At 41.3% G+C, this 111,540-nt stretch overlaps 8 protein-coding genes and 1 non-coding gene across 59 annotated transcripts in view; 6 read left to right on the top strand and 3 right to left on the bottom strand.

Annotated features, from left to right (window-relative positions):
• The first annotated feature begins 25,102 nt into the window (after positions 1–25,102).
• On the top strand, positions 25,103–27,744 carry LOC118398600 (alpha-1,6-mannosyl-glycoprotein 2-beta-N-acetylglucosaminyltransferase-like). Its single transcript, XM_035794106.2, has 2 exons — positions 25,103–25,318; positions 25,416–27,744. Exon 2 carries the CDS (start codon positions 25,709–25,711, stop codon positions 26,951–26,953), a length of 1,245 nt encoding a protein of 414 aa, XP_035649999.1. The 5' UTR covers positions 25,103–25,318; positions 25,416–25,708; the 3' UTR covers positions 26,954–27,744.
• A 3,022-nt stretch (positions 27,745–30,766) lies between these two features.
• On the top strand, positions 30,767–38,708 carry LOC118398599 (BRO1 domain-containing protein BROX). Of its 2 annotated transcripts, none has more exons than XM_035794105.2 (13): positions 30,767–30,928; positions 31,461–31,591; positions 31,674–31,780; positions 31,949–32,045; positions 34,260–34,355; positions 34,514–34,586; positions 34,871–34,976; positions 35,316–35,405; positions 35,547–35,632; positions 36,172–36,253; positions 36,370–36,520; positions 36,642–36,801; positions 37,004–38,708. In XM_035794105.2, the coding sequence occupies exons 1-13, from the start codon at positions 30,845–30,847 to the stop codon at positions 37,091–37,093; spliced, it is 1,353 nt and encodes a 450-aa protein (XP_035649998.1). In that variant the 5' UTR covers positions 30,767–30,844; the 3' UTR covers positions 37,094–38,708. The 2 variants fall into 2 exon arrangements, with proteins under 2 accessions (XP_035649998.1, XP_035649997.1); XM_035794104.1 differs by having other exon boundaries at positions 30,801–30,928; positions 31,458–31,591.
• A 665-nt stretch (positions 38,709–39,373) lies between these two features.
• Positions 39,374–44,387, top strand: LOC118398602 (protein FAM177A1-like). The gene is made up of 6 exons (XM_035794109.2): positions 39,374–39,552; positions 40,182–40,337; positions 40,437–40,491; positions 40,652–40,746; positions 41,114–43,112; positions 43,698–44,387. Exons 1-5 carry the CDS (start codon positions 39,532–39,534, stop codon positions 41,306–41,308), a joined length of 522 nt encoding a protein of 173 aa, XP_035650002.1. The 5' UTR covers positions 39,374–39,531; the 3' UTR covers positions 41,309–43,112; positions 43,698–44,387.
• trnas-gcu (transfer RNA serine (anticodon GCU)) lies at positions 42,624–42,705 on the bottom strand. Its single transcript has one exon. It is a non-coding gene; the product is annotated as a tRNA-Ser (tRNA).
• A 441-nt stretch (positions 44,388–44,828) lies between the features above and the next one.
• On the top strand, positions 44,829–51,297 carry mep1a.1 (meprin A, alpha (PABA peptide hydrolase), tandem duplicate 1). Its single transcript, XM_035794102.2, has 14 exons — positions 44,829–44,999; positions 45,140–45,164; positions 45,262–45,306; positions 45,438–45,478; positions 45,651–45,726; positions 45,876–45,993; positions 46,223–46,398; positions 46,607–46,828; positions 47,052–47,198; positions 47,327–47,542; positions 49,708–50,172; positions 50,401–50,574; positions 50,816–50,893; positions 51,057–51,297. The coding sequence occupies exons 1-13, from the start codon at positions 44,940–44,942 to the stop codon at positions 50,863–50,865; spliced, it is 1,815 nt and encodes a 604-aa protein (XP_035649995.1). The 5' UTR covers positions 44,829–44,939; the 3' UTR covers positions 50,866–50,893; positions 51,057–51,297.
• A 1,962-nt stretch (positions 51,298–53,259) lies between these two features.
• Positions 53,260–57,461, top strand: LOC118398596 (meprin A subunit alpha-like). The gene is made up of 14 exons (XM_035794101.2): positions 53,260–53,400; positions 53,481–53,505; positions 53,716–53,772; positions 53,877–53,917; positions 54,163–54,238; positions 54,402–54,519; positions 54,724–54,899; positions 54,990–55,211; positions 55,372–55,518; positions 55,693–55,908; positions 56,062–56,196; positions 56,304–56,630; positions 56,865–57,035; positions 57,131–57,461. The coding sequence occupies exons 1-14, from the start codon at positions 53,338–53,340 to the stop codon at positions 57,196–57,198; spliced, it is 1,842 nt and encodes a 613-aa protein (XP_035649994.1). The 5' UTR covers positions 53,260–53,337; the 3' UTR covers positions 57,199–57,461.
• Positions 57,462–59,600: 2,139 nt separating this feature from the next.
• Positions 59,601–69,009, top strand: mep1a.2 (meprin A, alpha (PABA peptide hydrolase), tandem duplicate 2). The gene is made up of 14 exons (XM_035794099.2): positions 59,601–59,733; positions 59,840–59,864; positions 59,952–60,005; positions 60,141–60,181; positions 60,273–60,348; positions 60,439–60,556; positions 62,193–62,368; positions 62,627–62,848; positions 63,033–63,179; positions 64,666–64,881; positions 65,024–65,473; positions 65,717–65,893; positions 67,635–67,848; positions 68,372–69,009. Exons 1-14 carry the CDS (start codon positions 59,671–59,673, stop codon positions 68,520–68,522), a joined length of 2,130 nt encoding a protein of 709 aa, XP_035649992.1. The 5' UTR covers positions 59,601–59,670; the 3' UTR covers positions 68,523–69,009.
• Positions 69,010–70,322: 1,313 nt separating this feature from the next.
• On the bottom strand, positions 70,323–84,709 carry LOC118398594 (adhesion G-protein coupled receptor F3-like). The gene is made up of 17 exons (XM_035794098.2): positions 84,606–84,709; positions 77,126–77,186; positions 76,647–76,659; positions 76,292–76,420; positions 76,026–76,178; positions 75,731–75,795; positions 75,522–75,580; positions 75,258–75,379; positions 74,643–74,870; positions 74,217–74,453; positions 73,870–74,010; positions 73,506–73,702; positions 73,046–73,216; positions 71,641–72,963; positions 71,492–71,533; positions 71,308–71,343; positions 70,323–70,399 (listed from the first exon to the last, which is right to left on the bottom strand). Exons 1-17 carry the CDS (start codon positions 84,626–84,628, stop codon positions 70,334–70,336), a joined length of 3,066 nt encoding a protein of 1,021 aa, XP_035649991.1. The 5' UTR covers positions 84,629–84,709; the 3' UTR covers positions 70,323–70,333.
• A 14,344-nt stretch (positions 84,710–99,053) lies between these two features.
• LOC118397864 (uncharacterized) overlaps positions 99,054–111,540 on the bottom strand; it is a 32,597-nt gene continuing 20,110 nt past the window's right edge. For all 50 annotated transcript variants that reach the window (XM_052470889.1, XM_052470896.1, XM_052470892.1 and 47 more), the window contains 17 exons: positions 111,521–111,540; positions 111,348–111,422; positions 111,085–111,159; positions 110,456–110,608; positions 107,379–107,488; positions 106,383–106,444; positions 106,153–106,295; positions 105,806–106,033; positions 105,342–105,542; positions 105,074–105,214; positions 104,821–104,996; positions 104,405–104,569; positions 102,751–104,124; positions 102,511–102,552; positions 102,357–102,416; positions 102,033–102,102; positions 99,054–101,906 (listed from right to left, as the gene is read on the bottom strand). The exon at positions 111,521–111,540 is cut by the window's right edge and continues 31 nt beyond it. In XM_052470889.1, the coding sequence (XP_052326849.1) occupies positions 101,833–101,906; positions 102,033–102,102; positions 102,357–102,416; positions 102,511–102,552; positions 102,751–104,124; positions 104,405–104,569; positions 104,821–104,996; positions 105,074–105,214; positions 105,342–105,542; positions 105,806–106,033; positions 106,153–106,295; positions 106,383–106,444; positions 107,379–107,488; positions 110,456–110,608; positions 111,085–111,159; positions 111,348–111,422; positions 111,521–111,540 (3,169 nt within the window). In that variant the 3' untranslated portion in view covers positions 99,054–101,832. The remainder of the gene's footprint in view (positions 101,907–102,032; positions 102,103–102,356; positions 102,417–102,510; positions 102,553–102,750; positions 104,125–104,404; positions 104,570–104,820; positions 104,997–105,073; positions 105,215–105,341; positions 105,543–105,805; positions 106,034–106,152; positions 106,296–106,382; positions 106,445–107,378; positions 107,489–110,455; positions 110,609–111,084; positions 111,160–111,347; positions 111,423–111,520) is intronic.

Consider the following 111,540-nt stretch of genomic DNA (forward strand, 5'->3'; position numbering starts at 1 on the left):
TGCCGGAGCGTCCCGCCTGTCCGGCGCCACTGCCGGAGCCTCCCGCCTGTCCGGCGCCGCTGCCGGAGCGTCCCGCCTGTCCGGCGCCACTGCCGGAGCCTCCCGCCTGTCCGGCGCCGCTGCCGGAGCCTCCCGCCTGTCCGGCGCCGCTGCCGGAGCGTCCCGCCTGTCCGGCGCCGCTGCCTCCTGTGGCAGCTCCACGCACCAGGCTGTCTCTCTGTCTCCTCCCTGCAGGTGCTCCCGCCTGTCCGGCGCCGCTGCCGGAGCGTTCCGCCTGTCCGGCGCCGCTGCCGGAGCGTCCCGCCTGTCCTGCGCCGTTGCCGGAGCGTCCCGCCTGTCCGGCGCCACTGCCGGAGCCTCCCGCCTGTCCGGCGCCGCTGCCGGAGCGTCCCGCCTGTCCGGCGCCGCTGCCGGAGCCTCCCGCCTGTCCGGCGCCGCTGCCGGAGCCTCCCGCCTGTCCGGCGCCGCTCCCGGAGCGTCCCGCCTGTCCGGCGCCGCTGCCGGAGCCCCTCAGCCCAGAGGCGCCAGAGCCCCTCAGCCCAGGCGCCAGAGCCCCTCAGCCCAGAGGCGCCAGAGCCCCTCAGCCCAGAGGCGCCAGAGCCCCTCAGCCCAGAGGCGCCAGAGCCCCTGCCCCTCTGTCCAGAGCTTCTGCCCCTCTGTCCAGTGGGGTCATTGAGAGGGGTTGCCATGGTGAGAAAGTCACGGAGGCGGACAATAAAGCGGACAAAGACAATGGTGAAGTGGGGTCCGCGTCCCGCGCCAGAACCGCCACCGCGGACAGATGCCCACCCAGACCCTCCCCTATAGGTCAAGGTTTTGCGGCCGGAGTCCGCACCTTTGGGGGTACTGTCACGTTCTGACCTTTATTTTCTGTGTTTTGTATTTAGTTAGTATGGTCAGGGCGTGAGTTGGGTGGGCAGTCTATGTTTGTTTTTCTATGTTTTGGTTATTTCTATGTTTCGGCCTAGTATGGTTCTCAATCAGAGGCAGGTGTCATTAGTTGTCTTTGATTGAGAATCATACTTAGGTAGCCTGGGTTTCACTGTGTGTTTGTGGGTGATTGTTCCTGTCTCTGTGTGTGCACCAGATAGGACTGTTTTGAGTTTTCACATTTCTTGTTTTTTTTGTTAGTTTGTTCATGTGTACCTTTACGCATTAAAAAAGAACCATGGACAATTACCACGCCGCGTATTGGTCCTCTGATCCATTTCGCCTCTCCTCTTCGGAAGAAGAGGAGGAAATTCATTACAGAAACAATACTGTGCAGCCGTAGTCATTGACCTGGCCAAGGCTTTCGACTCTGTCAATCACCACATCCTCATCGGCAGACTCGATAGCCTTGGTTTCTCAAATGATTGCCTCGCCTGGTTCAACAACTACTTCTCTGATAGAGTTCAGTGTGTCAAATCGGAGGACCTGTTGCCTATGGGGGTGCCACAGGGTTAAATTCTTGGGCCGACTCTCTTCTCTGTATACGTCAATGATGTCGCTCTTGCTGCTGGTGAGTCTCTGATCCACCTCTATGCAGACGACACCATTCTGTATACTTCTGGCTCTTCTTTGGACAATGTGTTAACAAGCATCCAGAAGAGCTTCTATGCCATACAACTCTCCTCCCGTGACCTCCAACTCCTCTTAAATACAAGTAAAACTAAATGCATGCTCTTCAACCTATCGCTGCCTGCATCTGCCCGCCTGTCCAGCATCACTGCTCTGGACGGTTCTGACTTAGAATATGTGGACAATCAAACATCTCCAATCCAAAGTTAAATCTAGAATTGGCTTCCTATTTCGCAACAAAGCATCCTTCACTCATGCTGCCAAACATACCCTCGTAAAACTGACCATCCTACCGATCCTCGACTTCGGCGATGTCATTTATAAAATAGCCTCTAATACCCCACTCAATAAATTGGATGCAGTCTATCACAGTGCCATCCGTTTTGTCACCAAAGCCCCATACACTATGCACCACTGCAACCTGTATGCTCTCGTTGGCTGGCCCTCGCTTCATACTCGTCGCCAAACCCACTGGCTCCAGGTCATCTACAAGACCCTGCTAGGTAAAGTCCCCCCTTATCTCAGCTCGTTGGTCACCATAGCAGTACCCACCTGTAGCACGCGCTCCAGCAGGTATATCTCTCTGGTCACCCCAAAACCAATTCTTCCTTTGGCTGCCTCTCCTTCCAGTTCTCTGCTGCCAATGACTGGAACGAACTACAGAAATCTCTGAAACTGGAAACACATCTCCCTCACTAGCTTTAAGCACCAGCTGTCAGAGCAGCTCACAGATTACTACACCTGTACATAGCACATCTATAATGTAGCCCAAACAACTACCTCTTCCCCTACTGTATTCTACTTTGCACATTCGTCCAATGCAAATCTACCATTGTTATATTGTATTTACTTTGCCACCATGGCCTTTTTTTGCCTTTACCTCCCTTATCTCACCTCATTTGCTCACATCGTATATAGACTTATTTTTCTACTGTATTATTGACTATGTTTGTTTTACTCCATGTGTTGTTGTACGTGTCGATCTGCTTAGCTTTATCTTGGCCAGGTCGCAATTGTAAATGAGAACTTGTTCTCAACTTGCCTACCTGGTTAAATAAAGGTGAAAAAAAACACTGACCAGGAATCGCCTATAACTAGCGCCCTAAAAAGTTTTTGGATAGGCAATTCTTTCCCCCAAGATACTATTTTCCCTAGACATGACTAATTCCACATTAAAGCAAATACTTCCTACACACCGTTTCCATCCCCCTGAGCATGGGGAGCAGGAACAACCCTATAGTTCTCAACATCTCCCCTCTGTGAAAAATAAGCCTTCCCGAGAGTTGGTCAGTCTGGCACGATGACAGGAATATTATGAACTTGTGACAATCCCTGTTACAAGAACAAACACATCTGGCTGGGCCTCAGCTGGACCATGCACAACTCTTCAACACTCAAGTCGGAGATGAGGGGTACCCATAGTCAGCACATAACTTCAGAGGCTAGAAAGTCAACACAAACACAAGGACTCATTTGTTTTCACCTACTGGGAATTACATTATTTAAAGAGGCTGAATTACATGGTGAGAGTAGACATGGCAGGGAAGGGTGAAAAGGCGGCATACACAGCACTAAGGATTTGTAGTTTATTGTACCAGCTCCTCCTGTATGTTTCACAAGACTAGTCGATTGAGGAAGTGAAATGTTCTTTTGTATTCCCCTTTTTGGACATGTTTTCATAAATATGATTTGTCATCTCTAAAGTCTCCAATACCTAACTACCGTTGTGTCCATGATCCCATGCCTGGGATTCTAGGCCAGTGTGTGTGAAATATGGAGGACAGGAGTCCTCTTGGAAGAGCACTTGAGGGAGGAACTTGACTTTAGATGAAAGTTACAGGCCTCTGATAATTACCCAGTACCCAGACAGGCCCTGGGTAATGCGTAATTATCAGAGGCCTGCACATTCTGGAATGCTTGACCCCTCTCCATGTATGCCTGGGAACACTTCCCCCTGAACAGGGAGGCCTATAGCTAACCGCTACTTAACCCACATTGTTCTTAGAATAACTAGTATCAGAGAGCCTAGGGTTGTCCCCTGATGATTATATTGCTGTTTTGGAAATTACCCACCTGCTCTGCTCTTCCCAGATAATGTAATGGTTGTCTTCCTGAGGAGGAGTAGTAGAAAGGATCGGAGGACCAATGCGCAGCGTGGTAAGTGTCCATCTTTTTAATAAAGTAAATGAACACTGAACAAACACAAGAACGTGAACGAACGAACAAACGAACAAACAAACAAACGAACAAACGAAACAGTTCTGTCTAGCACAGATACCAACACTCAACAGAAAACAATCACCCACATCGCAAAGGTGAAACCAGGCTACATAAGTATGGTTCTCAATCAGGGACAACGATTGACAGCTGCCTCTGATTGAGAACCATACCAGACCAAACACAGAAATCCCAAATTATAGAAAAAGGAACATAGACTGCCCACCCCAACTCACACCCTGACCATACTAATTTGCAAATAAATTCATTAAAAATCCTACAATGTGATTTTCTGGATTTTTTTTCTCATTTTGTCTGTCATAGTTGAAGTGTACCTATGATGAAAATTACAGGCCTCTCTCATCTTTTTAAGTGGGAGAACTTGCACAATTGGTGGCTGACTAAATACTTTTTTGCCCCACTGTAGGTATTCGACCCTCAGACAAAATCAAGCTCATGGGAATTTAGAAAAAACCTAATCCAATGAAATGAGGATGCACCTCTAATGGTTTGGGGAGGTTGAGGGAGGCACATTCTTGTGTACCCTTTCCCCCAGAGCAACATGAAAAGATTCCTTCCTCATCTGGAAACAATATTTATTAATTCAGCAGGACTGAGTGAACTCGGCCAGATCTTTTCATACACCCTGCGACATCTGGAAAAAATATGTGATCCCAGCAAAATGCCTGAAGCAAGACTCCTGTAAAGTTATCACTGTTCACTTTCTCCAAGAGGTATTTTAGGCATTTTGACATTTGTTAAACCCCTGCTATGCATTCAAATGTAAGGATTTATCATTGCCCTTACAAAAAAAACATGTCACGTAAAGAAACGGCATTTCACATGTGAAAATCACTTTTATGTGGAATTGCAAGTTCACAAGTGTGAATTTTCACGTGAACATTTTTGACGTATGAAACTGCATATTAGATTTTTACAAGTGATTGTTTTTCACATGTGAACCTGCAATTCCACATCTGAGAGTGAAAATCATTTTTTTTAAGAAAACTCCACATTTACTCCAATGTTGTGAACAACGTAAATGTAAACAAACACTGTATAGCCTAAAAACATGGTTAAAACTATCATTTTAATATCATGGATGTGTCACGCCCTTATCTGTTTCACCTGTCTTTGTTATTGTCTCCACCCACCCATCTCTCTTTTGCTAGTCCTCCCGGTTTTGACCCTTGCCTGCATTTAAACACCTTTAATACATTAATAGTATTATATTGTGCAGTCCTCTAGTGAGTGAGTTACTTTTGTGCCATCAATATCAAGCAAAACTTCTGAAGTTTTGCAAACAAAAATAATGACATTGAAAGCAAAACATAAACACAAAGTTATAGATAGCAAAACAATGCAAGGAAATAACGTTCAAATGCGAGAGCAGGAAAAAAAAAAATAGTGTAATTAAATAAAACACCTCCCTCTTTCCTGCAATTTTCCCTATCCTTGATTGTGTTACCCTGGCCTTCGCTTTTATCCAGTTACAAGTTTTGGTGCGTTCATTCAAGCAACATAGCATCCTGCATCCCACTTGTCACGCCCTGACCTCAGAGAGCCTTTTTATTTCTCTATTTGGTTATGTCAGGGTGTGATTAGGGTGGGCATTCTAGTTTTTTTTCGTTTTCTATATTGGCCTGGTATGGATCCCAATCAGAGGCAGCTGTATATCGTTGTCTCTGATTGGGGATCATATTTAGGCAGCCTTTTCCCACCTGTTGTTTGTGGGATCTTGTTTTGTGTTTAGTTGCCTTGAGCACTGTATTACTGCACGTTTGTTATTTTCTTTGTTGTTTTGTTGTAAATTTCATTATTAAATATAATGTGGAACTCTACGCAAGCTGTGCCTTGGTCCACTCATTTCAACAAACGTGACACCACGGCTGGTTTGCCTCTAAAGCTAAGCAGGGTCAGTCCTGGTCGGTCCCTGTATTGGAGAACAGATGCAGCTGGAAGCAATGAAAAATGAATGTGAGAAATAATCACGTGGGGAATATGTACATGCGAAACTTCACACGGGCCCAAAAACCACATGTCTGATTCATGTGAAAATGTCATGTGATTTGTTCACATCCACATCTTCTTGAATTTTTTTGTAAGGGTAGCAAGGCCATATGACATCACATTAATGTTAATATACATGTTGCATATTGGGTTTACATGAGCCCAAGAGTGTTCTTTGCCTTCTAGGGTTTTCTATGGCACAGGACTCACACAGTTTCACCTGTGTGTGTTATAGTATATAATATGCATATTATGCAAGCCTGTTCACGTGTTTGCTACAGTATTGCTTGTTAATGAAGCAGGCACTTTGTTCCACCCAACGCTCGGTCCAGTTTAATATGGTCTCCTCCCTCTCCCAGGTCTGCATGGTGAACACAACACACTGGTTTTCTTTCGTTGTGTTCATGTTCTCCTGTTGATCTCAAACCACCAGGAGCCTGGAACCCTGTGGGCACCCCAACCCAGACACCGTCCTGCTCAGACGGCTGCCGGATGGGGAAATACACACTTCTGTTAAAAGCCAACAAAAATGGGGACTTTCACTTAACAGTCACCTCTGACTTTCCATTACCATGGTTTAGGTCTGTTTACATCTGTTGTGGTGATTCCTGGACATTTGACATGATTTGGTTTGGCAACAGAGTGATGATTCTGTCACCTCCAAAGAAACCCACGCGCCCCACAGACTTCTTCCTCAGAACGTGGTGGTTATGTGTAAGCATGGTTGTCATCAGTGACCCACTGCTTCTGTCTGGCTTGCATCATCTTGCCGTGTGCCAGTGGACACATTTCGGCCGATCGGGTCTGATCAGAAGCAGTGAGTAAAGAGTGAGTATGTATCTGGTGATGTCACCGAGGGGGGGAAAAAACAGACAGCCTGTGTTACTACCCTGGACAGATGTTATTATGACATCTTTGAGACGTCACAGCGTGGAGAAATCACTTCCTTTTTATAATTATAAAAATCATTCACACAATTATAATCGTCATCAGGGTTTGGAAAGTAAAGCAATACTTATTCTCCCACTTGCTCACTACAGCATAAGTTACAATGTTCTCTCCTACTCCACTGGGGATCTTGTAGTTTTATGTCACACAAGACCGGTGGAGGCTGCTGAGGGGAAGACGGCTCATAGTAATGGCTAGAATGGAGTAAATGGAATGGTATCAACCACATGGAAACCACATGTTTGATACCATTCCACTGACTCCATTCCAGCCATTATTATGAACTTCCTCCCCTCAGCAGCTTCCACTGCAAGACTGACAGTAAGATGATAGTAATGACAAGAAGTTTGGAGTCAAACTGTGGCCAAATTACTCAGATGACAGACCAATCCATGGTTACAAGGTATTGATATTTCAACGCTAATCTAATCATTTACACTTAGAGATCTACAACCTCTCACATTTAGTCCAAAACCATGTTAATCATTACATTTTCTTCGGCATTACCTGGCATTCGTTTCTGTATTTCCGAGAAGGTACATTGGGTTTGTCAGTGATTCAGTATTCCTTTGGGCACTAGGAGTGTGCCTTAGACTTACACGTAAAGTTCATGAAAGAAGAGAATTTCAGATCCTTCAAGCGCACAATATGTTGGACTCCACAATTATCCTGTCTTGACGACTTGACCACTGATTTAACGACTGATTTAAATTACATCAAACCCCATTAAAAAACCTTAAAACAATTATTTCCCCAAAGCTCTTGTTAATTTAGCTCTGACTTGAGCTTTCCAGTATTGTGAGTGGGGGAAATGGCCCTCTTTGCCTGACAAACATACTTTCAATGCCAATGTCCTTTGGGTGTTGTGTTTGGCGATGACAAGCAAACCCATGGAAATGTTTGCACAAGTCTGAACACATTCCACCACATCCTCAAGCATCCCTGTGCCAAGTTATTGTTTCCTTGTACATGGAATCCAACCTGCATAGGGACTGCTGATCTCCATAAATATACCATATAAATACGTATTTGTGCACTTCTGTCATTTATTCACTGATATTTTCCAGCAGCTGACAGGATGATTGAGTCCTTCCACAAAGAAATGTACCGTTGTTACAGTGTCCCCATCAGGATATCCTTTATGTGTTATATCTTGAAACTGTATCAACAGAATGTAACACTTAGATTTCCAGGTGTTCAAATGTCAAAGGTTTATTTTTCAAAACTGAACCGAAGTATGAAATCACCTAACAGTCTCCTGCTAGTCTTCCCGTCTGTTCATTTATTGGAAGAAAAAAAACAACTAGAAGAACAGAGGATAGTGACTTGGCACAAAATTATCTCCATATAAAAGTTTCAAAATTCCCCAGTCTTGGGAATGATTCCAAACAGTCTGGCTGTGTATTTGAGCTTAATTCATCCCTGTGTTTCATCTTGTGACTAACAAATCAGTAAGGAGACGGGGGAGACCAATAGCAGAATCTTTCCTAATACCGTGTTGGAAGCAACAACATGGCAGTATCAGCTAAATTCTCATCTAAACTAATTTTAAACAGACGGGTTGAAAGCTGCTCTCCGCTCCAGTTAATGTATTTGTTAAGTAAGACTTCAGATCAGCAGCGTAATGTTCCTTGTAAATCTTAAGACTTTTTAACTACATCTACTTTTTAACTACATCTTCAGTGGAGTGATTATGGTTGAATTTGGGTTGCCATTGTTTCCATGATGCCTCCTTCAGAATGTGAGAACAACCTATAAATTGATGTGTATACAACTGTAGCACACAATATTTGCTCCGACTTCTATGTAAATGCCACAAGAGCGCTTAACGTACGCCCCCAAACTGTAACAACCAATGGGTGATTATAAACCATGGCCTGTGGGGTTAAGGTCATAACACAACTCCAGCTACCCCTTACTTACTGCACTCCTCAGTGAGTTTCTGACATTCTGTGTGTGTTTCGTTGGATATATTACCACACAGTACATTCACATATGAATTCTTACATGCATTGGGGATGTAACAGAACATTCAGTACAGATATATTAGGATGACATTAGGAACAGCTGCAGACATTACTCAGGTCACACACGCACCCATTAGTGTTGACATCATGTTCTTCTAGAGAGAGTGAGAGAGAGACTGTGTGTGCAAGAGAGAAGGTAGAATGAGCTCTTGCAAACATTCATGAGAAGTTCCATCCACTACATATTTTTTAAATTTTGAAACAGGAAGTTCCTTTCTTTCTTTCTCAGGGCTGTTGCCAACTCCACCACCAGTCAGAATCTGTTGTATCGCAGCAGCCCAGGCAGCCTTTCTGATATCACTCTGTCTCTGTGTTGGCTTCACTGATTTGTTTCAGTTAATGTGAGGCTTAACCATGGAAATAGCAATGATGAGTCATCTGTTCTAAAAGCACAGCCAATGACATGGTGTACCTACACTAGAGCCAGGAGTTGGTACTGACTATGAGACCTGAGCAGGAAAAACTCTGTCCCTAAAAATAATAGTTTTCACATGAAATTACTATTCTCATTGAACACTGTAATTTACAGTAAGTGCTTCAATCCCCACAGTAACACATTGTTGCACTCTTGCTGTGAAATCCAAATGTAAAGTTTGCCCTAGTTTAAAGGGCAATTGACCCTTGGCTAAGCCCTGCCCCCCTTGGTTACTGGTGCAACCTAAGACAGCATTTTCCATGAACGCCCAATTCCCCATTCAACCACACAATGAAATTAAACACAATTACTCCTGGTGCGCTGTTCAATTGTTTAAACATTTAAACATAGATTTTTTAAAGAAAACTCTGTTTTTATCATAGCCCTCATTGACTTTTCTGTGATTTAAACGTGAGCTTGTCCGAGGTGTCGAAATTGACGGCAGTTGCTATCCATTGGAGTGCTGTGATTGCTTGCCCAAAATTCTGGGGTGGGGTTTAGCGAAAGGTCAATTGAGGCTTTTCTCAAATATATGTGCAGCTAAGTCAGATGCATCTGTGTAACTAGGCCAGATATATTTGATACAATTTAAATATGTAGTTTAGAAGAAAAAATATAGTTTTGGTCATCAGATGCTCTTGCCTTGTTGAGCTTGACATATTGGTAGTCATGACAAAAAAATATAATTCCTTTGAGATTACCAGAGTCTATAATCAACGTGACCAACGTGACCACGTGTCATTTCAGCTCATTTTCATAACCAAAATGACCTTTTGGCTTTTGGAGCCCCTCCAGACCATGATGAATTATGAGAGTGGAGCTGTTGATGTTCAAGTAATAGATGTCTCTTCTATTGTTTCCCCAGAACTTCTCCACAGTAGCCGCTGGTTTACCACACCAGTGTTCTGCAGGCTCTACAGAAGCTGGCATTTTCTCAACAGGGCCAGCTGCTTTCTTTGGGAATCCTCCATTATCTGTGTCCTGATTCTTTGTTGAGACTTTTTTGAAACATTAAGCCTCGAAAAGAGCGAGGAGTTTACCTTTGCATTCCTACTAAAGTACGCCATGTGATGACACTTCACAATTTACAGGTTTTGTAAGTTTGTGCATTTGGTTCCACAGGTAACCTGCAAGGATAAATCTCTATATACTGTAAGGAAAGAGAGGAGTATCTCAGGGTTAAAAGGTGGCCAGTCCCAAATGTCATTGTCTGGCACAGAGTGGTACCAGATGTACATGTTACTATATGCAGGCCAGGCCTATGTAGTGAAGCTCTCCCACATACATATCTTAAAGAGTACAACATATGTCAAGGAGGCTCCTAAACACCCAGACTCATGGAAATATTAATTAATTATTAACAACACCCTGTCGTTCTCAACTAACATCAAGGCGGTGGCCCGTTCCTGTAGGTTCATGCTCTACAACATCCGCAGAGTACGACCCTGCCTCACACAGGAAGCGGCGCAGGTCCTAATCCAGGCACTTGTCATCTCCTGTCTGGATTACTGCAACTCGCTGTTGGCTGGGCTCCCTGCCTGTGCCATTAAACCCCTACAACTCATCCAGAACGCCGCAGCCCGTCTGGTGTTCAACCTTCCCAAGTTCTCTCACGTCACCCCGCTCCTCCGCTCTCTCCACTGGCTTCCAGTTGAAGCTCGCATCCGCTATAAGACCATGGTGCTTGCCTACGGAGCTGTGAGGGGAACGGCACCTCAGTACCTCCAGGCTCTGATCAGGCCCTACACCCAAACAAGGGCACTGCGTTCATCCACCTCTGGCCTGCTCGCCTCCCTACCACTGAGGAAGTACAGTTCCCGCTCAGCCCAGTCAAAACTGTTCGCTGCTCTGGCCCCCAATGGTGGAACAAACTCCCTCACGACGCCAGGACAGCGGAGTCAATCACCACCTTCCGGAGACACCTGAAACCCCACCTCTTTAAGGAATACCTAGGATAGGATAAAGTAATCCTTCTCACCCCCCTTAAAAGATTTAGATGCACTATTGTAAAGTGGCTGTTCCACTGGATGTCATAAGGTGAATGCACCAATTTGTAAGTCGCTCTGGATAAGAGCGTCTGCTAAATGACTTAAATGTAAATGTTAAATGTAATTAATTGTAGCTACCTCAGTTACTCCCTCTTTATCTAATAGACAGGCTAACCTAGAGGGATGTAGAAAGAAATTGTTTCTGAATTCCATCAAAACATACAATCAAAATGATATATTTAGGGAAATGAGTCTCTTGACATTATTGAAATTGGCAGACAACGAGTGGTCTAGAAGGGGTTTCAAATCCGGTCAGTTTGTTTTCTGTTATGTAATGTGACAGTTTTACTACACCCCGTGGAAAGTCTGTCTCTTTCTCACCAATTTGTTTATTTGCTCATTTGAAACACACATTTGTTTTACTCACATTGCCCAGAAGGTCATGACAGACACGTCAAACTGTAAATGTATTCAACATATTTAATAAACACCTAAAACCTCCACCGGTTGTTATTGGTCCACTATTATTCAGTGTCCAGATGTGGGACAAATCTTCAGTATTTCTACATTACACGTAGATGAAGCTATTGCTTCCGTAGCTTTGTGAACAAATAACAAACTTTTATTTTGTTTAGCTGTTACCAAGGAGATAACTTATGAACATGTTTCTTCTGTCACCTCCATGAGATGATCTGTTTCCCTCAACGACTGCTGCTCTCAGACCCCAAATGTGAATGTTTCCTTAGTACACGTTAGCCACACTGCCCAAATCCGCTGGCTTTCAAACATACCTCTCCCTCTAGGACTCACAAGACTGGGTAACAGTTCCATACTGCTGTCTCACAGCTGTAGTAGTTTTAGTGCATTAAAGAACAAGGCCCTTCTTGACAACAACAAGCCTACATGCAGAGAGTGGGAGCAACCTCAAACCAGATGTGGGGTGGCAGGTAGCCTAGTGGTTGGAGGATTGGTCCAGTAACCGAAAGGTTGCTGGGTTGAATCCCTGAGCTGACAAGGTAAACATCTGTAATCCTGCCACTGAACAAGGCAGTTAACCCACTGTTCCCCGGTAAGATGTCATTATAGATAATAATTTTGCTCTTCACAGACTTGCCTAGTTAAATAAAGGTTCAATTAAATGTCTCTCTCTCTCTAAAGAGCCAATAAGCTGAACTCTCTGACTCTCAAAGTGTCCTCATGTTTAGGACCAGAGTAAACTTTGTTAAGGATAATTGTCTGGATCAAAACAAGCCTGTGGCTCAAACAAACTGTTAGGTGGACTCTTGTCATAATCAAAGCCAGTTTAAAGGGCACTGTTTTCCTGACCTTCTAATACAGTCGTGAGGAAGGGAGTACAACTGAAGATGGTTGGAAAGTCTGTCCAAGTTTATCTTATTTAGAGTGGCAATAATATCTGCTGTTCAAATGAAGTAGAAACAGAGTGTTAGTAGTTAGATTGATTTGAGAGAGAAGGAAGGAAAGATAGAACAGTTTGGTTTATTAGGATCCCCATTACCTTCTGCATATGCATCAGCTACTCTTCCTGGTTTCCACATAAAACATACAAATACATGACAAAGTATAGAACAGTAATAGAAAAGAACAACATAAGATATTACATAAAATAAAATAAATGTAAAAAAAGACACAAAGAGACAACAAAAATACTCTTTACACACTATTTATATATACTGAGTGTACAAAACACTATATAACACAACTATAGTGTGTATGGTCCTTGGTGATTTTTTCCCCAATGAACGGAGGACTTTGGAGGGATTTGGAAAATGTATTGAAAGGTTCAGGGTTACGGCACATCCATACAATTTGATCCCCATAAGATATAACAATGATCTTCTGTGGAAACACTGTGGTTGAATTGGAGGCCACTCCTTTCCACCCCATTTTGCATCAAACAGTGAGACTTGGTTTGAGTAACCTGAATTGGTTGGTTGACTTCCCCTTGCAAAATAAACATGTTTTTGCATAATATCCCACCTGTGACTTAAATTTCATGCAGTAGAAAGTCTGTATAGTAATAAGGCCCTTGAAATAAACTGGAAAACATTCATAATTTATGTTGTACAAATAATGAGAATGACTTGCCCTCTACTCATGATTCAGTTGCTCTCTGACGATATTAAAGTGGAATCCCCACCTAAACACACACACACCCCCCTTTCCCCATTCTCAATTTCCTGGCTCGAGTGATAGTTCAAGTGTCAGAGGGGCGGGTCTGCATAACTCTGTGTTCCAACTCCAGCGTGCTCTGCTCGCATCTGCTTTCAATTACGCCTCACCAGCTCATGTCATGATGCCGCCATTCTCTGTTTGGCTTGGTGCTCCACCGCGGCCCAGTTCCCTCCTCCTCTTTTTTTCTATGCAGTGGTTAGTTTGCTGAGTAGAAACAGCTGCTTAAGTCCAAAGAGAATTTCACATTGTAGAATACTGTTGTGGTATTGTGCATGATGAGGTAATCACCATTGCCACAAGGCCCTGTGGAAAATAGGTTATTATTATTTTTTCTACAATTGAATGATTATTCTACAAATACTAGCCTATGTAACAATACTGTTGTTATTGTAGTAATTACATTGTTACTACACACGTATAAGAGCAATTGAATGTAAAGTGTTGTAAAATATCAGGTGTCAATCAAAATAAATGTAATCGTATGTCAAATGTTTGTTGATTACAACAACTTTTGTCAGTGCTGTGTTTACTACAATTAGCAGTTTACAGATGTTACTGCAATGTTAACCCCAGGCAGTTTTAGACTAGGTGTCACGTTCTGACCTTAGCTCTTTTGTTATGTCTTTGTTTTAGTATGGTCAGGGTGTGAGTTGGGTGGGTTGTCTATGTTAGTTTTTCTATGATTTGCTATTTCTGTGTTTGGCCTGGTATGGTTCTCAATCAGAGGCAGCTGTCAATCGTTGTCCCTGATTGAGAACCATATTTAGGGAGCCTGTTTTCTATTGTGTTTCGTAGGTGATCATTTTCTGTTTTCTGTTGTGTGTCTGCATCCGCCAGAAATGTTTTCGGTCGTTCTCTTTGTTAGTTTTGTTATTTCCGTGTTCATTTAATAAATATGGACACATATCACGCTGCACCTTGGTCCTCACCTTCTTCCACCAACAACGGCCGTTACACTAGGCAGAAAAAACTGCTTCATAAACATTGTATTTGTACACTAGTGTCTGCCAGTAATGTCCTTGGCTCTCCAAAGAATTATTCCATTACAATAAAAAGAAATGAATCATTTTTTGGGGGGGAAAAAACTCTGTAGAATTTTATAAATGCTGGGAGTAGCATGTTGTCACGAGTCCGACCGAGGGTGTTTCCCCTTCCCAGGCGGGTGGAGCTCGGCTGTCGTCGTCACCGGCCTATTAGCTGCCACTAATTGTTTTTCCTCCCCCTCCTTGTATGTTTAGTGGTAGCACCTGTTCATGTTAATTAGTTTGTCTTTATTAGACAGCCGGCCCGCCTGGTTGTTGTGCGGGATTATTTCAATGTAACCTTCGGCTCTGTTGTAGAGGTACGTGTTAGTGCCGTTTTTCAATCTTTTGTAGACGAGATTCTCAGGGACCTGTGCAGGCAGGGAGTGGTTGTATATATCAATGACATTCTGATCTACTCGGCCACTCACACCGCGCATGTGTCTCTGGTGCGCAAGGTGCTTGGTAGACTGCTGGAGCATGACCTATACGAAATGCGTGTTCTCTAAACGAGCCGTCTCTTTTCTGGGATATCGCATTTCCACCTCGGGGGTAGTGATGGAGGGTGACCGCATTAGGGCCGTGCGTAATTGGCCGACTCCGACCACACTACTACCGGAGGTTTATCCGGGGTTTTGGCCAGATAGCGGCTCCCATTACCTCACTGCTGAAGGGGGGGGGGTGGTGCGGTTGCAGTGGTCAGCAGAGGCGGACGGAGCATTCAACAAGTTGAAGGCGCTGTTCACTGATGCGCCCGTGTTGGCGCATCCGGACCCCTCTCCTGCATTCATAGTGGAGGTGGACTCGTCCGAGGCTGGGGTGGGTGCCGTGCTATCACAGCGCTCGGGTACTCCGCCCCTGCGCTTTCTTCTCAAGGAAGCTCAGCCCAGCGGAGCGTAACTATGATGTGAGGGACCGGGAGTTGCTAGCGGTGGTTAGAGCTCTGAAGGTGTGGAGACACTGGCTTGAGGGGGCTAAGCACCCTTTTCTCATCTGGACTGACCACCAGAATCTGGAGTATATTCGGGCAGCTAAGAGACTTAACCCACGTCAGGCAAGGTGGGCCATGTTCTTCACCCGTTTCCGGTTTACTTTGTCTTATAGACCGGGCTCCCAGAACGTGAAGGCTGACGCACTGTCCTGCCTTTACGACACGGAGGATGGGTCCACCGAACCTACTCCCATCCTTCCCGCCTCAAAGCTGGTAGCCCCAGTGGTATGGGAGGTGGACTCGGACATCGAGCGGGCGTTACGGGCTGAACTCGCGCCTCCTCAGTGTCCAGCGGGTGCGAAGGTACGTGCCGCTTGGTGTTCGGGACAAACTGATTTGGTGGGCTCACGTCCTACCCTCCTCGGGTCACCCTGGGGTGATGAGGACAGTGGGGAGCCTTCAGAGGAGGTATTGGTGGCCTACGTTGGCTAAGGACGTTAAGGGTTATGTCTCCTCCTGTTCAGTGTGCGCTCAGAGTAAGGCTCCTAGGCACCTTCCTAGAGGGAAGCTACAACCCCTCCCCATTCCACAGCGGCCATGGTCACATCTGTCCATAGATTTCCTGACCGATCTTCCACCGTCTCAGGGGAACACCACGGTTCTAGTGATTGTGGATCGGTTCTCTAAGTCCTGCCGTCTCCTCCCGTTGCCCGGTATCCCTACAGCCCTACAGACTTTGGAGGCATTATTCACCCATGTCTTTCGGCACTACGGGGTGCCGGAGGACATAGTTTCTGATCTGGGCCCCCAATTCACGTCTCGGGTATGGAGAGCGTTCATGGAACGCTTGGGGGTCTCTGTCAGCCTGACCTCCGGTTATCACCCCGAGAGTAATGGGCAGGTGGAGAGAATGAACCAGGAGGTGGGTAGGTTTCTGCGGTCGTATTGCCAGGATCGGCCAGGGGAGTGGGCACGATACATTCCCTGGGCTGAAATGGCTCAGAACTCACTACGCCACTCCTCTACTAACGTGTCCCCTTTTCAGTGTGTGTTGGGGTACCAGCCGGTCCTGGCACCATGGCATCCGAGCCAGACCGAGGCTCCTGCGGTGGAGGAATGGGTACAGCGCTCCAAGGAGACCTGGAGGGCCGTCCAGGAATCTCTACGACAAGCGAGTGGACGGCAGAAGAGGAGTGCTGACCGCCACCGCAGTGAGGCCCCCGTGTTTGTACCGGGGGACAGGGTCTGGCTCTCGACCCGAAACCTACCTCTCCGCTTGCCCTGCCGGAAGCTGGGTCCGCAGTGTGTAGGGCCCTTTAAAGTCCTGAGGAGAATAAACGAGGTGTGTTATCGATTACAACTCCCTTCCTATTATCGTATTAACACCTCGTTTCATGTGTCTCTCCTCAGGCCGGTGGTAGCTGGTCCCCTGCAGGACAGTGAGGTGCCGGAGGTCCCCGGCGGACATCGAGGGGTCCCCGGCGTACACGATCCGGGCCATTCTGGACTCAAGACGCCGGGGGGGGGCGGTGAGGGGCCTGCAGTACCTTGTGGACTGGGAGGGGTACGGTCCGGAGGAGAGGTGCTGGGTACCGGTGGGGGACATCTTGGATCCATCCCTGTTGAGGGATTTCCATCGCCTCTATCCGGATCGCCCTGCACCTCGTCCTCCGGGGCGACCTCGAGGCCGGTGTCGGCGCGCTGCGGGAGCCGCACGTCAGGGGGGGGGGTACTGTCACGAGTCCGACCGAGGGTGTTTCCCCTTCCCGGTCGGGTGGAGCTCGGCGGTCGTCGTCACTGGCCTATTAGCTGCCACTGATTGTTTTTCCTCCCCCTCCTTGTATGTTTAGTGGTAGCACCTGTTCATGTTAATTAGTTTGCCTGGTTGTTGTGCAGGATTATTTCAATGTAACCTTCGGCTCTGTTGTAGAGGTACGTGTTAGTGCCTGGTCGTGATTTTTTCCATTCTATTTTTTGATTCCCTGTGGTTGGGAACGTAACTTTTGTGAGCACCCTGTGGTGCGTTGGTGCTGTTAAAAGACGCACAGCATTGAACTCTGTCTCCTGCATTTGACTCCACACCCACGGCACCCGGAGCGTTACACATGTGTTCCGTTAATGTTTCCAATCACTGCCTCTGAATTGTTTACAGGAATAAGGAAGCAAAACTTTAATTTATTAGCAATACCTACAGTATAATGCATTGGGTGTAGTCATAAGAATGCTTGTGTGGCTTAAAGCAGTCTTGAAGTGAGAAAGCATGAGTGTAACAGTCGTCGGTGGAAGAAGGTGAGGACCAAAACGCAGCGTGGTAAGTGTTCAGTGAACACTGAATAGAAAAACAGGCTCCCTAAATATGGTTCTCAGGGACAATGATTGACAGCTGCCTCTGATTGAGAACCATACCAGGCCAAACACAGAAATAGCAAATCATAGAAAACTAACATAGACAACCCACCCAACTCACGCCCTGACCATACTCAAACAAAAGACAAAACAAAGGAACTAAGGTCAGAACGTGACAATGAGAACTACTAGTAGAGAGAAGATTGCACAAAACATTTGGAAACCTTCCTAATGTTTTCCCTCAGAAAAGTCTCAATTCATCGGGGCATGGACTATACAAGGCATCGAAAGCATTCTGCAGGGAGGCTGGCTCATGTTGACTCCATTGATCCCCAATTGAGTGAAGTTAGCTGGGATGTCCTTTGTGTGGTGGATCATTCTTGATACACACAGGAAACTATTGAGCGTTAAAAAAAACAGCAGCGTTGCAGTTCTTGACACACTCAAACCGGTGCACCTGGCACCTACTACCATAACCCGTTCAAAAGCACTTAAATCTTTTGTTTTTCCCATTCACCCTCTGAATGGCACACATACACAATCCATGCCTCAATTGTGTCAAGGCTTGAAACTCTGTCTCCGCTTCATCTACACTCATTGAAGTGGATTTAATAAGACATCAAGAAGGGATCATAGCTTTCACCTAGATAAACCTGGTCAGTCTATGTCATGGAAAGAGCAGGTGTTCCTAATGTTTTGTACAGTCAGTGTATATATCAGCCATACTCAGCAGGCGGACCGCAGATCGCGGTCCGGATCTGGACCCAGAATGGGGTCAAATCAAAAACAGAAATCTACTATGTTGAGCGATGCATTAGTAGAATGCACAATGTGCAATTTCGAAAGTTGGTAGTACATAGGCAGTTTCCCTCATATTATGTCATTCACTGACAGACGTTGGACTTAGAGAGCTATTTATATAACCTGTCAGAAATGTCCAGATGATCAACTACTAGCCCATGTTAGCTAGATCGGTAAATTAGGCTAACCAGCTGTCTAAACCTGACAAATAACATGGCCAGATTACATGCCCAGGGGCCTGAATGAATGAACACACATAAGACATGGCAAAATGTGTACAATTGCAGGAAATTGTCTTTAAAAATGCATTATTTTCTCTCCACCAACAAGAGGGGTGTGAACAGTTTTGGGGTCACATGGGTTGAGAGGTGGGGGTTTGTCACTATGCCTATAAATTACAATCTACATAAGTAATTCGAACATGTTTGTACTGTATAGCATTGCTCTTCTCTAGCTTTGTTCCTAACATCAGCTGCAATAAAGAATGTTTAAAACGTTTGGATCCACTTTCTCAATTTGGGAGCTAGAGAGGCTGGTTCTGTGTTCATGTCAAATTGAGGGAAGGTACGTTACAGTTCCTTGATCATGCAAAGTGTTTCGTAACTTTGTGCCTACAGTTTTGCTCTCTATCTAAGACAACGAAAGGAACATGTGTATTCTCTACCATTTGTTCAGCTAATAAGGAAATGTAATACAAAACAATATAATTTTATGTTTCCATAGAATCATGAGCGAGTTTACACCAAACAAAGTACAAATTATTATGCAAGGAAATACCATATGTCGTTGCACAATGGGCAATTCTTCATAACTGAACATGTTTACATACTACTTTATGCAACAGTAATAGTTTTGGAAAACACTTAATAACCTTGTGCATAAAAAGTTTATCCAACACAAAAAGTCAGAAGGAGGGGGAGAGAGACAGTTTCCAGCTGGTTCATATAACTGCAAGTCACTTTACAAAACCCCCTTAATGTAAGTGCTTGCTATAGACTTACATTCATTTGCAGAATGTGGCCCGATTGAATGCCATAAACCTGGGAACATCAATTAGATTCAGCCTCGGGACGATTCTTTGGTCAGGAACATAATTACAAATCATTTGTAGACTGCAAATTGATAACAAGAAGTCCAGACAGATATAATATTTGACTAAAACGTAATCATCTCAAACCTTGCTTACATATTTCCAAAATGTAAATCAATTGGAGCTGATTTGCTGGTGTTTTATTGTTGTCACGCCCTGGCCTTAGTATTTTGTGTTTTCTTTATTATTTTGGTCAGGCCAGGGTGTGACATGGGTGATTTATGTGTTTTTTCTTGTCTAGGGGTTTATTAGATTTATGAGGTTGTGTGTAGTATAGTATTCTAGGTAAGTCTATGGTTGCCTGGAGTGGTTCTGAATCAGAGGCAGGTGTTTATCGTTGTCTCTGATTGGGAACCATATTTAGGCAGCCATATTCTTTGAGTATTTCGTGGGTGATTGTTTCCTGTCTCCGTGTTTTGCACCAGTTAGGACTGTTGTCGGTTTTCACGTTACGTTTATTGTTTTTTGGTAAATTGTTTGTATTTTCATCTTTCATTAAAGATGTTTATGAATAACCACGCTGCATTTTGGTCCTCCTCTCTTTCACCAGGAGAAAACCGTAACAACTGTCTTTCGTGACCAACATTAAAACATCTAAAAAGGACTTTCGGTACTTCAGTTGGGGAAGCCTGCCAAAAATCATCCATCATCATTTGAATGTATTTGATAGCAAACTCATGATGAACAGAGTAGCCAACATTATTGCATAACATGTCAAATGTTATAATATGTGTAGCCTATAACATGGTGCCTTTGTAGAAATCTATGAATGACGTTAAACCAATCTGCTTTAAAGCAGAGCTATGTTCTTTGTTAATTGGTTCCACATTCTTCCTGTTAATGGTCAAGGAACATTGTGTACTCATACAACATTTTGATGTGTTTCTGCTGAGAGTGAGATATTATTGTTCTAAAATGACATGTATCATGCTTGTTTTGTTATTTGTTGCAGTTCCTTATTATGAGGCAATATCCATTACCATAAGGCCCTGTGGAAAGTACGCCATTTGGAAAGACGATCCACCGCTGTGGCCTCTGGATCTCTTAACACGTCTCTATTTTCCCTCATTTGACTCCACTCTTCAGGGCCATAACCTGGACTGTAAATTGGTTAGTGTATAGTGGAATAGCTTGTCATGAGCTTGATGACATTACATTTGATGTGCAATGTCTGAACTGTCCTTTTTGCAATTGAATGATTATTCTACAAGTACTAGCCCATGTAACAACACTGTTATTGTAGTAATTACATTGTTACTACACATGTATAAGAGCAATTGCATGTAAAGTGTTGTAAAAGATCAAGTGTCCATCAAAAGCAATTTAATAGTATGTCAAATGTTGGGAGTGGCATGTGTTCCGTACTTTAATTTTTCCAATCACTGCCTCTGAATTGTTTACAGGAATAAGGAAGCAAAACTTTAACTTATTAGCAATGCATTCGGTGTAGTCATAAGAATGCTTGTGTGGCTTAAAGCAGTCTTGAAGTGAGAAAGCATCAGAACTACTAATGTTTAGATATAACTCTATCCATGCAGTCAGTAATACTTTTGGAAAACGCTTTCTAAATAAGAGAGAGAGAGAGAGAGAGAGAGAGAGAGAGAGAGAGAGAGAGAGAGAGAGAGAGAGAGAGAGAGACAGACAGACAGACAGACAGACAGACAGACAGACAGACAGACAGACAGACAGAGAGACAGAGAGAGAGAGAGAGAGAGAGAGAGAGAGAGAGAGAGAGAGAGGGGGGGGACAGACAGACAGACAGACAGACAGACAGACACAGAGAGACACAGAGAGACACAGAGAGACAGACAGAGAGACAGACAGAGCGAGAGACACACAGAGCGAGAGAGATAGAGAGTGAGAGAGAGAGACAAAGAGAGAGAGGTGGAGAAAGAGAGAGAGAGAGAGAGAGAGAGAGAGAGAGAGAGAGACAGAGAGAGTGTTTCCAACTGGTTCATATAACTGCAAGTCACTTTTGTCCAAACCCTCTTTACTGCAAGTGCTTGTTAATGACATACAACACTAAGCAGAATTTGGCTCAAAGGAATGCCATAAACCATGTTGTATGTATTTTATAGCAAACACATGATAAACAGAGTAGCCTACATTATTGTATAACATGTCAGATGTTATAATATGTGTAGCCTATAACATGATGCCTTTGCAGAAATGTATGAATGACATTAACCTCAAATCTGCTTTAAAGCACAGCCATGTTCTTTAATGATTGGTTCCACATTCTTCCTGTTAATGGTCAAGGGACATAGTGTACTCATACAACATTTAGATGTATTTTACTGGAATGTGTTTCTGCTGAATGTTATCACATTTGATGTGAGATGTTATTGTCCTAAAATGAAATGTATCCCGCTTGATTGGTTATTTGCTGCAGTTCCTTATTTCATAAGCCACGGACAAGAGGTCCTAATCGTTATAGCTCCATACGCTGTTTCGTTACCACAAAACAGTCTGTTTAACCTATAGTTTAAAAACACCATGTGGCTAAAGTTACAAATCAAATCCAATTAGATGTGTCACATGCTCCGAATACAACTGGTGTAGACTTTACCATGAAATGCCTGTTGAAGAAAATAGTGACACAAGAGGGATAAGATAAAATACACAGGAATGGAGCTATATACAGGGAGTACCAGTACCAGATCAATGTGGAGCTATATACAGGGAGTACCAGTACCAGATCAATGTGGAGCTATATACAGGGAGTACCAGTACCAGATCAATGTGGAGCTATATACAGGGAGTACCAGTACCAGATCAATGTGGAGCTATATACAGGGAGTACCAGTACCGGATCAATGTGGAGCTATATACAGGGAGTACCAGTACCAGATCAATGTGGAGCTATATACAGGGAGTACCAGTACCAGATCAATGTGGAGCTATATACAGGGAGTACCAGTACCGGATCAATGTGGAGCTATATACAGGGAGTACCAGTACCGGATCAATGTGGAGCTATATACAGGGAGTACCAGTACCGGATCAATGTGGAGCTATATACAGGGAGTACCAGTACCAGATCAATGTGGAGAGGTACAAGGTATTTGAGGTAGATATGTACATGAAGACAGGGTAAAGTGACTAGGCATCAGAATAGATAATAATAACAGTTCACCTGTCTTTGTGCTTGTCTCCGCCCCCCCTCCAGGTGCCCATCTTCCCTATTGTCCCGTGTATTTATACCTGTGTTCTATGTTTGTCTGTTGCCAGTTAGTCTAAACTTGTCAAGTCTTACCAGCAGTCTTTCCCGCCTTCCTGTATCTCTAGTTCTGTTTCAGAGTTTTTCCCGGTTCTGACCTTTCTGCCTGCCCTGACCCCGAGCCTGCCTGCCATCCTGTACCTGCCTGACTCTGACCCGACTACGAACCCCTGCCTGCCCTGACCGCAAGCCTGCCGTCCTGTACCTGCCTGACTCTGACCAGATCACAAAACTCTGCCTGCCCTGACCCCGAGCCTGCCTGCCGTCCTGTCCCTGTCAGACTCTGACCAGATCACGAAACTCTGCCTGCCCTGACCCCGAGCCTGTCTGCCGTCCTGTAACTGCCTGACTCTGACCAGATCACGAAACTCTGCCTGCACTGACCCCGAGCCTGCCTGCCGTCCTGTACCTGCCTGACTCTTACTAGATCACTAAACTCTGCCTGCCCTGACCCCGAGCCTGCCTGCCGTCCTGTACCTGCCAGACTCTGATCAGATCACGAAACTCTGCCTGCCCTGACCCCGAGCCTGTCAGCCGTCCTGTACCTGCCAGACTCTAACCAGATCACGAAACTCTGCCTGCCCTGACCCCGAGCCTGCCTGCCGTCCTGTACCTGCCAGACTCTGACCAGATCACGAAACTCTGCCTGCCCTGACCCCGAGCCTGTCAGCCGTCCTGTACCTGCCAGACTCTAACCAGATCACAAAACTCTGCCTGCCCTGACCCCGAGCCTGCCTGCCGTCCTGTACCTGCCAGACTCTGACCAGATCACGAAACTCTGCCTGCCCTGACCTGCCCTTTGTTTCTAAATAATCTGGGAACTGTACAAAGGGCAGGTCAGGGCCGGGGAAGAAAAAAGAAAAAAAAGAATTTGTTCTTAACTGACTTGCCTAGCTAAACAAATACAAATTACTTGAATGCTTCTCCAATGTTATTCCCTAAGATGAAAAGTTACTATTAAAATAACTGCACTTACTGTTAATAATTGTATATGTGACGGAAAGCTCTGTAGAGATGTGGAGATATGCTCTGATGAAGGTCGACTGACCGAAAGCTTAGCCTCTATTAAAATAAATGCGCTAATTTAGACTAATTAAGGTATCTAAAAAAATTGCTGACATGGGCTAATTGAGTGACTGACAGTGACTGACACCATGAGGAAAACTGCTGATACACAATCAAATTTCGATATTTCTCCTTGTTTATTCTACTATTCTACTATTCTGTCAACAGTATGCTGAGACCCGAGCAAGGGGGATTGATCCTGGGGCCTACAAAAGGGGGTCCGCCAATAGCCCAACCCTGGGCTAGCTACTGTATTTTCTGTCTGCTGTCGCCATCTAGAGGTGAAGGTGATTAACATGTTTTCACTTGTGACTCGTTACTTAGTAACTTATGACTCAGCAACATTCTTTTACGCTTGAGTCTGACTTGGAAAGTTGGCTATACTGACGCGGGTTGGTGCCACTGGTGGGTTTGATCATGCTGATTAGGGTATGGGTGGGGGAAACAGACAGATGACAGCAGTGCCGGGTGGGGTGTTAACAGATCCACGCCAGATCCGCTTTCTGCTATGGAATCCAAAACAAAACTCCATGTAAATGTGGGTGTGATTATCATCAAATGAATGTGGGTGTTTCTCTGTCCTCTGGAATATCATCCAAATGTAGACAGAATTTGTAGACAGCCTGGTCTGTAGACAGCGCGGTCAATTAATACCCTATGTAATCACTAGTGTGGAAGACTACAAGTGTACATGTGTACCGAGACTAGTTCAATGTTGGATTGAATAGTTACAGGAGGCTTAGTTTGATGAGGAGCATTTGTCTTCGGGAAAATTTAGGCACAACTATATCATTCATTGATCACTGCAGCATCCATCACACTCAGACACACCCACAAACTGACACAGTGAATGGAGATGGTAAATAGTTGTGTTAAAAACAACTTTGTTTTCATTGTGTAACTCTCTAACAAGTATGTTTAGGCAACTAACTAACTACACCCCATGTGGGTATTAGACAGTCTCATTCATACCAGCTGGGTAGCTTTAACCAAGCCTGGACCAAAGCCTGGAAAATGTAATCTTATGTAGACTGGAATCTCATTATTCATTGAATTTATATAACACTTAATAGCATAAATCATACCATGACTTGCTGGTCCTAAACCTTCCTTTACTCTGAACATATCTCCTCCAAAGTAATGGATGCTATGGTGTAGGATTACATAAGCATAGGTAGGACACTTATTCCTTGACGAAGAAGCCAGTCTGTTCCTGTTGGCTGAAAAGTACACGTCAGCACTCAATGTGTAGTTTACTCGTACGCTGTACGGCAGATATGCCACGTTCAAATGCTAATGGTAATTATGAAATTCAGAAATCTCTGACTTGCTAATAGGTTGTAGTTATACACGTGCCGCGTTTAACCAGTTACAAAGTCGGATCTATTTGAGTTTTCTAGTTCTCGACTATCACTTGAACGCTGCAATAGTTCTAAAACACCCTTACTTCCTGATAGCGGTTTACTGACACATGACACTCTGTTGGTAAGTCGACTCAACTACTGTAAATGAACTTCCTGAATGGAAACAAAGCTAACATGTCTGACAATACATTATTTCATTATCTTGTTACTTTTCTCAGGTGATACCACCGAACGCTAAACTTCTAAACTGCAATAGCAACAGATTATATCAACCGAACTGACAGATATTTGTGGCAGCAAAAGGAGTCATCATCAATAGACTTTCATATATTTTTTCGCGTGCCAGTTTGCAACGTTCTGCGGAAACCGCTGCCTCTTGGCTCTGGATTCCGTCGAAAGTTACAATGTTGCAACTGCAAGTAGGATGAAACACACGATGTGGACGCTTTCAATAGTCAGGTGATTCAAGTCATTGTTATTGTATTCAAAGTTAGCCTTTACCGTTACGAAAATGAGGTTACGATTCTTTAAAAAGAACCTGCTCATTCTCATGGGCGTTTCTTTAATGATTGCCACTGTCATGATCATAACACGTGTATTAATTTATGACGAAGTCACGGGTGTTGTCGCTCAGGAAAACATGTTGTCTGGTGACATGGCGAAGTTTCAGTATGGTTCTGTTCCTGTATTGATGAAGTCTGTTTACAATGCCAATTATCACCAATACGTTCAGAATGTGGACACGTATCCTGGGGAGCCTAAACTGGTCCTGGTTATTCAGGTTCACAACAGACCAGACTACCTCAAAATACTTATCAAGTCATTGGAAAATGCAGCTGAGGTCCACAACTTTTTGCTGATTTTCAGCCATGACTATTTTTCAGAGGAAAACAATGACATAGTGCAAGGGATAACTTTCTGCAAGGTTGTACAAATATACTTCCCCTACAGCACACAGCTCTATCCCAGTGAGTTTCCTGGGCAGGATCCACGGGACTGTCCACGAGACATATCCAAGGATGATGCTTTAAAAACAGGATGCCTCAACGCTGAGCATCCAGATTCGTATGGCCACTATAGGGAAGCCTCCATAACACAGACCAAACACCACTGGTGGTGGAAACTTCACTTTGTGTGGGAGCGAGTGCAGGCTCTGCATGGTTACAGTGGCTTTGCAGTTTTCCTCGAGGAGGACAACTACATCTTGCCCGACCTCTACCACCTTTACAATGAGATGGTTGGATACAGGAAGAGCAGCTGCCCTGACTGTGACATGCTGGCGCTAGGCAACCACAACGGCCTGGCAGAGTTTGATAAGCTCAGCAACAAGGTGCAGACTGCCGGTTGGATGTCTACTAAGCACAACATTGGCATGGGCATTTCCAGAGAGGTGTACTACAAGCTGATGGGTTGCAATGATGACTTCTGCACCTATGATGACTACAACTGGGACTGGACCCTCCAGCACCTGTCAGGGACTTGCATCTCCAAGCCACTCAAAGTGCTGGTGGCCCAGGGATCCAGGGTTCTCCATACTGGGAACTGTGGGCTGCACCAGAACAAGGAGGCCTGTCTGCCTGAGCTGGCCCTACAGAAAGCACAGGAGTCTCTTAAGCTTGCCAAAGTCTCCCTCTTCCCTCAGTCCCTGGCCCTAACAAACACAGAGTCAATGGAGCACAAGGCTCACATGAAAAACGGCGGGTGGGGTGATATCCGTGACCATGTTCTTTGTAATAACTATGCTAAACGTCTATGAACTAAGGGTTTCTCGCTTTCATCTTTTTGATGTACTGAGGATTGAGGAAATAAGTGCCATTCATACATTGAGTTCCAAATACCGCAGTGTGTTTTAATTGTGGTTTTTAATGAGGTCTTCCAAGGGTTAGTGAACATTTGATTAGGAATGTTTTGGTGTGTATGCAGCAGTGTGATTTATAGCTTGGTTGTTATTACCGAAAGTACCATGATTGCCAAATATATTTCTTTATTTTTTTTAACAGATTATGCAAGCCTATTCTTATAAAGAATGAAAAATGACTGTGTTAGACTTCATGAAAAGAACATAATGTTTCAACGCCAGCAGCTAATTATTATGGTACACATAAATGACTTCATATTGAAAATAAAACTAAATCAGAGTAATACATTCTTGGTTTCGACTACATGTTAGATCATTGCCATTTGTATACATCCTTCAGAACAAATAAGAGAGTTGAGCCATTTTCCCATTTAATGTGGTGACGCTTATCCAACTTCAGGATCTTTTACCCATTCACACAAATGGTATGTGGTGCCTACGGTATAAATAGAAAAATAACAGCAAGAGTCATTGTTCGGTATATAATGAACAAACCTATAGGTTCTATTGTACAATAAAAGTGACAATCTTGAAATTACTGGTTTATTGACAAATATATTAAACTATGTTCACTTTGTATCTGACAATTGGTTTTACTTGTACAATACTTACTGTGCAAAGCCTACAGTATGTAATTTGTTTGACATGTGTGAGTACAATAAAACAACATGTTTTACATGGGAACAACAGGAATGTACTGATATTGTTTTTTTTTGTGATGGTTAGGATTTCTTACCATTATGACCGTACAATGATCACCGACCTATTCTTGTTAGAGCAAAAGAGTGATGGGTCCACACTCAAATGTTGCATAAAGCTTACTTAATAAAAAATATATATATATGTGTTTGAACCAACCAAACTTCTGGCAGAGCGCAATCCCCTTTTGATTACAATGGCTTGTGAAAGTATTCACCCGCCTTGGCATTTTTCCTGTTGTTGCCTACAAACTGAAATTAAAATACATTTTTTGGGGGGGGTTGTATCATTTGATTGACACCATGCCTACCCTACCACTTTGAAGATGCAAAATATATATATTTTTTGTGAAACAAACAACTTGAGCGTGCATAACTATTCACCCCCCAAAGTCAGTACATTGTAGAGCCACCTTTTGCAGCTGCAAGTCTCTTAGAGTATGTCTCTATAAGCTTGGTACATCTCGCCACTGGGATTTTTGCCCATTCTTCAAGGCAAAACTGCTCCAGCTCCTTCTAGTTGGATGGGTTCCGCTGGTGTACAGAGATCTTTAAGTCATACCACAGATTATCAATTGGATTGAAGTCTGGGCTTTGACTAGGCCATTCAAAGACATTTAAATGTTTCCCCTTAAACCACTCGAGTGTTGTTTTTAGCAGTATGCTGGAAGGTGGACCTCTGTCCCAGTCTCAAATCTCTGGAGGAATGAAATGTGGTTTCCTTCAAGAATTTCCCTGTATTCCTTCAATTCTGACCAGTTTCCCAGTCCCTGCCGATGGGGAAAAACATCCCCATAGCATGATGCTGCCACCACCATGCTTCACTGTGGGGATGGTGTTCTTGGGATGATGAGAGGTGTTGGGTTTGAGCCAGACATGGCGTTTTCCTCGATGGCCAAAAAGAAACATTTTAGTCTCATCTGACCAGAGTACCTTCTTCCATATGTTTGGGGAGTCTCCCACATGCCTTTTGGAGAACACCACATTTTTTTCTTTAAGCAATGGCTTTTTTTCTGGTCACTCTTCCGTTAAGCCAAGCTCTGGAGTGTATGGCTTAAAGTAGTCCTATGGACAGATAGTCCAATCTCTACTGTGGAGCTTTGCAGCTCCTTCAGGGTTATCTTTGGTCTCTTTGTTGCCTCTCTGGTTTATGCCCTCCTTGCTTGGTCAGTGAGTTTTGGTGGGCGGCCCTCTCTTGGCAGGTTTGTTGTGGTTCCATATTCTTTCCATTTTTTAAATAATAGATTTAATGGTGCTCCATGGGATGTTCAAAGTGTAGGATATTTTTTTATAACCCAACCCTGATCTGTACTTCTCCACAACTTTGTCCCTGACCTGTTTGGGGAGCTCCTTGGTCTTCATGGTGCCGCTTGCTTGGTGGTGTCCCTTGCTTAGTGGTGTTGCAGACTCCGGGGCCTTTCAGAACTGGTGTATATATACTGAGATCATGTGACAGATCATGTGACACTTAGATTGCACACAGGTGGACTTTATTTAACTAATTATGTGACTTCTGAAGGTAATTGGTTGCAACATATCTCATTTGGGGTGGCAGGGTAGCCTACTGGTTAGAGCTTTGGGCTAGTAATCAAAAGGTTGTAATCAAAAGTTCAAATCCCCAAGCTGACAAGGCACAAATCTGTCATTCTGTCCCTGAACAAGGCAGTTCCTAGGTTGTCATTGAAAATAATAATTTGTTCTTAACTGACTTGCCTAGGTTACATCAAATTTAGGGGCTTCATAGCAAAGGGGGTGAATACATATGCACGCACCACTTTATTATTTTTTTGAATTTTTTGAAACAAGTCATTTTTAAAATTTCACTTCACCAATTTAGACTTTTTGTGTATGTCCGTTACATGAAATCCAAATAAAAATCTATTTAAATTACAGTTTGTAATGCAACAAAATAGGAAAAATGCCAAGGGAGATTAATACATTTGCAAGGCACTGTAGCTATTTTAACTTTCAGCAAATATTTCCATGGGCTTCCACGATCTTCCTCTATTGGCAAACATTATTTTCACATAATTTGCCTAAAAGGGAAATATTTGTATTTCCCTCTCCTATGCCTGTGAATTTGACAATGTACCTGTGTTTTTGAAAACCAGATGACATCATTGGATCTGTCTTTAAATAGAGGTGGAAATCTAACCTGCAGTGCTCTGACGAGTTTCTCTTCAGTGGTGGAAATGTGTAGGATGCAGTTACTTTTTAAAAATGGTTTTATTTAAAAATCAGTGCCTCCGTAGAGATTTACATCATTTACATTTAAGTTATTTAGCAGACGCCCTTATCCAGAGCGACTTACAAATTGGTGCATTCACCTTATGACATCCAGTAGAACAGTCACTTTACAATAGTGCATCTAAATCTTAAAGGGGAGGGGTGAGAAGGATTACTTATCCTATCCTACATACATTGGTGTGTTCACTTTTTATACCTTGTGCATGTATAGGTGTGTGTAGGAGAGCACATTCAGCTGCATGTGTGTGTGTGTGTGTGTGTGTGTGTGTGTGTGTGTGTGTGTGTGTCTGCTTCTTATATCATGTGTAGTTTAAGATTGCATATACAATATATTATATGAATGCTGAATGCAAATTAATGCTAAATGTTACTCACCCACTTTTTTATTATAAAGCACAATATTTCTGAGATTTTTCATTTTACCACGGTTTCTTGTTGGTAGCTGATCCACATTCCTTTTGGGAAATTGCTTTATGAAATTATGTTCAGACAAAAAGCTTGTAGGCTACTATAGTTATGTTATAGGCATTATAACTGTCTATTTGCTTTCTCATCTCATCATTTAATATTGAACAATATGGGGAAATAAAAGATGGCATTGTCAATCAGTGATACCATTCTTCAGAATGCATGGTTTGTAAATGGGCTTGGTTTGAATAACATGTCTCGATGTGAGCAAATTACTTTATGCCCAAAACTCTCCCATATTTGGTACAGCCTATAGTTTTAACTGGTTTATGATCATTTTTAAAATTTTAACTTCGATTGATTAACATTACAGCTAGAGCAGAAAAACGGATCCTAGACCTGTCGCAAAAAGCAACGTATGGTCACATGACTCAATATGTTATTTCCACTGGTCAAGAACCATTCTGTGCCTTTATTTCCGGAAGTGCATCTTCAGATTGTAAGAGTTCTCAGATCCAAGGTTCGTAAACATCATTTCCACAATATTGTACAAACTAGCTTAATGATCCATCATGAAAAATATCTGAATTTTGTGGCTTTAGATTTTCGATATTTTTAGTCCATTAGGCAAACAACAAGCTAGATGCCAATTTGTTTACATTAGCAAGCTAGCTAGCTAACGTTAGTTGGAGTTGCTGTTGTCACATTTGGATAGAGGTTACGTAACAAACCACTTATTAATATTCATGTGTATTTATTTTTTGTTAACATGATCTAGTAACATTATACGAACAATGGTGTGTAATGTTTACAAAAGCTACGTCGTCTTGCAATATGCTAACCTGACTAGCCTGTATGGAAACTAATGTTAGCTAGCTAACGTTACCTACGCTTAGCTATTGTAGCTAGCTAACTATTTGTGTGTCATCAAGGCACAGTCAGCAGTTAAGATACGTTTACTGTCATAACATAAGTATTTTATTTGTAGCTAATATGTCCAATTTATTTATGTATTAAATAGTTAATTCATGTCCCTGTGCCTCATCTAGCAGACATCCAGCTTTTACCATCCAAGCCACAGAATGACTCATTGGTTCCACCGAAACCCATTGAAAGCAACTGCACCTGTCTCCTTCAACTTCTATGGAGTTGCTGGAAGCCCATCAGCAAACAAGATATGCAAGTATGTAGACTTGGCAATTGATATCCATTCTTAGTATGGCAATTGAAAACAAGTTTGCTTACATGTATATCTTCCTCATCAGTGACTTGAGAACAACAAGGGCAAGACTCTTGGAGATGTTCACAGATACCACCTGCAATCCCGAAATCATGAAAAATGCCACCGATGCTTATTTCTCCCTCTTACAAGGTGAATTTCCGGTTTTGTTTGTGCCTTTTTCTCCTCTCTTTAGCCAGGCTCACTGTTTTGTTGTGTTTTTGTGTGGTCATTTAGCTACACTCAGCTCATCATGCTTAACTATTTTCCTTTTGTTGTTATTAACAATTAGTTGGCGCTCTTTTGATTGACATGACACAGGATTCATTGCATCTCTGGATGGCACCACACAAGAGAACAAGCTTCGGTTCATGCAGAACTTCAAGTGGACTGACACTTTGCAAGGAAACACCCCAAGGTAAAGGCTTCTAGCCCATAGGTGGTTTCACAGAGGTGGTTGGTTACCTCCATCAGCCCCACAGTCAGGTCTCCAGTCAACACATACATTTTTAGTTACAATAGGCTTGTCTTGCATTTCCTGCTGACCTTGTTTTATAAATGTGACGAGTGGCTCGATTCGGTCTTATGAAGCAAAATGTTAAATGTTTTTTACATTGGTTTAAAAGTAAAGACTAAGAGCTAGACAATGGTATATCATACTCCACAGTTGAGTAACAATGTGAAAGTAATTCTGCTTTGAAAGTTGGCTCTTAAATGTTTTGGTACACCTACTTGTTAGCAATTTATGTCATTCTTCAATAACACAAACTCCAAGCAAATCAGAGGGAGGAAAATAGGTTTATTCAAAGAGGACAAATCATACGGGGCGGTAGATTGTCATTCTCCCCTGTCCTCACTGGTTCTCTCCAGTGATTCTCTCTCCAGAGCAAAGGGACAGCATGTCATTTTATAACCCATCCCTAGCCTGTGGTTGACCAATTAGAATTCCTTCCATTAAAGCTAGCCAATGGCCAAATAACAAGTATCCTATTTCAGAAGATGTCTCTGAACCATTGATCAATAATTCCCTATTACAGAAAAAACACTATTTCCCTTAATCGTTATTACTCGATTGACTTCTCGTCTGTCTCTGCATTCTGTATTTATCTTTGACATATTCTTACATACTGGAGAGCTCTTGTCTACACCCATTCCACATCTTTCACACCTTAAGTTAGCCAGTTAAAATAATGATCATATAGGTGACAGCGTCTTAACTTTAGCTAATTTGTATGAATTATTACAGGAAAATAAACTCACAAGATCATTATTTACAAGTCAATTTAGAGAATTTTAGAATTTGGTCTCGTTGGCCTAACATTATATCCTCCTTTGACTTTGGTGCAGGTCATGTTGTTTTTCAAATTAAGGTCTCTGGTAAACACTATATCAAATAAAATTAGTGTATTTGTCACATGCATAGGATACAGAAGGTGTACACGGTACAGTGGAATGGTTACTTGCATAGTGGAGTCTTTTGTTTAGACATCTAGCTAGCTAAACAATGAACCATATCAAATCAAATGGATTTTATTGGTCACATACACATGGTTAGCAGATGTTAATGCGAGTGTAGCGAAATGCTTGTGCTTCTAGTTCCAACCGTGCAGTAATATCTAACAAGTAATACATTTCATGGGGTAACAGTGTAAGAAATAATACATTCAAAAAACAAAATACTTCATAGTTTCCTAAGAACACAAAGTGAGGCGGCCATCTCTGTCGGCGCCAGATGTACTTGAACCATAATCCCAACTCCTAATGTAACTACCCTGCATGAATCTGCTGGTAGCTAAACTAACCAACTAGGTTCAATGTTCGCTAGCTAGCTAACATTAGGCTATGACTAGCAAGGCAAATGGCTCTGAGATACAACTAATATTAATACACAGCCAGCTAGACTCTCTACACATGGATGAATGCTTCTCCCTCTCTGTCATGGATGCCATGTTTACCCTTATTTTGAAGATGTAATCTGGAGACAAGTGTTTTATACAACAGCCTTCTGTGTTCTCTTTTTGACTCCCTCCGCATATTTGCAATCAAACGGCAGAATTCTCCATCTCCTTAGTTATCAAACTCTGCTTCCACCGGATGTTCCACTGATTTCAAAACTTGGTCCTCCAGGAAGTGGAGAGCATTAGCTAGCAACACTTGTGCAGTTCTGCGTGATGTCTTTCGAAAAAGCTGTGTTAGAAAGGATTACCTACACATACCAAGCAGCTCATGTTATAGACAGAAGCGTAGTACATGTCAGCATGTCCAGCCCAGTCATTATCTCAGCCAATCATGGCTAGCGGGAAGGTTCCTGTTTTTTTCCCCGTGGCTAAACCAACTCGGCTTGTAATTGAACATTTGTATTCATATTTACAGATGGTATACAAGTTTGTTATTAAGACATGAAAGTTCACATGTTCCAGAAGGCATTTCTGGCAAACACATTTTGATAGAAAATGTATGTTTACATTCAAATGCCTCTCCTGTGAAGTGACACAAGTCACACATGTTATTACATCATTACTCAGGTTCAACATTTGCAAAGTTCTTTCACTGTAAACAGATGTCTCTGTTCATTATAGAAATACAGTCTCTCCAATGTTGTTATTAATATCCTGTCCCATTGCCTCTACAGTGCCCAACAAGATGCTATTTTTGAACTGATCTCCATGGCCTACAATGTTGCAATTTGGCACACCAAGTTTGCCTCAAGACTTGCAGGAAAGGAAAAGTAAGTGTTTATTTTCTGCTTTACTAATTTATCTTACAATGCATCTGATTATGCAAATGAGGTCATTTATGACTTTGATGTCAATTCACACTCATTCTATTTACATATTGATATTTTAAAGGGTACACATTGACATTGTAATTTTCTTCCCTTTTCAGTGTAACTGAGGTAGATGCAAAAGATGTCCACAGGAGCCTGAAATTTGCTGCTGGGATTTTCAAACACCTCAAGGTGATAAGCTCATATCTCATTATTATTATTATTATTATTATAATACATTTTATTTTAAGCACTTTTCAAGACACCCAAAGTCACTTTACATAGAGATAATCAGCAAGTTAAAAAGTACACTCTGATAAACCTAACATATGGTTCCTATATTGCCCACTTTACTTTAACCTCAACACATGGTGAATAAATTACAGTATCATCAACCTGGACACAGGTCACTGGTTTTTGGTGCATGGTTGTGTTTAGCAGCAGACTCATTCTCCTCTTTGGTCTCTCCTCTGTAGGAGGTCCACATCCCCCGCCTCATCACCCCAGCAGAGAAGGGCCGGGACCTGGAACCCAGAGTCATTGACACCTACATTGTCCAGTGCCAAGCAGAGGCACAGGAAGGTAGCTATACTGGACCCAGTCAACTGTTCTGCATGATGACTAGGGTCGGGAGCTGACAATGTGACTTGGTCAGGAAAACTTCTCGGGCCTTAGGGGAAATTCATGTTCCCATGTATTAGTCAAATCAAGTTTTATTTGTCACATACACATGGTTAGCACATGTTAATGCGAGTGTAGTGAAATGCTTGTGCTTCTAGTTCCGACCATGTATTAATATCTAACAAGTAATCTAACCTAACAATTAGTGTGTATGTGAGAGAGGGAGAATAGCCTACTTATGAAAGTGTTTGCAATGAATATGATATTAGCAATTATTAACCAATTTTTCTCTGTTTGCAGTGACGATTGCCAGAGCGATTGAGCTCAAGCATAACGCCACTCTTATTGCAGCCTTGGCCTTCGAGACTGCAAACTTCTACCAGAAAGCTGGTAAGTATTTAGGTCTGTCCTGTCACTTCATGACAAAAATTAAACAAAGTCAAGATCTTAAATTGTGTTGGAATGTCTGGATCTAACCATTGTTGGTCCTCCTGATCATTCAAATGAATGTTTTCCTCTCTGTCTTCCCAGACGGCACACTGAACACCCTGGAGCCAGAGTGCAGCAGTAAGTGGAGGAAGTACCTCCAGCTGAAACAGCACTTCTACATGTCCTATGTAAGTCATTGAGCAGTTCTAGACAGTTGAGAGAAAGTCTTTATTTTTGTTTTTGACTGTTCTGTAAATTTCGTGGTATCCAATTGGTAATTACAGTCTTGTCTCATCGCTGCAACTCCTGTACGGACTCGGGAGAGGCGAAGGTAGAGAGCCATGCGTCCTTCAAAACCCAACCAAGCCGCACTGCTTCTTGACACAATACTCATTTAACCCGGAAGCCAGCCGCACCAATGTGTCGGAGGAAACACCATACACCTGGCGACTGTGTCAGCGTGCACTGCGCCCAGCCTGCCACAGGAGTCGCTAGTGCGCAATGGGACAAGGACATCCCTGCCGGCCAAACCCTCCCGAATCCGGATGATGCTTGGCCAATTGTGCAATGTCCATGGGTCTCGCGGTCGTGGCCGGCTGCGACAGAGCCTGGACTCAAACCAGGGATCTCTAATGGCACAGCTAGCACTGCCTTAGATCACTGCGCCACTCGGGAGGTAAAATGTGTTTCTAATGATGCTTATGCCCTTCATTTGTCACTTTTTCAGGCATACTGCTACCACGGACAGACTCTCCTCTCTAGTGACAAGTGTGGGGAGTCAATAAGATCTCTCCAAGAGGCAGAAAAATGTTGGTATTTCTGTTCTAGAGATGATACATCATGTTTTGCCTTTTTGAAGCACTTAACAGGTGTCTCTTCATCTTAAGAAGTGTAAATATTTACAGGCCTTGCTTACTGTTTTAAGGCTACTCCAGAGCTGAGACTCTGTGCAAAGAGTACCGTCAGACCAAAGGGCCGGGTAGCACGGCCAAGCCCTCTGAGCAGCTCTTCTTCACCAAGCTGGGTGGCTTGATCAAAACTACCCTGCAGAAGTGCGAGAGAGAAAACGGATTCATGTGAGTCAACACACACAGTGCGAGACACACACACACACACCTCCCGAAGAACATTGATTTGTTTAGAGTAAATAACATTAAGCAATTGTAGCATTTATACATAAATATTTCATTTCTCCAGATACTTCCACAAGGTCCCAGCTGAGGCGCCCCAGCTGGAGCTGAAGGCCAGCTATGGCCTGGCTGAGCCAATCTCCTTTGAGTTCCCAGTGCTCAGCGAGCAATGCACCCCTGAAGTCTACGCCACCTTTGACCTCACCAAGGGGGCCAAAGACGAGAAGGTAATGCTGCTCAGCCATTTGGCACTGAAACATAACTTGATTACTATAGTTTTTGTGCTCTGATTTTGTTTTGAAGTTATGTCTTCACATATTTTGTCTTGTTACTGATAATAATCATATAAAGACACTGATAGAGTTTTGTTCATTTGCTTGTCTGGGACAAAAGGTTTCACGTTTTTCCCCCTCACTATTTGGATTGCAGGCCAAACCGAAACGGGAAGAAGAGGTTATTAAGCCAATGAAGGAACCAGATTTGAAGCCTCAGAAAGATACAGGCTGCGTCATCTCTTAAACAACAGGAAGACTACTCCCATACTGTACACAGGCTTAAATTCTACCTAACAGAGATATGGAGTTCCATTTCCTTTCCATGAAAAGTAAACCATAGGAAAAGTCCTTGTTGTTTCTTTGATTTGTGGTAAAATGTTTTACATTATGCTGATATGCAGTGCTACCAAGCCAGACTATTCAGTCTGAGTATAAAATGGCCTCTGAGAAAAGGTTATTGGTGATGGGGGGGGGATAACATAATAGATATGGGAGTAGAAATGTTAATCAACAAGGAACAAAAGAAAAGCATGGATTTATTCATGCATAGGCTTGTTTTACCTGTAGTGTTTTATGGTCAGTGATTTACGGTAGCATCTGTTGTACTTCATTTTATACGTAGCTGTTTTCACATTTTTTGGGACAAAATATTATTGGGTCAGACTTACATCTGAATTGTTCTCTCAATAGTGCTGTTGGGGATTTTGTTAAAAGCCCCCGTCATATTGGATCTTTATTTATTACTCATTTAAGAAACTGACAAATCGTATAGTAAGAACTTAACAATACATGATGAATATCTAATCATTATTTTCTTTTTCTGTCTCTGCGATTCTCTAATTTAATCAGTTTTCTTAACTGAAAGGACACTCCTGTAAAATACAGAGTGTTCATACTCTCTCAAGACTCTCCATTGCTGGATAGGGCCTGTATTTATTATAGTAACCATTGTGAAATATTCCCCTCTTTTTATTAGAGATTTGAGGACAAGGCGGTGCTTGTCTTGGGTCATAATAACCATAGCAAGGCCAACTGTTCAGCAGGAACATGGAACAACATCTGGGAAGCAGTCAGGAGAGCGCAATGTGCTGAATGTTGCAGATAATAAATGTAATTTATAAAGCTGATATGAGCATGCCTGTTCTACTCAAAATATTTCTCTGAACATTCCATAACATTGTACCCTGCGGATCTTCCTGTGATCTCAAAAAACTGTTTTAAATAACCCAGACTAGTGGCCATGGTTGCTGTTAAGTCTGATTGATGAGTGCAGGAACAATAGAATAATGGTTAATGAAATTCAAATATGATGTCAATCAACCTGCTCAAACCATTTCAGTGAAGGGAATAATGTTGTACTTTGGCACATGGTTTTACACTGTACGGAAATTAGAGTACTGATTCGCCATCATTTCCTAACAGTTTTTTTTAGAACTAATGACAACTAGCCTCTACTAAGGTAGTACAATAGGGGGACAAGTAACCACTAGTATAGTATACTAATTTGCCAATCAAGGAAGACAATTTGGCATTCTTTCTGTGCAACCTCAGAGCCCATTTGAATGGCTTTACATTTGAAATCTTATTAGTCACACCGATGTCAGAACTCAGTGTAGATGTACTGTATCCAGCTCTAAATTAGAATGAAAATAACACAGACTATATATTGTCTTTACAAGCCCTTTTTATTCTTGGAACAATGGATTTTCACATTCAAGGACCAATTCTATTTATTTTAATGAACACATGTCATTTGCTGTATCATAATGTATACACCAGTCTAACATTACTCTTCTTCAAATGGTGTCCTTCATTGAAAATGTGTTTCAAATGGAAATAAAAACATCAAGAAACCTGAATTACTATTTTATGTTAAGTTAAAACAATACATTTCCTGGTGTGTGTTGTAGTTTGGGTTGCAAAATTTCATGAACTTTCAAAATCCCTGGTTTTCCTGAAATCCTAGCCTTAGACATCACATCATTGTATGTCCCATTATGGTGTATGTGAGGGCATGGGCAGTGCCATTGAGGACATCTCCATTTGAAGTAGTCAAGTTTGTTCTACTTTTATGGGTTAGCAAACAAACTGCCACCTGTAGTGTTGCTTGAACAGGTATAAAGACAAGGTTGGTGATTTACTGCCACCTATATTTATTGAATGTTTGCTCAAGAGTACAATTCATTGGTTGATCACTCCTCGTGTGATCCTTCCTTAAACCATAGGAAGTCCCACCCAGTTGACTACCTCAAAATGGTGAAAGTCCTCAATGGCTCTGCCCATGCAAAAACAATGGCTTTTGGGCACTAGCATCCTCTTTCTATGTCTATGGTTAGTATCATTAGCCAGAGGAACAACAGTACTGCATATAACAGTTATCAATAAACCTTGACATTTGAAAAAGCCCAACCCTCAGCCTTAGAAGGAACTGAAATGAGTAGTAGCCTGTCATCCAAAGGCAGCGTCTGACTTGTGTACACAGTAATCATGACTCAAATGTGCGTTTCTGGTGTGTATCAGGTTTCAAAACTAACGAAGGACTCGGTATATTGCTTTTTTTCTTTTGCCTTGACCTTTCCAGTAGCATCAAAGGGTAGGATACGTATTTATTCTGAGGTGAGAAAACATGTATACTCTACAGACAGCAGCACAAGGAAAGTAAAACATTTTCTTCAGTGAAGAATGAGCGAAAGTTTCAAGGAAGTAAGTGCTATTCATATGAATGCTAAAGGGTTGACCTGTCGGAGGGTTACAGACTTTTCTTTATAATTACTTATTCAGTATCTCAATTCAGAGCTACTTTTATGTTTGCTACCTGTATGGATCATGCTAATAGCTCTTTAATGCTAGACTCTGCAGTTGCTACATCAATTTTTGTATTTATAGATGTATGATATATACTCATTGAATATAACGTATACATGCCTCATGACCTTAGTTGAACTGTCATACCCTATCAGAATAAAAAATGTAAGCTAGTTAATGTAAACAAACACTGTATAGCCTCAAAACATGGTTAAAACTTTCATATCGATATCATGGGTGCATCCATAGAGCTATGTGTTTGAGTGGTTGGATTTTTCTAGGCCCTTCCCCCAGCTTTTTACCAAAACAGAGGTGGGGTATCCACTTTGTTATTGTTTCAACTGCAGATTCTAGCTTTAAGACTATCCCTTGTCTAATAGATGGCGCCATTGGAAATTGCTAACCATAAGTGAATGTAGTACGCACACAGACACCATTATCAACACAACCACAGACTTTATATGAATTGTTTATGCAGAACAGGGGTATTTGAGAGGATATGGAGTAATTCACAGTGTGTCTCTCAGGGCCCTGACATTCAGGGGACACAGTTCAGGGGTCCTTCTCTGTCCCAGCAGAGGAGGGTCATCCATTTCTCCAGCGGTGAGACTCTAGAGGAAGATAACAGTGAGGAAGAGGAGGATACATCACATGAGCAGGTGTTTAGGGAGCCTGAAGACATGGTATGGAAGTATTCAAACAGATAAGATTTAGATTCTTAGTATAAATACTTTTTTTTGTCTATTAGTAGTCTAAATGTAGCACTAACCTGTGTGTTTTAGCTTAAACTTCCGTGGAGAGCATATACTTGGTCTCTGGGCAGGAAGTCATTGCGCAGTAAGTTGCATTCCATTCCAGTGTGCTCTTGAAACATTAAAATTCAGCAAGGCAGTGTACTCCATATAATTCAGTCAATGTATAGAACTACTGCTTTACCACTGTATGTACAATAAACACATTTTTGAAAAGGTCTTACATAAAGTATTTTTGTCTTCAGCTTGTGATTTTCTTGGGGAAAAACTGGCTGGTCTACTTGGCCTTAACACTGCCAAATACCAGTATGCTGTAGACGAATATCAACGTTCCATTAAGGTAAGGTAGTTGTACACATAACATAACACATCACATAGTATTTCTTGACCACATAGGGCCAGGCATGAGTTTTTCCTGACAATGTGAGCTGACCAGGTACAACCTGGTGATTGGCATTAGGCCCAACAGTTGTTCCTGTTCTGGTCAAGTGGCCAGGAAAATCTCCTAGACCTACATATAAAGCCTGCACGACATATTCAGAAATGTAAGCCACATATGAATGTTTCCATTCATCAGTCATTTTTAGCTCTTGATTAGACATATCAACTCTAATAATTTAGCAATCAAACTCAGACAGAACTCAATTCTGAGTTTCTAAACATAATTGAAACATTGGTAACCCAATGTTTTTTTTTATCACTTCTAGACCACAGCCAGTAAAGAAACGGAATGCTCTTATGAGGAAGGAACAGAGAGAATTCACCTTTCTTCAAGGATGAGCAGTGAATATGGGGCCACAAGCTCCCACAGAGCCTCTGCTGGTTCTCAAGCCTTCCAGAACATTGAGCACAGAACTACAGGATCCCACAACAAGGGCTTTCAAAATGATAATGAGCACTGAGAAAGAACTAGCTATTATGAATGAAACATATTAACATGTGTTAAGAAAGCTAATATTCATGTTGATGATTGTATTTTTTGCTGTTCCTCTCGCTATGGTTTCGACCAAACCAGGGTTCAAATACATGTATATTTGATATTTCAAATACTTGTTTCTGTGTATTTGAGTATTGCCCAAAACCAGTACTTTTATACTCCTGAGACCCAGTAATACTTTTTTAATGTAATACATCAGTAATACATCAGTTCTTGGTCCATATCACTGAGGCCATACAAGCCACTGTATTAAGTCCTGTTGTCCCTTTGAGAGGACATTCTGGGCTTTTCTATGATATCGCGCATAGTAGCAACACAACATCACGACAACCATGTATGGCGCTGTGTGGGCGAGCGGTTTGCTGATGTCAACATTGTGAACAGAGTACCCCATGGTGGCGGTGGGGTTACGGTATGGGCAGGCATAAGCTACGGACAATGAACACAATTGCATTTTATCGATTGCAATTTGGATGCACAGAGATACCGTGACGAGATTCTGAGGCCCACTGTTGTGCCGTTCATCTGCCGCCATCAACTCATGTTTCAGCATGATAATGCACGGCCCCATGTCGCAAGGACCTGCACACAATTCCTGGAAGCTGAACATTTCCCAGTTCTTCCATGGCCTGCATACTTACCAGACATGTCACCCATTGAGCATTTTTGGGATGCTCTGGATCAACGTGTACGACAGCGTGTTCCAGTTTCCCGCCAATATCCAGCAAGTTCACACAGCCATTGAAGTGGGACAACATTCCACAGGCCACAATCAACAGCCTGATCAACTCTATGTGAATGAGATGTGTTACACTGCATGAGGCAAATGGTGGTCACACCAGATACTGACTGGTTTTCTGATCCACGTCCCTGATTTTAAAACAAATCCATAGATTAGGGCCTAATTATTTATTTAAATTGACTGATTTCTTTATATGACCTATAACTCAGAAAAATCATTGAAATTGTTGCATGTTGTGTTTATATTTTTGTTCAGAGTATATATATAATATATCCCTTATTTTTTCTCCCAGCTCTCAGAAGGTTATTTTAGTATTTGAATGGTTGTTTGACAAAACAAACTAATTGTCTTCCAAATTGTATTTGAAAGCACTGTATTTTCAAATACTTATTTCAATTATTTTACATTTACATTTCCCATGCATCCCTTCAATTTGATTGAATTTCTGACAAAATACGTTTGTACAGTATGCGAGCAAATGTCAGACATATTTTGTAGAGCAGTAATTGACTACCTTCAGGACAGGGCCAAAAGAATTCGACGAGGATGGGATTCGAACCCACGCGTGCAGAGCACAATGGATTAGCAGTCCATCGCCTTAACCACTCGGCCACCTCGTCGTTCTACCCAATGCTAAACAGTTAGCTTTATCAAACGAAGCTACATATGTTTTCACAACATATAATGTTACATTTCAGAATCGTTCTGATTTGTATAAATAAAATGTATACATTTTAGCTTGCTACATCTGTCTTAATCATTCCATTGTGGTAGATAGCTAATGTTAGCCAGTTATAATATTTAAACTGGACCTATCAGCGTAAGAAAACACTGGCGCATTCTGAATTCAACAAATATCCAGTAACAGCAGCGAATGCTTTGAAAGCCAATATGTAAATGATTGACAGAGTAATTTAGTCTGTTTCGGATCATCGTGAGTTGTATAACATAACTTTAAACTCTTACAAGGACTCACAGAGAAAGGCAAGGACACGAAGACCTGTAACTCTGCAAGTGGAAATGCCTGGTAAGGACAGCTTGCTGCTAGCAAGATAACCTTAACTAGCTAACTCGTAAGGGTGAGGACTAGATGGTATATAACTACGAAGATAATGGACTTTTCGTAGCAGGTTAGGATAATTAGGTTAAGGGTAGGACAATTGTTAGGTTTAGGGATAATTCAAATGCAGAAACGACATTTTCTTTTTAAGATTTAGACGGTATTTGCGTCACTTCCGTCCGTAGCAGTATAGCATTTAGCCACAACCGCAAGTAAACTAGCCAACTTGCTAGCTACCTGCTTGAGCTGTGTTGTTGACCAATTACACAACTTTCTCTCACCTATTAGGTAGCCAACGGCATACATAGCCAGCTACATACTTAGCTAGCTACCTGCCAAGTATTATTTACCTAATAAAACAACAATGTGATCCCTGCAATAAGGTAAATTAGAAATAAATATATGTTTACATAAGATTCAAGAAATGGCATGGTGTGTATTTCCCTCAACCTTTGATAGCTCAGATTGAGATTGCTCTATTTGTGTAAAATGCAGATATCTTTCCCTGTCTCCCCTCTTTTTTTTGTTTGACGTGTCATTTGGTGTGTTCAGTTAATGACTGTCAGAAGAAATGGAAGAACCCGAGGGACACACTCGTCAGATTCAAGCAGGCTGAAGAGCAGAGGAAAGCCTCTGGGGAGCCAGATAGTTACAAGAAGAACTGGATGCACAGCAGGAGAATTTCCTTCCTCACCCCCTTCATCCAGGCCAGGAGCTGGCAAGGAGACAGCACACATGACTTGGAGGATAGGGGAAATAAGGAAATGGAGAGGAACGGGGAAAGTGCCACAGAAGGCGTGGATGACAAATCAGCCTTCATTATCCACGAGATCGAGGGGGACTAGGCAGACGATGAGGACGCTCCCTCTCCTGACACTGCATCAGGATCCTATGGGCCCAGCCAGAAGAGGAGGTGGCAGATGGATGGCATGGATGGAATGGAGGACATAGAGGATGAGATGTTCTTTAGTTTGCTCTCATATTTTAGGAAGCTCCCCCATGGAAAGAAGAGTGCTTTAAAACTGAAAAATACACCAACTTTTACATGAAGCAGCATTCCAATAACCCACTGCCCCGCCGCGCCCCCTCCTTTCCTCGATTCTGTTTACCGTGTTTTGTAAAGCATAAGCCTACATTTTGTCATGTTACCAATTATGGTTCTATACTCGGTTTGATACTATGCCTGTTGTTTATGGTGATTGCAAGGTCAATTGTTAACAAATAAATACTTTATATATTTGAGGGCCTGAATTGATTGCTGTGTCTGCAAGCAATTCTCCCAAATGCTCAGAATAATGAAACACTACACCCTTCCCTCTGGGCAGATGTGGAAACCATTGGCCATGGTGATGCTACCAGTTAAGCAAGGTTAACCATTAATGTAAATCATTGGCAAATCCGGGGGAGGGAAGATCTCACTAGCCAGCTTTGACTCTGTTTTGCATGCTTTTTTAGAAGAAGCACCAACACAAGTCAGTATTTGTTTTTAACACATATGCAGAGCGGGGTAGTTTTCAATACTTACCAGGTGGTGGCAGTCTCACTGATTGTCATATAAAAAAGTGTTATTCCCCCCCAGCCAATGAGTGTTGTCTCCCATTCGTTTTCCCTGAGTTGTTTGGGAAGGCACTCTGAACTGGTTTTATAACGTCCCACATATCAGCAGCACTGTAGATTCAAGGCCCCCAGTTACTTTTTACCATAGCAGACATAAACTTTATCAAGGGCTAAAGGTCCTCTGGTTCACTTGGACACTTAAACCAAAGCAGAAACTTTAGTCTAGCCATATTCATCATGTCCATGCAGACACTTCTCTTCTTGACAGGGCTGGTTGCGCTGTCCAGTTCGTACACTGTAAGTACAGGCAATACATTTGAATTATGATTGTGAAGATGATTACTAGAAATGTAAAGGTAGTGCTTAAAGGAATAGTGGAATTAAAATTCTAGCATCTTTATTATTTGCTAAATATTTGTTTCTCTTTGGGGGGACAGATTCCTCTGTCATCTCGTGTGCATGGTATGTCAACCAAATATCTTACCATAAAGTCAATTCCAAATACATCAAAATGATTTTACCTCCATGTCTTGATCTGAGCCATGCTTTTTATGTGCAGAGGTATACGGAAACGGTGAAGATGATAACCCCTTACTTAACTTGGGTGAGTTTGAGGAACTTAACAGGATGTTTGTATGTGGTCATTTTGATTAAACATGCAATGTTTGATGTTCATGACATGAATAGTGATCAAATGTTCAATTCATTGTTTTCAAATTATATTTGGCCTGACAGGAGCAGAAGAAGACTTGGTTGAAGGGGATATGCTCATTCTGGCAAGAACCAATGGCGTCATTTTGCTATATGTTATCAGATAGCTGTAAAAAAAAAAAAAAAAAAAAAAGAAAGATTGTCCTGATTGTCCTTTGATAATCTTTATAATGTCTTCCCTGAATCCAGAAAGATTCATTCCAATTAGTACATGACTCTTTTTCTTCCTTTTAACAGCCAGGACGCAATGCCTTGATTGACACTAAATACAGATGGAAGTTTCCCATACCCTACATTCTGTCAGATGACTTGGGTAAGTGCAAGTTGAATTTGATATAGAGTCCAACTAAAATGACTTGAATTAATTTATTTACATGCAACACAGCATACACGGCATATTATCAATGTATTACACTGTAAGCCACTTGTAATGTCTTAGCTTTGTTCTTCCTTGTCTTTCAGATTTGAATGCCAAAGGTTGTGTCCATCAGGCATTTGAAATGTATCGTCTGAAATCTTGCATAGACTTCAAGCCCTACGAAGGCGAGAAGACATACATCAAGTTTGAAAAGAGAGGCGGGTATGAGCTGACAGTGTACATATTGTCCAACAGCCCTTGCTTTTACACAGAACGCTCTATAGCTTTCATGTATGCATTCACCAGGACAGACTAAATGAACAAATCTCAGTCAATTTGTTACGCAAAACAATTGCCTTCTTGCGTAACTGCTGCAACGTTTTAACATTTGACTTTAAACATGTCTGCCCTCACACATCCATACAACTCAACGTTGAACTGTGTTTGCCAGGTGTTTCTCCAGAGTTGGGGACCAGCAGAATGGACAGATCCTGTCCCTGGGCGATGGCTGTGACCACAAGGCTGTGATCGAACACGAGCTCCTCCACGCTTTGGGCTTCTACCATGAGCAGTCTCGCCAGGACAGAGACGACTATGTCAAGATCTGGCTGGACCAGGTCACTCCAGGTCAGTATCAGTCAGCCCTCTGTTTGATGAGAGACAGCAAGGGTAGTGGATCCTGGCCACAAAGGGCCAAGTGGAGGGTTTTGTTACTGCCCAGCACTAACACTATTCAGCCTAGCACTATTCACAACATGTGACGGTCTAGATGCAATACCATTATTAGTTAAGTGGGAACATTTTAGTATGACATGTTTTTTATCCTTTCTTGCAGGGCTGGAACATAATTTCAACAAATACGATGATTCCTTCATCACTGACCAGAACACTCCTTACGATTATGAGTCTGTCATGCACTACCGGCCATACTCCTTCAACGTGGACCCCAACATTCCCACAATCACCACCAACATCCCAGAATTCAACAACATCATTGGCCAGTACCTGGACTTCAGCAAACTGGACATGCTGAGGTTGAACAGGATGTATAACTGCTGTAAGTGTTGTGAGACATATGACAGAGAGTGTTACCTATTTTTCCTGACACAGCTGTGTGGCGGCAGTGTAGGAAAATGCAAACTACTCGTTTTAAGAACAAGCTAATCACCTCTCCATTTTTGTCAAGTTAAAATGTTCTAGTGTCAGATGAGATGATCAAATTATAGTTGCTTCATTGTGATCCACGTGTCGACTGAGATATGCCCCTCCTCTGTTGCCAGCCTCCCCTCTCACTCTCCTGGACCAGTGTTCCTTTGAGTACAACAACATCTGTGGGATGATTCAGAGCCCCACTGATGATGCAGATTGGGTCCACACCAAGAGCAGCACTGGGAATGAGGATCACACTCTCATTGGCCAATGCAGAGGTCAGAGTTCAACAATACATCACCTCAGATCAACCACTTCTAGGAGTAGATTACCATACCCTCAATCCTAACCATTAGAGTGAAGAGCTCTAACATATTGTATGTTTGATATCTTTGTGGTCTTTTAGATGCAGGTTACTACATGCACTTCAACACTAAGACTGGGAAGGAGGACGAGTCAGCTCTGCTAGAGTCTCGCATCCTGTACCCCAAGAGACACCTGCAGTGTCTGCAGTTTTTCTACAAGATGACAGGCGGACCAAAGGACAGACTTGTGATTTGGGTGAAGATGGACGATGGGACTGGGACAGTTCGCAAACTGAAGAAAATACACACAATCTGGGGTATTTATTTTCATACAGTGCCTTGCGAAAGTATTCGGCTCCCTTGAACTTTGCGACCTTTTGCCACATTTCAGGCTTCAAACATAAAGATATAAAACTGTATTTTTTTGTGAAGAATCAACAACAAGTGGGACACAATCATGAAGTGGAATGACATTTATTGGATATTTCAAACTTTTTAAAAATATCAAAAACTGAAAAATTGGGCGTGCAAAATTATTCAGCCCCCTTAAGTTAATACTTTGTAGCGCCACCTTTTGCTGCGATTACAGCTGTAAGTCGCTTGGGGTATGTCTCTATCAGTTTTGCACATCGAGAGACTGAATTTTTTTCCCATTCCTCCTTGCAAAACAGCTCAAGCTCAGTGAGGTTGGATGGAGAGCATTTGTGAACAACAGTTTTCAGTTCTTTCCACAGATTCTCGATTGGATTCAGGTCTGGACTTTGACTTGGCCATTCTAACACCTGGATATGTTTATTTTTGGACCATTCCATTGTAGATTTTGCTTTATGTTTTGGATCATTGTCTTGTTGGAAGACAAATCTCCGTCCCAGTCTCAGGTCTTTTGCAGACTCCATCAGGTTTTCTTCCAGAATGGTCCTGTATTTGGCTCCATCCATCTTCCCATCAATTTGAACCATCTTCCCTGTCCCTGCTGAAGAAAAGCAGGCCCAAACCATGATGCTGCCACCACCATGTTTGACAGTGTGGATGGTGTATTCAGGGTGATGAGCTGTGTTGCTTTTACGCCAAACATAACGTTTTGCATTGTTGCCAAAAAGTTCAATTTTGGTTTCATCTGACTAGAGCACCTTCTTCCACACATGTTTGGTGTGTCTCCCAGGTGGCTTGTGGCAAACTTTAAACAACACTTTTTATGGATATCTTTAAGAAATGGCTTTCTTCTTGCCACTCTTCCATAAAGGCCAGATTTGTGCAATATACGACTGATTGTTGTCCTATGGACAGAGTCTCCCACCTCAGCTGTAGATCTCTGCAGTTCATCCAGAGTGTTCATGGGCCTCTTGGCTGCATCTCTGATCAGTCTTCTCCTTGTATGAGCTTAAAGTTTGGAGGGACGGCCAGGTCTTGGTAGATTTGCAGTGGTCTGATACTCCTTCCATTTCAATATTATCGCTTGCACAGTGCTCCTTGGGATGTTTAAAGCTTGGGAAATCTTTTTGTATCCAAATCCGGCTTTAAACTTCTTCACAACAGTATCTCGGATCTGCCTGGTGTGTTCCTTGTTCTTCATGATGCTCTCTGCGCTTTTAACGGACCTCTGAGACTATCACAGTGCAGGTGCATTTATACGGAGACTTGATTACACACAGGTGGATTGTATTTATCATCATTAGTCATTTAGGTCAACATTGGATCATTCAGAGATCCTCACTGAACATCTGGAGAGAGTTTGCTGCACTGAAAGTAAAGGGGCTGAATAATTTTGCACTCCCAATTTTTCAGTTTTTGATTTGTTAAAAACGTTTGAAATATCCAATAAATGTCGTTCCACTGTAACGGCGTTCTTCGTTTGTCGAAAGAGAGTCGGACCGAAATGCAGCGTGGTGGTTACTCATGTCTTTAATGAAACAATCGCGATACATGAAATAACTTCTACAAATACAAAACAACAAACGGAACGTGAAATCTAATTACAGCCTATCTGGTGAACATTACACAGAGACAGGAACAATCACCCGCGAAATACAAAGTGAAACCCAGGCTACCTAAATACGGTTCCCCATCAGAGACAACAAGAATCACCTGACTCTGATTGAGAACCGCCTCAGGCAGCCAAGCCTATACTAGACACACCCCTAATCAACCACAATCCCAATGCCTACAAAAACCCCAATACGACAATACAATAACCCCATGTCACAGCCTGGCCTGAACAAATAATTAAAGAAAACACAAAATACTAAGACCAAGGCGTGACATCCACTTCATGATTGTGTCCCACTTGTTGTTGATTCTTCACAAAAAAATACAGTTTTATATCTTTATGTTTGAAGCCTGAAATGTGGCAAAAGGTCGCAAAGTTCAAGGGGGCCGAATACTTTCGCAAGGCACTGTATATACAATCACTGATGTATGTATTGTTTATCCTCTTTGGTTGAAACTTTGTTACTGCATGATTTCATTTCGATTTGTAAACTAGGAGATGCCGACCACACATGGAGGATTGTCCACGTCTCCATGGAGATCGAAGAGAAGTTCCGCTATGCTTTCCAAGGTATCCGAGGAGATCCATCTACAACCAATGGAGGAATCTTCATTGACGACATCAGCCTGACTGAGACTCGCTGTCCCAACGCTGTCTGGCAGATCAAGAACTTCACCGGAATCCTCAACACTGCAAACAATAACACCGTCATGGACAGTCCAGTCTTCTACAGCCCAGAGGGCTATCGTTACGGTGTACGTGTGCGTCCCATCTCTGACTACAGTGACCACACAGGGGGCTACACTGGGATGTACTTCCACCTGGCCAGCGGGGAGAATGACGTGGTCATGCAGTGGCCGGCCCTGAATAGGCAGGCTAAAATCGTGGTCATGGACCAGGATCCTGACATTCAATTGAGGATGTCGTCTGCTCGCAGTCTGACTACAGACCTGATTAAGAGTACGTCATTACTGTGTTTAGAGAATACACTTTAGGTTAGATTTGTCTTCATGTACACTTTACCTTAAAGTAATTTCTCTTTGCTTAACTTAATCATATCTGGATACATCAGGAAATGCTTTGTTTGTTATATCTGGCCCAATATCTGGTCAGATTACGACGGCAATGAAACAGCTATAATGTGATTTAATAGTCTAATGATATATAGTATGTTTCTGTGTTCTCCAGCTCCAGATGGAAAGCTGTGGTGGGACAACCCAACTAATGTGGGGACCTACGATCCAGGGTGTGAGTGCTACAGGGGAGAGTCGCGGGGATGGCGCAACATGATCAAGCATTTCGACTTGCGACGACGGAACTACCTGAAAAACGATGACCTCATCATCTTTATCGACTTTGAAGGTAAGAATTTGTTATTAACTGACTTTCCAAGTTAAATAAAGGTTACAAAAAATGTGGAGGAGGATTAGTATCATTACTGGTCAGATCACACACTATTACAACACTCATTTGTTTTACATCACTGTCAGATATCAGGATTTGACTTTCTGCAATGCTTTGCGATAGCCAGAGCAATAAAGGAGTTTGTTAGACTTTGAGGTCAGCTGATTAAATGGCCACACTGCTTTTAATGTCTCTATAGACATAACATCTCTGATAAAAACAGAGGTTCCCATCAACCCAAAGGAGTGAGGACGTATTTTATTGCCACCGAGGGGAGGTAAGCTGTTTATTTTCAATTCTTTCAAATGTATTTTATTTTTGTGCTGGGGATTTTGTGAGATATTTCCGAGAGTCACTTTTTAAAGTAGAATGACATTTGTATTTTCATTAATATTGTTCCAATTTAGTTTTTCGTGTCTTTGTATTTGATATTTTGGCAGAACCGGCAGTCCTGAGGATTTGGACAGACTCAAGAAGAGTACAGAAAATAACAGCACAATTTATCTAAACTAATGTTGTGAGTAACTATAAATTATTTTGTAGAAAATTTGATTGGTTTGAAAACTTTATAAAATCACTAAAAACTCTTGAAATGTTATTTGTTTTTACTGTTCAAACATTCTTATTCACAAATTCTTTCATTAAAGTTTGAGTCTTCAAATAAATGCTTCATTATGTTTTTTCTGTTGCACAGGATTTTTTTGTTATGGAATAAAAATCAATATCACATAACACTTCGTAGATATGATCACAGTAAAATATATATTTTTTATGTCACTTAAATGACAGGGGATTATTATGATTCACTTTTAGTATCTCAAAATGTTCATTTTGTAATACATTATATCTCGCACACTTCAATCATCATATTCATAATCTAAAATATGTTGCATTGTTACCATAGCGTGTTATATTACCCATAGAAATACATACTGAACAAAACGCAACATGTAATGTGTTGGTCCCATGTTTCATGAGCTGAAATAAAAGATCCCAGAAATGTTCCATATGCAAAAAAAGCTTATTTCTATAATATGATGTGTACAAATGTGTTTACATCCCTGTTAGTGAGCATTTCTCCTTTGCCATGATAAACCATCCACCTGACAGGTGTGGCACATCAAGAAGCTGATTAAACAGCATGATCATTACACAGTTGGACCTTGTGCTGGGGATAATAAAAGGGCACTCTAAAATGGGCAGTTTTGTCACACAACACAATGCCACAAATATCTCAAGTTTTGAGGGAGAGTGCAATTGGCATGCTGACTGCAGGAATGTCCCCAGAGCTGTTACCAGATAATTTAATTTTAATTTCTCTACCATCAGTCATCTCCAATGTTGTTTTATGAGAATTTGGCCTTATGTCCATCTGGCCACATAACCGCATATTAAGTGTAACCCTGCCAGCCCAGGACCTCCACATCCGGCTTCTTCACCTGCGGGATAATCTGAGACCAGCCACCCAGACAACTGATGAAACTGAGGGTTTGCACAAGTGAAGAATTTCTGCACAAGCTGTCAGAAACCATCTCTTGAGTCCCTGTTTCAACTGTACCGGGCAGATGGCAGACAGCATGTATGGTGTCGTGTGTGCAAGCAATTTGCTGATGTCAACATTGTTAACAGCATGCCCCATGGTGGTGGTCAGGTTAGGGTATGATCAGGCGTAAGCAATGGACAATGAACACAACTGCATTTTATCGATTGCAATTTGAATGCACAGAGATACCATGACAAGATCCGGAGGCCCATTGTCGTTGCATTCATCTGCCGCCATCACCTCGTGTTAGTGGTGGCAAGGTAGCCTAGGGGTTGGAGCGTTGGACTAGTAACCGAAAGGTTGCAAGTTCAAATCCCCGAGCTGACAAGGTACAAATCTGTCATGCTGCCCCTGAACAGGCAGTTATCCCACTGTTCCTAGGCCGTCATTGAAAATAAGAATTTGTTCTTAACTGACTTGCCTAGTTAAATAAAGTTAAAATAAAATTTTAAAAACGTTTCAGCATGATAATACACAGCCCCATGTCCCAAGGATCTGTAGCATATTCCTGGAAGCTGAAAATGTCCCAGTTCATCCATGGCCTGCATACTCACCAGACATGTCATGTTTGGGCTGCTCTTGGTCGACGAATACGACAATGTTTTCCAGTTCAAGCCAATATACAGCAACTTCACACAGCCATTAAAAAGGAGTGGGACAACATTCCACATCCCACGATCAACAGCCTGATCAACTCTATGCAAAGGAGCTGTGTCACGCTGCATTAGGCAAATGGTGGTCACACCAGATACTGACTGGTTTTCTGATCCACGTCCCTAACTTTAAAAGGTATCTGCGACCAAAAATGTATTTCAATTGATTGATTTCTGTAAAATCTTTGAAATTGTTGCATGTTGCGTTTATATTGTGGTTCAGTGTAATTACTATGTTGTTGCCAATGGACGCTAGCAAAACTCAAAACCCCACTATTGCACTCTTGAACACACTTATCAACACTTATCACTTTCATGGCCATATCTGATTATTAACCAAAACTTTCCATTGAACCTGACAAGACAGTTTCCACACGACAATAAAGTATTGGTGTTGTATTGAAGTTCTGATATGTAACATGATCACCTGTGGGTCAAAGTTTCCCTTCCAGCTTGCTGTATTTAGAGTATTTAAAGGGCTTTAATTAGTGCTGTGGTATCAGGTCTGTGGTCAACCTCTCCAAAATGTCACTACTGGGGGTCTTGTGCTGTCTGGGACTGCTGCTGTCTCCGTCCTCTGCATTCACGGTAAAATCTCTCTCTCTCTATCTAATACATTTGCCAGGAATGCGTGATTTTGAAAACAACATTCTCATCTCACTTCACAGATTAGGCGGATGTCAAAGGAGAAATGTGAGAACTATATTTATTAAACCTATTATTAATCAAATCGTATGTATACATTTGTAATGCACCCGAATGGTGCTCATGTCACATTGGTGAGTTATTTTACATAACAATACATATTTGTAGTTTCAAGACAGGTCTAAGAAAAAGTGTTCAAATGCGTTTATAGCCAAATGAAAATGCATTCATTGTCTAACATTGTGGATCTTACTGTAGCCTTTGCCATTGATGCTGATGAGGTGATACGACGAGACATCCCCTTCATCAACTCAGGTAACTTTCTTTGTGCGTACTGGTATACAGTGTATGTATTTGATATTATATTTTGTGGTGTTTTAAAACTATCTTCCATGTCTATAATCTTTGATTTTCCATAGGATTGAAGACCCCTGTTGTTGAGGGCGACATTGCATTGAATGTAAGTTAGTACTGTGCTAAACCTCTCATTGTCTGCAAGTATGTTCGCTGTCTTTCGACTTAGAAGAAAAAATAGGGCTTTCAATAAAAATAAGAAGTGTGGTAAATAGCCCGCACTCTATAAATGAAACCTTGACCCTTTATCTATCTAGATTTTGATTGATGTGATTTCAATAAAGACAACGATAGTACTTCCGGTGCAATCAATAATTAAGTGTTGTAATAAAAGTTATATCACTCTATCAGCCTGGACGAAATGCCCTTGTGGATCCAGCCTGCAGGTGGAAATTCCCCATCCCTTACATACTGGCTGACAGCCTTGGTAAAAATGTGCACCATCTCTCATCCTAATAACATGGTTTACACTGGTGATAAACCATGATTAAAGAATACTGAACTATGGGTATTGCTACCAATACCATTATAATCAATACACATACAGATTATAATATTTCTAGTCTGTTAATCCCTTGTTTGTATTTCAGACCTGAATGCCAAGGGGGTCATTTTCCAGGCCTTTGAGATGTACCGGCTGAAATCCTGTGTGGATTTCAAACCCTATGAAGGAGAGAAGAGCTTTATCAAATTTGAAAAGCTAGATGGGTATAGTTTGTTTTTCTGATATACGAGTCTGCTCCTCCACTCGATTCTGCTAATGATCACAGTCTTAACAGCCTGAGTTGAATCTTGTGCATTACTGCTTGGCTGGAACAAAGGTCTGCACCCACACTGGCACTATGTGGATAAGATTGGTCTCTCGTGTTCAAGAGATAATTCACTGCTGTGGCATCACGGATATTGTTGCAGGTGCTGGTCTATGGTCGGAGACCTACAGACAGGGCAACAGCTGTCATTGGGCCCATCCTGTGACTACAAAGGCACCATAATGCATGAGCTCCTCCACGCCCTGGGCTTTTACCATGAACAGTCTCGCACCGACCGAGATGACTATGTGGACATCTGGTGGGACCAGGTCCTGCCTGGTAAGGTTCAAGAGCTCAACACTCAAAACATTTTTGCACGGCCAGCCTTATTGTAGAACTTACCACAACCTTTGTATGTACATTCTACAGGTATGGACCACAATTTTGATAAATACGCTGACGATTTCATCACCGACCAGAACACGCCATACGACTACGAGTCTATAATGCATTACGGTCCATATTCCTTTAACAAAGACCCACGGTACCCAACCATCACAGCCAAGGACCCAGAGATGACCAAAGTGCTGGGCCAGTACAATGACTTCAGCAGCCTGGATCTACTGAGGCTCAACAGGATGTATAACTGCTGTGAGTTTTTCCTGATCAGGTCAATTGATCAGGAGGACCATCACTTTTTTCCTAATCACTTGATTTGACCAGAGAAAACTGCTGATGTTGTTTTTAACTTATGTTGTGTTTAACTGATTAAGTTTGCTTAGTGTGCTTGTTTATGATGTCTGTCCTGTAGCCTCCTCTCTGACCTTGTTGGACCAGTGTGCCTTTGAGACCGTCAACACCTGTGGGATGATCCAGAACCGTAACGATGATGGTGACTGGGTACGCACCATGAGCCAGCCAGGGTCTCATGACCACACTCTCATTGGCCAGTGCAAAGGTAGGGTTAACATACAGTAATACTAGGGTCAGGATCCCTGACATTGTCCAGAAAAAAACTCCTGCCCCTACAGATCGCAAGGGTGGACACAGGTCTATCAACCATTCTGAATGGCATTCATAACTATTTTACCATAACACATCTATGATAACATCTTGTCTGTGATCTGTGTAGACGCAGGATTCTTCATGAACTTCTACACCGACACCGGCCGGGCAGGCGACTCAGCCTTTCTGGAATCCAGGGTCCTGCACCCCAAGAGGAATCTGCAGTGTTTGCAGTTCTTCTACAAGATGACTGGAAGCTCCAAGGACAAGCTGGTGGTCTGGACCAGGAAGGAGGATGCTAAAGGCAAAGTCTTATCCCCTACTGCAGCTGGGAATTTCATAGGTAGGCTTGAGAAAACTGGTGAACAGCCATGCTCAATAATCTGATAAACCATGGCTGTGCTATGTGTTGTAGCATCATAATATAGCTTCAACAGGTACTGTTTGAAAATGTTCAACCTTAAAAATGATCATTACCCTGCATCTGTTTTCACAGGTGATGACGACCACTCCTGGAAGATTGCCCACGTTCCTTTGACGATGGACTCCAAGTTCCGCTATGCCTTCCAGGGGATCAGGGGCGACCCAGCCAACTCCTTGGGGGGGATCCAGGTGGATGACATCACCCTAGGTACGGTACTCTGGCTTAACATTTTAAGTAACTGTAAAACCCTTCGATGTGTATGACAGGTGCTATGTGAATGAAGTTTTTATTGTCTTTATTCTTATTCTTATTAGCGGAGACACGCTGCCCCAGTGGAACATGGCGTATCAAGAACTTCAGCGAGTACATGAAGAGTTACGCCACAGGAGAGTACATCCAGAGCCCACGTTTCTACAGCCCCGAGGGCTACGCCTTTGGCATCCAGCTGCTACCCAACTCCTACTACGATGGGTACATTGGGGCCTTCTTCCACCTGAGCACCGGGGAGAATGACCAGGCCCTGGAGTGGCCGGCGGGGAACAGACAGGTCACCATCACACTGCTGGACCAGGACTCTGACGTCAGGCAGAGGCAGTCCTTCTCCTACAGCTTCACCACCAGTCCCACTCATCTCATCCCAGGTATGGGGCAGGCTAATGTTGGTTCAAAGGGGCACATAAACATTTTTTTCCCTCACACTCAGATTATTGTGGCTATTAAAGCTTTTAGGTTAAACAATCGTCATAGCATTACCAACATTTTTATGAGTCAGCATAACAAGACATCTATACACCAATATAAATCAGGACATGGAAATCAATTGCCTTCACATAATCTATATGCAGATTATCTGCTTATTTATAACAATCTTTCAGACTCCAACATATTGTACTGGGATAACCCGTCCAAGATGGGGACGTACGACCCATCCTGTGACTGTTATCATGGCTGGACCTGGGGCTGGAACGCCTACTTCTCCCACTACCACCTCAATAGTAGGAGCTACCTGAAGAATGATGACCTCATTCTCTTCGTTGAGTTTGAAGGTGCGCCTGACTACTTTCAAAGGGCTCTGAGATTTTTTTGGGGGATCACATTTGAAACTGTGTTAAACATGTCCCCTGTCGTTTTGTATTTCCAGATCTAACTCCGCTGATCAAAAGTGAAGTTCCAATTAAGTCTCCAGTTCAGCTCCGGAGTCAGGACTGAGGCTGTCCAGAACAACTATCAGATGCAGACTTTATGCATTTAAAAATGTCAATGTTCACTTTTCTTTTTATTCCAAACATTCACAGAAAGGCCGTGGAAGTAAACATTGGCAGGCCTATACAAGTAAATGCGTCAGTTGTACTGTTAAACACTGTCTTGACAATCTGTCTGTGGCCTCCATCTGGATACTGGTTTGTTTATTTGTAGCCTGTGAAATGCACCTCCGTGCAGCTTTGAACAGATTAAAATCAAACTATTCAAAGTATTGTCTCCAACATTAGTCTGTTCACCAGTTATCCACCATTTGCCCTGCCACCCATAACCAGAATAAAAGACAAGGATGTACAGTGCGCTCCAAAAGTAGTGGGACAGTGACACATTTTGTTGTTGATTTAGCTCTGTACTGGATTTTAAATGATACAATGATTGTGAGGTTAAAGTGCAGACTCAATTATTTTTACAACACTAACCAAACAACAACAACAAAAGACACCACATGTAAACACCACACCACATTGTTCTCTCTCATCCTATTTTGATTTAAGGGCACATTTCTATACTTTCATTTCTGTCATCCTGACAAAACATCTAAATACAAATGTTGCATATATGGGAGGGCTGCAACAAATTTTCAAGAATAAGAAATAAATAGGTAATTAATAACTAAAGAATATTGCCAGCATTTTTTCATTATCTACATTATCTAAATTACATATGATTTATTAGTATAATATCAATAATTTTGAATCAATTTCCATGATTAGTATTAATGACATACTGTAAATAACAATATAATAATATATACAGACTGTCAGCTTTAATCTGAATGAATCGTGAATAATGATAAGTGAGAAAGTTACATACGCACAAATGTCATACCCCCCAAAAATGCTAACCTCCCCTGTTATTGTAATGGTGAGAGGTTAGCATGTCTTGGGGGTATGATATTTGTGCATCTGTAACTTTCTCACTCACCATTATTCACGATTCATTCGGGATTATCCATAATCATGGTAGCATCCACATGAATGTAGAAGTGTTTATAAACATATTCTATTCTTATTTACAGTAAAATGGACTAAAAAATGGCACATTACATTATTTACCATTCCTTTCTTTAGGGCACAAAATAATCTGAAACACAACCAAACAAACAGCAAATGCATCCAACAAATTTGTATAGTCACAAGCTTGATGTAGTTGTTACATGCTATGAATATGGGACCAAATACATTGTTTTTTACTGCTTTAATACACATAAGTGAATTTGTCCTAATACTTTTGGTACCCTAAAACGGGGGGACTATGTACAAATTGTGCTGTATCTCTTAACGTTTTATTCGATAGGGATGGAAATACCCTCAAATTAAAGCTAACGGTCTGCACTTTAACCTTATTGTCATTGTATCATTTCATATCCAAAAGTGACGGAGTACAGCGCCATTAAAAATATATATCACGTTCCCTATACTTTTGAACTCACTAGCTAGCTCGTTAGCGGGGTGCACGCTAATAGCGTTTCAATCGGTGACGTCACTCGCTATGAGACCTTGAAGTAGTTGTTCCCCTTGCTCTGCAAGAGCTGCGGCTTTTGTGGAACGATGGGTAATGATGCTTCGAGGGTGGCTGTTGTCGATGTGTGCAGAAGGTCCCTGGTTCGAGCCCAGGTAGGGGCGAGGAGAAGGACGGAAGCTATACTGTTACATACGTTCAAACGTTTGGAGCTCACTGTATGTTCAAACACACTGACACACTATTACCCACTCTGCCTGTCTTTAATAACACCATGTAGCTCAGGACAAATGAAGACTAGTAAATACATAAACCTGGAGAAAACACAACTGCGATTAATACACTATTTGTTTTATATTAAAATCATTTTGAAATTAGGTTTAAACTTAAGAAACTTAAACCTGCATGCTAAAAGTGCATGTCAGAAACTCAAACGAAATCACTAAATCATGTTTGAAACTGTTGCTGACATAGTACCAAAACACAATAACATATTTATCTGCCAAGGTTACAAGATAAGATCATTGAAGATAATGATATGACAAGACACATCTGACTGAACGGCAAAGTGAGAGAGAGAGATGTGATGGTCAAGTGTTAAGTTCACGTTACTCATTAGTCATTATAAACAGATGTAGGATCTTAATTTGAGCAAGTTTGTTACAACAGGAAAATAATCCTCCAGCAACAGTACATGTGAATTATTATGTGGATTATTATTAATGGACATTTATGTAGTGATTGATACATTTCCATTAGAGCAAATCAAGTCTGATATTGTAAAGTGGATACATTATTTATAGCTATGCAATTCCTGCTGTGCAAGAAAATTCTTAGCAACAAAATGGTGGTCAAATTAAGATCCTACATCTGTATAGATCAAAGTTTCATCCAGACTCTGACTTTATTGGCCTGTTTACAATAGCAGATAAACACATATCCAACTCCTCCAGATGAAACATGGGCTTTCTCAATGCGCCATGGAGGATCACCGCTTTCATTGCAATTCTGGTTGTGTTCAAGGTAGGGCACACATCCTATGTTATTGAAAGGAATTGACTTAATTATAATAATTGTACATTTGATCAATTATATGTTGTGAGTCAAGCAGTGTCTCTTTTTGTTGTAGGTGCAAGCTGTTCCGACACGTTATGGTAAGTTCTAGATCGTCTCGTGCATAAGGGTGTATGTGTGATAATGCTCTGTGTTCTTACAGAATGGTTTCTCTGTTGAATGAATAGGTGGTGATGCAGATGCAGGTGAATTGCGAGAGGATATACTTGAGATCAATTCAGGTAATTTTCTCTACACTCTCTCAGTTAAACTGTAACATTACGGAAGTTATATAATAGTATGTGCAATAATCTCACAAATCTGGCAATATTTATTTTCCTGAGAGTGATAGATTTGTTTATTTCCTGATATTTCAGAAGCAGATCTAAATCTCTTTGAGGGAGACATTGCAGGTGATGTAAGTACACTTCTCTTCATAGCCTTGTTCTATGTAATAGTTGACTAAACATAAATCACTTAGCCTCATTTTTAAAAAATTGATTTTGCAGCCAAGGCGAAATGCAATCCTGGATGAAACGAGAAGATGGAAGTTTCCCATTCCTTACATCTTGACAGATTCTTTGGGTATGTAGGCTCTACCAACCATGTCTCAATGCTTTGTGAAATACAGTCATTGACAACATTCTGAAAACCAGTTCATATTCACTCCCTCAGAGCTGAATGCAAAAGGTGTTATTCACCAGGCATTCGAAGCATACCGCCTGAAATCCTGTGTGGACTTCAAGCCCTATGAGGGAGAAAGCACATACATCTCCTTCACAAAGCTGAGTGGGTGAGTTCAGCCAAATGCACTGTAATGTCATGAGCTCTTGGTTAACTTTATGGACCGTCTGTCCCTCCAAAGCATAAAATACAAGGTTTATTGGAGAGCACAGATTAGAAAATGCTTATCTAAGGAAATGACATTCATCATAGTGTTCTATGCGTCTACAGATTCCAAACCTGTAATAAACGGTGACCCCTCTTTTAGTGTAAAGTCGAGGAATACTGTATGTCACGCTCTGACCTTAGATATCTCTGTTTTCTTTATATTTGGTTAGGTCAGGGTATGACGAGGGTGGGTATGCTAGTTTTTGTATTGTCTAGGGTGTTTGTATGTCTAGGGGTTTTGTAGGTCTAGGTATTTGTATGTCTATGGTGGCCTGATATGGTTCCCAATCAGAGGCAGCTGTTTATCGTTGTCTCTGATTGGGGATCATATTTAGGTAGCCATTTTCCCTTTTGTGTTGGTCGATTCTTGTTCTATGTTTAGATGCCTGTCTGCATTATTCATATTAGCTTCACAGTTTGTTTTGTTGTTTTGTTAGTTTGTTCAGTGTTCAGTGTTCATTCTTTTAATAAATATAGAATGTACGCAAACAACTCTGCGCCTTGGTCCGATTCATACGACCGAACGTGACAGAATATGCTAAAGCATGTCACCATTGTTATGATGAGGTACACATTCTGTGTGGACCACAGTAAAGTAATGTTATGGTGAAATATGAAGTAAGCTGTACGTTTGTAAATCAGTTTTCTCCACAGAACAAATGAGGAAACATTGTATTGTTCCTATTTTTCCTTTAGCACATTTTTCTTACTTACTTTTTTAAAACTCTTCATTGTTGGTCAAGGGCTTCTTGGTTAAGGGGGTCATTTATGGATCATTTAGCGATTTGAGTTAGAATTTTAGAACTTCAGGTAAAAAAATATATATATGAAAAAATGATTGATAAAATATTACATTAGGCTTTTATTACAATAGCCCATAGAAACACATTGAAAAACACATTCATAATTGTTTTTTAAGTGTCTGTCATATATCTAGGAGCTCAGAAATATTGCGTTTATTTTAATACACATATTTAACCCCTTTTGGGGGGTAGGCAGAAAACTACCTTCATACTTCCATTCATTTTTTGAAACTAGTACCAGTTACCTTCAAACGAGTCCCATGACACCATCGTTTTCGTGAGAATCTCCCCTTTCCACAGTGGGGTCACATTAGTTTGTAGCCGTAACAATTTGGACAGATGAGTCCCCTGACACTTGTGGGGGTCATAATAGATATATAATAGGGTAAATAGTTCAGACGCTAAAGGCGTTTTCGTGAGAAGACCGATTTTTTGGGGATGTCTCATGGTGTGACAAACACATTTCACCGCGACATCTGGGGAGGTGGATTGAGAAACATCAATTGCAAAAAAAAAAAACGGATATCTCTTTCTTAAATTGACAGATTTTGGGGATTGATGATGGGGATTGTGTCAATCGACACTTAGGGATAATTAAGGTCTATTAAGTAAGCATTTCTCGGTATGTGACGAATAAAAAAATTTAAAATTTGATTTGATTTTGTGTTTACTCTCGTGTCATAATGCGTAATCCTGTCCTGTCCCGTAATCCTGTCCTGTCTGTGATGGCCACAGATGCTGGTCATTTGTAGGAGATGATAAGGTAGGACAGAACCTCTCCATAGGGGCGCGTTGTGACACCAAGGCCATCGTGGAGCACGAGCTCCTCCACGCTCTGGGCTTCTACCATGAGCAGTCACGCTCTGACAGAGACGACTACGTCAAGATCTGGTGGGACCAAATCATAGAAGGTGGGTGTGATGGAGTTAAGCACAGACGGTGGCAGATACAAGTATCAGTTGTGTATCAAAGTGTACACAGATTCGCAGATGTTATCACAGGTAGAGCAAAATGCTTGTGTTTTTAGCTCCAACAGCGCAGTAATACCTAGAAATAGGAAGGAAAAAAACACAATCCACACAAGAATAAGTGCAAATCTTACTTGGAAAAGTGATTTACAAGCGTCTAACAATTTTGAATAACACATTCTGTAACCTGCATATCTACAGGAAAGGAGCACAACTTTAACAAGTATGAGGACGACTTCATCACAGACCTGAACACGCCATATGACTATGAGTCCGTCATGCATTACAGGCCATTGTCTTTCAACAAGAACGCCACCATCCCTACCATCACCACAGCCATCCCAGCGTTCAATGAGATCATCGGACAGCGTCTGGACTTCAGCGCAGTAGACCTGCTCAGGCTGAACCGCATGTACGACTGCAGTAAGTGACCCAGATGGAATGACCTACATGATCAAACTGCAAGAGCCATCAACTTTGCTCAGTAGCATCAAATAAAGTATAAGGAAATTATGATGAACAACCACAGCCTTAGACATTGCCATTCTGATAGAGATTTGATGATGATGATTATGAATAACAGCTAACAGAGTTGCTGTTGTTGCAGCCAATACACACACTCTCCTGGACCAGTGTTCCTTTGAGCTGATCAACATCTGTGGTATGATCCAGGGTGAGACTGACGAGGCAGACTGGGTCCAGACCCTGAGCAGCGCTGAGGAGCCAGACCACACACTGGCAGGCCGCTGCAGAGGTTCCTACAGTACTACCTACACACACGGACAAAATCTTTCACATTCTTCATCCTGTCGTGACTTTACTTTCATTCATATGATGACTGTTATTCATCTAATCAACTGACTACATTGAATTGTTTCCTGATTAAATGAATAATGTTACAATTAACGCATAAGAAATTTGGGCCACCATGAGAGCGATTGTTTATTTAGTTACCATCTCCTGAATTAAACTCTAAAAGGTCTTCACATCCATAAAACAGTCAATGTATGAATCAACCCCTCGTATCATATCATCATTCTGAACAGTCAAAACCTCCTGCATCTGCAAAAACCTCAGCCTTACTTATGATTCAGTACTACACAAATGTGATTAATTATTTATTTACTAGCTAACTAGTAATCATATACTTTGCACACGAACCGCCGCCCGTTTGGAGTAAGAAATCATGAATGTATTCACGTGTAAATGCCTTGGTTTGCCGGGGTATCTCGGTTGGAACCAAGCCTTCTTGGAAGGGGTTTTGTTTGGGCCTTTCCCGAAGCACGCTTGTAATGCTCCAAAAGGGTCCCCACCTGTCTCTTCTACTGTTGTCCTCTGCCGTTTTCCAGTATCCATTGACTTGTCGTATAGTCCTGAACAGAACTACAGAGTTTATTCTACTTTCCATTCGCTCCTGAACCTTTCTCTTTGAATATAGGCTTGCCAGCAGTGTCGGTGGTATACATTGGGGGATGAGATTAAGAAGAGTAGTAGTATGGTCCCGCTTAAGTTCACTTTTCTAGATACTTTACTTAGGACAGCTGATCAGCTGTACCAGTTATTGTCTGGGAGGTGACTATCGTCTCTACCTCGTGTTGAGATTTCAGAGTTCGAACCACTTGAGACGCCTTTCTGTTCTCATATGTGAATTCTTAAGCCCTCGTTTTATACAGTTAATTCAAAATGGGGTTGTTCGAGAGGCTGACATGCTATCTGACCTCCCTCAAGGGGCAGTGACTACTCACTTGTAAAAAGTTATAGAAACAATTTCCTCTTACATTTCTAACATCACATCGTTCTCTTAACAAAAACACTTTCATCATTGTTCATACTACGTATTGGATGGAGATTTCGCACATGTAGTGGGTATACTTTCCAAGTTACAGTATTTCCTTTATAACATGTTTAATGACATCACAAAATAACCAACAATATCAACATTCCGAAGTTCTCTGTTGGGAATATTGTTCCAGTATTCGCTTTTGAATGAGTTAAAGTTTCCGCGGGAAAAGTCTCTGGAGATAAAGCACATTCCTTTGTGAATTTGGAGAGGGAGACACTGGATCTCCTCTCCTTTAATTTACAACAGGGTGTGAGGTGTCAACCCCCCCACACCAATTCCCTCCTCCCCCTATACATTTGGATCCTCACAGGACAGTCATGACAATCCTTCCACTTGATGTTAGCAATCATATATGGTTGGTTAAGTATTTGTACTGTATCAATGACCCTCTCTGTAGATGCTGGCTATTTCATGAGGTTTGACACATCTGAAGCAACAGTGGGGAAAAGCGCTCTTCTAGAGTCACGCATCCTCTACCCTAAGAGGAAGGAGCAGTGTCTGCAGTTCTTCTACAAGATGGTCGGGGCCCCCGGGGACAGGCTGTTTGTGTGGATCAGAACAGACGATGGGACAGGAAATGTCTGCAGTGTCAAGAAGGTCCATACCATTACAGGTACTGTATTCAGGATAACCCCGCTTTCAACGAAATACATAAAGGTGTTACACATATGGTTTGTAGAGTTTTGATAGTGTCTGTGATGCAGTTTAGTATAGGAAGGTGATCAAGAAGCTGATCAGATGTCTTATTTCCTCAGGTGATGGAGATGACTCCTGGAATGTAGCCCACGTGACCTTGAAGGTCAAAGAGAGGTTCCGCTACTTCTTCCAGGGCACGGTAGGGTCCAACAACAATGCAGAGGGGGCCATCTTGATCGATGACATCACATTAACAGAAACCACCTGCCCCAGCGGCGTTTGGAGAATTCAGAACTTCACTGGCCTGCTCGCCATAACTCCAGCCGGAGGGCGCATCAGGAGCAAGCCGTTCTACAGCGCTGAGGGTTACGCTTACGGGATCAGCCTCTACCCCAAGGGAAGAAACGGCACATATCCTGACTATGTGGGTGTGACCTTCCATCTATGCAGCGGGGAGAACGACGGTGTGATGGAGTGGCCAGTGATGAACAGGCAGGCTACCGTCACTGCCATGGACCAGGACCCTGACGCTAAGCTGAGGATGTCTGCCACCAGAAGCTTCACCACAGGTCAGTTAATGTAATCATGTGCTTATGAGTCCCTTACGTAAAATATGTCTTGCATCGCATACAAATAGGCATAGTATTGTTCAGTATTTACTGATTCGCTGTGAAATTGTATACGCTTGTATGATCTTAGTCCACCATAAAATATACTATCAAAAGTATACACCAGGCAATCTTTTGATACATGTAAAATAATTGGCTTTGTAACATGTTAATTAATACCGTAAACTGTTTTTTTCCCCCTAGATACTACTAACCCATATTGGGTCAAGCCCACCAGCACCAGTGGGGCGGAGTGGGACGTGAGCTCCAACTGCTACAGAGGATCTGAGTATGGATGGACTACGTTCCTCTCTCATGACCAGCTGCACAGGAGAAGCTTTCTCAAGAACGATGATCTCATCATTGTTGCCGACTTTGACGGTGAGGGCCTGTACATCAAACTTGACAACATCAGTTTATTTGCTCTACATACAAAATAGCGAGACATACAGTGCATTCAAAAAGTATTCAGACCCAATCCACTTTTTCCACATTTTGTTACGTCACAGCTTTATTCTAAAATGGATTACATAAAACATTTTACTAATCCACCTACACACAATACCCCATAATGACGAAGCGAAAGCAGGTTTTTTTGAAATTTTGTAAATGTAAAAAAAAAAAAAACAGAAATACCTTCGTTATATAAGTATTCAGACACTTTACTATGAGACTTAAAATTGAGCTCAGGTGCATCTTGTTTCCATTGATCATCATTGAGATGTTTCTACAACTTGATTGGAGTCCACCAGTGGTAAATTCAAAGGCACACACCAGTTTATATAAGGTCCCACAGTTGAAAGTGCATGTCAGAGCATAAACCAAGCCATGAGGTTGAAGGAATGGTTTGTAGAACTCTGAGACAGGATTATGTAAATGCACAGATCTGGGGATCTGGGGAATGGTACCAAAAAATTACTGCATCATTGAAGGTCCCCAAAAACACAGTGGCCATTCTTAAATGGAAGAAGTTTGGAACCACCAAGACTCTTCCTAGAGCTGGCCGCCCGGCCAAACTGAGAAATTTGCGGAGAAGGGCCTTGGTCAGGGAGGTGACCAAAACCCCATGGTCACTCTGACAGAGCTCTAGAGGTCCTCTGTGGTGATGAGAGAAACTTCCAGAAGGACAACCATCTCTGCAGCACCCCACCAATCAGGCTTGGCACATGTGAGCCCGCTTGGAGTTTGCCAAACGGCACCTAAAAGACTCTCAGACCATTAGAAGCATGAATGCTAAGCATCACGTCTGGAGGAAACCTGGCACCATCATTACGGTGATGCATCGAGGTGGCAGCATCATTCTGTGGGGTTGTTTTTCAGCGGCAGGGACCGAGAGACTAGTCAAGATCGAGGGAAAGATGAACAGAGCAAAGTACGACTGGGGCAAAGGTCTACCTTCCAGCAGGACAACGACCCTAAGCACACTGCCAAGACAACGCAGGAGTGGCTTTGGGACAAGTCTCTGAATGTTCTTGAGTGGCCCAGCCAGAGCCTGGACTTGAACCTGATCTAACATCACTGGAGAGGCCTGAAAATAGCTGTGCAGCGACGCTCCCCATTCAACCTGACAGAGCTAGAGAAGATCATCAGAGAAGAATGGGAGAAACTTCCTAAGTACAGGTGTGCCAAGCTTGTAGCGTCATACCCAAGAAGACTCGAGGCTGTATTCGCTTCCAAAGGTGCTTCAACAAAGTACTGAGTAAAGGGTCTGAATACTTATGTAAATGTGATATTTCAGTGGTTTTGCGTTGTCATTATGTAGTACTGAGTGTAGATTAAGGAGGGGGAAAAAAAGCAATTTCATCCATTTTAGAATAAGGGTGTAACTTAACAAAATGTGTAAAATAGGTCTGAATACTTTCCGAATGCACTGTACACTGTGCATTTATATATAGTGTATATTGTTATGTGATGATTTGAACAGTTTCTGACTGTTACTATTTAACCTAACCCACGTCACCCTAAAACTGTGCAAAGCGATCAATTGATATGGTCACTTGACAGCAAGAGACAAAATAGAGTTGAATAATTTAGCAGTTGGATTATTACACCACAAAACAACAAAAACAACAACATTCTCTCTCCTAACACTAAACAATGATTATTTGTGGATGTGTTCCAGATTTGACCCACCTGGTGAAGATGGAGGTCCCTGTCCAACCAAAGAGTCCCAGTGGTGACCTCCCAGAGGAGGAGACCCCCAGACAGGAGAAGGAGATGGCTGACGGTCCCAAACACAGACAGGCACGGGCCGTCCCTAGTGACCTGTGTAGTCCCGACCCCTGCCTCAACGGGGGAGTGTGTGTGGTTGAGAAACATGGGAAAGCCACGTGCAGGTGTGTTTACAAGTATGACCTGCACAACCTCATACCAACACCTAGGGTTCAATTCAATCTGTATTTTGGAAATTCCGTGCTGCAGCGTGATTGAAATGTAAAGACAATGTCCCCACGTTTACAGAGACTACAATCACGGTAAACGCTGCATATGTCGGCTCAATCTGAAATTATCTTTACATATTAATTGCGCTATAGTGCTGAATTGATAGTGCAGTTACTGTGTGACAAACCATACACTACTTTCCTTTTCTGTTTTTTCATACACACATTTCCACTCCAGAATCTGTCAGATCTTTGTCTGTGTTGACTGATTCTGTAATTGTGAAGTTTGACATGGGCACATCACATCTGAGTCACTACTTGCAATATACAGTACATTATCATTTTGACATGCTCCCTGCATTTTTTACTAGGGTTTTTGCTTCCATGAAAGCACAGTACGATATGGTATAGGAGACAAGGAGTGAGTATGTGTATTCACTGTTATCACTGACTCATAATGGCTGTTTTTCTCACTAAGGTGTGCCACTGGCCAGGCCACATACTATGCTGGTGAGACGTGTGAGAAGCAACATATCGATGGCCGCATTCTGGGCGTTCTGATTGGTGGAGCGACAGGGACGATCGTGCTGACTCTGTCCATCTTCTCAGTCATCCGGAGAGTTCACTGAGTCACCATACTGTGTCACAGCTATACTTATGTACCACCTCAATCCCAATGCCTCTCTAAGAAACAGTGATTATAGATTGCCACGCGTATTGTATATTTGATATTGTTATTTTGAATCAATAAGAACTCCTTGACCATGGCTGGCATGCAATCAATTCATTGCAGAGAGGGACTTTTAATTTATTAAATTACTTATGTTTATGTTAGGACGCTTGTAATTGTCTATAACACGAACTAAAACAACATTTTGTCAAGTTGCTCAATAATTGTTTTTTTAACTAGGCAAGTCAGTTCAGAACAAATTCTTATTTACATTGACGGCCTAATTGTGCGCAGCCCTATGAGACTCCCAATCACGGCTGGATGTGATACAGTCTGGAATCGAACCAGGGACTGTAGTGACACCTCTTGCACTGAGATGCAGTGCCTTAGACCACTGCACCACTCAGGAGCCTGAATGAAATAATGAAATAATTGCTTCTGTGAGATTTATGTTTCTTTATTTGATTGATTATTAGATGATTGCAAGAGCACACACACATACAGATAACAATGTAAAAAATAAACATTAACATAGGGCTAGATTTAATTCAGATTTAATTCAGACTGCGGAAGATCCATGTTACAGCGTAATTGACATTTAAAGGCAATTTCCGATTGGACTGACATTACTGTGACTGCAGTCTCTGAGAAATGTGGGAACATTGCCTTTAAATGTCAATCACACTGGATTGAATCGAGACCATAGACTAATGGAGATACTACCTTTCCCTAATAAAGATAGTTAATCTAGGGGCTCTATTCATTCCGTAGCACTGAAGATCTGAACATTTTTATGTGGATCTTCCACGATACTTTGTCGAAATGGATTGAATCCATCCCTAGGTTTCTCATTCTATTACATAAATGCATTTGCTCTACAGCCACAAATGATACTCCTATATTCCAAACAATGAATTGGTGGCAGCGGGTTTAGATTAAAAAAGACAATTAGGCCGAGATTCAATCAAAGGCACGTTGTCTACAAGTGCACAGCACTTGAAGGGCATTTTCAAGGTAATTTCAGCTTGAGCCAATATCTGCAGTGTTTACCATGAATGCGATCTTTGCAAATGTTGGGGAAATAGCCTTTAAAAGGCACTTTGTCAGTATGCAATGTGTTTGTCTACAACATGCCTGGAATCCTGGCCTTCCTTTATTACAATAACTTTGATTGCCACAGTTCATCTACAGTTATAAATAATGCAAGTACAGGAAAACTCAATCAATTGAATCATTAGTATTATTAACCAAATGCCATTGACCAACACAACAGTAATATTATGACATCATAGTATGCTACTGTACTGTTTGTAGAAAATAAGTGTACAGGAAATCACAAAGATGTGTTTAGCAATTGATTCATGTCTAGGAGTTCAGATATTAATATGAAACTTGATAGGTAATTGACATAATATAATGAAATCACGATAAGACCTGTCTAAACACCACCTAAACCACAGCCATCCCTGTCTTTGAGGAAACAACCAGGTGGATGTTTCTGTCTGGGTGAGAGTAGTGGCAGTCATATGGGTTGGTCCTGATCCAGTATATAGCTTGATCCAGAATATAGCTTGTTTTCTGAGGCAGAAAACATATGATGAGTACGGTGTCTTTCATTCCCCAATCGTGCAGACCCTTAAAGTGTGCAGGCTTTTGTTACAGCCCAATACTAGCATGCCTGATTTAACTAATTAAGGGCTGGAGGAGTTAAGAGTTCGGTGTTTAGCACATGTTTGTCTTGTATCAAGACTGTACAAACCTTGATGTTCATCAATTATTTGAAGTGGACTTTGTCAGGTCTTTTGTACTCTCACTTGTCCCTTTGGTAGTACGTGTCTGGTGAGAGAGGTGGGCAGATTTATATCTGTGCTTTCAGTAACACATGACAGACACTATGTTGCTTTTCTGTGTAGTAACACTGTAATTACACTACATGGTGCTTTATTTTGCTTTGCTTTCTAATTACAAAGGAATAGAACGGGGCGTTTTTTGTTATTTAACAGCCTTTATAAACTGGGTGGTTCGAGCCCTGAATGCTGATTGGCTGACAGCCGTGGTATATCAGACTGTATACCACGGGTATTTTTTACTTTACCTTTATTTAACCAGGCAAGTCAGTTAAGAACAAATTCTTATTTTCAATGACAGCCTAGGAACAGTGGGTTAACTGCCGCCCCGGTATACCAAAACATTTATTTTTACTGCTCTAATTAAATTGGTAAAAAGTTTACTATGTCATTACAAGACAATTACCATAGTACTATGGAAGTACAATGTTGTAACTAGCATAATTATAGCATTCCTACACAGGTATAAGAGCAACTTGAAGAAAGATTTAACCACATTTGACACATTTATCCATTATTTTACCAGGTAAGTTCACTGAGAACACGTTCTCATTTACAGCAACGACCTGGGGAATAGTTACAGGGGAGAGTTACAGGGGATGAATGAGCCAATTGTAAACTGGGGATTATTAGGTGACCGTGATGGTTTGGACACCGGGGTTAACACCCCTACTCTTACGATAAGTGCCATTGGATCTTTAATGACCTCAGAGAGTCAGGACACCCGTTTAACGTTCCATCCGAAAGACGGCACCCTACACAGGGCAGTGTCCCCAATCACTGCCCTGGTGCATTGGGATATTTTTTAGACCAGAGGAAAGAGTGCCTCCTACTGGCCCTCCAACACCACTTGAAAGGAAAGACAACAAAAGCAGGGAAAAAAAGAGCAGAACTCACCCCAGCCAAGAAAAGTTTCAACACCTCATCTTTCACCTGGTATTAACATGACAAAGAAGGAGTAGTAGTAAGGGTACATAATATCTATACAGTTAGTATACATTATTCACTATTGTAACACTATTAAATTATATCTTTCATTTATATTATATCTATATCTATATCTTTAAGGATGGACAAATACCCTTTTCTCTGCAAAACATCCAGTCAGCAAAACGAAGAGGCCCTGAAAAACATCACACAATGAATACAATGGTAAAAACTAATTACAGCTAGTTTCACTCAATAATTTCAGACAGGAATATCTGTAATGGAAAATGGATGACAAAGTACCTGAAAGGAGTTTATGATGGTGAAAGCATAATTCATCAGAACACTCATTGGTGAGTTGATATCACTGAGCAGCACAAAGAATCCCAAAACCCATGTTACTCCAAAGACTGGCGTTAAAAAGACCATCACTTTCATGATGCTTTTGGCTGCCTCTTTCTCATCGGCTTTACTCCCATCAGAGACAGTGGACTTTAGGAGTGTCATGATGACAACACCCATGGAGAAGAGATTCATCAAAATAATCGTCCCGACGGGCAGAAGAAAGGCGTGAATGGACCCTTTCAGAAGTCCCTCGTAAGTGAGCCAGCAGGTTTCCGTGTTGTGGTAGGGTTTCCCTGTGTATTTGTAGTACACATAGGTAGCTGACACTATCACTGTGGGACAGATGTAGCCGAGGATGGTGGACAGGAGCAGATATACCCTCTTCCTCAGCGGGTGGAAGATGAAGATGAGCTGGTGTAGTAGCATGATGCTGAGGCATAGCATCCAGCAGAACATAGCCAGGAAGAAGTACTGCTTGGTCACGGTCAGGACGAGGCACCAGGTAGAGGTTTTGATGCTGGGGAAGCAGGCGGCCAGGAAACTGCAGTCGGCCAGTAACAGGCACAGAGAGATGTTGACCAGGGCCGTGTGGCGGAAGTGCGAGAGGTTGGACTTGACGACGGCCGACCACACCAGCGCCTCGATGATGAGGAAGATGATGAGGGAGCAGATGGACACGCCGAGGCCCACGTAGGTGATCTCATCCAGAAAGAGCAGGGTCACCGGGATCTTTGACATCAGCACTGAAAAAGAGGTCAGGTGGGTGCACTCACAATAGCTTCTATTGTTGACCCCTTTCTTCCACTTGCAGCCTTCTTCAGACCATTCGTTCAATGTGGTGTTCCAGAACACACAGAGGATGTTGGAGTCTTGAGTCATCGACTGGTTGATGGGAAAGTCCAATTTGATGTCTATTTTGGAGTCATTGCTGTTTTGCAGTGTGGCTGACACCACAATGCTAGGGAATTTATAGTCTGAGAATTTAGAATTGTTTAATTTGTCGGCTAGGTTTTTTACTCCCACAGTTTTCACTATTCCCGAGGACAAGGCCAATTTGACCTCTACACCAAACACAATGTCATTGCAAGATGTGCCGTTCTGAACATTGCAGAGTTTGAGTTGTATATTTGGGGTGTCATTTCCCTCACTGGTATTCATTTTGATGTTATTCACTAGACCCTCGATAGACGTGAGGTATTTTGAGGACATGTCGTATTCAAGGGTTTTGTTGACTGCCTTCCAAGTGTTATTCAACATGTTGCTCGCTGCATCAAGAAATGTCTGAAAAATAAACATACATTTATGTTTCTGTATGAGATATATTGTACACGACTGTATAACAGTTATTTGGGGTATGGCTCACATCTAAAATGGAGTTATCCAGGGTGATGGTTTTTGATGCACTCGACATGGTATCCAGCACATTGATGGATGCACTCAGATCAGCAACTGAGTCAGCAACCATGCTATTTTTCAAATCAGAAAAGATTTGAATAGCAACCTGAAGAGTGGCCCCAAGTCCCTCTTTAAAATTCTGTGATGTAAAAACAAACATGGAATAGTAACTTGGTTTCCTATACCAACACATTCTACAGGCCCAGAGTATTTCAACACAAGTCACACAGCATTCCATTGGCTGGATGTGTCGTTGAAGAATGTGATATATCATATGACCAACCCGTGAGTAGTGTTGTCATATTACTAAATGGCAGGAATACACTTTTACAGAAAATGTAGGCATTCACCGAAACATTACCAATGTTCCATATCAACTTCACAGTATAAGAGTTGTATGAGTGCCGAAGGTGAAAGGTCATACTCACTGCTGCTGCATTGACAACTTTGCTGAGCTCCTCATTGACACAGTTATCCAGCACCTCCATCCACTCAGGCCCCTTGCATGTCCGCTCTTTGTACCCAACTCTATTCACCTCACATTTTCGGATGGTGACAGTTACACCTTTTGGGGTTTTTGGCCAAACATTATTGTCTTCAGGACAAGCCTGGTTCTTGTCATGAGCTGAATATAAACAGCAGTAAAGAGTATTAATAGGAATTAAGCTTCATCTTCTTCATCCCTTCTGGGTGTAAGGGGACTTTAACCAATCACATTTGAGGGATAGTAATTAACTGGTATGGCTTTTCCTTTTTTCCCTTTTTTTATGGACTCATACAATCTGAACATACCATATATCACTGGGATAGTTATGCTTGCTTTCTTGATCTCATCCATCTGGTTTGTAAAGCTGACGATGACAACATGGGGTGAGCTTGGTGGACTGCAATTTATAGATATCACTGTGGTGTATGCTATCCCCGCTGGTGGTACTAGAATAGAATGTGGTCACACTTTATTTGGATAGTGAAGGTTTTCCATCTGTAGATGCTCTACAGATGGTCATACTATCAACAAACTATCTGTTGATAAGCAACTGCTTATTTATTATCAAGTTACTGCAACTTTAATCATTTTGAGCACAAAAATAAACAAGGTGATACATAGTTCAAGACACAAGACTAAGAGTTCCTGGTACCTGGTTGAGTTTGGAGATTTGGAGTTTGGAGATTATTTTGGTATGACCAAGTGACCGTGTATTGCTCTGTGCTGTTATCGATGGTTGCGGTGACTGTCACAGGAGGCACTGCATCTGGGCATTCTACAGTTAGTGGGTCAATCGTCATGGTGATCTTATCTGGTAGCAGGGCTATCTTCAACTCTGCAGTGGCTGTGTGCACAATGGACCCTTTGGAAAATCCACACTTATAAATCCCTTCAGAAACATTAAGAGAGGGATAAAATAGTCAATCATCACTCAAAAAGCAATAAACATTACCAACAGTTGGCCTATTTCAGCATCGAACAAAATGAGATGCTATATTTACAATTGCTTCATAAACATGAAATAGAATCTTACACCCTCAACTTATATTGGCAAGCATCATAGGTCTCTCAGACTCACCTGCCCAGTTCCCTGACAACTTTATAATTTGGACTGTGGTACAATTGTGTGGCGTTTCATTGGGTAATGAGACTGTTATGCTGCTTCCAGTGTTCAGATCAAATGTCTTATTTCCTTTTAACAGGTTCCAGTTCCAAGAGCCGTTTGTTTTCTCTTCAAATCTGCAGTTTAGCGTCGGTGTTGAGGAGAATTTCACTGTGCCCAATGGATACTGAATGCTCACGAGTCCTGTGGAAAAGCAAAAACATACAGTATCAATGCAATAAATAATACAATACATCCTTACACGCTTCACGTAATAATTTCCAACATAACAATCTATTTCATACCATAATCCTTGCCACATTTCTCAGTATGAAACTGTCTCTGCACTTGTTTGTATGGTCCGGCGAAAGGTCATCATGGTATTGAAAGCTTAGCAAGTTAAACTCTGAAACTACAACTGATTAGAGTGTGCAGAGACTCCGTTTAAAAAAATATATATATACTGTATATAATATTTTCTCGTGTGATTTATCTGAGCCTAATGCCCCGGTGTTTTTGGCAGATCTACTCATGGTCTTAATATCACCACGTGAAATGGCAGTACTGTATTGGAAGGGGCAGGGCATTTACCTGATGTTTCAACAGCTATTTTGCCAACAGTAGGTTCCAGGTCAGCTATTATTTTTGCAAGTGTATCAGTCAGAAATATGACACTGAGATCCACTTTGAAATCAACAATTTGTCCACCATCCCTTATGTGTCCGTATTGAGTTGCCAATGGGTGAAAGGGAGACAAAATCAGAAATTGATGTTGCACCTTTGGGGAGAAAAACAAGCACTCTGCCAAATATTAAGCAATGAGAAAATACATCCAATACATTTAGATTTCATTACCTCGGTCCAGACACATTGAGGCACTCAAACCCATGTAATTGTTTAAAACCATCTGTAAGCTGAGATGAAAAGGACATTTTATCATCAATATTACATATAGTGTGTTCAGGTGTCACTTTAACTCACTATACATGTTAAATCATTTTTATCACAACCAAAACTACTATTTCAGCTAATTTGAATTCCCTAAAATAAAAATACAAATGTACCTGTTTTTTGATAGTATCAGTTTGATTAATTGTTATTCTCACTTGGACTGTTCCATTAAAGCGAACTACGTCAACAAAAACAAACAATTACAATAGTGTAAAATATACAGTAACACTGCAACAATAACAATAACTACATTAATAATAGCAGTGGATGACAATTAGTAGAAACAACAGCAACAATGACACAATGAAGAAGGAATCACAACAATACTTGTTTAATAGTATCAACTAGGGCTAGGCTATTGATCATATAGAAGAATGATAGCACAAATAACAGTATCACCAATAGTACCTTTCACTTTGGGTATGCAGAGGGCTGGGTAGTCAGAAATATTTGTGTTACAATATGAGTAATTGCAACACTGGAAATTGCCACACACGTCGTTACTCCAGATGTACGCTGATGAACAGTTACACGTAGAAGCATTCCCGACAATTTTACATTCTACAAAGAAACACACATTATCAATCGGGCTATGGACGAAACACTGATAGAGAATCATTTTAAACACATTTTTCTCTATGAAACCATATTTGGTGGAAATAGTGATACTGTACCTGTTGTTAGTTCAAGCAGTTCAATAGTCATTGTTGTATTAGGTGTTGCTACTTGCTTGATTGCTGATAGAGCACCAGAGACGTACAACGTAGCATTGCTTTCTATCATGAACTCAGCCATGTAGGTATCTAAAACAATCAGTGACATAAAGGAAACATTTTGGCAAATAGGCATGAGAGCCTGTTCGACTTCTGATTTAAATGATAAGAGGAGAGGGTCTCCAAGTGTGCATCTGCTTGTGTGAGTTACTTAGTAATTTCACCTTTCCTCATGTATTCCCTTTATGGTTATTTTCATAGAGAGTAAGCTGCTTGGTTTGTTATGTATTCAGACATAAATGCATAAATAACTCACCCACTGCTAAGGCCTGTGTCAATGAAGAGAGAGACACATTATATTTCATCACTAAAGGGACATTATAAACTGGCTGATTTGAGCCCTGAATGCTGATTGGCTGCCAGCCATAGTATATCAGACTGTATACCACGGGTATGACGAAACATTTATTTTTACTACTCTAATTACATTGGTAACCAGTTTATAATAGCAATATATGGCCAATATACCACGGCTAAGGGCTGTATCCAGGCACTCTGCATTGCGTTGTGCATAAGAACAGCCCTTAACCGTGGTATATTGGCCATATACCACACCCTCTCTGACCACTAGAATTCATCTGTGAGATAATATGCATTAATTAGGTTACTTCCATTTCTCTATAACATGTTTTGTTTTTATCTGTGCTATACTTGATTTACTTGGCTAACATCCATGGCTCCTGTGTAAATTGTCTTACCGGCTCATTTCAAATACCATTACAATGTACTGCTTACCTGCTGGTAATGGAATAACACACCAATGAAAAGTATTACAGCTCTGGCCCACATCGTTTGTCTGATGGAAGTAAAGAAGATGGACACTGCTTCAATCATTTGGACACATTACTTAATTACAATGTTTGGCTCGTCGAGTGAAACAAAAAGTGAAGACATAACATCACTTTTCTGATAGTCCATTCCCATTGTTGTTATATTTGTCTCATTTGAGTCTGTGTCTATTTGTTGCTTTTATTCTTATATTCAGACGTTATTATCCATCTCTGGGAATGTATTTTATTTAATTTTTTAATATTTCCCTGTGACATAGCTACTTAAATAACGAATACACTTCAGAACCATTACTAACCTCTTATCTCATGTGCTCCTTTCCCTGAAGTACACAAAGTCCTAATTTAACTAGACAAACATTCCTTTGCATTACTTTGCATTTTCCCCGTAACACAAACACAGCAGGCAGTGAGCTTGTCCTGCTGAACTGCTGATGGTGCACTGAATCTCTCTGATCAATAAACAAAACCCAGAACAATGCACGTACTATGTACACTTTTCTGTATGTCCTCTCAATCATTTACATGTTGGAAGAGTCCCTTCAGAAAGTATTCAAACCCCTTAACGTTTTCCACATTTTGATGTGTTACAGTCTGAATTCAAAATGGAATAAATATTTGTTTCTCACCCATCTACACACAATACCCCATAATGACAAAGTGAAACATGTTTTTAGAAAATTTTGCAAATGTGTAGAAAATGAAATACAGAAATATCAAATTTACATAAGTATTCACACCTCTGAGTCAATACATGTCTTTCGGGATAAGTCTCTAAGAGTTTTGCACACCTGGATCATACATTATTATAAAAAAATAGCTTTGACAGACATTTTGAAGTCTTGCCATAGATTTTCAAGCCGATTTCAGTCGAAACTCTAACTAGGCCACTCAGGAACATTCAATGTTGTCTTGGTTAGCAACTCAAGTGTACATTTGGCCTTGTCTTTTAGGTTATTGTCCTGCGGAAAGGTGAATTTGTCTCCCAATGTCTGTTGGAAAGCAGATTGAATCAGGTTTTCGCTCGGATTTTGCATGTGATTATCTTTATTCCGTTTATTTTTATCCCTAAAAAACTCCCTAGTCCTTGACGATCACAAGCATACACATAACATAATGCAGCCACCACATTGCTTGACAATATGAAGAGTGGTACTCAGTGAAGTGTTGTGTTGGATTTGCCCCGTGTTATACTTTGTATTCAGGACATGAAGTTAATTCCTTTGCCACATTCTTTGCCGTTTTACTTGAATGCCTTATTGCAAACAGGACGCATGTTTTGAAATGGTTTTATTCTGTACAGGCTTCCTTCTTTTCACTCTATAATTTAGGTTAGTATTGTGGAAACTACAATGTTGTTGATCCATCCTCAGTTTTCTCCCTTCACAGCCATTAAACTCTGCAACGGTTTTAAAGTCACCCGTTGGCCTCATGGTGAAATCCCTGAACGGTTTCCTTTGTCTCCGGCAACTGAGTTAGGAAGGACGTCTGCATCTTTGTAGTGATCGGGTGTATTGATACACCATCCAAAGTGTAATAACTTAATAACTTCACGATGCTCAAAGAGATATTCAATGTCTGCTTCCCCCCCCCCCTTTTTTTTTACACATCTACCAATAGGTTCCCTTATTTGCGAGGCATTGGAAAACCTCCCTGGTGTTTGTGGTTGATTTTGTGTTTGGAATACAATGCTCAACTGAGGGACCTTGTAGATAAGTTTGTAAGTGAACGTTGGGAGCCGGCTCGCATATCAGAAGAGCCAAATCTATTTATAAAAATATAATAAAATTAAGATATGAATAATCAAAAGATTTGAAGGAATAGAATTAACTAATTCAAAGAACGAAAAAATAAATAAAATAATATAGGCCTAAATTCTCAAGCGCAGACATTCGTTCTGACTGTCTGCTCAGACTAACAGCCTCACCTGTTGTTCCTGTCAATCAGACACGCAGTGTCAACCAATGAACCAAAGATGTGTGAGGGAGGGCCGAGCCAACTCACTCACAGTCACACACTTAGCAGCCGATGAGAGAGAGGAAGGACAGCTGTGAAAACAACAGCTGGAAAATGAGTCGGAAGCATTTCTTTTTGATACTGTCGCAAAGCTAACTAAATAGCAGCATTCCCCAAGTGAGGATGGCTTTCACTTCAGCAGTAATAAATTCATGAACTTCTTTGAGGAAAAGATCATGATTATTAGAAAGCAAATTACGGACTCCTCTTTAAACCTGGGTATTCCTCCAAAGCTCAGTTGTCCTGAGTCTGCACAACTCTGCCAGGACCTAGGATCAAGAGAGACGCTCAAATGTTTTAGTACTATATCTCTTGACACAATGATGAAAATAATCATGGCTTCTAAACCTTCAAGCTGCATACTGGACCCTATTCCAACTAAACTACTGAAAGAGATGCTTCCTGTGCTTGGCCCTCCTATGTTGAACATAATAAACGGCTCTCTATCCACCAGATGTGTACCAAACTCACTAAAAGTGGCAGTAATAAAGCCTCTCTTGAAAAAGCCAAACCTTGACCCGGAAAAAGCTGTTGCGCAGAAACTCACTGCCTTCCAGAAGACAAAAAATGTATACGAAATGCTTCAGTCTGGTTTTAGACCACATCATAGCACTGAGACTGCACTTGTGAAGGTGGTAAATGACCTTTAATGGCGTCAGACAGAGGCTCTGCATCTGTCCTCGTGCTCCTAGACCGTAGTGCTGCTTTTGATACCATCGATCACCACATTATTTTGGGGAGATTGGAAACCCAAATTGGTCTACACAGACAAGTTCTGGCCTGGTTCAGATCTTATCTGTCGGAAAGATATCAGTTTGTCTCTGTGAATGGTTTGTCCTCTGACAAATCAACTGTAAATTTCGGTGTTCCTCAAGGTATATATTTTTACCTCTTGGGGATGTCATTCGATAACATAATGTTAACTTTCACTGCTATGCGGAAGACACACAGCTGTACATTTCAATGAAACATGGTGAAACCCCAAAATTGCACTCGCTAGAAGCCTGTGTTTCAGACATAAGGAAGTGGATGGCTGCAAACATTCTACTTTTAAACTCGGACAAAACAGAGATGCTTGTTCTAGGTCCCAAGAAACAAAGCGATCTTCTGTTGAATCTGACAATTAATCTTAATGGTTGTACAGTCGTCTAAAATAAAACTGTGAAGGACCTCGGCGTTACTCTGGACCCTGATCTCTCTTTTGACGAACATATCAAGACTGTTTCAAGGAAAGCTTTTTTCCATCTACGTAACATTGCAAAAATCAGAAACTTTCTGTCCAAAAATGATGCAGAAAAATGTATCCATGCTTCAGTTAATTCTAGGTTAGACTACTGCAATGCTCTACCTTCCGGGCTACCCGGATAAAGCACTAAATAAACTTCAGTTAGTGCTAAATATGGCTGCTAAAATCCTGACTAGAACCAAAATATTTGATCATATTACTCCAGTATTAGCCTCGCTACACTGGCTTCCTGTTAAGGCAAGGGCTGATTTCAAGGTCTTACTGCTAACCTACAAAGCATTACATGGGCTTGCTCCTACCTATCTCTCTGATTTGGTCCTGCCGTACATACCTACACGTACGCTACGGTCACAAGACGCAGGCCTCCTAATTGTCCCTAGAATTTCTAAGCAAACAGTTGGAGGCAGGGCTTTATCCTATAGAGCTCAATTTTTATGGAATTGTCTGCCTACCCATGTGAGAGATGCAGACTCGGTCTCAACCTTTACTGAAGACTCATCTCTTTAGTGGATCATATGATTGAGTGTTGTCTGGCCCAGGAGTATGAAGGTGAACGGAAAGACTCTGGAGCAACGAACCGCCCTTGCTGTCTCGGCCTGACCGGTTCCCCTCTCTCCACTGGGATTCTCTGCCTCTAACCCTATTACAGGGGCTGTAATGGTAGAGATACTCTTAATGATCGGCTATGAAAAGCCAACTGACATTTACTCCTGAGGTGCTGACTTGCTGCACCCTCTACAACTACTGTGATTATTATTATTTGACCATGCTGGTCATTTATGAACATTTGAACATCTTGGCCATGTTCTGTTATAATCTCCACCCGGCACAGCCAGAAGAGCACTGGCCACCCCTCATAGCCTGGTTCCTCTCTAGGTTTCTTCCTAGGTTTTGGCCTTTCTATGGAGTTTTTCCTAGCCACCGTGCTTCTACACCTGCATTGCTTGCACTTTGGGGTTTTAGGCTGGGTTTCTGTACAGCAGTTTGAGATATCAGCTGATGTATGAAGGGCTATATAAATACATTTGATGTGATTTGATTTGAAGCACAGTGTTAGAGCACAGTGTACAGAGCACAGTGTAGAATTTGCCAAAACAAAATCTCATATAAAGCCAGTTCTATGCACAATCTACAGCGGCATATGCGAACTGTGCACCCAACTGTGAAGCTAGCTAGCTAGTGATAGTGGTGGAGCCAGCACCTCCACACATGGAGATGTATCCACTCAGTCAAGTAGGCCTACTCCGCGACCCACAGCAACACAGTCTTCTATGGACCAGTTTATGCCAAAGTCTATGTCTGTAGCAAAACAAGGCCAAATTTATATTGCATTGGCTAAAATGACTGCCAACGATTTCCAGACATTTTCGATCATGGAGGACAGAGGTTTTAGAAATTATAGCAATAGTCGAAATCCAATGTACACAATTCCAGGCAGGAAAATCCTTTCTAAATCACTTATTCCACAGCTGTACGAGAGCACACAGGCTTCAGTGCGGAAAGAGTCCAAAAAGCTACGACAGTTTGCCTTACCACTGACTGCTGGACATCAAGAGTAACCACTTCTTAAATGTCGGTTGCATGTCACTTCATTGAATATTTGTCGATGTCTAGCTGTCTTCTGGACTGCTTTGAGTTCAGCGACAGACACACCTCAGGAAACTTGACAGAGGAACTGATGAGAGTGCCCAGAGAATGGCAAGTAGATGGAAAAGTGGTCTGTTGTGTTAGCAACAATACAGCTAACATAACCAAAGCCATGAAAATGTTTAAATGGACCCATCACCCATGTCTTGCCCAGACAATCAACCTGATTATAAGAGATGTTCTGAAGGTGATGAAGCCCACTGTGGACAAAGTGAAAGCAGCTGTGTAATATTTCCACAGAAGAACAGTAGGTGCTGAAAAACTGAAGTCTACACAACGCCAGATGGGGATGCCTGAGCTGAGGCCTAAACAAGACTGCACTACAAGGTGGAATTCAACATGTTTTATGTTGAAGCGGTTTCTTGAGTCAAAGGATGCCATCATCTCTACCCTGGCCATTGTCAATGCACCTGTTGATGCTCTCACCCAAGAGGAATGGGAGGTGGTGTGCAGAGTCCTGGAGCCCTTTGAGCAGGTCACGGTGGAGATCAGTGGAGAGAGGTACAGTAAGCAGTTATTACTACATCATTATTTAATCTAGTATTTATATATGTATATGAGCAGTAGATGAGAATGTAGTATCAGTAGACAAAACATGAACCTGAACTAATAAGTTACTGTTCTCTCTTTCCAGCTATGTGACAGCCTCAAAAATTATACTTCTGTGTAAGGGTCTGCAGCGAATCCCAGCCAGTCGCCAGAGAGAAGCAAATGTAACCACAGGACATGTGACATAGTTGATTGACACCCTATGTTCATCAATGGACAGAAAGTTCCACAGAATGGAATATAATCACGCACTATCAGAAACCGCTGCACTTGACCCCAGGTTTAATAGGTTAGCCTTCAGTGATGCCAGAGTGATTGATGAGGCTCTTCAAAGAATAACCTCAGCAGCAGGGAGGGACAGCCCCAGCAGTCAGCTGGCTCAAGCACCAGGGCAACAGGAAGAAGAGGGATCAGATGGAGCAGAAGCACCAGCAGTAGTGCCACAAATGTCTGCTGTTTGGATGTTGTTTGACGAGACAGCAACTGGGGAAGCAGCACGAAGGAATCCCTCAGCAGATGCCATAATGGAGGTCCGATCCTATTTGGAGGAGCCCCTTCAAATAGTGGCCACATCCCTTCCCTCTGAGCCGAATGAGCCGGCTCACTGAAAAGAGCCGTAATGCCTATCACTATGGTTAAGCACATTTCTACTCATGAACTTATTTAGGCTTGCCATAACAAGCGTTTGACATTATGGAGTATTGTGTGTAGGCCAGTGACATAAAATCTCAATTTAATCCTCAACCAAATGTGGAAAAAGTCAAGGGGTTTGAATACTTTCTGAAGGCAATGTCAATATTGCTAAAAACGATTCTAAAAATGTAACTGCAATAGAGCATGCTGGGAAATATAGGGATGGGTGTAGTTTTGGTTAAACTCTGGTTATTGACACCTACACTGGGGGTTATTGTACTTCTTTACAGTGTTAATTTAACTGATATGAAAGGAACACATTTGTAGGCTTCCATATATTTCAAGAAACTTTTAGAATTCTGAAGAACCGTAGATGCCATGTCAAGTACCTCACACTTAACTCAAAGGTTCTTTATCGCATAAGAGTTCTCCAAGGAACCTTAAGAGCTGAGGATGAACCATTAAAGAATTTTCATTTTTTCCAGTGTAGACCGCCATGGCACACATACAGTGGGGCAAAAAAGTATTTAGTCAGCCACCAATTGTGCAAGTTCTCCCCCTTAAAAAGATGAGAGAGGCCTGTAATCATCATAGGTACACTTCAACTATGACAGACAAAATGAGAAAAATAAATCCAGAAAATCACATTGTAGGATTTTTTATGAATTTATTTTCAAATTATGGTGGAAAATAAGCATTTGGTCAATTTGACCCCACGGGGTGGAAATCTCCCCTAAAAGTAAACTATTTTTTCAACATCAATACAATACAGCCATTCTGCTAGCCTAACTAATTATTGGTAACTAAATTTTAAAAAATGTCACAATATTTAAAATGTTTCACTCACACAATAAAATGTTCTGTTTAAAGTTATTTTCAAACTACATATTTGTCACGGGTTACTAGCTGTGGAAGGTAGGAGTCAGGCGCAGAGAGCAGAGGCTTCAATAGGCACAAAAACGGTCACGCCAAACACAGGGCGCAGAAACACTGACCCGCCCAAGCACACAGGGCAAAACGATCCAGAGAGAAAATACATCCAACACCGACAGTGAACACAAAATATTCCCGCACAAACCCCAACGGGCCAAACAGGCTTACATACACCAGAAATCAAGAAACACAATCGGTGGCGGCTAGTAGGCCGGTGACGACGACCGCCGCCCGGACAGGGAGGGGAGCCACCTTCGGCGGGAGTCGTGACAATATTGGCATGCGTTTGAATAAGAATATACAGGGCAACCACCAAGTCTTAAGCAGTATAAACCATTTGTAAATGCAGTCCTTCATTGAAATTATGAAAGATAATATATTTTCAGGAAGAGGAGATACTGACCTTGATTTAAGAAATCTGCTCATAAACCTGGATTTTACTTGTGAAACCAGTGATCAACAGGTGGGATGCAGTTTGTAATCCATGATCACCAGGAGGCCTTCAGGGTAGACTGAACACTCATAGTGAAAAAAGCTTGAAAGCAGCACAAGAGATGCGTCAGATGACGATAAGAAGTGAAAAAGTGTTCCCTGTCATTTGCATGGCTGGTATCTCCTAATGCCATCTGGACTGGTCAACACAGGCCTTCAGGCCTTCAACTTTCCATCCACATTTGGCTACCAAATCCAGCTTTTCCTTTCAGGAGGTTACAAACTATATGCATAGGACATTTTGCCTGGACATTACATGTAATTCCTATACATTTAAATATTATACACTCAATTGAGGAAAGACAGGTGGAACAGTGAGAGGCCCAATGTGGTTAGTTCTTTTATTGCAAATATTTACCAGCTAGACATTACAGAACACAGTACTTGATGAGGCCTGACTGTATTGAGCCACAGTTACCTCGTAGCTACTTCAACACTGGTTAATTAAGAGTCTTTTGACGCACCCATGTGTCAGTCTTAGCAACGTAATACAAAAATACCCACCACATCTGCCTGTCAGACTTCCGCATCTGCGGTGGAAGGTGGTCAAGCTACACCGGTGTTTGTCAGACCATGAAACATCCAGAAAATCGAATGAAAACGTCTGTAATGTCTGAACGTGACTCATCTGAAGTAGGTAAAGCTGATGTGCCAACTTCTGTCTGTAGCGTCTGAACGTGACTCATCTGAAGTAGGTAAAGCTGATGTGCCGACTTCTGTCTGTAGCGTCTGAACCGTTTGGGCTAAAAACACTGTCATGACACAAAACCCACAAAACCCACAAAATCTACCACACAAGGCAAAACATCCCATTACACCAAAGCCTACTTGCCAACAGTATGTTAATGTTATATATAATTTTCTGAAATTGACCATATAAAAGTAGCTTTATAATTGGTCACACATTGATGTCAGACATGCACCTACCCCAATGCTCTGTTTCTGATGACTGGGATGAATGCAGGAGCATTCCTGCACCCAGAGGGGAGTATTTCAAAGGCCGGGTAGATTAAGTAAGATTTTACAGTTGTGCCAACTAAAACCTGTCAAATCTTCCCTAACAATAAGCCTTCGGTATCAAAAAATATTAAATGACAACTTAAATAGGAAGAAGGCAGTTTATGCTGAGGGTGATAGACAGGCTGTAAGAGATGTACAACATGAGATCAAAAGACAGATGACTGTAAAGAATGCATTGCAACAACAACAACAAAGGACTTAAGACACAAACTTTCAAATGAAAGGAAACTTTGTGGCAGGGAAAAAACACATATTATGGAGGTGTCATAACCAGCCATAAAATAATACAATATATTGTACGTCCCAACAGGTGTAAATATATGGGACAGTGTTATGACCATATAATGACAGGTTATGACATGTTACGTCAGCTGTTATGACATATTATGACGTGATTATGACCGTGTTAAGGTGTTATGACTCTGGTTGTCAAGTAAAGGCTTACCTATTTTACTACTACATTTATATTGATTACTGCATTTTTGGGTTTAGAGTTTGCAAGAAAGGTATTTCACTGTACTTTTGTATGTGACAGTAAAACTTGAAACTGAAATAAGTTGACTTTCATACCTCCACAATCTTCAACTGATGAAAAGGCAGGTTGAACATGAAAATCTATCATGCTAGACTAATTTACTGATCTCACTCATGACACGACTTGTAGTCTTATTTTAGCATTAACTTTAGCTTTGTATTCAGTTACCACTTTACTGTAATGTCAACCATAAATGTGGTTATACTGTCTATGGGTAGGCCTATGTGTTTTCCTGACCTCACAAATTTGCATAACTACAGTGCATTTGGAGAGTATTCAGAGCCCTTCTCTTTATCTACATTTTGTTACGTCACAGCCTTAATCTAAAATAGATGAAAATGTTTTCCCCCCTCATCAATACCCCATAAAGACAAAACAAAATATATATTTTTTTGCAAATGTATAAAAAAATCAAAATAAATGAAATATCAGATTTACAGTGGGGCTAAAAAGTATTTAGTCAGCCACCAATTGTGCAAGTTCTCCCACTTAAAGATGAGAGAGGCCTGTAATTTTCATCATAGGTACACTTCAACTATGACAGACAAAATGAGAAGAAAAAAAATCCAGAAAATCACATTGTAGGATTTTAATGAATTTATTTGCAAATTATGGTGGAAAATAAGTATTTGGTCAATAACAAAAGTTTATCTCAATACTTTGTTATATACCCTTTGTTGGCAATGACAGAGGTCAAACGTTTTCTGTAAGTCTTCACAAGGTTTTCACACACTGTTGCTGGTATTTTGGCCCATTCCTCCATGCAGATCTCCTCTAGAGCAGTGATGTTTTGGGGCTGTTGCTGGGCAACACGGACTTTCAACTCCCTCCAAAGATTTTCTATGGGGTTCAGATCTGGAGACTGGCTAGGCCACTCCAGGACCTTGAAATGCTTCTTACGAAGCCACTCCTTCGTGGCCCGGGCGGTGTGTTTGGGATCATTGACATGCTGAAAGACCCAGCCACGTTTCATCTTCAATGCCCTTGCTGATGGAAGGAGGTTTTCACTCAAAATCTCACGATACATGGCCCCATTCATTCTTTCCTTTACACGGATCAGTCGTCCTGGTCCCTTTGCAGAAAAACAGCCCCAAAGCATGTTGTTTCGACTCCCATGCTTCACAGTAGGTATGGTGTTCTTTGGATGCAATTCAGCATTCTTTGTCCTCCAAACACGGCGAGTTGAGTTTTTACCAAAAGGTTCTATTTTGGTTTCATCTGACCATATAACATTCTCCCAATTTTCTTCTGGATCATCTAGCAAACAAAGCTCTCTAGCAAACTTCAGACGGGCCTGGACATGTAGTGACTTAAGCAGGGGGACACGTCTGGCACTGCAGGATTTGAGTCCCTGGCGGTGTAGTGTGTTACTGATGGTAGGCTTTGTTACTATTGTCCCAGCTCTCTGCAGGTCATTCACTAGGTCCCCCCGTGTGGTTCTGGGATTTTTGCTCACCGTTCTTGTGATCAATTTGACCCCACGGGGTGAGATCTTGCGTGGAGCCCCAAATCGAGGGAGATTATCAGTGGTCTTGTATGTCTTCCATTTCCTAATAATTGCTCCCACAGTTGATTTCTTCAAACCAAGCTGCTAACCTATTGCAGATTCAGTCTTCCCAGCTTGGTGCAGGTTTACAATTTACCAACCCTCAGCTTCCCTCAGCCCATCCCATCTATCTCTGCTGGCCACCCACTTCGTGTTTCTACGCAACACATATGTGATGTTCAATGTCCAATTTCAATCTATCTAATCAAAAAGAATCTACAGATTGCGTGTTGAAGATAAATGCTTCTACTAAGAGTATTAGATTATTAGTAATTGACTGACCCGGTCTCTCCAGATCTTCTAACAGTACTATTTCTAGGGTCAATTTTAGATCAATGCTATGCATTTTCAGCCATTCCTGAACCTGAGACCAGAAACAGGCTACCTGAGGGCAATACCAAAATAAATGGTCTATTGATTCTATATCCTCACAACAAAATCTGCAGAGTTTCGGTGATTTTATTCCCCAAATATTAAAATTTTTGTTGGTGGCAAGAATTCGATATAATAATTTTAGCTGAAAAGTCTTGAATCTTGCGTTGTTTCATATATCAACTCATACACCCTGTACCATGGAATCAGTACATCAAAAATCTCTTCCCAAATATTTTGCCAGCTGTATGGCACAGTTGTCAACATCCTGGTCCTCAAATGAAACTGCTATACTTTCTTATTTATGCTGTTTTTATTCCTCCGGCAGTTTTGATCCTTGATATTGGGCAGACAGACCAGTTCCCTACCTCCTCCCGCTGCCACCCGCCTCCTCCATTTTTGATCCTTGATATTGGGCAGACAGACCAGTTCCCTACCTCCTCCGGCTGCCACCCGCCTCCTCCATTTTTGGGACAATGCTGTAATCAATTGGTTGTATTCTTGGATTGAGCAGACCTTCCCGTACAATTCTGATAACTCCATGAAGGACATAACGCTACCATTACAATTTACAATATAATTTAAGAACAAAATACCCTTTTCAAACATCTTTCCCATAAATACAGTTATTTTATCAACCAGCACATTTAAGTTCAGCCATAATATTTGTTGTAATATTTGTTCTATCTTTTCAGGGGGATGAAATGTAAATTGTCACCAGCTCTGCAATGCTTGTTTGAAAAAGAGAGATACTTTGAAAAAAGTAATATATAAAAGTAATATAATTTTCAATTAATCGAAAATGAGACATGGCAATCTGCACAAAGGCAAAAATGCCATTTTTAAACAATGTATGAGCTTTTCTTATTAATCTACTTGAGAACCATGTAGGGTTCAAATAATACTTTTGAATGAGTGAAGCTGTTAATTTTAGAGAGAGGTTTAGTGCTTTTATATGTAATCATCTCAACCCACCCAATTCATATTCATTATATAGATAGGCTTGTTTTATTTTGTCCGGTTTCGCGTCCCAGATAAAGCAAAATATTTTTTGCTCATATGATTTAAAAACGAATCATCAGGAGTAGGCAGCGCCATAACCTTTTGTGACTACGGGGCAGTATTTTCATTTTTGGAAAAAAAACATTCCCGTAGTAAACGGAATATTTTGTCAGGACAAGATGCTAGAATATGCATAGAATTGTCAGCTTAGGATAGAAAACACTCTAAAGTTTCCAAAACTGTAAGAATATTGTCTGTGAGTATAACAGCACTGATGTTGCAGGCGAAAGCCTGAGAAAAATCCAATCCGGAAGTGCCTCATGTTTTGAAAACGCTGCATTCCAATGGGTCCCTATTGAGCAGTGAATGGGCTATCAACCAGATTACTCTTTCTCCGTATTCCCGAAGGTGTCTACAGCATTGTGACATAGTTTTACTGAAGAATACCCGTTGCGCAAGTGGTCACCTGATGCTCCCAGAGAGATTCTCACGTAAAATACAGAGGTAGCCATTACTCCAATCGGTCCTACTGAAAAACTAATTGTCCCGGTGGATATATTATCGAATAGATATTTGAAGCCATAAGTAAGTGAGTAAACTGAGATATGACTAAGGAGTTAATCAGGGAAATAGTTCCATAGATAGTGTCACTCCCTGACCTTAGAGAGCCTTTTATTCTTTAATTTGGTTAGGTCCGGGTGTGACTAGGGAGGGTACACTAGATTTCTATTTCTATGTTGGCCTGGTATGGTTCCCAATCAGAGGCAGCTGTCTATTGTTGTCTCTGTTTGGGGATCATACACTACTAAAAAAAATAAGGCAACACTTAAACAACTCAATGTAACTCCAAGTCAATCACACTTCTGTGAAATCAAACTGTCCACTTAGGAAGCAACACTGATTGACAATAAATTTCACATGCTGTTGTGCAAATGGAATAGACAACAGGTGGAAATGATAGGCAATTAGCAAGACACCCCCAATAAAGGAGTGGTTCTGCAGGTGATATCCACAGACCACTTCTCAGTTCCTATGCTTCCTGGCTGATGTTTTGGTCACTTTTGAATGCTGGCGGTGCTTTCACTCTAGTGGTAGCATGAGACGGAGTCTACAACCCACACAAGTGGCTCAGGTAGTGCAGCTCATCCAGGATGGCACATCAATGCGAGCTGTGGCAAGAAGGTTTGCTGTGTCTGTCAGCGTAGTGTCCAGAGCATGGAGGCGCTACCAGGAGACAGGCCAGTACATCAGGAAACGTGGAGGAGGCCATTTATCAAATGCCTTTTCAAAATCCGCTATAAATACCATTCCTGGCTTCTTATATGTTTCATAATGTTCTATTATTTCTAGTAGTTGTCGCATATTATCTCCAATGTATCGTCCATGTAAGAAACCTGTCTGATTAGGATGAACAATACCTGGTAAAAACCTTTTAATTCTGAGTGCTATGCATTTTGCTAGTAATTTTGCATCACAACATTGAAGTGTAAGGGGACTCCAGTTTTTTAGATAGACTGGGTCTTTATATTTGCCATCTGGGTCTTGTTTTAATAATAGAGAAATCAGACCTTCCTGCTGAGTACCTGACAGACTACCATTTCTACAGGAGTAGTTAAAACAATCTAACAATGGAGCTTTTAGTATATCAAAAAATACTTGATATACCTCTACTGGATTGCCATCAAGCCCTGGAGTTTTTCTAAACTGAAAGGATTTAATAGCCTCAAAAAGTTATTTCTCTGTAATTTGGCCTTTGCACTGATCTTTCTGTACATTTGTTAATTTTCCATTTTTTATATTATTTGGAAATAATTCCTTACCATAATCTTCATTCAGTGGGAGAGGATGAGATGGAAAAGAGAACATCTGCCTAAAATAGTTAGGTTCCTCTTTTAAAATATAATTCGGAGAATCATAGATGACTCCGTCTTCAGTAACGAGTTTCTGCAAATTATTTTTGTTAGCGTTCCTGTATTGGAGATTCAGGAAGAATTTTGTGCATTTTTCTCCATATTCCATCCAGTTTGCTTTATTTTTGTAATAGATTACATTATTACATTAAATCATTCTTGAATAATTTCTTATAACTTATTTTGTTTCTCTGTAGTATCATTTTTATTGCTGTCTACCTGTACTATTAGTTCATGGATTTCCCTTGTCAGTCCAGAAACTGCTTTTTTATTATTGATGAATATTGAATTGAATGACCCCTGAAGGTACATTTAAAAGGTATCCCAAACAATAAGGGGATTTGCTGAACCAATATTATACTGGGAAAATTCTGTTTTAAATTATTTTGTCTTAGTTAAAAATAAGTTGTCCTCCAGTATTCTTTGATTACATTTTCAATATCCCCGTCCACGTGGAAAATCTATAAGAGTTATGTGAATGCCAATTTGATGATGATCCGATCGCATTCTGTCTCCTATTTTTTAACCTTTGATGCAAGAGAGAAAGAGACCAGAAAGTAGTCAAGACGATTAGCTTGATTAAGTCTCCTCCATGTATATCTCACTAGGTCGGGGTTTTTTAGTCTCCAAATATCCACTAATTCGAATGTGTCCATAATATTTGTGATTTCCTTAAGGGCACGGTGATGATAGTTTGTAGAGTGATTACCTTTACTGTCCATTGAGGTACTTAACACTGTGTTATAGTCTCCTACCATAATGATTAGATCATTTGTTGCCTGGGTAACCAATGTGAAATTGCTAGTTCGTTAGCGGTGGTGCGGGCTAATAGCTTTTCAATTGGCGAGGGGACGGACGAAAGTTATACTGTTACATTGGTGCCGTGACCCGGATCACTGGTTGCTGCGGAAAAGGAGGAGGTCAAAAGGGGGGTGAGTGTAACCGATGTGAAATTGCTAGCTAGTTAGCGGTGGTGTGCGCTAATAGCGTTTCAATCGGTGATGTCACTCGCTCTGAGACCTGAAGTAGTTGTTCCCCTTGCTCTGCAAGGGTCGTGGTTTTGTGGAGCGATGGATAATGATGCTTTGTGGCTGTCAGTTGTTGATGTGTGCAGAGGGTCCCTGGTTCGAGCCCGGTAGGGGCGAGGGGACGGACGAAAGTTATACTGCCACACCTGTAAGTTCAATAAATTGTTAGAGATGTTTTCGAAGAAGTGTGGATCAGCCTGATTCGGACCATATAGATTAATGAGCCAAATCTCTTTTTGGTCCACTTTCATATTCAAAAGGATCAACCTTCCTTGCGAATCATTCCTGATTATTTGCACATATCGAAATTTTTGTTCTAAACTGCCACACCTGTAAGTTCAATAAATTGGTAGAGATGTTTTCGAAGAAGTGTGGATCATCCTGATTCGGACCATATAGATTAATGAGCCAAATCTCTTTTTGGTCCACTTTCATATTCAAAAGGATCAAACTTCCTTGCGAATCATTCCTGATTATTTGCACATATCGAAATTTTTGTTCATTAATATCATCACACCCTTTGAGTTCCTTTGTCCATGACAGAAAATTATTTCACCACCCCATTCCTTTTTCCACGCAACTTCATCTAAGGATGTGGAGTGAGTTTAATGTAAACAGTATATGTTATATTCCCTTTCCTTTAGCCATGTAAAGACTGATCTTCTTTTTTCATAATCTGCCAAATCGTTACAATTATAAAAAGCTATAATGGGGCGGCAGGGTAGCCTAGCGATTAGAGTGTTGGACTGGTAACCAGTAGGTTGCAAGTTCAAACCCCTGAGCTGACAAGGTACAAATCTGTTGTTCTGCCCCTGAACAGGCAGTTAACCTACTGTTCCTGGGTGGTCATTGAAATTAAGGATTTGTTCTTAACTGACTTGCCGAGTTAAATAAAGATAAAATATACTTATTTCACCCCTCACCATATCTAGATATTATTCTCAGGCTAAATTGACCATAATTAGTGCTTGTAAAGTTACTGCCATCAGAGTTATTATGAAGGTCAAAACTAGAGCTTTCAAATGTCTGATATTTAGAATTCAAGACATAGGTTCTAGCAATTTTTTTATTTATTCCATTGCCTGTGAGCCAATGCCACAGATGTTAGAAAATTGAGACAAATTATGTGTGTAACAAATCTAAGTAGGTTGATGTGTATGATATTGGATATGATATGAAAGTGTGTATGATGTCTGTATAAGAGTAAGACTATAATGTGTGATGTCCAAATAAATAATAACTCTGCCAATTTGCATGTTTGAGTGTCTGTGTGTAACATGTAGTGAGTATAGCCTTAATATTCATAATTGTAATCCATATTGTATCACCATCATAGTTGCATCATAATTACCTCTAACATAATTGAAAAACACATCCCAGCATTTCCACAGCAATTGACATTTCACATGATCATGAAAGAGACCTTGCATTACTCTAGACGGCTTCACAACAGTACAAATGTATTCCGTACAATATGGTATTATTCCCCAATGCCCCTATTTTGATATCTTCCCCTTGTGTGTTGTAAAAATATATAAACGTGTAGACAAATACATTAAATAGATAGACAAACAATAAACACATTCAATTATAAAACAGTTCTCGACAAAAGAGAGGGAGAGAAGAGAAGAGGAAAGAGAGTGAGAGAAGAGAGCGAGATCAGGTGTGTGTGTGTGTGTGTGTGTGTGTGTGTATGTAGAAGTCTGTACATTTAAGCAAACATGTAATTGAGTACGTGTGTTCATATCCACTTCATAATGTTCAGATATTTTAAACAGCTCCTTTTTTCTTCTTCTTCGTAACCTGAAGTCCCTGTAGAATTTAGTAGTGCCACGGTGTTATGGAGCTGCCTCGGAATAGCTGTCCATCTATAAAGAGTTTGTCCACAATGATAATGGCACGCCTACCATCCTTCCTTTGTTGTCTTTGTACCGGATACAGTCTCTTACGACGTTCGTTTATCTCCTTTGGAAATTGGTAATTGAGGCCGAATTTGGTCCCTTTAAGCTCCCTTCCTCTGCTTTTGAACAGCTCCTTTTGTTGGTAGTGTTCAAATTTTGCGATGATCGGTCAGGGACCCTTGGTCTTGTCGCTCCGAGCTCCAAGTCTGTGTACTCGGTGGAAAGCCACCTTGTTTACATTCTCTATAGGAAGTTTCAATGCGGATTTCATGAATTCTCCGATTGCGCCCTCTGGATTATTGAATGCGTCCTCAGGAGTACCAGAAAAAAAAACATTTTCACGCAAGCTACGACTTTGTATGTCTAGTAGCGTCTCCTTCATCACCCTGTTTTCCCTGAGTAGACAATCCGTGTTGGAATCGTGTATTTTTACCTTGGCTGTGAGTGTCTTGTTTTCTCTTTGGAGCTTGAGAATTTCACTCTGGCTGAACTTCAAACTCCCCTTCAGCCCTGCTACCTCCTCACACAACTTTTCCAGTGTTGCATGGATTCCAGACAGAGCATTAGCCTCTACCTCAATAGTAAGTAAATTGTCCGTGTCTAGATGAATCCGTTTTTCTTATTTTTGTAGGATTAAAGTTATTTTGTGAGGTGGTCGGATCATTCCACGAAGGAGTATGTTGTTCCTCCATAGCGTAAAGCTGTTGGTACTCGTCGATTTCCCTCAGGATCTCCTTGGTATCCAGATTGGCTCTATACTGAAACCAGTTGTTTTACGAAAAGATAACAACGAGTCTTTCCCACGACGACGACAGGTGTCTGTAGTACAGCCAGCTAGCACTCGTGGAATCCACGCAAAAAAAAGGAGCACAAACTTGCAGTCCCAGCCTTAAAGGCTAACCACGTTGTGGAATTCTTAATAACAAAACTTTAGTTTGGATTAAAATGGATTTAATGAAAAACAACAAACCGAGTGTAGACAGTACAGTGTCCTGTTGTGCACTCTGATGATGCGTGACCGCTCTCCCTGGAAGGGTGGAACGGTATTGGCCTCATCCCCAACCATCGGGTTCTTGGTCACCTCCCTGACCATGGCCCTCTCCACCGATTGCTCAGCTTTAGGAAGAGTCTTGGTGGTTCCAAACATCTTCCATTTAAGAATGATGGAGGCCACTGTGGTCTTGGGGACCTTCTATGCTGCAGATATTTTTGGTACCCTTCCCCGGATCTGTGCCTCGACACATTCCTGTCTCGGAGCTATACGAACAATTCCTTCGACCTGATGGCTTGGTTGTTGTTCTGACATACACTGTCAACTGTGGGACCTTATATAGACAGGTGTATGTTATACCAGTGCCCCCTGGTGGTGATACAAAGTAAATTTCTATGAACAAATACGTTCAACCTTTTATTCAAATAATTTCTGTCCTACTTCTAACTTTTTATTCCACTATTGGGCCTTTACCCAATAACCCCTGCCATAATGCACAGACAAACAAACAATGAAACATACAACGCACTATACATGAACAACTCAACTCATTCACTTGGTAAATCTCACACAAAATTACGACTATTCATGAACAACTCAACTCATTCACTTGGTAAATCTCACACAAAATTACGACTATTCATGAACAACTCAACTCATTCACTTGGTAAATCTCACACAAAATTACGACTATTCATGAACAACTCAACTCATTCACTGGGTACCTCTACAAAATAATAAAAAATAACTAGTATCTGGGTAATTATGTCAAATAATCACCTCTGCAAAACGAACTAGTATTTTACTCATAACCGGCCAACCCCCTTAGGATAGGGCAAGCCTCAGATAGCTTCGTCAAACCACCTCTGCAAAATAACTCTCAATCAAATAATATCGGCAACCCCCGTAGGATAGGGCAAGGCTTAGATGGCCTCGTCAAACCACCTCTGCACAATAAATAACTAGAAAACAAATAAAAATCATCAAGCCTTCATTTCATTCATCCTGTATTGACATGCATTTCACCAATAGCCTGTTACGTAAGTTTACCAAACTAGGATCCGACTATGTCATATTCAAACAGTGGTGGGCCGTCAGGGCCAGCAAGGCCTTCTCTGCTGGCCTAAACATCATCAGAATATAAAAAATGTTTAAATATATTTTCCCACAAATATGTATTAAATGATTCCCCAGAGTAAGAGTTATACTCTTAATTTCATAGCTTTCCTCTTGGTTGCACTGCTTCCAGCCCCAGGTTGAGATTTGGAGGGCTGGTCTTTATGTTAGATCTTTTATCCAATCATATTCAGCCATCATGTGTTGCCAGGGTTCTAAAATCTGCCCTCAGGCCTTCAGAATCAACAGTGCTGGCGTTTGTAGCTTAAAGTGAATTGAAATGAAAATTTAGTGTCAACCAATCAGCTTTAGAGTTGGCTATTGTACGCCTGCTGGCTGGCTCCAGTGTTACACAGGAGCCAGCTAGCAGGCGTAGTGCGTGCACGTCTTTTGATTGGATTACCAATATTGAGAGGCAGGTCCTATATGGGCAAGTATATGCAAACCTCAGAACTAGGAAACTGAATTTGATAAACTAATTAATTTGCGTACTACTAAGCTTTTTTTTTAACCCACAATGGCGGAAGGAGGAGAAGATATCGATTTGGTCGAGGATATAATTATAACGCCATTCTCAAGACAAACTTTTCAAGAAAAGTTAGACATTGTCAGGAGAGGTCGCCCGACGCCGACGCTACAAAGCCTGTCACAGGCGGGAAACGGGTTTGTTCGCTACTTTCAAAGTTCCAACTACGAGCGCTATCAATGGCTCACAGGCCCCGAGAAGCACTGCAAACTGTACTGCTGTGAATGCATATTATTTGCAAGTGATAGATTTGGTGTTTGGAGCCACACTGGCTTTGCAAACTTGAGTTGTCTAACCAAGACAGCAATGAGACATGGCTGGGCACTTACAAGCAATGGTGCTTTTGAAAACTTTTGGGGACACCCGAGTGGATCTACAGCTCAACGAACAAGCGCGCCAGGGCAACGGGAGCTGCACAATGAAAAGGTATTGTACTCTTCCCCTGCAATTCTATGAATAAAAATGTCAATTTCAAGGTGGTTTTATACTGCGTTTCTGTCTAAATGTATAGTGTCTAGAGCCATGGCATCATAATGATGGATTAATTTGGGTGGGACTGTGTAGGACCTCACTGAAGGCCCAGCCCCCAGGCCCACGGCACGCCACTGTATTCAAAGTGTATTCAAAGTGTATGTCTATATGTGTGTATGTCAAAGTGTATGTCTATATGTTAGATTGAGTGAGATGCCACTTACTTGTTAGAGGGAAACCACACAAACCGCTATCTAGCAAAATTCTTAGTAGCCAGCCGCTCCTTTGTCTAAGTCAGGGGTGTCAAACTCATTTCGCATCGTGGGCCACATACGGCCTAGGGAGATGTCAAGTGGGCCGGACCATTAAAATTATACCATACTCTGCTATAAATAACCAAAATATCATGTCTTTCCTTTGTTTTGGTGTAAAGAAGCACAAGAACATTAGGAAAATATTGAAATTTAATGAACTATCCTTTTACAAAACATTTCATGAAACACCTCATATTTCCTTAGACAAATGTGCAATTTACTTTTATCATTCACAAATATGCATTGCAACTGATCCCACTGATTGTACAAAGGCACAAAACTTTAATTGGTACTGAAAAATATAGTAATGCACTTTAAGATTAAATGAGACTTTTAAAGAAAGGAATTTTTAAACCACTTACACTTACACATACGCATATAAAATCTAAATGTAATCCCTGCGTACACCTTACAAACTAAGGAGAGTGATTTTAAATGTGTAATGAAGAAAGTGTTCGCCTGTCCTGTAAATCTGTAAACTTCATACATGAAACATACATACACATACAATACATACTGAAAATTTATGGAGTTGGAGTATGGAGCTTCAATACCGAAACTTGTTGCAAACACACCAAGCACAAAGGTTTTCCGTGCATCTCTGTAAATAAATAGGACGTGGTCCATTTTTCTTTGAAAATTCTACACTCCTTATCTACTTTTCTCCGTTTGGATAACGACATTTTGGCTAATGAGGGTGTAGCGGAGAGGTAGAGACCAAGGTATTAACAACGTCGTAACAAGCAGCAGATGGCGCATTGATACCGTCTGCTGTTTTCAGTCTGTCTCAGTGATGCGGCTTGTCTTCTACTCTGATGGAAAGAGTGCACCCCTTAGCGGATAATCCATGAATTGCAGCGAATTAAAAATATTAATTCCATGTCTTTTATGCATTTTTTCCACTTTCAAATTATCCTGCGGGCCTGATCGAACCTCCTTGGGGGCCGGTTCCGGCCCGCGGGCCGTATGTTTGACACCCCTGGTCTAAGTACTGTATCTCTGGCCATCTAAACTTGGTAACGCCTACAAAGCTTGAGAGACGGCTGTTGGATTGTGATTGGATGATATCCAACGCATTCGCAACATGGGGGCGTCCCCAGGATTCCAGATAGCACCCGCCAAATTAATTTTAGAGGAACCTGCCTTTGTCCATTTACCCAAAGAAAGAGAAAGAGAGAAAAAGGCCAACAGGAAAAAGAAACTCAAGGAAATATAAGAACATACACACAAGCTTCAACTGATGCAAAGTCAGGTTGGTCATGAAAAGAGTGACTTAAGCCGTAGAAGAATATAAGTAATATACATACAAAACAAAACGTCTATTCTGTTCAACTGATCTCACTCATGACATGACTTTTAGTCTATTTTAGCATGACCTTTTTTCTTAGCATTAACGAAAAGGAGAAAACAAAAAGAAAGGAAACATCAGAGCAAAATGCAGGTCCTGGGTCTGTGAGAGGGTTGCTAATAACTATTTATTACTTCAAAATTGCACCTTTGGTAAGGGCCTATAAGTAAGCGTTTAGCCGTAAGGTCTCTCTACACCTGTTGTATTCGTGACAAATACACTTTGATTTAATTTGATCAGTGTGGTGCATCATTGGGAAAGCAGAAATTGTACAGTGAATATGGCAAACACGACATCTTTATTGGGTGGATGGTTGAACCAAGACTTTTTTAATCGACGAGACAAAACTCTTTGTTACTACTTGTGTATCCAACATGATCTACTGTAGAAGCATCTTCAACAATATATTATACACATTTAAAATATGCCCATTACATATGAAAAGTCAATAGCAGCTGTATAACATGTCTTAATACAACACACAGAAGTGGTAATGGCAACAATATGGAAAACCATAGCTTAATATAAAGTATGGAGTAAAAGATTAAGTAAAAATGTATTTTAAAAAAAGGCGAATTCTCTGTCATGCAGTTAGCACTTGTCTGTACCAATGCAGCTAATTGACTTTCATAAGTTCCTGTAATTGTCTGGTCATCTATTATATTTGAATATTGCTACAGTTTCTTTGGAAATCTGAATCGTAAAAAAGAAAAAGTACTTCAATACCATACATCATTTAAAGTGCTATGTCTTGTTCAGAAGATGGTTCAAGCTGGTCCATCATTTACTGAAGCGTCTAGACTCATAAACGTGTACAACAAAAAAGAGTCAAGTCTCTCAGACAGAACCCTTATACCGTGGCTTGCGAAAGTATTCACCCCTTGGCATTTTTCCTATTTTGTTGCCTTACAACCTGGAATTAAAATAGTTTTTTGGGGGTTTGTGTCATCTGATTTTCTCAACATGCCTACCACTTTGAAGATGTTTTATTGCGAAACAAACAAGAAATAAGACACACACAAAAAAAAAGAAAACTTGAGTGTGCATAACTACTCATCCCCCCAAGGTCAATACTTTGTAGAGCCACCTTTTTCAGCAATTACAGCTGCAAGTCTCTTGGGGTATGTCTCTATAAGCTTGGCACATCTAACCACTGGGATTTTTGCCCATTCTTCAAGGCAAAACTTCTCCAGCTCCTTCAAGTTGGTTGGGTTCCGCTGGTGTACAGCGATCTTTAAGTCTGGGCTTTGACTAGGCCATTCCAAGACATTTAAATGTTTCCCCTTAAACCGCTCAAGTGTTGCTTTAGCAGTATGCTTAGAGTCATTGCCCTGCTGGAAGGTGAACCTCCGTCCCAGTCTCAAATCTCTGGAAGACTGAAACAGGTTTCCCTCAAGAATTTCCCTTTATTTAGCACCACCCATCATTCCTTCAATTCTGACCAGTTTCCCAGTCCCTGCTGATGAAAAACATCCCCACAGCATGATGCTGCACTGTGTGGATGATGTTCTCGGGATGATGAGAGGTGTTGGGTTTGCGCCAGACATAGCATTTTCCTTGATGGCCAAAAAGCTACATTTTTGTCTCATCCGACCAGAGTACCTTCTTCTATATGTTTGGGGAGTATCCCACATGCCTTTTGGCGAACACCAAACGTGTTTGCTTATTTTTTTCTGTGGAGTGTACGGCTTAAAGTAGTCCTATGGACAGATACTCCAATCTCCACTGTGGAGCTTTGCAGCTCCTTCAGGATTATCTTTGGTCTCTTTGTTGCCTCTCTGATTAATGCCCTCCTTGCCTGGTCTGTGAGTTTTGATGGGAGGCCCTCTCTTGGCAGGTTTGTATGCTGTTCTTTGTATGCCATTTTAATATTTGATATTTAACCAATTATATTAGGCCACTATTGGCCATTATTACAGACACCTGTTCTTTTGACACTATATAAACGAGTCATCCCGCAGTGTTTGTGATTATACCCTGATGAAGACAGCTTGGCTGTCGAAACGTTGGTAATTCAATTTTGTATCTGAGCTCCTAGAGTGTGCGGCTCTCTTTTATTTTTAAGTTTTCTACTCCGCTAACCAGCACCTTGCCTAAATAGGTGTGCGTTTCTTTTTCTTCTAGATAAGTTTGTCATGGTGCCATATTCTTTCAATTTTTTAATAATGGATTTAATGGTGCTCTGTGGGATGTTCAAAGGTTCTGATATTTTGTATAACCCAACCATGATTTGTACTTCTCCACAACTTTGTCCCTGACCTGTTGGGAGAGCTCCTTGGTCTTCATGGTGCCGCTTGCTTGGTGGTGCCCCTTGCTTAGTGGTGTTGCAGACTCTGGGACCATTCAGAACAGGTGTATATATACTGAGGTCATGTGACAGATCATGTGACTCTTAGGTTGCACACAGGTGGACTTAATTTAACAAATTATGTGACTTATGAAGGTAATTGATTGCACAAGATCTTATTTGGGGACTTCACAGCAAAGGGGGTGAATACATATGCATGCACCACTTTTCCGTGTTAGAATTTTTTGAATTTTTTAAACAAGTTATTTTTGAAATGTCATTTCACCAATTTTGATTATTTTGTGTATGTCCATTGCATGAAATCCAAATAAAAATCTATTTAAATGACAGGTTTTAATGCAACAAAATAGGAAAAACGCCAATGAGGATGAATCATTTTGCAAGGCACTGTAGAACTCACAACATTATTCCAGAAAAGTCCACAAATCTTCACATCAATAGATTCATTGTGTGTTGGACCAAGCCATGTTTTATGGCAGGTCCAGGTCAAAGGCTATAATTCTTGGCTAAACATACATTTTAAAAACAATAAAATGGTGCCATCTGCTTTGCTTAAAATAAATATTTTTTTATTATTTATACTTTTAATTTTGATACTTACGTAAGTATTTTTTTATCAATTACATTTACTTTTGATATATTTAAAAACAAATCAATTTACTCAAATAGTTTTTCACTGAGTGACTTTTACTTGAGTAACTTCATATTAAGATATCTATACTTTAACTCAAGTATGACCATTGGGTACTTTTAGGTGTTGATGAAAGACTCTGTAGCACCAGCGCTGTTGGAAGAATTTGCAACTTCCGAAACATTGTAGACATCTGTCAAAGCAAGAGAAGTCAAACAGTTGGTTTGTTATATAAAGCAAGGCAGGGTGATTATTTAAGAAAACATATATTTAAAGAACTGTCATCATTTAAAAATTTTAAAAAAAATGGTGAGCTTACTCCTCCTTATCCTTCTTCGGATGAAGTTTAATGCACTGGTTGATGATGTTGCCGCGCCACCACTGGTACTCTGGAATGAACAAAAGAAATTATATACACTCATTGGGCAATCAATATTCGCTGATACAGTAGTCTTATCAGAGAGAATTGAGTCTATGAGGAAGGCCAAAAGCAGCCCATTAAACTCATGGTTTAACTTGAGAACTCTGAAATTGCAAAACATGTCTAAATACAAGGATCATCAGCGCACATAGTACACACTTTTAATTAACATGAATAATTTGAGGTAAATATAGAAGAAACGGTGGGAAGAGATGTACTTACCCTCGTACGGTCAGAGCCTGGGAGGATGGAAGAGAACGTTCCTACTATAGCTGACCGGATCTGAAAGCACAGGACCATTTCATTAAAAAATCACAACACTCTTAAATGCAAAAAGGGTATAAACAAAAAAATGTATGACTTTTCAGACACATACCTTGCCGTCTAAAAGTGTTCCAAACACCAAAACAAAGAAACCCTTTTCGAGAAAGATTAAAGATTAATGTACAGAATACAATGTTGCCAATGTTGTCCGACATCATGAAAACAAATGTAGTTGTAAACATGTTGACATTTTACATCAGAACTCATTACTTTCAACCTTCAGTTGGAAAATAAAAATGAAATAAAGAATTCAGTGTATTATGGAAAATAATGCACCAATGTATTCAGTTACCTGTAGTGAATTGAAGAGGGCAAATACAACATGGATTCCCTTATTTGTTGGATCAACCATGGTTCCTACTCCCAGTCCCCAGGTAAGGCCAAAGAATGGAGTCAGAATTGCCAGACACCTGGCAATGACCACAACAGCATTTCTCTCATCTGGCTGGGTAGCATCCCCCACCCCTCTCCTCAGCATTTTGTACAGAACCACAATCAGGATCAAAAAGTTGATGACCACTATGGTCAGGGCAGGGATCACAAAAGCAAGGAGAGCATTTGTCTGGTCCCAGTTGAGCCAACATGCCTGGTTTTTCTTGATGTATCCACCACTAGGAGCTGTTGCTGCCACAGTAACAACAGCAATGATAAGAGGTGCCCCATAGCCTACTGAGAAGCCAATGGCCAGCATAGTTGATTTTGACATATGGGAGAAAACCAAGATGGTCCGGTAGAAAAGGAGAAGGCCTGAGATCAGCATCCAAAAGAACAGAGCAAGGTAGAAAAAGTGAATGAAAAACGTAGCTGCAGTACATGCCGGTATAGGTGTTGTGGTGTCTTCGCCTGGGTTTTCAAGGGTATTTTTTGATATTGATGCACCAATAATGAACCAAATGTCGGCAATCAGGAGTGACACAGCGATGTTCACAATGGAGACATGGCGCATGTAAGAGGTGTTGTTTCTGGTCATGGCCTTCCATACACAAGCCTCAATGATGAGACAAATGACTAAGCTACCCATCGATATGCCAACTCCAACATAAGTGATTATATCCAAAGCATCTTGAATCTCTTTCGGAATGGAAGTTGACATCAAAATGGAGAAGGAGGTCAGATGGTTACAGTGACAGATGACCTTGCCCTTCTCATTAGACTTCAGTTTACATCCTGTGTCATCCCATCCTCCAAGGCTATTAAAAAGGTTGAAGTTCCAGAAAACACACTGAGGATTGAGTGTGAGCGACTTGTTCACCTTGTCGAAGCTCAATGAGACATTTTTAGTCGTTCCATTCAACTTCACCATCACTACAAGTCCATTGATGGTGTTGTCATTGGCACTTTGGTTGCTGCCGTTCCTGGCAGGTAACACATTTCTGAGGGAGCGGAACGTTAGAGTGGTGATGGTGAGGTGATTGGAATTAGTCTCTGGGATCTCTATTAACACACTTGAACTTAAGTTTGTGCTGAATGAGTTGTTAAATGTGTCTTGGTTTAACTGAATTAGCTTTGTTGTCACATTAAAGGCCGTCGTTGGGAGAGAACCTGCAAAAAATTCCATGGAGCCCAGTAAACTAGAGCTGGTGTTCTTATTTTGGTCGGCATTGAGAAAGTCCCAGGATTCTTTTGCTTCATCAGAAACTAGGACATTCACTGTTTCTAGAATGTTCTGGGAGTCAATGAGAAATCTGAGTTAGGTCCAAACTTAATGTTAATACTTTCGTTATTCTTTTTTAAAGCAAAACATGCACTTATGCTTATCTCACCACTATCAATAAACTTAAGTCTATTTCATTAGTTTTACTTTATTTAAAGCATCAACTTATTTTCCAAACTTCATGCATTCAAAGTATACTAAAACCAAGTGAACTGATATACTGTATATTTTTGTTTCTCTTGCACTGATCTCTACAGTTTATCTGTGCTTGTTTTGTTTGTTTTCAACATACCTTTATCTCAGACTGGCTGATATTCTTTGAAACGCTTGCAACAATTCTCAGAATATCAACAATGGTTGAAATAGTTGCACTTGAACTAACGATTTTCTCTTTTAGATCAACAGCGGTATTATTAAGTTTTGTTAAAAATTCTTCAACTGTTGCCTCTTTCAAGTCCTGCAAAGGAAGATATGATTATACTTAGAAAATATCCTGAATGTCATACACTTACATTTAGGACATCTAAGAGAAACATGTTTGAAAATAAATAAATATCACAATTGCTTACAAAACTCTCAAATCATATAAATGAGTTTTCCTTCAAATTGATAACAACAACAGAAAATCATTCTCCAAATTATAAATACAGTTAAGGCACCGATTGCTAGGGTTTACCAGTCATGGTAGGTGTTATTAAAAAGTATTACCTGAGATGAGGTCAGTAGCTCATTGATTGCAGTCAAGACACAGGTGTCAGTCTGAAGTGTCCAACGTCCACTTTGACAAATCGCTGTTTTTATTCCATCCTCACCTTTCTTACATGGTGCCACTGATGTGTCTTTCTCTTGGCCATTACCATATTCCGGATCTTTGCAAGTTATAGCTAGAAAACATTTTTTTTTTTTTTAGAAATTTGAAACAGCAAATATTGTATTCAAAGACAGAAAATACTGTACTTACCTCCTACGAAAATAGTCAATTTTGTAGTCTTTTCATATCCTGTTGGGTCTTTCACTTGGCATGTTAATGTGACAACTTTGGATGATACATCACAGTTTTGAATTTGATAGTTATATTTAATGCAATTGTCAGGAGTCTCATCTATAAATGATACATGTATAAAAAAAAAAGGTCAGATGGTTATAATATAGATAACATGGTTTATGCGTTTATTTATTTGGTCTCTTGTCATGCTGAAAAGGAAGTCTGATTTTCAACGAACACTTACTTGTGGGCAATTCTACATTTCCTTCTTTCCACATTAGTTTATAGGGAGTCTGCACACAACACTCCAATGGCTGACTTCCCCCCGCCAAACATTGGGTATTGATTTCTGTCTTCGTTTGAATAATGGGAGCATCTTTGATGTCAATTTGACCCATTTGGTAGAAATAGATTTCGTCACTCTTCAGAGTGCATTCATATTCCCCTGGGATGAAACAATTTTGACATTGTTGAGTCAAGAAACAATATCTGGACAGAATTTTTTTTTCATCCTTTGTCTTCTTTAACTTTGGGTGGGTATGCTCTGGGTTTTGAGATTTCAATGTTATAGAAACCAAAATGTAACAGTGATTAAAAAAAGATAATAAAATTGTCATTACACAATTGATAATATTTAGATGATAGACACCTGCCAGGGTAGTTTAATTGCATAAAAAAAAGCGTAAAAAAATGCACTCTTCAACTTACCTTTATCATCAGCAATTACATTTTTGATACCAAGTGTTGTCTTTTTTGATGCAAAATCATCTGTATTGATGTTGAACCTTCCAGTCGATGTTAAAACTCTTCCCTTTCGTTTCCACTCAACACTTTTAACAGTACCCATCTTTACAGTATCAGGAGGTGGTCCACACTCCAGAGTCATGATGCCATTAGTGTAAATGGTAGTTGGTTTATAACTTAATACTGTGCTACCTTGGAAAAGATTGAGACATTCGTGGTCAACAGTTTTTTAGACCGATATTTAAAGCATCTTTTTTTTTGGTCATAAGAATTTGCAATAATGTGATTTGAGAACGTTTTTAAGGACTTACTGTTATAAATAATATTGAAAGAGCTAATATCAACTTGATAAACAGCTGGAAGTGATGTTGCAAGTCCAGCATTAGCTTTGTTAATTGCAGTGGGGTCTGCAGCTGTGGTCCTAACATCAAAGTTGGCTATAACACTTCCACGGCTGTTAACAGGAACCAAAGAGAGAATACAGAAATAAATACATGTTGAATGGAAACAGCTTACTTCCATAACAACAGTAGATACCTACCGGAAACTTGTCAATGCTGCTGAAATAAACCCTGGCATGTTGTTCCTATACTGTTCCTGGATCTGTGTGAGATAATGGACATTGATCATGTAAAAAAATTTGTTGCAATATTTCCAATGCACTACATGACCAAAAGTATGTGTAAACCTGCTCGTCAAACTATGGAGTTGGTCCCCCCTTTGCTGCTATAACAGCCACTCTTCTGGAAGGCTTTCCACTAGATGTTGGAACATTGCTGTGGGGACTTGATTCCTTTCAGCCACAAGAGCAATAGTGAGGTGATGTTGAGCAATTAGGCCTGGCTCGCAGTTGGCGTTCCAATTCATCCCACAGGTGTTCGATGGGGTTGAGGTCAGGGCTCTGTTCAGGCCAGTCAAGTTTTTCAACAACGATCTCGACAAACCATTTCTGTATGGACCTCGCTTTGTGCACGGGGGCATTGTCATGCTGAAACAGAAAAGGGCCTTCCCCAAACTGTTTCCACAATGTTGGAAGCACAGAATCATCTAGAATGTCATTGTACGCTGTAGCGTTAAGATTTCCCTTCACTGGAGCTAAGGAGCCTGAACCATGAAAAACAGCCCCAGACATGATTCCCCCTCCACCAAACTTTACAGTTGGAACTATGCATTTGGGCAGGTAGCGTTCTCCTGATTAGTTTGCCAGACTGCCAGATGGTGAAGCGTGATCCATCACTCCAGAGAACGCATTTCCACTGCTCCAGAGTCCAATGGCGTTGAGCTTTACACCACTCCAGCCGATGCTTAGCATTGCGCATGGCTTGGTTTTATACACCTGTCAGTAACGGGTGTGATTGAAATAGCCGAATCCAATCATTTGAAGGGGTGTCCACATACTTTTGTATATATAGTGTACATCCGAAGCATTCATAATCATTACACTGAAAATGTACCCTGGCTAGATAATTGGATGAATAGTTATTTAATGAATTTGATTATTTACTTGGGCCAACAATAGCTTGAGTCATGTACTTACAACTGGTTCAATATCGTCTTTGTACTTTTTGTATTTGACACTATTTTTATCATTTAGATCGTTGGTGAAATCTTCATTCATTTTGAAGGACATCGCCAGCAGCAGAATATCTGAAACAAAAGAAGAAGAATGACAAACGTGCTTAAATGGAATGGAATTGTTGCTACCTATACTGTATATCCTATTATTCACTCCACTCCATATGGATTTGGACAGTGGAGATAAAGTGTTACATTTGGTTTTATACTCCAGCCTTTTGGAATTGAGATCAAATGTTTCATATGAGGCAACAGTACAGAATGTGTCCTGTTATTTGAGGGTATTTTCATACATATCTGTTTTACTGTTTAGAAATTAAAGCACAGGGCCTCCCGAGTGGCCCTGAGATTAGAGATTTTGGGTTAGAGTCTAGGCTCTGTCACAGCCGGCCGCGACCGGAAGATCCATGGGGCGGCGCACAATTGTCCCAGTGTCTTCCGGGTTAGGGGAAGGTTTGGCCGGCAGGGATGTCCTTGTCCCATCGCGTACTAGAGACTCCTGTGGCTGGCCGGGCACAATGCATGCTGACACGGTCGCCAGGTGTATGGTGTTGCCTCCAACACATTGGTGCGGCTGGCTTCCGGGTTAAGTGGGCATTGTGTCCAGAGGCAGTATGGCTTGGTTGGGTTGTGTTTCGGAGGACACATAGCTCTTGACCTTCGCCTCTCACGAGTCCGTACGGGAGATGCAGTGATGAGACTGACTGAACTGAACTGACTGATACCATGAAATTGGGGAGAATTTTTTCTATTTTTATATATATATATATATTGGTGGCTGACTAAATACTTTTTTGCCCCACTGTACATAAAGTGCTTTAATTTCTTCATGTTTTTATATTTTTTAATTTTAAATTTTTATATATATATAAAAATTTAAAATTAAAAAATATAAAAACATGAAGATATTAAAGCACTTTATGTACAGTGGGGCAAAAAAGTATTTAGTCAGCCACCAATTGTGCAAGTTCTCCCACTTAAAAAATGAGAGAGAGGCCTGTAATTTTCATCATAGGTACACTTCAACTATAACAGACAAAATTAGAAATAATAATCCAGAAAATCACAATGTAGGATTTTTTATTAATTTATTTGCATATTATGGTGGAAAATAAGTATTTGGTCAATAACAAAAGTTTGTTGTATACCCTTTGTTGGCAATGACAGAGGTCAAACGTTTTCTGTAAGTCTTCACAAGGTTTTCACACACTGTTGCTGGTATTTTGGCCCATTCCTCCATGCAGATCTCCTCTAGAGCAGTGATGTTTTGGGGCTGTTGCTGGGCAACACAGACTTTCAACTTCTTCCAAAGATTTTCTATGGGATTGAGATCTGGAGACTGGCTAGGCCACTCCAGGACCTTGAAATGCTTCTTACGAAGCCACTCCTTCATTGCCCGGGCGGTGTGTTTGGGATCATTGTCATGCTGAAAGACGCAGCCACGTTTCATCTTCAATGCCCTTGCTGATGGAAGGAGGTTTTCACTCAAAATCTCACGATACATTGCCCCATTCATTCTTTCCTTTACACGGATCAGTCGTCCTGGTCCCTTTGCAGAAAAACAGCCCCAAAGCATGATGTTTCCACCCCCATGCTTCACAGTAGGTCTGGTGTTCTTTGGATGCAACTCAGCATTCTTTGTCCTCCAAACACGACGAGTTGAGTTTTTACCAAAAAGTTATATTTTGGTTTCATGTGACCATATGACATTCTCCCAATCTTATTCTGGATCATCCAAATGCTCTCTAGCAAACTTCAGACGGGCTTGGACATGTACTGGCTTAAGCAGGGGGACACGTCTGGCACTGCAGGATTTGAGTCCCTGGCGGCGTAGTGTGTTACTGATGGTAGGCTCTGTTACTTTGGTCCCAGCTCTCTGCAGGTCATTCACTAGGTCCCCCCGTGTGGTTCTGGGATTTTTGCTCACCGTTCTTGTGATCATTTTGACCCCACGGGGTGAGATCTTGCGTGGAGCCCCAGATTGGAAGAGATTATCAGTGGTCTTGTATGTCTTCCATTTCCTAATAATTGCTCCCACAGTTGATTTCTTCAAACCAAGCTGCTTACCTATTGCAGATTCAGTCTTCCCAGCCTGGTGCAGGTCTACAATTTTGTTTCTGGTGTCCTTTGAGAGCTCTTTGGTCTTGGCCATAGTGGAGTTTGGAGTGTGACTGTTTGAGGTTGTGGACAGGTGTCTTTTATACTGATAACAAGTTCAAACAGGTGTCATTAATACAGGTAACGAGTGGAGGACAGAGGAGCCTCTTAAAGAAGAAGTTACAGGTCTGTGAGAGCCAGAAATCTTGCTTGTTTGTAGGTGCCCAAATACTTCTTTTCCACCATAATTTGCAAATAAATGCATTAAAAATCCTACAATGTGATTTTCTGGATTTTTTTCTCCCTCATTTTGTCTGTCATAGTTGAAGTGTACCTATGATGAAAATTACAGGCTTCTCTCATCTTTTTAAGTGGGAGAACTTGCACAATTGGTGGTTGACTAAATACTTTTTTGCCCCACTGTATCTAGTCCCCACATTTGAGAAAAATGTACTTATAGTGTAGTAAAGTAGTCACAAGTGTGGTATTTGTTCCCATATTCCTTGCACTCAACGACTAAATCAAGCTTGTGACTCAACAAACTCATTGAATGCATTTGCATAATGTTTTGTTTGTGTTTCAGATGATATTTTTCCCTATAGGAACTGAATGGTGAATAATGCATAGTGTCATTTTGGAGACCCTTTTATTGTAAGTAAGAATAGAAGATGTCTCTGAACACTTCTACATGAATGTGGATGCTACCATGATTATGGATAATCGTGAATGAATCGTGAATAATAATGACTGAGAAATTAACAGAGGCACATCATACACCCCAAACATGCTATTGCTAATGGTGAGAGGTTAACATGTTTTGTTGTAGCCTCTGTAACCTTCTCACCCATCAAGGTTCATGATTGATTCATGATTTTTCATAATCATGGCATAATCAGGATTCATTTAGCAGTGTTCAGAAACATCTTCTATTCTTACACATACCAGCTGGTTTTGTAGCTGGTGGTGTTGTTGTTGGTGGTGGTGGTGGTCCTGTTGTTGTTGGTGTTGGTGGTGGTATTGTTGTTGTTGGTGGTATTGTTGTTGGTGGTGTCGTTTTTGTAGTTGCTGGTGGTGGTTCAGTAGTTACTGTAGTTCCTGTTGGGAGAGACACATGGCTTAGTAGTAAGTGAAAGCTACAGTACAAAACTGGAGGTGGGATCACAGAAGAACACCTGTGCTACCTGTGGTGGTTGTTCTCTGTTCTGTTGTGGGCGAAGGTGTTGCAGAGGCTACAGCAAAGCGGTAATATACAGTAGTGACAGACTGTTACATTGTTAGATCTGTTTGGTGAACTATGGTTCACCTACTGGGGAATGTGGTCAGGATTCATTTAGACGTGTTCAGAAACATCCTCTATTCTTAAACACAGCAGCAGGTTTTGCAATTGTGGTTGGTGGTGGTATTATCACAGTTGTTGGTGTTGTGTTCGTACTTAATGCTGGTGTTGTTTCAGTAGTTAATGTATTTGTGGGTGCAGTAGAGTCGACAGCAGATAAGTAACAGATTGTTAGGTCTGTTTGGTGAAGACCGCTTTAGACAAGTTTTGTTATACAGAAGTTGATGACACTTACTAGTGTCTGTGGTCGGTTGTGTTGTGGGGTCAACTGCAGTTGTCTGATTTGTTGTAGCTGCAGGTGTAGTAAAGTCTACCAAGAGAGAAGTAACAGTGATAAACTAAAGAAGCATATTAACAGAAACTCATAATGACTCAGAAAGTATTATTTGATGGCCTTTAAAAACACTTAGCCTGGTCACTGTGGTCAGTTCTGTTGTGACAGATAGTGACAACAAAAATGTCATTTTGTTCTGAACTAAAATATGTGAGCAGTCATACTGGTAACTGTGGTCAGTTGTGTTGTGGGGTCAGCTGTAGTACTTTGTCCTGTTGTGGGTGGAGTTGTTGTTGAGTCTACAGAAGGGAAGAAACATGGTGATTGAATGTCAGATCGTTTGGTGGTGAACTCTGCTTCAGACAAGTTTTGTTCTCCAGAACTTGATGAAACTTACTGGTAACTTTGGTCATTTGT

The sequence above is a fragment of the Oncorhynchus keta genome, chromosome 19, assembly GCF_023373465.1.
Source record: "Oncorhynchus keta strain PuntledgeMale-10-30-2019 chromosome 19, Oket_V2, whole genome shotgun sequence".
In the NCBI taxonomy this organism is placed as follows: Eukaryota; Metazoa; Chordata; class Actinopteri; order Salmoniformes; family Salmonidae; genus Oncorhynchus; species Oncorhynchus keta.

Coding starts and splice junctions, on each gene's coding strand:
- LOC118398600 (XM_035794106.2), top strand. CDS start 25,709: ATGAGGTTACGATTCTTTAAAAAGAACCTGCTCATTCTCATGGGCGTT.
- LOC118398599 (XM_035794104.1), top strand. CDS start 30,845: ATGTTATTTCCACTGGTCAAGAACCATTCTGTGCCTTTATTTCCGGAA. Junction 31,781..31,948: donor TTATTTCTCCCTCTTACAAG/GTGAATTTCCGG, acceptor GACATGACACAG/GATTCATTGCATCTCTGGAT. Junction 35,633..36,171: donor AGCACTTCTACATGTCCTAT/GTAAGTCATTGA, acceptor TCACTTTTTCAG/GCATACTGCTACCACGGACA.
- LOC118398602 (XM_035794109.2), top strand. CDS start 39,532: ATGAGCGAAAGTTTCAAGGAA. Junction 40,338..40,436: donor TTAGGGAGCCTGAAGACATG/GTATGGAAGTAT, acceptor TGTGTGTTTTAG/CTTAAACTTCCGTGGAGAGC. Junction 40,492..40,651: donor GGGCAGGAAGTCATTGCGCA/GTAAGTTGCATT, acceptor TTTTGTCTTCAG/CTTGTGATTTTCTTGGGGAA.
- mep1a.1 (XM_035794102.2), top strand. CDS start 44,940: ATGTCCATGCAGACACTTCTCTTCTTGACAGGGCTGGTTGCGCTGTCC. Junction 45,727..45,875: donor CATTCTGTCAGATGACTTGG/GTAAGTGCAAGT, acceptor CTTGTCTTTCAG/ATTTGAATGCCAAAGGTTGT. Junction 50,575..50,815: donor CATCTTTATCGACTTTGAAG/GTAAGAATTTGT, acceptor ATGTCTCTATAG/ACATAACATCTCTGATAAAA.
- LOC118398596 (XM_035794101.2), top strand. CDS start 53,338: ATGTCACTACTGGGGGTCTTGTGCTGTCTGGGACTGCTGCTGTCTCCG. Junction 53,506..53,715: donor GCGGATGTCAAAGGAGAAAT/GTGAGAACTATA, acceptor ATCTTACTGTAG/CCTTTGCCATTGATGCTGAT. Junction 53,773..53,876: donor CATCCCCTTCATCAACTCAG/GTAACTTTCTTT, acceptor GATTTTCCATAG/GATTGAAGACCCCTGTTGTT.
- mep1a.2 (XM_035794099.2), top strand. CDS start 59,671: ATGGGCTTTCTCAATGCGCCATGGAGGATCACCGCTTTCATTGCAATT. Junction 60,006..60,140: donor TATACTTGAGATCAATTCAG/GTAATTTTCTCT, acceptor CTGATATTTCAG/AAGCAGATCTAAATCTCTTT. Junction 64,882..65,023: donor GAAGGTCCATACCATTACAG/GTACTGTATTCA, acceptor TTATTTCCTCAG/GTGATGGAGATGACTCCTGG.
- LOC118398594 (XM_035794098.2), bottom strand. CDS start 84,628: ATGAGCAGATTTCTTAAATCAAG. Junction 74,454..74,642: donor GTTGTCAGGGAACTGGGCAG/GTGAGTCTGAGA, acceptor ATGTTTCTGAAG/GGATTTATAAGTGTGGATTT. Junction 71,534..71,640: donor CCATCATAAACTCCTTTCAG/GTACTTTGTCAT, acceptor GATGTTTTTCAG/GGCCTCTTCGTTTTGCTGAC.